General features: G+C 43.2%; 2 protein-coding genes across 4 annotated transcripts; both read right to left on the bottom strand.

The window, feature by feature from the left end:
• Positions 1-96021: 96021 nt before the first annotated feature.
• Positions 96022-125739, bottom strand: igsf9a (immunoglobulin superfamily, member 9a). 2 transcript variants are annotated; one of them, XM_029709247.1, is made up of 22 exons: positions 125295-125739; positions 121107-121201; positions 120760-120954; positions 116583-116729; positions 115845-115993; positions 115546-115663; positions 114511-114652; positions 114199-114344; positions 113938-114080; positions 111961-112101; positions 110836-110952; positions 108770-108920; positions 104824-104935; positions 103793-103980; positions 103420-103634; positions 103017-103101; positions 102482-102652; positions 102079-102115; positions 99024-101714; positions 98768-98853; positions 97950-98115; positions 96022-97727 (listed from the first exon to the last, which is right to left on the bottom strand). In XM_029709247.1, exons 2-21 carry the CDS (start codon positions 121165-121167, stop codon positions 97970-97972), a joined length of 5241 nt encoding a protein of 1746 aa, XP_029565107.1. In that variant the 5' UTR covers positions 121168-121201; positions 125295-125739; the 3' UTR covers positions 96022-97727; positions 97950-97969. The 2 variants fall into 2 exon arrangements, with proteins under 2 accessions (XP_029565107.1, XP_029565108.1); XM_029709248.1 differs by having other exon boundaries at positions 99024-101711.
• A 1325-nt stretch (positions 125740-127064) lies between these two features.
• Positions 127065-136279, bottom strand: tmem230a (transmembrane protein 230a). 2 transcript variants are annotated; one of them, XM_029709245.1, is made up of 4 exons: positions 136079-136279; positions 132011-132125; positions 131722-131844; positions 127065-127554 (listed from the first exon to the last, which is right to left on the bottom strand). In XM_029709245.1, the coding sequence occupies exons 2-4, from the start codon at positions 132110-132112 to the stop codon at positions 127414-127416; spliced, it is 366 nt and encodes a 121-aa protein (XP_029565105.1). In that variant the 5' UTR covers positions 132113-132125; positions 136079-136279; the 3' UTR covers positions 127065-127413. The 2 variants fall into 2 exon arrangements, with proteins under 2 accessions (XP_029565105.1, XP_029565106.1); XM_029709246.1 differs by having other exon boundaries at positions 132011-132172; positions 136079-136274.
• Positions 136280-144179: the final 7900 nt, after the last annotated feature.

Below are 144179 nucleotides of genomic sequence, written 5' to 3'. Positions count from 1 at the left end.
AACTAAAGAACTTGAAATCACCTGAAAGAAGGTGCAGAAGAAGTGTACTGTGTGTGGGGGCAGAAATTTGTGAACTAAAGACAGGCCGTAGTAGTCACAGTCACATTTTATTTGGATAGTCCATCTGTAGATGTTCTACAGATAATCAATTGCTAGTTTGTTGATTAGTATGACCATCTGTTGATAACCAACTGCATGCTAAGGTTACGGTTAGGGTGAGGTTTAGAATTAGGGTAAGGGTTAAGGTTAGTGTTAGGGTTAGGATAAGGGTTAAAGTTAGGGTTATGGGTTAAGGTTAGTAGCATCTACAGATGGACTATCCAAATAAAGTGTTACCGTAGTCACTGCTAGACTGGTAGATATCTTCAGCACAGTAAACATGTGTGTTTGTTAGTTCTATCTTTGACTAACATTAGCTGGCGTAAGCTAACAAACGCTAGCAAAAAGGGAGTAGCTCAATCTGGTAGCAATTTATTCCACTCTTGTCTGTAAATGTCTCCGTTACAAAAAATAGAATTGCCTATATAGCTAACTCACTCTCTATTTGTGTGTTGGTTGCAATGATGAATGTGTAGTAATCGTCTATGGTTGGTAAGTTGCTGGCTAGTAATCTTGCTACCAATTTAGTGACACTAGCTAGCTAGCTAATGGCAAGCTGCAATATTGAAATGTTCATGTTAGGTGTGGTAATTGTTACCTTCTATCAGTCTCATCTGAACGTCGTAAAATTCTTGGTTCATTGGATCAGTCTAAACCTTTGCACATACACTGATGCCATCTAGTGGCCAAAATCTCAATTGCACCTGGGCTGGAATAATACATTATGCCCCATCTCTTGCATTTCAAAGATGATGGTACAAACAAATACAAAATAACGTTTTTTTCTTTGTATTATCTTTTACCAGATCGATTGTGTTATATTCTACTACATTCCCTTCACATTTCCATAAACTTCAAAGTCTTTCCTTTCAAATGGTACCAAGAATATGCATATCCTTGCTTCAGAGCCTGAGCTACAGGCAGTTAGATTTGGGTATGTCATTTTAGGTGAAAATTGAAAAAAAACGGGGTAATCCTTAAGAGGTTTAACAATGGTTAATAATTGACTGCTATTGATATAAAAGATCTTCAGATCTTTAAGAGAGTGGATTCGGGAGATAACCGCTCTATATAAATTAATGCTTCCGTGGTGCCCCAGGTAATTAATGGTTCAATTATTGCATGGTTTAATTCAATCACGTAATCAATTAAACGTTAGTTAATTGATTTGACAAAATAGCATGTCATATAATTTAATCATACTAGAGGCATGACAGCATAAACATGAAAGGAACCAAAATTATTTTACAATCATTTCATTCTGTTTTTTTTGTTTCTGTTCCAATCTTCCGACCAGAAAAATAAAGTACTGAACCGGTTCGAACCCCAAAAATTAACGGTTTATATTATTAATCAATTCAAATCAAATGTATTTATATAGCCCTTCTTACACCAGCTGATATCTCAAAGTGCTGTACAGAAACCCAGCCTAAAACCCCAAACAGCAAGCAATGCAGGTGTAGAAGCATGGTGGCTAGGAAAAACTCCCTAGAAAGGCCAAAACCCTAGGAAGAAACCTAGAGAGGAACCAGGCTATGGGGGTGGCCAGTCTTCTTCTGGCTGTGCCGGGTGGAGATTATAACAGAACATGGCCAAGATGTTCAAATGTTCATAAATGACTAGCATGGTCAAATAATAATCACAGTAGTTGTCGAGGGTGCAACAGGTCAGCACCTCAGGAATAAATGTCAGTTGGCTTTTCATAGCCGATCATTGAGAGTATCTCTACCGCTCCTGCTGTCTCTAGAGAGTTGAAAACAGCAGGTCTGGGACAGGTAGCACGTCCGGTGAACAGGTCAGGGTTCCATAGCCGCAGGCAGAACAGTTGAAACTGGAGCAGCAGCACGGCCAGGCGGACTGGGGACAGCAAGGAGTCATCATGCCAGGTAGTCCTGAGGCATGGTCCTAGGGCTCAGGTCCTCAGAGAGAGAGAAAGAAAGAAAGAAAGAATTAGAGAGAGCATACTTAAATTCACACAGGACACCGGATAAGCCAGGAGAAATACTCCAGATATAACAGACTGACCCTAGCCCCCCGACACATAAACTACTGCAGCATAAATACTGGGGGCTGAGATAGGAGGGGTCAGGAGACACTGTGGCCCCATCCGATGATAACCCCTGACAGGGCCAAACAGGCAGGATATAACTCCACCCACTTTGCCAAAGCACAGCCCCCACACCACTAGAGGGATACCTTCAACCACCAACTTACCATCCTGAGACAAGGCCGAGGATAGCCCACAAAGATCTCCACCATGGCACAACCCAAGGGGGGGCACCAACCCAGACAGGAAGACCACGTCAGTCACTCAACCCACTCAAGTGACGCACCCCTCCTAGGGACGGCATGGAAGAGCACCAGTAAGCCAGTGACTCAGCCCCTGTAATTGGGTTAGAGGCAGAGAATCCCAGTGGAGAGAGCGGAACCGCAGAGACAGCAAAGGAGGTTCGTTGCTCCAGTGCATTTCCGTTCACCTTCACACTCCTGGGCCAGACTATCCTCAATCATAGGACCTACTGAAGAGATGAGTCTTCAATAAAGACTTAAAGGTTGAGACCGAGTCTGCGTCTCTCACATGGGTAGGCAGACCCATAAAAATGGAGCTCTATAGGAGAAAGCCCTGCCTCCAGCTGTTTGCTTAGAAATTCTAGGGAATTTCTAAGTACGTACGTGTAGGTATGTACGGCAGGACCAAATCGGAAAGATAGGTAGGAGCAAGCCCATGTAATGCTTTGTAGGTTAGCAGTAAAACCTTGAAATCAGCCCTTGCCTTAACAGGAAGCCAGTGTAGGGAGGCTAGCACTGGAGTAATATGATACATTTTTGGGGTTCTAGTCTGGATTCTAGCAGCCGTATTTAGCACTAACTGAAGTTTATTTAGAGCTTTGTCCGGGTAGCCGGAAAGTAGAGCATTGCAGTGGTCTAACCTAGAAGTGACAAAAGAATGGATTCATTTTTCTGCATCATTTTTGGACAGAACATTTCTGATTTTTGATTTTCAATGTTACACAGATGGAAAAAAGCTGTCCTTGAAACAGTCTTGATATGTTTGTCAAAAGAGAGATCAGGGTCCAGAGTAATGCCGAGGTCCTTCACAGTTTTTTTTGAGACGACTGTACAACCATCAAGATTAATTGTCAGATACAACAGAAGATCTCTTTGTTTCTTGGGACCTAGAACAAGCATCTCTGTTTTGTCCGAGTTTAAAAGTAGAACGTTTGCAGCCATCCACTTCCTTATGTCTGAAACACAGGCTTCCAGCGAGGGCAATTTTGGGGCTTCACCATGTTTCATCGAAATGTACAGCTGTGTGTCATCCGCATAGCAGTGAAAGTTAACATTATGTTTTCGAATGACATCCCCAAGAGGTAAAGTATATAGTGAAAACAAAAGTGGTACTAAAACGGAACCTTGAGGAACACCAACATTTACAGTTGATTTGTCAGAGGACAACCCATCCACAGAGACAAACTGATATCTTTCCGACAGATAAGATCTAAACCAGGCCAGAACTTGTCCGTGTAGACCAATTTGGGTTTCCAATCTCTCCAAAAGAATGTGGTGATTGATGGTATCAAAAGCAGCACTAGGGTCTAGGAGCACGAGGACAGATGCAGAGCCTCAGTCTGATGCCATTAAAAGGTAATTTACCACCTTCACAAGTGCAGTCTCAGTGCTATGATGGGGTCAAACATAGACTGAAGCATCTCGTATACATTGTTTGTCTTCAGGAAGGCAGTGAGTTGCTGCGCAAAAGCTTTTTCAAAATTTTTTGAGAGGAATGGGAGATTCGATATAGGCCGATAGTTTTTTATATTTCATGGGTCAAGGTTCGGCTTTTTCAAGAGAGGCTTTATTACTTCCACTTTTAGTGAGTTTGGTACACATCTGGTGGGTAGAGAGCTGTTTATTATGTTCAACATAGAAGGGCCAAGCACAGGAAGCAGCTCTTTCAGTTGTTTAGTTGGAATAGGGTCCAGTATGCAGCTTGAAGGTTTAGAGGCCATGATTATTTTCATCATTGTATCAAAAGATATAGTACTAAAAAACTTGAGTGTCTCCCTTGATCCTGGCAGAGTTGTGAGGACAACTGAGCTTTGGAGGAATATGCAGATTTAAAGAGGAGTCCGTAATTTGTCCGTAAGAGGAGTCCGTAAGAAGTTCATGAATTTATTACTGCTGAAGTGAAAGCCATCCTCTCTTGGGGAATGCTGCTTTTTAGTTAGCTTTGCGACAGTATCAAAAATAAATGTTGGATTGTTCTTATTTTCCTCAATTAAGTTGGAAAAATAGGATGATCGAGCAGCAGTGAGGGCTCTTCGATACTGCACGGTACTGTCTTTCCAAGCTAGTCAGAAGACTTCCAGTTTGGTGTGGCGCCATATCCGTTCCAATTTTCTGGAAGCTTGCTTCAGAGCTCGGGTATTTTCTGTATACCAGGGAGCTAGTTTCTTATGACAAATGCTTTTAGTTTTTAGGGGTGCGACTGCATCTAGGGTATTGCGCAAGGTTAAATTGAGTTCCTCAGTTAGGTGGTTAACTGATTTTTGTCCTCTGACGTCCTTGGGTAGGCAGAGGGAGTCTGGAAGGGCATCAAGGAATCTTTGGGTTGTCTGAGAATTTATAGCACAACTTTTGATGACCCTTGGTTGGGGTCTGAGCAGATTATTTGTTGCGATTGCAAACATAATAAAATGGTGGTCCGATAGTCCAGGATTATGAGGAAAAACATTAAGATCCACAACATTTATTCCATGGGACAAAACTAGGTCCAGAGTATGACTGTGGCAGTAAGTAGGTTGGACAAAACCCACTGAGTCGATGATGGCTCCGAAAGCCTTTTGGATTGCGTCTGTGGACTTTTCCATGTGAATATTAAAGTCACCAGATATGTGAATATTATCTGCTATGACAACAAGGTCCGATAGGAATTCAAGGAACTCAGGAGGCCTGTAAACAGTAGCTATAAAAAGTGATTGAGTAGGCTGCATAGGTTTCATGACTAGAAGCTCAAAAGACGAAAACGTCTGGGTTTTTTTTGTAAATTGAAATTTGCTATCGTAAATATTAGCAACACCTCCACCTTTGCGGGATGCGCGGGGGATATGGTCACTAGTGTAACCAGGAGGTGAGGCCTCATTTAACAAGGTAAATTCATCAGGCTTAAGCCATGTTTCAGTCAGGCCAATCACATCAAGATTATGATCAGTGATTAGTTCATTGACTATAACTGCCTTGGAAGTGAGGGATCTAACATTAAGTAGCCCAATATTGAGATATGAGGTATCACAATCTCTTTCAATAATGGCAGGAATGTAGTAGGTCTTTATTCCAGTGAGATTGCTAAGGCGAACACCGCCATGTTTAGTTTTGCCCAACCTAGGTCGAGGCACAGACACGGTCTCAATGGGGATAGCTGAGCTGACTACACTGACTGTGCTAGTGGCAGACTCCACTAAGCTGGCAGGCTGGCTAACAGCCTGCTGCCTGGCCTGCACCCTATCTCATTGTGGAGCTAGGGGAGTTAGAGCCCTGTCTATGTTCGTAGATGAGAGCACCCCTCCAGCTAGGATGGAGTCTGTCACTCCTCAACAGGCCAGGCTTGGTCCTGTTTGTGGATGAGTCCCAGAAAGAGGGCCAATTATCTACAAATTCTATCTTTTGGGAGGGGCAGAAAACTGTTGTCAACCAGCGATTGAGTTGTGAGACTGCTGTACAGCTCATCACTCCCCCTAACTGGGAGGGGACCAGAGACAATTACTTGATGCCGACACATCTTTCTAGCTGATTTACATGCTGAAGCTATGTTGCGCTTGGTGACCTCTGACTGTTTCATCCTAACATCGTTGGTGCCGAAGTGGATAACTATATCCCTATTCTCTCTACACTCGCCAGTTTTAGCTTTAGCCAGCACCATCTTCAGATTAGCCTTAACGTCGGTAGCCCTGCCCCCTGGTTAACAGTGTATGATCGCTGGATGATTCGTTTTAAGTCTAATACTGCGGGTAATGGAGTCGCCAATGACTAGGGTAGTCTATGATTTTGAGGGGGAGGAGCAGGTAACCTACACATATCAGACCTCAGGATAAGACCCAGATGCAGATAGTTCGAAAAAACAAATGTTTATTTACGAAACAGGGGGCAGGCAAACGACAGGTCAAGGGCAGGCAGAGGTCAGAAATCCAGGGCAGAGTCAGTAAGGTACAGAACAGCAAGCAGGCTCAGGGTCATGGCAGGCAGGGGTCAGTAATCCAGGGCAGTGTCAAGAGGTACAGAACGGCAGGCAGGCTCAGGGTCAGGGCAGGCAGAATAGTCAAAAACTGGGAGAACTAGAAAACGGGAACTAACAAGAAACAGGAGTACGGGAAAAACGGTGGTAGGCTTGACAAGACAAGACGAACTGGCAACAGACAAACAGAGAACACAGGTATAAATGCAAGCACAAAGACAAGCACAAAGACAGGTGATTTTTAGTTGGCAGGCAGACACTGGAATACGTTTCTGAGTGACAGAGTAAGGGCTTTACATAGGAGCTTTGTTGTGTTTTTTTGTGGGACTGGAAAAAAATGTGCACAGGCACAGAGATTACAGTTCAAACAATATTTAGTCTAATAGAAAGAAATATGGCATAACCCTTAACTTTTGCATAGTGACAAGACCGTGAATATGTATCTAGGTGGGCAGACAGTACTTGCTACAGCCATGTCTATCAGGCATGCCTAGGCAAATATTTTTCTAGAAAAAACAATTTATCAGTTTAAGAGATTTACAACAGTAAATTGTTGTATTATTGTTTCTCCTTAGCTAGCTAGCTTGCTAGATAGCCAATAATTGTTATTTACATCTGTATGGAATCCTATCTTGTGCCATTCCTATAATTTTGTGAGATTGAAATGCATGCACTGTCATAATCATAACCAATGTCAACACTTGTCAATTATGTTACATAACTAGCTAGCAAAATTATTTACAGTTGCTGATGTTACACATTTGCTAACAAGTTACAAACGCGAGGCTTAGTGCATAGCAAGTAAGCAGGCGCCAAGCTGAATAACTAGCCAAGTCCAGTCATGTGCTAATGTTTACTGTTAAACCCAGCTTTAGGTGGCTGGTTGTAACTTTAGTCGCTTGCTACAATAGATCTACAATAGATCTCAGATTGTAACACCTCTTCTCTTTTTAGTCATAGATATGGCTACCTGTAGCTGTTTAGCTAACTTAGCTAGGTAGTTAGACTAGCTACTAGCTAGCTACTGAAGTTAGCAAAATGAAAAATAATTTGATTTCTCCCCAATGTAACACTGCTTGGCTGCACCTGAGCTTCTGTCTAAATCCAACTCTCTGTTTCGAATCATCTTCGCTATATTCTGGTTGAAAGCGTATGGTTGAATGTCACAATGTAGCTAATAGAACATAAAACAATTCACCATTGTCAAATTCGTGTTGATGAGAGGAATCACTTGAAGCCATTGCGGTCTGGTCAGTTCTTTACGTTTTTCCCAGAGAATTTGGGGTTGTGTCCACCTCCCTTCAAAAAAAAGCCTGCCTTGGGGGAGGGACGGGGCCAGAGCAGAAAGCCCTGCCCCACACGAGTGTGTCACCTTTTGTATTTAGCAATAAATCCGACGATAGGAACATTGCTGAAAGACATCCAATGGCTCTATCAAACAAGGACAACCATATCTACACCCACAAGGACATATAGTGTGATCAGTATAACATAGAGGCTTCGCCAAATGCCACAAAGCAGGAATATTTTCAGATCTCACATCCACCCTCAATACACCGGAAGTCGTCATAGGGTGTATCGTTCGGCTCCCTCGGACATGATCAAAACAAACCCAGGATCCCCCAGGGTGAAATTCGCCTAGGAGGAATTATTTTTTCAACTAATAGCAGGAACAGGACCATCTAGTGGTCAACCTGGTAATATCAGGTTGTATGATAGTATATAAACCTAACAACTTAGCCCCCTAGAGTTGATGTCTGCGCCCCCAATGGAAATCTAATTAGCATAATACAAAAAACAGGTGGATTGAGACACATTGAATGCGTCTCAATCCACCTCTTCCGCTAATGTCCCACTTCGCATCTGCGGTGAAAGGTGACAGAGGTAGAGCGATGTTTGTCAGACCATGAGACATCCCAAAAATCGATTCTCACAAAAGCGTCTGTAGCGTCCGAACTATTATGACCCATCTATAGAAAGACGAGACTCTCATAAACACCGTTCTGCTCTACGACCACCACAAGCCTCTTGGGACGCGTCTAAATTTGGTATAGCCGATCTGCCAACTTCTGTCTGTAGCGTCCAAACAGTTTGGGCTACACACTAATCTGTGGAAAGGTGACACTTTCACGAACAAGTACATGTTTTGCTCTAGGACGCCCACAGGCCTCACAACAATCGGCTGAAGGTCCCTCGGTACCAGTTGAAAACATTTATGGAAGTATATATGGAGACTGTTTAGTGCCGATAATAAGGGATTAAATACAAAAAAAGTATTAATGTTTTCTGATTTTTATATCTCTAAGATATAGGATAGACACTTCAGAACTAACTTCCTTTAGATCTTTTTCAGGGGACTATCTATTGTTCCAAGTAGTGAATCTGTTATTCAATGTGTTTGTATGGGCTAATAGCAGTAAGGCCAAATACAATTTTTCATAAAATATGTTTTCTATATATTTTTTTTGATACTTCAAAATTCCAAATCAAAGAGCAAAATTATCCTTGGTGTGACCCTCTTAAAACAATTCCATATAGCTTAGTAGAACCCCTTAGTAGACTGTAATGGGTTAAATAACCAATTTCTCTGAACAGAAGACATTACGTAGTATGGAGACACAATACTCTTAGTCACAGCTTCATACTACTTGTCAGACATAGAGAATTGATACTCTACACTGGCTGTTGGGGTGTTCTTGGTGTCGGGTGGTGGTGGGGGGGGGGTGGGGGGGTCCATGGGTGGCACTTTGACCCTATCTTACTCATTGGTAGGATGAAGTTTGGTCCAAATCCAATGTTGGGTACTATATTTATTTAATATAATGTGAATCCTATAAATTAAAAGGGCCAATTTGGGTGCAATCAATGAGCTTAATTTTTCAGAGATCAAATTATATTTCAACTAAATAATGTTGCAGGGAATGTTTGTCTTTTATTTTTCTAACCGCAGAAAGGTTTTTAGAACAATCTAAGATGGTTGGTGTCATGGCTTTCACACCAACCCAGTGGCATTACTTCTTGCATAAAAAGGTGTCCTCTCAGTTCTCAAGGTATTATGTGTCCGATATCTGCAGCCTCAGACTAAATGAAACAAGGTTAAACTTGATTTGTACATCTGTCATTTAATTCCCTTTTAAAACAGAATCACAACCAAAAACCCATTTTGCCCAAACATCTCATAGTAGGAACGCTGAACTAGGTCCCCTCTCTCTTTCAATATGATTTAGACGGAAACACTACTCTGAGATGATTTGTAAATATGGGCCATCGTAAAAAAAAAAATCACACAACAGTGTTGCATTGTGTGGCACTATACATAGGGCTCTCCCAATTTGTGTTATCTGGTTGAAGATGTCACTTGCTAAGAAATGTGTTAAAAATAGAAATGATTCAACAGAAATCATAGTCTTGGCAGCTCTGTGGATGAAGATGGTAGGGATATATCTCATAAAATGACAGGAAGACGAGTGGTAAACTGGGCAACAAAGCATCATTGATAATGTGGTACAGTAGACCTCTGCTCTATAGAGTGCCAAAGTACAATAGACAATAGACCTACAGTACCAGTCAAAAGTGTTTTTTTATTTGGACTATTTCTTACATTCTAGAATGATAGTGAAGACATCAAAACTATGAAATAACACATATGGAAACATGTAGCAACCAAAAATGTGTTAAACAAATCAACATATATTCTTCAAAGTAACCACCCTTTGCCGTGATGACAGCTTTGCCCTATTTGGTAAAAGACCAAGTCCATATTATGGCAAGAACAGCTCAAATAAGCAAAGAGAAACGACAGTCCATCATTACTTTAAGACATGAAGGTCAGTCAATCGAGAACATTTCAAGAACTTTGAAAGTTTCTTCAAGTGCAGTCGCAAAAACCATCAAGCGCCATGATGAAACTGGCTCTCATGAGGACCACCACAGGAAAGGAAGACCCAGACTTACCTCTGCTGCAGAGGATAAGTTCATTAGAGTTACCAGCCTCAGAAATTGCAGCCCAAATAAATGCTTCACAGAATTCAAGTATGTAGTAACTTGACAAGGAATGCCCACACGCATTTCGATATTACTTTCCTTTACTTTCAACCCAATAACTAAAAGGTGTACAGCCAGGTACAAACGGTACAAATATAACAGAACTATATAGCCCACTCAACCGGTGGTAGAATCACATTGCACAGAACTCACTCTTAGTGATGACATCATCAAAGGGGAAAGGTCACGGTCAATGCCAATAATAACCATGTAATTATTTATATAGTGTCCACACTATAACAAAGTAACAGACACATCTCAACATCAACTTTTTCAGAGGAGACTGCATAAATTAGGCCTTCATGGTCAAATTGCTGCAAAGAAACCACTACTAAAGGACACCAGTAAGAAGAAAAGACTTGATTGGGCCAAAAAACACGAGCAATGTACATTAAACCAGTGGAAATCTGTCTTTTGGTCTGATGGTTCGAAATTTGAGATTTTTGGTTCTAACCGCAGTGTCTTTGTGAGACGCAGAGTAGGTGAAAGGATGATCTCTGCATGTGTGGTTCCCACCGTGAAGCATGGAGGAGGAGGTGTGGGGTTGCTTTACTGGTGACACTGTCAGTGATTTATTTAGAATTCAAGGTACACTTAACCAGCATTGCTTGCACAGCATTCAGCAGCGATACGCCTTCCCATCTGGTTTGCGCTTAGTGGGACTATCATTTATTTTTCAACAGGACAATGACCCAAAACACACCTCCAGGCTGTGTAAGGGCTATTTGACCAAGAAGGAGAGTGATGGACTTCTGTATCAGATGACCTGTCCTCCAGGTTTTGATGTCTTCACTATTATTCTACAATGAGTAGGTGTGTCCAAACTTTTGACTGGTAGTTTTCTAAAGTCTCTTTTATGATGTTTGTGACAGATGTTGTTCTGATTATTTATTTTCATCTTGGAGCAATTTGTTCTAGACGTAAAAGCACTATCTTAAGTCGAAATGAGCTTTGAGCACTGTACGGAAACCAGGCCAACAGAGCTAACATAGGTTAGGTCAAGAGCCTCTCAAGTAGTTGTCCCAAGAAACCAGTTGTGTAAAGTACTTATTAAGTAAAAAATATTTTAAAGTACTACTTAAGTAGTTTTTATTTGTATCTGAACTTTGCATTACTATTTTTACTTCACTACATTCCTAAAGAAAATAATGTACTCTTAACTCCATTCATTTTCCCTGACACCCAAAAGTACTTGTTACATTTGGACAGGAAAACTGTCCAATTCCCACACTTATCAAGAGAACATCTCTGGTCATCCCTACTGCCTCTGATCTGACAGACTCACTAATCACAAATGCTTTGTTTGTAAATGATGTCTGAGTGTTGTAGTGTGCCCCCGGCTATCCGTAAATAAAATAAAAAACTAGAAAATTGTGCCGTCTGGTTTGCTTAATATAAGGAATTTGAAATGATGTATTGTTTTACTTTTGAAACTTAAGGACAGTGGCAAGAAAAATTATGTGAACCCTTTGGAATTACCTGGATTTCTGCATAAATTGATCATCAAATTTGATCTGATCTTCATCTAAGTCACAATAGACAAACATAGTGTGCTTAAACTAATAACACAAAAATGATTGTATTTCCCTTGTCTATATTGAATACATAATTTAAACATTCACAGTGTAGGTTGGAAAAAGTATGTGAACTCCGAGGCTAATGACTTCTCCAAGTCAGGAGTCAGCTAACCTGGAGTCCGATCAATGAGACGAGATTGGAGATGTTAGTTAGAGTTGCCTTACCCTATGAAAAACACTCACAAAATTTGAGTTTGCTATTCACAAGAAGCATTGCCTGATGTGAACCATGCCTCAGACAAAAGAGATCTCAGAAGACCTAAGATTAAGCATTGTTGACTTGCATAAAGCTGGAAAGGGTTACAAAAGTATCTCTAAAAGCCTTGATGTTCATCAGTCCATGGTAAGACAGATTGTCTATAAATGGAGAAAGTTCAGCACTGTTGCTACTCTCCCTAGGAGTGGCTGTCCTGCAAAGATGACTGTAAGAGCACCGCGCATAATGCTCAATGAGGTTAAGAAGAATCCTAGAGTGTCAGCTAAAGACTTTTAGAAAGCTCTGGAACATGCTAACATCTCTGTTGATGAGTCTATGATACGTAAAACACTAAACAAGAATGGTGTTCATGGGAGGACACCACGGAAGAAGCCACTGCTGTCCAAAAAAAACATTGCTTAACGTCTGAAGTTTGCAAAAGTGCAGCTGAATGTTCCACAGTGCTACTGGCAAAATATTCTGTGGACAGATGAAACTACAGTTGAATTGTTTGGAAGGAACACACAACACTATGTGTGGAGAAAAAAAGGCACAACACACCAACATCAAAACCTTATCCCAACTGTAAAGTATGGTGGAGGGAGCATCATGGTTTGGGGCTGCTTTGCTGCCTCAGGGCCTGGAAAGCTTGCTATCATCGATGGAAAAATGAATTGCCAAGTTTATCAGAACATTTTGCAGGAGAATGTTAGGCTATCTGTCCACCAATTGAAGCTCAACAGAAGTTGGGTGATGCAACAGGACAAAGACCCAAATTACAGAAGGAAATCAACAACTGAATGGCTTCAACAGAAGAAAATACACCTTCTGGAGTGGCCCAGGTCAGAGTCCTGACCTCAACCCGACTGTGTCACGCCCTGATCTGTTTCACCTGTCCTTGTGATTGTCTCCAACCCCTCCAGGTGTCGTTTATTTCCCCCGGTGTATTTATCCCTGTGTTTCCTGTCTCTCTGTGCCAGTTCATCGTGTCAAGTCAATTAGCGTGTTTTTTTCCGTGCTCCTGCTTTTTCTTATCTCTCTGTTGATAGTCCTCCCGGTTTTGACCCTTGCCTGCTCTGACTCTGAACCCGCCTGCTTGACCATACTGCCTGCCCTGACCTCGAGCCTGCCTGCCACTCTGTACCTCCTGGACTCTGACTTTGCCTGCCCCTTGGATACTAATAAATATCAGAGACTCGAACCATCTGCCTCCCGTGTCTGCATCTAGGTCTCGCCCTGTGCCCTTATAGATTGAGATGCCGTGGCATGACCTCAAGAGAGCAGTTCACACCAGACATCCCAAGAATATTGCTCAACTGAAACCGTATTGTAAAGAGGAATGGTCCAAAATTCCTCCTGATCGTTGTGCAGGTCTAATTCGCAACTATAGAACATGTTTGGTTGAGGTTATTGCTGCCAAAGGACGGTTATTAAGTCCAAGAGTTCACAAACCTTTCCCACCCTGCACTGTGAATGTTTCACGGTGTGGTCAATAAAGACATGACAACATATAAATGTTTGTGTGTAATTAGTTTAAGCAGACTGTGTTTGTCTATTGCTGTGACCTAGATGAAGATCAGATCAAATTTTATGACCAATTTATGCAGAAATCCAGGTATTGCCAAAGGGTTCACATACTTTTCTTGCCACTGTATATTTTAGCAATTCCATTTACTTTTGATACTTAAGTATACATAAAACCAAATACTTTTAGACTTTTACTCAAGTAGTATTTTACTGCGTGACTTTTACTTTAGTCATTTTTTTATTAAGGTATCTTTATGACAATTTAGTACTTTTTCTACCATTGATTAGAACTGGAGAGTGGCACTCATGATCCTTTTGAAGCTTTGGTAGAACATACATAGATCATGATGGCTGCTGTGGTGTATTATGTATAATGTCCGATGTGCAGCCAAGGACATTCTGTTTCTATACATGTGTCATGGGAATAGAAGCTATTACCTTTGGTGTTACCACAATTAATATATTAACAGCACAGGTTTTAACCCTTTGCCATTCTCACATGGACTTGGATAAAATGTAACTGCATCAGATATTCAACATGCATTTCTGTCTGAGAGCATGAGCTGGTTTTAGCTGCGGATGATATCGGTAGTGGATATATTGCCTCTGATGATTGGCCTCCCGAGAAGGTTTATAATTACTTTAAAGCCTATAGGCTATTAAGTAATTAATTTTAGATTTAGTATACCCCAGGGGCTTATAAAAATATTTAAACCAAGCGAATCAACTGAATCTCATTCCTCCTCTCTACAGATGTACAAACCAGTTTGCCCGTTACACATACTTTCAGACAGTGACTGTTGTATAGTGTATATCATGCACTTTACACTCTGCTCTAAAATAATACTTGTTGTCAGTGGAACATGAGCATTAACCTTCTCTGTGTAAGCAAACATTACAACTTCAAGATCAACGTATCGTACCATATACTGTATCACCTATCGAACCCTGTTGTAGGTCTATTGACACGTTGCTATCAGTGGAGGCTGCTGAGGGGAGGACGGCTGGTACGATGGCTGGAACAGAGTCAATGGAATGGCATCAAACACATGGAAACCATGTGTTTAATGTATTTGATAGCATTCCACTAATTGCGCTCCAGCCGTTGCCACGAGCCCGTCCTCCCAATTGAGGTGTCACCAACATCCTGTGGTTGCTATGATATCCATTGAACACATTGTGGAGCATTCAAGAATACCGGTATACTGGAGTCTCCATTTCTATAGAGGTACCATCCAGAGAAAACAAATTCATATTCATTTCTATTTACTTTGCCTTTTGCAAGACAATTATTTTTTCCAGGCAGCAGAGCTCTTCTCTCAGTCCTTGTACAGTACAGTAAGTGCTTTTGTTCTAAAGAAAGAAATGCCATCTGCCGCAGGCTTCTTGTCAACCTGAGAGAAAATAATCACCTTCACTTGATGGATTTTGGAGATAGAGACCCTCTAAGCAGTTGGAACACAATGACAGTGAAGGGAGGAAAAAAGGAGAGCATATACTGTAGATCGCTAAAAAGCAGAGGGAAAAAGTTTAACCCATCACATTAGGCAACTTTTTCCCTTATTCTGATAAACTTATATTTGTTTATTTGTTTCACTAGGCAAGTCAGTTAAGAACAAATTCTTATTTACAATGACGGCCTACACCGGCCAAACCCGGACAACGCTGGGCCAATTGTGTGCCGCCCCAATTGTGTGCCGCCCTATGGGACTCCCAATCATGGCTGGTAGTGATACAGCCTGGATTCAAACCAGGGTGTCTGTAGTGACACCTCTAGCACTGAGATGCAGTGCCTTAGACCGCTGCACCACTCAGGAGTAATGAGACAATTAAACTATAGATGTCTGACTTTAGAAAATTAAACACTTTTCTTTGAGATTAAGGTTTTTGTGACTCGTTAGTAGAGCATTTCAATATGTTATTACTTGACAATTCTTGACAAACTTATTGCTGTGACATATAAATTGCAATTCATCATCATTTTGCAAATACAGGTTGTATCCAGTTTACATCATTCAATATGCAACGTGTAAAAAGTGCAGTCTCATTACAGACAGAACACATATGACATTTGTAATCAGAAGAACTTATTGAGCCAACATACAGCTAAAACTATTTTCTGAGTTGACATTAGGTTAATTAGGAACACCAACCCGTCCACGAAAATGGTTCGCTCCTACAGACAGTGAGTCACGTGGCCGTGGCTTGCTATTTAAAGCAGGTGGACAGGCATCGAGGCATTCACTTAATGTTCGATTGAAGGTTAGAATGAGCAAAATTACTGACCTAAGCGACTTTCAGCGTGGTATGATCGTCAGTGGCTGACGCATCGGTTCCAGTATCTCAGAAATGGCCGGCCTCCTAGGGCTTTTCACGCATGACAGTGTCTAGGGTTTAAAAATAATGGTGCGGGGGTGCGGTTTCAACATGGCTTCGTAAAGACGTGTTCCCGAGGCGTCTCCACTAAGGGCTGATACTTGTATGTTTAAACCTTTTATATATCAAAATGTTTTGCTGGCACACGTTATGTCCCTTGATACCAATTGAGCAACATTTAAATGCCACACCTTGTAGAATCAATGCCCAGAAGAATTCAGGTTGTGCTGGAAGAAAAGGGGGGCCCGACCTGGTACGAGATGGGTGTACCTAATTTTCCTCTCCAAATGCTTGGAAATAAGTTATTAACAATTTCACATATGATGATCCATTAAGTGCGAATTTCATTTAAAATATGATCATGTTCAGTGTACACAGATTTTGTTGTGACCCTTTTATTAAGCAGACTAAGGCCTAGATTTAATCAGATCAAGCGTTAAGCGGCGATAGCGACCCCCGCATAGCTAATGTTTTGACGTTGTCAGAGGTGTAACTGCGTTGGAGCTGTCAAATCGGTTGCAGCGTTAGATTTTCAGAACGAGAAAGTGGAGGCTATATCGAAATAATTACTCTGAAATTGAAAATCATTAAATGAAATAATGATTTCTATCAGCCTAATCGAGGTGTAAATTACATCTCACATTCCAGTGTTCGAACTTGTAAACAAGTCTGCCTGAGATTTCTGTTAATGCCAATGGCAATGTCTGCTTTAGGTATAATGCCAGGAGCCACTTGTAGATTTGACAGCTCTAACGCAGTTCCACCTCCGACATGTCGGCTAAAGCAGATCTGATTGAATAGAGCCCTAAACCTCTGGCAAACGTGTTGACAAGAATCGATCCAGGATCTGTTACCATGGTTCCACTGTGCAAGACCCTGCAATTACAGGGACTGATCCATGTAATAATGTACATAATCATTTGTGTGACTTTCCTCAGCTAGCTGTCACACTGTGATAGTATACAGAAAAATAGCCATAACTAATTTGTTGATGCAAACAGATAAGCACAATTTGCAAACAAAGCCTTTATTTGTGTTCATACAATTTTGTTTGGATCCAACATACAGGTATTTGTTGAGGACAACCTTCCCCCAGGAGAGCTGCAGGGTATCCAGGCTTTTTGGTTCAGCCATGCTCTAACATAACACTGGACACCACAACACCCTGATCTGTTTCACCTGTCTTTGTGCTTGTCTCCACGCCCCTCCAGGTGTCTCCAATCTTCCACATTATCCCCAGTGTATTTATACCTGTGTTCTCTCTTTGTCTGTTGCCAGTTCGTTATGTTTCATGAAACCTACCAGCGGTTTTTGCCTTGCTCCTCTCTGGTCTAGATGGATCGTACCTGAAATGTGATAGTATGAACTAGCCATGACTGACACAGCAGACTCAGACCAGCTCCGCAACGCCATCTCCACCCAAGGAGCCACCATTGGAAGACACGAGGACTTGCATTGTGGTGATATGGAAGGGTTCCAGACCTTGGCCGAACACCATGACCAAGCTTTGAACACATTGCTGGAGCAATTCCGCGGGTTGTCTGTTGGGAAGCCTACCACGACGGAAACGGCCCAGTCCCTCAGATACCCCGCTCGTTTGTAGCGCCGTCACTCCGGTTTCCCGCGAACCCCATTTACCTCCCCCGGAATGCTTTGATGGAGAGTCGGGCACCTGTTGGGCGTTTATCTCTCAGTGTTCCCTCATCATCGAACTGCAGCCCTCCTCCTTCCCCTCGAACCACTCTAACATAGCGTACCTCATCACGCTGATGTCCGGGAGGGCTCTCGCCTGGGCTACAGCAGTATGGGAACAACAGTCGGCAGTATGCTTCAGTCTGAAGGAGTTTGTGGCGGAGATGAAGAGAGTTTTCGATTCTCCATTGTCCGGGAGAGAGGCTGCCCGAAGTTACTCCAGCTTCGGTAAGACTCCCGCAGTGTGGCAGACTATGCGGAAGATTTCTGCACGTGGGTACCTGAGAGTGCCTGGAACCCGGAAGAGCTGTTCGGTATGTTCCTGCACGGGGTATCAGAGGAAGTAAAGGTCGAGCTTGCAGCCTGGGAATTACCGATGGATCTCGACTTGCTCATCGCCTTGACCATTCGGATCGATGGGTGACTACGGGAACGTAGAAAGGAGAGGAGATTCGGTTTCACACGCCTGTCCAAGGATTCCACCTCGCCTTCGAGGCATCCCGGAAGTCCCCGACGGCTCTGTTGCCAAAAGAACCCGAGGCTACCCGAGTTCCAGAGACTGCCGATTCACCTCTTCCTGAGCCTATGCAACTAGGCAGAGCTAGGATCTCTACAGCTGAACGGCTATACAGGCTTCACACTAAGAGTTGCCTGTATTGCGGGACTACTGGTCATTTCATCTCCACCTGTCCACTAAAAGACCAGGCTCACTGGTAGGAGCGAGTAGTCTGCTGGGCCATACGGAGAACTTTTCCTCTCCCCTTACTTGCACCCCTTTTCATGCTATTTTGCTGTGGGGGAACCAGTCAAAATCGACTCTGGGGCCGATGAGAGCTTTATGGACGCTACCCTGGCTTCCGAACTGGACATCCTCACTTAGCCCCTCTCCATTCCCATGGACGTTAGAGCACTGGACGGGCACTCTATAGGCCAGGTCACCCACAATACCACCCCCATCAACCTATGTGTGTTAGGGAACCACAGCGAGACGATCCAATTCCTGCTCATTAAGTCTCCTCAGGTTCCCGTGGTATTGGGGATTCTCCTGGCTCCAGTGACATAATCCCCTCACTGATTGGTCTGCTGGTGCAATCATCGGCTGGAGCCCCTTCTGCCATGCCCATTGCCTGAAGTCAGCACAGCCTGCCCAGGGACGTCTTCTTGGGGGCTCAGAAGTTGCCCCGGACCTCTCCGCCACTCCTGCGGAGTACCAGGACCTCCGGGACGTGTTCAGTAAGGCCCGGGCCACTTCGCTTCTGCCGCCCCCACCATATGACTGCGGGATTTACCTTCTCCCAGGCACCATTCCACCCCGGGGACGACTGTACTCTCTGTCAGGTCCAGGGACCAAGGCTATGGAGACCTACATTGAGGACTCCCTAGCTGCAGGGTTCATCCGTCCTTCTGCCTCCCCCACTGGACCCGGGTTCTTTGTGGAGAAGTAGGACAAAACCCTGTGCCCGTGCATCAACTACTGGGTTCTCAACGACATCACAGTGAAGAAACGCCTTCCGCTACCCCTCAACTCCTCGGCCTTCGAGCCACTCCAGGGGACCACCGTGTTCTCCAAGCTGGACCTACGGAATGCCTACCACCTGGTGCGGATACAGGAAGGGGACGAGTGGAATACTGCCTTCAACATGGCCAGCGGTCACTATGAGTACCTGATCATGCCATTCGGCCTTACCAACGCCCCTGCTGTGTTCCAGGCTCTGGTTAATGATGTTCTCCGCGACATGTTGAACCGGTTCGTCTTTGTCTACCTCGACGACATCCTCGTCTTCTCCCGCTCTGCCCAAGAACACATGCTCCACGTGTGGCTCAGTTGGTAGAGCATGGTGTTTGCAACGCCAGGGTTGTGGGTTCGATTCCCACGGGGGACCAGTATGGAAAAAAAATTATGAAATGTATGCATTCACTACTGTAAGTCGCTCTGGATAAGAGCGTCTGCTAAATGACTAAAATGTAAAATGTACACATCACAGACAAACTGAAATGGTCCACCCACACAGACAGTGTGGTGAAGAAGGCGTAGCAGCGCCTCTTCAACCTCAGGAGGCTGAAGAAATTTGGCTTGTCACCAAAAACACCTAAACTTTTACAGATGCACAATCGAGAGCATCCTGTCGGGCTGTATCACCGCCTGGTACGGCAACTGCTCCGCCCATAACCGTAAGGCTCTCCAGAGGGTAGTGAGGTCTGCACAACGCATCACCGGGGGCAAACTACCTCCCTCCAGGACACCTACACCACCCGATGTCACAGGAAGGCCAAAAAGATCATCAAGGACAACAACCACCTCAGCCACTGCCTGTTCACCCCACTATCCTCCAGAAGGTGAGGTCAGCACAGGTGCATCAAAGCTGGGACCGAGAGATTGAAAAACAGCTTCTATCTCAAGGCCATCAGACTGTTAAACAGCCATCACTAACATTGAGTGGCTGCTGCCAACAACTGACTCAATTCTAGCCACTTTAATAATGGAAAAATTGATGTGATAAATGTATCACTAGCCACTTTAAACAATGCCCCTTTATATAATGTTTTCATACCCTACATTACTCATCTCATATGTATATACTGTACTCTATAACATCTACTGCATCTTGCCATCTTGATGTAATGTATCACTAGGCACTTTAAACAATGCTGCTTTATATGTTTTCATACCCTACAGTACTCATCTCATATGTATATACTGTACTCTATAACATCTACTGCATCTTGCCTATGCCGTTCGGCCATCACTCATTCATATATTTTTATGTACATATTCTTATTCATTCCTTTACACAGTTGTTGTGAAATTGTTAGGTTAGATTACTTGTTAGATATTACTGCATGGTCGGAACTAGAAGCACAAGCATTTCGCTACACTCGCATTAACAACTGCTAACCATGTGTATGTGACAAATAAAATTTGATTTGATTTGTTAGTCTTCTGTTGCCCCACACCCTCCGTATACATCCAACTTTTCATGTTTCCAGAATTAAACTCATGTCTCACAGCCCTTTGTCTCCTGTTTCCAGGCCCACCCCTCTACTCTGTATCCTCGACGGCCAACCGTCATACATGGTGAGGCGTCTCGTGAAGGTTCGAAAAAAATATATAGGGACATCCTGGACCCAGGCCTCATCGTGGATTTCCAACGGCGGCACCCCGGTCAACCAGGTATGCGCCCAGGTAGGACGCCAGGTGGCGCCCCTAGGGGGTGGTACTGTCACACCCTGATCTGTTTCACCTGTTTTTGTACTTGTCGCCACCCCCCTCCAGCTGTCTCCAATTATCCCCAGTGTATTTATACCTATGTTCTCTGTTTGTCTGTTGTCAGTTCGTTTTGTTTTGTGAAACCTACCTGCGGTTTTCCCCTTGCTCCTGTCTGTTCTAGTTCCTGTTTTTGTTTTGACCATTCTGCCTGCCCTGCCCCTGAGCCTGCATGCCATTCTGTACCTTGTCTCACCACACTGGATTATTGACCCCTGCCTGCTCTAACCCTGAGAGTGCCTGCCATTATGGTCCTTTTGCACCATATCTGGATTATTGACGTATGCCTGCCCATGACCTGTCGTTTTGACTGGCCCTGCACTATTAATAAACTTTTATTACTTCAACACTGTCTGCATCTGGGTCTTACCTGAAACAGAACAACCATTCTCCAGTTGGAGTGGATTTCCTTTTGATTAAAGTTTTTGCCTCAGCAGTGTTGTTACTGATTGAGACCCATGCATGTCAACAACTCCATACCCAATGAATGTTGGGATTTCAAAAATTCGATCAAGACATCTAAGGGTGTTTTCCCTTTCAGACTATTTTTGTGAACTCAGTGCGGTTCACTTAATTTTTTGTGCAGTGTGAACACTCCAAAATGAACTCAAAAGAGCCACTCAAATCGAACAGAGGCCATCTCGAGAGGTGATCTGAGTTTGGTTTGCTTGACATTAGTCATACAATGTTTATTGGATTGTGGGTTTTTTAAAAGACAATGTATTTGGTGAGAATCACAACATAGGGTGCAAAATTACGGTTCTTGCTATCCAGGATTCCTTGGGATGTCCCAACTCTGATGTTACCCCATTGAAGTTGACATTTAAAAGGTTTCAGGTAAGGGTTAAGTTTAGGGTTAAGGTTACGTTGGGGTTAAGATTTAGGGTAGTGATGTCCTAAGGATCTTGGATTAAACTAACCACAAAATCAATGCTACCTCTTAAAGAAGCACTAGCCTACATTGAGTGTGCAATTTTCAATTACAGCATAATTGAACCTGCATTATTCCGCTATTTATTCTAATACTGATCATATTTACATGTTAATATTCTGATTATAATTATGTCTCATCTTTCAACTAAATGCAATCTATTAATTTCCAAAATATAAGTAGGTAACTAGCTTTCCAATAACACTATCTGATAAAATGGCTTGCACTTTGTAAAAACCCAGAGTGCATTGAGTGAATGTTTTGAAAAATATCTTGGTTCCATTATAAACATAGTGATGTGAATGCAAAGAGGACTCGGACCACAAACTGGGTGAAGAGAACTGGCAAAAGAGTTGAGTCCTCATTCAAAGTCAAGGACAGTGTGAATACTAAGATAATTTAGTTATTTAGCAATTTTTTTACCCCAGAGTTCACTTTAAAGAGGACTGAGATCAGTTATTTTAAAGAGGACTATATGTGAAAACACCCTAAAAGCCCTTAGGCAATTAAACTGGCTTCAATTAATATTTTAAGACTCTTACATTTCAGATCAGAGATCACATGTTAATGGTCTCATGATTTAAAGATGAATTCCTGACATAATAGAACATGTAAGGGATTATTAAGCATTTCTAGAACTAAAACATTTAGAATTCCAGATATGGGTCATATCCCAAGATCCCCTGGAAGCAACATTTATAGGCATGTCAAATCTGCCATACATGTGCCACTGTAAAATGAGTCATAGATAAATGTACATACATAGAAAAACTATGACTTTCCTATTGCATTTACTGCAATCTCAGAGGGAATATTGGGGAGGTGTGACTGACCGGCTTGATTCGGTCATATGTAGCAAAATTTTAAAATTGTGTTTTTTACATTGGATAAAAGTACAGACTCAGAGCTAGAAAATTGTATATCATACACCACAGTTGAGGAACAATGGGAAAGTAATTCTGCTTTGAAAGTTGATAAACTTGCAACCTCACTTTTGAGAATATGGTCCTTGAATGTTTTGGTAAACCAACTGGAGAGCTCCTCTTTGTCTACACCCATTCAGCATTGTTCACACTCTCTTAACTTGTTATGGATAGGGGGCAGTATTTTCACGGCCGGATAAAAAACGTACCCGATTTAATCTGATTATACTCCTGCCCAGAAACTAGAATATGCATATAATTAGCTTTGGATAGAAAACCCTCCAAAGTTTCTAAAACTGTTTGAATGGTGTCTGTGAATATAACAGAACTCATTTGGCAGGCCAAAACCTGAGAAGATTCCAAACAGGAAGCGCCCTCTCTGACTATTTCTTGGCCTTCATGATCATCTCTATCCAAAACAGGGGATCTCTGGCATAACGTGACGTTTTATAACGCTCCCATAGCCTCTCAGAAGGCGGCAGAACGGTGAATGATGACTTTGCAGGCCATGGCTGAAAAACAGTAGCGCATTTGGATAGTGGTCGATCTGAGAACAATGAGACTGGGGGCGCATGCACGAGCCGACACCATGTTTTTATTTTTTCGTCTTTGAATGAAAACAGGGTTTCTTGGTGGGAATATTATCGCTTTTTTACGAGAAAAATCGCATAAAAATTGATTTTAAACAGCGTTTGACATGCTTCGAGGTACGGTAATGGAATATTTTAAAAGTTTTTGTCACGAAACGCGCCGGGCGCGTCACCCTTCTTTACCCTTCGGATAGTGTCTTGAACGCACGAACAAAACGCCGCTGTTTGGATTTAACTCTGGATTATTTAGAACCAAACCAACATTTGTTATTGAAGTAGAAGTCCTGGGAGTGCATTCTGACGAAGAACAGCAAAGGTAATCCAATTTTTCTTATAGTAAATCTGAGTTTGGTTAGTACCAAACTTGGTGGGTGTCAAAATAGCTAACCATGATGGCCGGGCTATCTACTCAGAATATTGCAAAATGTGCTTTCACCGAAAAGCTATTTTAAAATCGGACACCGCGATTGCATAAAGGAGTTCTGTATCTATAATTCTTAAAATAATTGTTATGTTTTTTGTGAACGTTTATCGTGAGTAATTTAGTAAATTCACCGGAAGTGTTCCGGTGTAAAATAGTCATATGTTTGAAAAATTGAATTTTGGGGATTTTTGAGGAATTTGTAATTCACGCCATGCCTATCATTGGATATTGGAGCAGGTGTTCCGCTAGCGGAACGTCTAGATGTAAGAGGATAAGCCTTGGCCCCACCCATCTCCTTAAGGAATCAGATGTGAGACAATGTAGTAAACAACCAAAGTTTTCAAGACGAAAGGCTGCTTTTTACTTTGTCTATCAACAGTTGACGCAGTGACATCATGAACATTCTATTGTCGCCCGACATCAAACTTGTTGTTGTTGATATGAAGAAGTATGAACACAGAAACTACATGCTGCATGACATCAGCAGCCTGGTGGTCCAAAATAGCATAACTAGTGTATTTTAACACCAATAAACCCACCCGTTTAAAAGTGAATTTAGTATACAGTATACAATGGTCAAAAGTTTGGAAACATCTACACATTCAAGGGTTTTTCTTTATTTTTACTATTTTCTACATTGCAGAATAATAGTGAAGACATCAAAACTATGAAATAACACATATGGAATCATGTAGTAACAGGACATTGACCCAACACACCTCCAGGCTGTCTAAGGGCTACTTGACCAAGAAGGAGAGTGATGGAGTGCTGCATCAGATGACCTGGCCTCCACAATCACCTGACCTCAACCCAATTGAGATGGTTTGGGATGAGTTGGACTGCAGAGTGAAGGAAAAGCAGCCAACAAGTGCTCAGCACATGTGGAAACTCCTTCAAGACTGATGGAAAAGCATTCCAGGTGAAGCTGGTTGAGAGAATGCCAAGCGTGTGCAAAGCTGTCATCAAGGCAAAGGGTGTCTACTTTGAAGAATCTCAAATATAAAATATATTTTGATTTGTTTAACAATTTTTTGGTTGCTACATGATTCCATGTGTGTTATTTCATAGTTTTGATGTCTTCACTATTATTCTGCAAAGTAGAAAATAGTAAAAATAAAGGAAAACCCTGGAATGAGTAGGTGTGTCCAAACTTTTGACTGATACTGTATGTCACTAAAATCAACTTTTTAAACAATGTTTTGGTTAGTTTCTATCTTGTTAGCTAGCAGCTAATGTTAAGTTAGTTGGCTAGCCAGTTCAAATAATGACCATATCATATAGCTGACAACGTCTTCACTTTAGCTCATTTGTCTTCATTATTACATTATATACTAGTTAATGGGGAGCCAATTATAGAAAATAGCTAACGGTTGTGAGTGTGACGAAATAAAAGCAGGGCATTCTACCTGAGAATTTTTAGAACTTGGACACTGTCTCGTTGGCCTAACGTTATATCCTAACTTGACTTTGGTGGAGGTCATGTTCTTCAGATTACCATCTCTGGTAAACACATACTATATCAAATAAAATAAAAATGCATTTGTTACATGCACAGGATACAGAAGGTGTAGTGAAATGGTTACTTGCATAGTGGAGTCTTTTGTTTAGACATGTAGCTATCTAGCTAGCTAGCTAAACAATGAACCATAATCCCAACTCATAACATTACTACCCTGCATGAATCTGTAGGTAACTAACCAACCAGGTTCAATGTTAGCTAGCTAGCTAACATTAAGCTATAACTAGCAATGCAAATGGCTCTGGGATACGAATAATATTACTACACAGATCGTACACGTAATGTTAGCTAGCGAGCTAGCCAGCTAACATTTGCTAGCTACTATAGTTAACAGTACGCTTTAACTTTCTGACAAAATTAGGAACGTATAATATCTGAAAATGTAGGTATCTAGACCATCTTACCCATATACATGGATGGACGCTTCTCCCTCTCTGTCACAGATACCATGGTTGTCCTTAGTTTGAAGATGTTATCCGGAGACGTGTTTTATACAGCAGTCTTCTGTGTGTTATCTTTTCGACTCCCTCTGCATATTTGCAATCAAACGGCAGAAGTTTTTCCATCTCCTTAACTATCATTCTCGAATTCCACCAGGCATTCCACTGTTTTCAAAACTCAGTCCTCCAGAAAGTGGAGAACAACACTTTTGCAGTTCTACTACGTGATATCTTTCAAAAAAAAGACGCGTTAGAAAGGATTACCTATAAAACACTGACCAGCTCATCTTATAGATCGAAGCGTGCTACATTGCAGACCAATCTGAACTCATCTCTCGGCATGTCCAGCCCATCCATTATCTCAGCCAATCTTATCTAGCGGGAAGGTTCTGGGCTTTTTCCGTGACTAAACGATTTAATTTAACAATTTATTCATATTTACAGATGGCATACAAGTTTGTTATTAAGACACATGAAAGTTCACATTTCTGTCAAAAAATGCATTTTGACTTAAAAAAAAGTTTACGTTCAAATGCCTCTCCTGTAAAATAGTGATGCGCAACGCCTAGTTTCCTGAAATGAGTCACATATGGTGTTGACATTCTGTCAAAACTGGAGACACCTTGGGAGACACTTAGAGGAAATACCAATCAATAATGGTTTGTTTGAGGGAAAATGAAGAGAAGAAATACAATGCGGCTTACACTTCCTGGTTTCCTTTCCATGGAAACAAGAAAGGAATTGGTTGGAAAACCCCAGGATCCCGTTCCGTATTGCACTGTTCAGCCCTAGCAGGTTTGAGAATCATAGGCTGCATTTAAACAGGCAGCCCAATTCTGATATCTTTTTCAGTAATTGGTCTTTCGACCAATCACGCCAGATCTCTTCACATCAGATCTTCTTCAAAAGACCAATTAGTCTGACTGTGTAACCGCAGCCATAGTATCTTATATAATATCAAGTCCCAGACTTTTAGCTTGATTTTGATGTGCACAAAAGAGCATGATGAGATGCACATCTGGCCTCTCCTGTTGTTTCTCATCATATAGCATGCTTATACCTACAGATGCCATTTCATGACAAAAACAAATATTATACAGTATCTCTTCAGTTCTAAGACTGAAAATGTAAGTCTGGATAGCAGACACGTGTATGAGTCACCACATGTGTATGAGTCACCACAGAAATTATACCAGAACTCTACATTTATATTTATCTGTGCTAAGAATAGATTATGTAATTATATCAAAGTTACTTACATTTATGTAATTTGGCTTCGTTTTTTGGGGCCTGACTAATCTTTTTCTCTTCCCCTCAGTTTTGGACAAGTAGTAAGTGGTTACTTCCTGACACTTGAATACGCTTTCCAAAATTATGTCTCATCTGACCAGCGGAGAGTGTGACTCAACAGTGCATTCTCTCTCTGACAGGCCCATTGGTTTACATAAGGGCCTGGCTTTCCTCTGCTCTAAGATGGGTTGACTCATTATGATGGGCCAGGGCCCCATGCTTTTACTGAGGGTGTGGGTTGACAAGATGCATGTCATAATAACTATATATATACAGGCCTAGAGAAAGAGAGGGGAGATCCTTAACATTTCCTGCAATTCAAAGGAAGATCATGTTAAAGTTTTCTCAAAAAAAGTTTGGTCCTAAATCAAGCCTATTTATGCATTATTTCCACACCGCCCAGCAATTCTATGTTCAGCGTGTGGCCCATCTGTAGAGCCATTTAAACACACTACTGTAAATCGCTCTGGATGACTAAATTGTAAAATGATAATGAGCTTCACAGAGAAAAGTATAGGTATATTGAGGTATGTATTGCTTGAACAATTTCCATATCTCTACAGAAAACTATTGCTTTCATGGTTGCATTGTGGGTAAAGCTCACAGTAGTGTCCTTGGTTTCTCTATGCTTTAAGAATGCTCTTTAGCTATTAACCTGCAGACTACTGGTATGGTGGTTCTTTTACATACAACATTCATTGATACTGTATCGGTCAACACTAAATGCTACACACAATGATTTTCATGGTTCAATGATTTCCACTTACCAATGACATATGATACAAAATGACATGAGGGTCAGCACACTTCTCACAACCAACTGTCTGCTTTGTTATTTTTTACATTAACATTTAAGTCATTTATAAGACGCTCTTATCCAGAGCGACTTACAGTTAGTGCATCCATCTTAAGTAGCTGCGAAAGACAACTGCATATCCCAGTCATAGTGAGCACATTTTCTTGTCAATGAAGTAGCTATCAGCAGTGTAGTCAGTGTTAGTAAGAAAAGACAAGTGCAAGTGTTAGTTCAAGAAAGGCAAGGGTGTTCGTTTTCAAGAAAGGTACGGGGGGTCAGGGCGGGGGGCGTTGTGGGGGGGCGTCATTAATCAAGATACTCTTTGAAGAGGTATGTTTTCAAAAGATGGGCAGGGACTCTGCTGTCCTAACATCAGGGTGAAGCTCATTCCACCAATGGGGTGCCAGGACAGAGAAGAGCTTTGACTAGGATGAGCAGGAGCTGACACCTCGTAGGAGTGGAAGGATCAAGAGATGCCGTTATCTTATATATGTGAAATAGCATACAGACTAAATAAATATATGAATAGTGAATTCTGCTCCTCAGAACTAAAGCTCCCCAGATGCAGGTACTTAATAATCTTCAAGTGCTCTACTATAGTATACGGCACATTAAGAATGTTTTTGTAACATGCACTGCTACTCTGTAGGAGGGCTCTCATACTCTGGTAGAAACCATGTTGTTTTTTCTCAATCAGGCACAATCAGGGTAGGCACCTGCACTAGCAATCAATCCTCTATTACATGTTATGCGGTTAACTACATGAGGAACACTGGCATCGTGTTATTTTGCCGTACGTTAGCTTTCAGTCAAACGTCGCAAAACTGAAAACCGAAACTTACCTTGACGGTAAAACCACTTTTATTTTATTTTAAATGTTTTACCTTAATAGATGTTAACCTGTTGGGGTGTAGGGGGCAGTATTTTCACGGCCAGTTTAATTTACCCGAATTAAACTGGTTACTACTCTGGCCCAGAAACTAGAATATGCATATTATTAGTAGATTTGGATAGAAAACACTCTGAAGTTTCTAAAACTGTTTGAATGGTGTCTGTGAGTATAACAGAACTCATACGGCAGGCAAAAACCTGAGAAAAATCCAACCAGGAAGTGGAAAGTCTGAGAATTGTAGTTCTTCTATTTTCAGTATTCTTTTGTCACTGGGCAGATAATAGGAGCTCACCTGCGGGACACAGCCAGTGAAATATCAGGGCGGCAAATTCAAAAACAACAAAATGTCATAATTCAACTTTCTCAAACATACAACTATTTTACACCATTTTAAAGATACACTTCTCCTTGATGTAACCACATTGTCCGATTTCAAAAAGGCTTTACAGCGAAAGCAAAACATTAGATTATGTTAGGAGAGTACATAGACAAAAATAATCACACAGCCATTTTCCAAGCAAGGACATGTGTCAATAAAACCCAAAACACAGCTAAATGAAGCACTAACCTTTGACGATCTTCATCAGATGACACTCCTAGGACATTATGTTACACAACACATGTATGTTTTGTTCGATAAAGTTCATATAGGCCGTGAAAATACTGCCCCCTAGCCCAGATTGGTTAATAAGGTAAGGGTTTAAGGTTTGGGATAGGCTTAAAACAACTTTCTATCACAGGATTCAAACTTGCAACCCTTGGAATCAGAGGCAGATGCTTATGCTTATGCCCATCCGCCATCCCTGTCCACAATGCCAAAGCCAAACTGAAACCTACTTGACGGTAACAGAGCTCACTGTTGCCCCTAGTGGACGGTTTCCATGTCATCTCCCGACATCCTCAGACATGGATAGACATGGAATACTGACTTGTATCACAGGTGACCTGGCTGTTTATGCTACTTATAATCAGAATCTAAGACGTGGTTGACTGCTATATGGGTAGAAAGAACACAACCCTAAAAGCACCAACATACAGTATTTCGACCCCTAAAAGCACCAACATCAGGGATTTTTTACCTCAAATTGAAAATGACACTTTCTGCCAAACAGTAACACTTATTTTTAACACACTTATTTTATTATCCTTTTCTAACATACATAAATGGTTTAAATCCCCCAAAATAAGATATACAAAATTTCACACATTTATAGTCAAATTTGATGTTTAAAAATATATATTTTTTTATGTTTTTCATGTTTAATATTTTTTAATCAATTTCACCCATAGCAACATAAAATGTTTCTGTTGTTTATTTAAAGTGTTTCTGTGATACTCAGAGGCTGATACATTGGCGATTGAGCTAATCTAAAGTACCGGTAAGACCTAAGATAAGCACTGATGGGCGTTAAAGGCGATATGGGCACTGGTGCCATCAGACTTTTATCTTTAACTTTGGAAAGGCTATGGGCTATCAACTCAGTTCCAATTGTATCTGAAAGATGAGACTCTCAACTTGATTTGGAGACATTGACTGGAATCTAAATAATTATTTAAATGTTTTGGTTATTTTTTTTGTGGCTGCCTCAACCCCCAGGGGCCAAATCTGGGTGGATCCATATCTATATCTTTTCAGGGTACATACATTTACTTGTGCCAAATTTAGTGCTTTTATCACAAAGTTTACTATTGAGTCCACAATGTCAGCTCTAGTATACAAAAGAGAGTTTATTTTTCATTCCTCCATATTGACACAGAAATCATTGTAAATTGTGTTTTCATGTTGGTAACTAGTTGCTTGACAATGTCCTACAATTTCAGAAGGATAAAAAAAATATCTTGGGGTCAAAATTGAACCTTGTTGGTGCTTTTAGGGTTAATTGGAGAACACAGGGGCCCCTCCCTTCATTCATCTCAATGTCTCTGTTTTCCAGGTACAGTGCAAAACCTACTGTCACACCCTGATCTGTTTCACCTGCCTTTGTGCTTGTCTCCACCTCCCTCCAGGTGTCGCCCATCTTTCCCATTATCCCCTGTGTATTTATACCTGTGTTCTCTGTTTGTCTGTTGCCAGTTGGTCTAGTTTTGTCAAGTCAACCAGTGTGTTTTTCCGTGCCCCTGCTTCTTCCAAATCTCTGTTTTTCTAGTCCTCTCGGTCCTGACCTTTGCCTGCCCTGTCACTGAGCTCGCCTGCCTGACCATTCAGCCTGCCCTGACCTCGAGCATGCCTGCCACTCTGTACCTCCTGAATTCTGACCTGGTTAATGATCTTTTGCCTGTCCACAACCTGTCTCTTGCCTGCCCCTTGTTTATAATAAATATCAGAGAGTCTAACCATCTGCTTCCCGTGTCTGCATCTGGGTCTCACCCTGTATCGGTATACCTACAACAGTAACCATTAGTGCAATAGAACATTTTAACAGCTTTTTCAGATCAGTCCATTTTCACCTCTTAGCTGACAGATTGATTGGGATGTGCTGTATTTCATCTGTGCAGCCTCCCCATCTGCCCCCCATCATCCTTGAAAAGTGACTTTGGTTCCTACGTCTCAAGCTCAACTCACAGGTCTCAGCCTCCCCTGTCACGACAGGAATCAGGAGAGGGGCGTTCTGAGGAGAGACAGGTGGATACAAACACACCACCTCGGACGACACCAGTGACAGATTGAAAGTGGGTGATAGTTGCCATGGTAACCCTACCTTGTTTGCACCAACGAGTAGCTTGAATTTACCCCACCTGCTGTCTGAGAAGACAGCTCTGGACAGAGTGACGGACTCAGAGAATCCCTCCTATGTTTGTGTCCAACCGGTGTCATTATGAGCACTCCATTCAGGCTGTTGGAGATTTTTTTTACAACATTTTCAGAACAAAGGGGTGTTTTGGAGGTGGACAATAATTGGAAAATTGTTGTTGAAGATGAAAACTGAGTGAGGGTAATAAATGAAGGGTAAATATGTCAAAACCTACAGGTTCTTATGATTCTGAATGCAACATCAGCACACGAGTCAAGACGATGGACAAAATCTCAAGATGTCTTTCATTTGTGAGTTGTCGTTTTTAGATTTAATGAGCACCATACCACAAACTGAGATGACCCCAATTAACCATGATATCTGTCTAAGTGAAACATCATTGATGATAGAACAAACATAGTGAACCCTTTCCAATTATTTTGCACACCAACAAGCATAGACATGCCCATTACAACCAACGTGTTATTAATATTTAACAGTATGAGACAATGTAGATACAGTATAGGCCTATGGCTTCTCTCATACAGTAGCTGATTACAAGATTAAAATCAAAGTTACATTCTCAGTAGTTATTCATGTGCCAATGAGGATGTTGACTTTCCCTGTGGTGCTGTGCGTCTTCTCGTCTCAGCTTTGGATAGCACACTGCGACACTTATGTCGGTTTGGTGCCAGTGTGAGCTTTAAACTGGTAGACTGGTGGTTTCACTGGGAGCTCTGTTATGGGGCACCAGGGACCTTACTGGGGCCTTTCTGAACTGCGATCAGAGTTGCCTGGTTCTCACAGGTGCTCAAAAAGTAATGCAGTCTGAGTGCATTGTCTTGTTGTGCATGCAGCCAGCTTGTGCTTATAATGGCTTATTTGAATCCAACCAATCCCTTCCCCCTTCCTGTTTTTTTAGCCTAAGTCTAACAATAACGCTCAGGTGATGCCAATGTAGACAGCGTTGGTCCCTCAGTCTCTGTCTGGCTGCTGTGGTACATAAGCTGTGATGCATTGGGGAAGGCAGGCATTTGTCTAGTTGGATTCATAGGATGCATAACTCCCAGACAAGCTCACATTTAATTTCCAATACGTCAAATAGGAAAATAAATCACCATAAACCTGATTGTGTAACAATATGTCCAAATTGTCCCTGCGGGTTTGGGTGGAAGTCTGTTTTATTTTCTCACCGACTAATTACTACTTCATCAACATGCTTATTGAACTTGATTTAAAAGGCAGCTAGCAGAGAGAGATGCTTTTCATTATTCAGTGAGCCCTGAGATTCAGTGAGCACTGAGACTTGGACGATCAGGATCGTTTTCTTTCATTGCCTATGAGATTGATACGGTGCCTTCATAAAGTATTCACACCCCTTGACCTTTTCCACATTTTGTTGTGTTACAGCTTGAATTTAAAATGGATTAAATTGAAAATTTGTGTCACAGATCTACACACAATATCCCATAATGTCAAAGTGGAATTATGTTTAAACAATGTTTTATAAATGAATAAAAAATTAAAAGCTGAAATGTCTTGAGTGAACAAGTATTCAACCCCTTTGTTATGGAAAGCGTAAATAAGTTCAGGAGTAATAATTTGCTTAACAAGTCACAACATAATAAGTTGCATGAATTCACTCTGTGTGCAATAATATTGTTTAATAAAATTATTTTTGAATGACTACCTCATCTCTGTACCGCACAATTACAATTATCTGTAAGGTCCCTCAGTCGAGCAGTCAATTACAAACACAGATTCAACCACAAAGACCAGGGAGGTTTTCCATTGACTCGCTAAGAAGGGCACTTATTGGTAGATTGGTAAAAATAAAAAATAAAGCAGACATTGAAAATCCCTTTGAGCATGGGGAAGTTATTAGTTACACTTTGGATGGTGTACATCCAGTCACTACAAAGATACAGGGAGCCTTCCTAACTCAGTTGCCGGAGAGGAAGGAAACCGCTCAGGGATTTCAACGTTAGGTCAATGGTGACATTAAAACAGTCACAGAGTTGAATGGCTGTGATAGGAGAAAACAAATATCATTGTAGTTACTCCACAATACTAACCTAAATGACAGAGTGAAAAGAAGGAAGCTTGTACATAATACAAATATTCCAAAACATGCATCCTGTCACATCCTGGCCAGTATAAGGGTTAATTGTCATTGTAGTTTGGTCAGGATGTGGCAGAGGGTATTCGTTTTATATGGTTCGGGGTGATGTGTTTGTTGAAGGGGCATTTGATTTAAGTATTCCGGGGTGTTTGGGCACTGTTTGATATTCATGTATTCTATGTTTAGTCTAGTGAGTCTGTTTCTATGTTTGGTTAATTGGGGTTGGGACTCTCAGTTGAAGGCAGGTGTTGCCTATTTGCCTTTGATTGAGAGTCCCATATATTAGGGTGTGTTTGTCATTTGTGGGAGATTGTTCTGTGTTTAGCCTTGTGCCTTGCCAGACTGTTTTGTTGATCGTTCGTTCTTTTGTTATTTTGGTGTTCATTTTGAATTTATTAAACGTCAAGATGAGCATACACATACCGGCTGAATTTTGGTCCTCCTTTTCCAACGACAACCGTGACAGAATCTCCCACCACCAAAGGACCAAGCAGCAGAGGAAGGAGCAAAGGGATTTCGAGTTGGACTGGCGGGAGAAATGGACCTGGGAGGAAGTTCTGGACGGGGCTGGACCTTGGCACCAGGCTGGGGAGTACCATCACCCGAAGAGGAAATTGAGGCAGCCAAGGCAGAGAGGCAGAGGTACGAGGCCTTGGACGCGCTGAGGGAGAAGCACGAGAGGCACCCCCAATAAAAATTTTTTGGCTAGGCCAAGGAAGAGCCGGAAGCCAGCTACCCGTGGTTATATGGAGGAGCGTATGAGGTGGAGGGCGCCATAGTGCGCTCTTCAGCGAAACAACTCACCCATACGCACGCACAGTCTGGTGCGCGTTATTCCAGCCCCTCGCAGGTGCCGTGCTAGAGTGGGCATCCAGCCTGGTAGGAGGATGCCTGCGCAGCGCATCTGGTCGCCGGTACGCCTCCTCGGACCAGGCTACCCTACTCCCGCTCTAAGCACGGCAACCATCAGGCCCCTGCACAGCCCAGTTCGCCCTGTACTAGCACCCCGCTCGTACAGGGCTACTAGTTCCATCCAGTCAGGACGGGTTGTGCAGGAGGTAAGATCAAGACCGCCTGTGCGCCTCCATAGCCCTGGGTTTCCAGTTCCTGTCTCTCGTGCGGACCCGGAAGTGCGTCAGCCCAGTCCGACTCGTCCTGTTCCCGCTCCCCGCACTAGCCTGGAGGTGCGTGTTCCCAGTCTGGTACGTCCAGTACCAGCACCACACACCAGGCTTCAAGTGCGTCATCCCAGTCCGACGTCGCCAGAGCTGCCCGTCAGTCAAGCGTCGCCAGAGCCGCCCGTCAGTGAAGAGTCGCCAGAGCCGCCCGTCAGTCAGGAGTCGCCAGAGCCGCCCATCAGTCAGGAGTCGCCAGAGCCCCCCACTAGTCAGGAGCTGCCAGAGCGGCCAGACTGCCCGGAGCTGCCAGAGTGGCCAGACTGCCCGGAGCTGCCAGAGTGGCCAGACTGCCCAGAGCTGCCAGACTGCCCCAGCGGTCAGGATCAGCCAGAGTGGCACATCTGCCCAGAGTCTGCAGATGACCAAAACCCAAGGGAGTCTAGCAGCAACCTTGAACTGAGTAAGCCTGACAATTCAGATCTTAAAGAGATTAACTGTTTAATGGCTGAGTCTGCATACAGGGTGGAGAGGTGGAGGTCTGCCCATGATCCGGAGCAGGGGGAGTCTGCCTACGGTCCGAGGCTGATCGGGTCGGTCGGCACTCTGGAGGACAATAGGCCGGAGCCTGAACCACCACCTGCATAGGTGGGTTGGGGAGGGGGGGTGTAGCACAAGTGCCGTCGGTGACGGCAGCCACCCTCCCTTCCCTCCCTTTAGTTTAGGGGGATTTTTTTGTTGTTTGGGGTTTTGTTATTCTTGAGGTGCTTCCGGGGTTAGCACCTTTAGGGGGGGGGGTACTGTCACGTCCTGGCCAGTATAAGGGTTAATTGTCATTGTAGTTTGGTCAGGACGTGGCAGAGGGTATTCGTTTTATGTGGTTCGGGGTGGTGTGTTTGTTAAAGGGGCATTTGATTTAAGTATTCCGGGGTGTTTGGGCACTGTTTGATATTCATGTATTCTATATTTAGTCTAGTGAGTCTGTTTCTATGTTTGGTTAATTGGGGTAGGGACTCTCAGTTGAAGGCAGGTGTTGTCTATTTGCCTTTGATTGAGAGTCCCATATATTAGGGTGTGTTTGTGTTTGTCATTTGTGGGAGATTGTTCTGTGTTTAGCCTTGTGCCTTGCCAGACTGTTTTGTTGATCGTTCGTTCTTTTGTTATTTTGGTGTTCATTTTGAATTTATTAAACGTCAAGATGAGCATACACATACCGGCTGCATTTTGGTCCTCCTTTTCCAACGACAACCGTGACACATCCTGTTTGCAATAAGGCAGTAAAGTAAAACTGCAACAAAAAAAATGACAAATAAATGATTTTTATGTTAATTGTCTTTGTTATGTTTGTTTGTTATATTATGTTCGGGGCAAATCCAACACATTACTGAGTACCACTTTATATATTTTCAAGCATGGCTGTGACTGCATCATGTTATGGTTATGCGTGTCATCGACAAAGGCTAGGGAGTTTTTCAGGATAAAAATAAACGGAATAGAGCTAAGCACAGGCGAAATCATAAAGGAAAACCTGGTTCAGTCTGCTTTCCAACAGACACTGGGAGACAAATTCACCTTTCAGCAGGACAATAACCTAAAACACAAGGCAAAATATAAACTGGAGTTGCTTACCAAGGCGACATTGAATGATCTCGAGTGGCCTATTTACAGTTTTGACTTAAATAGGCTAGAAAATCTGTGGCAAGACTTGAAAATGGCTGTCTAGCAATGATCAACAACCAACTTGACGGAGCTTGATTTTTTTTTAAAGAATAATGTGCAAATATTGTACAATCCAGGTGTGCAAAGCTCTTAGAGACTTACCCAGAAAGACGCACAGCTGTAATAGCTGCCAAATGTGATTCAGGGGTGGGAATACTTATTTAAATGAGATATTTAATTTTCAATATATTTCATAAAATATTTTTTAAAACATGCTTTCACTTTGTCATTAGTGGGTTTTGTGTGTAGATCAGAGAGATAAAAAATATATTTAATCAATTGTGAATTCAACTGTAACACATCAAAATGTGGAATAAGTCATGGGGTATGAATACTTTCTGAAAGCACTATAGGTGTAATTAAGGAAGGGATTATGTCTTATTAATTGACAAGTGAAAGTGTGGCAGGCTGGCTACAAAGAAAACTAGTTAATGAATTACATGACAAATGACTTTATAGCGATACTTTGACTTTCTTTGACCTTGGCAAGTGTGTGTTTGTGCTTTCTGTCATCTTTCATTTTGAAAGACTACTTAATAAATGGTCATATAATGGTTGTCTTAACTATGCCCTTTCATATTGAAATGATGGACAAATGATGGACAACTAATTATATGCTGGGTGAAAAAGGCCTTGGAATTGATCATCTAAAACTGCATCAGTCAGTTCACCATTTAGTTCCTTTTGGGCAAAACATAATCCAAAACACAACCAAAACAAGTAGAAAATGCATCCAACAAGTATGTTGAGTGACAAGCTTGATGTAGTCATTGAGTGTAACGAATATAGGAGCAAATACTAAACGTTTCAATACTTTAATACAACATAAGGGAATTTGTCCAAATACGTATGACTTCATCAAATAGGGGAATTAGAGACATAAAGTGCTTTCATTTCTAATCGGTAAAACATATACAGTACCAGTCAAAAGTTTGGACACCTATTCATTCAAGGGTTTTTCTTTATTTTTACTATTTTCCACATTATAGAATAATAGTGAAGACATCAAAACTATAAAATAACACATATGGAATTATGTAGTAACCAAAAAAGTGTCCAATAAATCAAAATATATGTTATATTTGAGATTCTTCAAAGTAGCCACCATTTGCCTTGATGCCAGCTTTGCACACTCTTGGCATTCTCTCAACCAGCTTCATGAGGTAGTCACCTGGAATGCATTTCAATTAACAGGTGTGTCTTGTTAAAAGTTAATTTGCGGAATTTATTTCTTAATGCGTTTGAGTCAAACAGTTGTGCTGTGACAAGGTAGGGGTGGTGTAAAGAAGATAGTCCTATTTCGTAAAAGCCCAAGTCCATATTATGGCAAGAACAGCTCAAATAACCAAAGAAAAACAACAGTCCATCATTACTTTAAGACATGAAGGTCAGTCAATGCAGAAAGTTTCTTCGTTGAAAGTTTCTTCAAGGGCAGTCTCAGAAACCAAACCACCAAGTGCCATGATGAAACTGGCTCTCATGAGGACACCCACAGGAAAGGAAGACCCAGAGTTACCTCTGCTGCAGAGGATAAGTTCATTAGAGTTACCAGCCTCAGAAATTGCAGCCCCAATAAATTCTTCACAGAGTTCAAGTAACAGACACATCTCAACATCAACTGTTCAGAGACTGCATGTATCAGGCCTTCATGTTCAAATTGCTGCAAAGAAATAACTACTTAAGGACACCAATAACATGAAGAGACTTGCTTGGGCCAAGAAACACGAGCAATGGACATTAGACTGGTGGAAATCTGTCCTTTGGTCTGATAAACCTAAATTTAAGATTTTTGATTCCAACCACCATATCTTTGTGAGACGCAGAGTAGGTGAACGGATGAGGTGTAATGGTGTGGGGATGCTTTGCTGGTGACATTGTCTAAGATTTATTTAGAATTCAAGGCACACTTAACCAGCATGTCCACCACAGCATTCTGCAGTGATACACCATCCCATCTGGTTTGCTCTTAGTTGGACTATCATTTCTTTTTCAACAGGACAATGACCCAACACACCTCCAGGCTGTCTAAGGGCTATTTGACCAAGAAAGAGAGTGATGGAGTGATATATCAGATGACCTGGCCTCCACAATCATCCGACCTCAACCCAATTGAGATGGTTTGGGATTAGTTGGACCGCAGAGTGAAGGAAAAGCAGCCAACAAGTGCTCAGCACATGTGGCTCAGTTGGTAGAGCATGGTGTTTGCAATGCCAGCATGGTGTGTGCATGGTGTGTGCAACGCCAGGGTTGTGGGTTCGATTCCCACGGGGGGCCAGTACAAAAAAAATTGAAAGGAAATTAAATGTATGCATTCACTACTGTAAGTCGCTCTGAATAAGAGCGTCTGCTAAATTACTTAAATGTAAAATGTGGAAACTCCTTCAAGAAAAGCATTCCAGGTGAAGCTGGTTGAGAGAATGCCAAGAGTGTGCAAAGCTGTCATCAAGGCAAAGGGTGGCTACTTTGAAGAATCTCAAATATAAAATACATTTTGATTTGTTGAACACTTTTTTGGTTACTACATGATTCCATATGTGTTATTTTATAGTTTTGATGTCTATTATTCTACAATGTAGAAAATAGTAATAATAAAGAAAAACCCTGGAATGAGTAGGTGTGTCCAAACTTTTGACTGGTACTGTATGTATGAAAATACCCTAAAATAAAAGCTGACATTCTGTACTGTCGTCTTAGATGAAATATGAATTTGACATAGTATCTCAAATCTAAAATGCTGAAGTATAGAGCCAAATTAAAAATGTTAGCTTCTCTGTCCAAATACATATGAAGGAAAGTGTAAATGCAGGGCCACACAAAACAAGTATTACACAATGTAGTAACTTTCATTGTCACGACCAATCATTTCCTCAGGTATTCCCTAATAAGCACATGTCAAGTATGACAAACATAGAGATAAAATATTTGAATTTCAACTCCATTGTCATTCAATATTTATTTGCCATCTTTGTGTCCTTCAGAGTCTGGGCAGCAGCATCATAGCCCCACTTGTGAGGGTGTTTCACATAACTGTACACACACAGAGAAGACATATTTGGAAGGTCCATTTGCTTCAGGAAAAGCTTGATTTGCAGCTCTCAGAATACAAAGGAGCTCGGAGCAGCCTAAAGTCAATGCATGGCGCAGGGAAACACGGAGTTTCTTGGCCAGGCAACCTTGCTCCTCTCCCTGCCAACAGTGAGTGTAAGGCACGCTGAGGGATGCCACAGGAAGCCATTTTGAAGCACCATTAAGGCAGCTCACGCCTCCAGCTTATTGATCTAGGTTGGGAATTGGGACTATGTCAAAAAATTGAATTTAGTCAGGAGACGAAAGGTATTCAAACGAGTTTGAATTTGTATTCCAGTTGCTTGGTCTCTTTTCTGTTGTCTAGCATGCAACCCAAGTTTTAGGTCATGCTACATGTTGAGTTGCCATGTCAACAGCCCATTCTCCGTAACCTGGACTTGAACATCCATTTGGCTTCTCTTTATGGCCTTGAGGAATAGAATGCATTGAATTTAACTCCAGATTTATGCCAACTCCTTTCAATACAACAACATAAAATACTACTTATTTATTCTTTTTTAATAAGCATTCCTTAATGAGAAGCATAGATAATGATGCTCACTTCCTCTTTACAGGTCAATGTCATTTCTATGACATCAGCACGATTTACACATATCGAATCACCCCAACTCTCTCTGTCTAGAAGCAGTCTAGTCAGCAAAACTCACAACATGGAGCGAGATATGCTGAAGTGCAGGGCTTACATTTTGCTGTCATTAGCAAAACTGGCAGCCTGGCACAGTTATTATTAAAATGATGATATGCTGCATGATTCATCTCCAGTTAGGCTTTTACAAGGCAAAGTTGAGCCATTTTGAATACGGAATTACCTTGGGCAAAATGTGTTTAACTTAATGAATAGGTTTGTGTCAAAACTAGTATTTTGGCCATTTGTAAAAGCATGCTGTTCACGTCGCATTTAGCAATCTTCTCGTTGTACCCTGCCACACAGAGTAAGACTCTGGGGGACATTTCAAAGACATCAGTCGATCTCCACAGTCAAGGCATTTACACTGAGATGCATTAACTGAGTCACATTAACAAGCCCCTTTGGATAGCTGTGCACAATCATGTACCAGCTTAATTTCCCTCCCACTCTGGTGAAATATGCATGGCGGTATGCAAATGAGCCAAGGATTACATGTTTATGAATTTGAAAGCAATTCCTCAGTAAAACAATTACAGTATCACAGCACTCAACAGTACACGACTACCTTGTAGGAACAGGGGTCAAGAGAACAGGAGAACAGTTGTTTTAGCACAAGCCTCTGTGAGGGTACAGTACAGCCCATTATCAGTCTCAAAACATAATTCTGTGGTGTTTTTGAAGAAATAAAACTTCACAACATATGATGTTTATGTTAAAGCATTGCAGTAAATGGGAAAAGAAAAGGTTCAACCAATTGACGGTCATGTCAATACATTGCAGTAAATGGGAAAAGATGAGTGTCACAGCGTTGACACTAATGTAAATACATGAGTATTTTAGTGTAGGATCCCCAATTAGCTGCTACCGAGGTTGCAGCTACACTTCCTGGGGTCCAAACAGGAAACAACACAACAAATCAAATACATAATATACATACAGTAAATATACATACAGTAAATATCAGTGGTGTACAGTACTTAAGTAAAAATACTTTAAACTACTACTTAAGTCGTTTTATGGGGTATCTGTACTGTACTTTACTCTTTATATTTTTGACAACTTTTACTTTTACTCCACTACATTTCCCCTGACACGCAAAAGTATTCGTTACATTTTGAATGCTTAGCAGGACAGGAAAATGGTCTAATTCACACACTTAAAGAGAAAATCCCTGGTCATCCCTACTGCATCTGAACTGGCGGACTCACTAAACATGAATGCTTTATTTGTACATTATGTCTGAGTGTTGGAGTGTTGGAGTTTAAATAAAAATAAATTAAAAAATCATGCCGTTTGGTTCGCTTAATATAAGGAATTTGAAATGATTTACACTTGTACTTTTACTTTTGATACTTAAGTATATTTAAAACCAAATATATTTGTTTTACTTTTACTCAAGCTGAATTTTACTGGGTGACTACTTGAGTCATTTTATATTAAGGTATCTTTACTTTTACTCAAGTATGAAAATTGGGAACTTTTACCACCACTGGTAAATATATATACAGTACATAGCACTACATTTACATTACAATTTAGCCATTCAATAGACGCTCCCATGCAGAGCGACCCACAGCTAGAGCATTCATCTTAAGATAGCCAGGCGAGACGACCACATATCACAGTTTTATCCCAACCAAGTATCACTAACATATTAGAATGCAAAATGCTATTTAAAATGCATAAAACTGTCTGTGTGTCTCTTCGCAGTCCCCATCAGGCTGTAAGGTGTTCTTTTATCAGTTTTTTGTTTCTAGTTATATTGCTAGCTTGAGTTACCTGGGGTGGCAGAGAGTTCCATGTAGTCATGACTCTATTTAATACTGTGCGTTTCCCAGTGTCTGTTCAGTACCTGAGGACTGTGAAGATACCTCTGGTTGCATGTCTTGTATGGTACCGGAGTGTCCGAAATGTGTGCCAAATGCTTGAACAAACAGTTTGGTACCTTAAGCACTTCGCACAAAGACCAATAGTGATGCAGTCAATCTCTCCTCAGCTTTGTGCCAGGAGAGATTGACATGCATGCCATTGACATTGCAGTAAATGGGAAAAGAAAAGCATCAACCGATTTACCTTTATGTCAATACATTGCAGTCAATGGGAAAAGATTAGTGTCACAGGGTTGACTTAACCCTAACCCTCAACCCTAACGCTAACTCTCACTTTAACTCCACATCTTGGCTCAACCCTAACCCTAGCCATTACTCTAAACCTAACTTCTTCTCCACATCCCGGCTCAACCCTAACTCCAACCTTGACTCTAACCCTTATCCTAAGGCTATATTTAGGGTTTAGCCAAGATGTGGAGACGAAGCTAGGGTTAGGGTTATGGCTAGGGTTAGGATTGAGCCGGGATGTGGACATGAAGCTAGGGTTAGGGTTATGGCTAGGGTTAGGATTGAGCCGGGATGTGGACATGAAGCTAGGGTTAGGGTTATGGCTAGGGTTAGGATTGAGCCGGGATGTGGACATGAAGCTAGGGTTAGGGTTATGGCTAGGGTTAGGATTGAGCCGGGATGTGGACATGAAGCTAGGGTTAGGGTTATGGCTAGGGTTAGGATTGAGCCGGGATGTGGACATGAAGCTAGGGTTAGGGGGTTTTGGGTTAAGGTTATAATCTGTCTACTTGCTTGCCTGTCTCCCTGTCTGTCAGGTTAAGGTCAGGTAAAGGGGACAGAGATCTAAGTGCCAGAGACAAGTCATGAACCCCTGGGAGGATGCACATCGCTACACGGCTGGCGAGCCAAGGAGACAGGCCCACGCATATAAGCCCCTAGAGTAACAAGCCCTGCTGATATGGGACCACACCATTACTTTCTTGCCCTTTGTGCTGTTGTCTGTGCCCAATCATGTTTGTACCATGTTTTGTGCTGCTACCATGTTGTGTTGCTATCATGTTGTTGTCATGTTGTGTTGCTACCATGCTGTGTTGTCATGTGTTGCTGCCTTGCTACGTTGTTGTGTTAGGTCTCTCTTTATGTAGTGTTGTGTTGTCTCTCTTGTCGTGATGTGTGTTTTGTCCTATATTTAAAAAAATATATATACTGCTCAAAAAAAAGGGAACACTTAAACAACACAATGTAACTCCAAGTCAATCACACTTCTGTGAAATCAAACTGTCCACTTAGGAAGCAACACTGATTGTCAATAAATTTCACATGCTGTTGTGCAAATGGAATAGACAACAGGTGGAAATTATAGGCAATTAGCAAGACACCCCAAATAAAGGAGTGGTTCTGCAGGTGGTAACCACAGACCACTTCTCAGATCCTATGCTTCCTGGCTGATGTTTTGTCACTTTTGAATGCTGGCGGTGCTTTCACTCTAGTGGTAGCATGAGACGGAGTCTACAACCCACACAAGTGGCTCAGGTAGTGCAGCTCATCCAGGATGGCACATCAATGCGAGCTGTGGCAAGAAGGTTTGCTGTGTCTGTTAGCGTAGTGTCCAGAGCATGGAGGCGCTACCAGGAGACAGGCCAGTACATCAGGAGACGTGGAGGAGGGCAACAACCCAGCAGCAGGACCGCTACCTCCGCCTTTGTGCAAGGAGGAGCAGGAGAAGCACTGCCAGAGCCCTGCAAAATGACCTCCAGCAGGCCACAAATGTGCATGTGTCTGCTCAAACGGTCAGAAACAGACTCCATGAGGGTGGTATGAGGGCCCGACGTCCACAGGTGGGGGTTGTGCTTACAGCCCAACACCGTGCAGGACGTTTGGCATTTGCCAGAGAACACCAAGATTGGCAAATTCGCCACTGGCGCCCTGTGCTCTTCACAGATGAAAGCAGGTTCACACTGAGCACATGTGACAGACGTGACAGTCTGGAGACGCCGTGGAGAACGTTCTGCTGCCTGCAACATCCTCCAGCATGACCGGTTTGGCGGTGAGTCAGTCATGGTGTGGGGTGGCATTTCTTTGGGGGGGCCGCACAGCCCTCCATGTACTCGCCAGAGGTAGCCTGACTGCCATTAGGTACCGAGATGAGATCCTCAGACCCCTTGTGAGACCATATGCTGGTGCGGTTGGCCCTGGGTTCCTCCTAATGCAAGACAATGCTAGACCTCATGTGGCTGGAGTGTGTCAGCAGTTCCTGCAAGAGGAAGGCATTGATGCTATGGACTGGCCCGCCCGTTCCCCAGACCTGAATCCAATTGAGCACATCTGGGACATCATGTCTCGCTCCATCCACCAACGCCACGTTGCACCACAGACTGTCCAGGAGTTGGCGGATGCTTTAGTCCAGGTCTGGGAGGAGATCCCTCAGGAGACCATCCGCCACCTCATCAGGAGCATGCCCAGGCGTTGTAGGGAGGTCATACAGGCATATGGAGGCCACACACACTACTGAGCCTCATTTTGACTTGTTTTAAGGACATTACATCAAAGTTGGATCAGCCCGTAGTGTGGTTTTCCACTTTAATTTTGAGTGTGACTCCAAATCCAGACCTCCATGGGTTGATAAATTGGATTTCCATTGATTATTTGTGTGTGATTTTGTTGTCAGCACATTCAACTATGTAAAGAAAAAAGTATTTAATAAGATTATTTCATTCATTCAGATCTAGGATGTGTTATTTTAGTGTTCCCTTTATTTTTTTGAGCAGTGTATATATTTTTTTTAATCCCAGCCCCCGTCCCCGCAGGAGGCCTTTTGCCTTTTGGTAGGCCGTCATTGTAAATAAGATTTTCTTCTTAACTGACTTGCCTAGTTAAATCGAAAATACAAATATTAAATCTACCAGGGGGGCCACCAGGCCTAAATCCTGAATAGAGGAGGGGGGCAGTGGTTTGGGCAAGAACACCCTTGAGATTAAGGTTAGGGTCAGGGTTCGGGGAGAGATTAGATAAACTGGGTTAGGGTTAGAGCCTCAACCCAAGACATAACCCTAACCTTAATCCAAATAACAATGGCAGAAAGTTAGGCCTCACTTGAAGCCTGACCTAGAGTTAACGGGATTTTGAGTGACATCGGTAGAACGGTTGAGGCTAGAAACACAATTCACCTATGGGATCGTTCAGCAGATGCTAGATGAATGCAAGCCTACACCTAACCATGTAAAATTTATTATTGACAGTGAAAACTTGGTCCCACAGAGAACAAGGCCCTTCTTCCATAGAAAACCATTACCTACAGTCCTTATTTTTGTTATCAGAGGACCATCATGACCCGGCATATGAAATTTAAATTCAATTGGTCACAATGGTCTTTCAGAACTACTACTACTACTAATAATAATACATTTTATTTTAAGCACCTTTAAAGACACTCATAGCCCCTTTACATACACAAGATAATCAGCAAGATAAAAATAAATACAATCACACATTAAAATAAGTAAGTATACTGTATAAAGGTATACTAATTATAAGGATAAAAGACAAGACAACAGAGAAACTGGGTAAGCCTATATGAAGAGGTATGTTTTTAGTTTGGTGTGTCTTTAATATCTGTATAGATTGTGAGGTTCTGAGATTGAGAGGGAGGGAGGGAGTTCAAGAGTTGGGGGGCTGCACTGCTAAAAGCACGGTCTCCCCATGGAGCACAGCCTGGTGGAGGGATGATGATGAAGCCAGTGTCAAAGGAGCGCAGTGAACAAGTGGGAGTGTAGGGATGCAGGAGGTCTGTAAGGTATGTGGGCACCAGTCCATTGAGTGCTTTGTTGGTGGGCATGAGCAATTTTAAGATGATGCTGCATTGAAATGGTAGCCAGTGGAGTTTTATGAGGGTGGGGGTGGTTGGGTCCCAAAGTCTGGTCTGTGTGAGTGTAACAGTGTAGGTTCCGTCCCTCTCTTCGCACCAACCTGGGCTCGAACCAGGGACCCTTGCACACATCAACAACTGACCCATACGAAGCATCGTTACCCATCGCGCCACAAAAGCCGCGGCCCTTGCAACGCAAGGGGAACAACCACTTCAGGTCTCAGAGCGAGTGACGTCACCGATTGAAACGCTATTAGCGCGCATCACCGCTAACTAACTAGCCATTTCACATCGGTTACACTCACCCACCTTTTGACCTCCTCCTTTTTCCGCAGCAACCAATGATCCGGGTCAACAGCATCAATGTAACAGTGTAGGTTCCGTCCCTCTCTTCGCCCCAACCTGGGCTCGAACCAGGGACCCTTGCACACATCAACAACTGACACGCACGAAGCATCGTTACCCATCGCGCCACAAAAGCCAAGACCCTTACAACGCAAGGGGAACAACCAATTCAGGTCTCAGAGCGAGTGACATCACCGATTGAAACGCTATTAGCGCGCACCACCGCTAACTAACTAGCCATTTCACATCGGTTACATGAGGACTCGTGCAGCTGAATTTTGAATATGTTGAACTCTGTCCAGCGTTTTGGTGGGGAGTATGTGGAGAATGTTGTTGCAGTAGTCCAGGTGTGATAAAACAAAGGCGTAAATGAGGCTTTCAGCAGTAGAGTCAGTGAAAAAGGGTCTGAGTTGTGAGATTTGTTTGAGGTGGAAGAAGGCTGACTTGGTGATGTTCTGGATGTTGGGTTCAAATTACAGAGTGGGGTGAAATGTAACACCAAGGTTCCTGACTGTGGAGTTGGAGTTAATGATGCAGTCGTCGATTGTCATGTTAAGTTGACCCAGTTTCTTGATGAGGGAGTTGGGGCCCATGAGCATGATCTCTGTGTTGTCGTCATTTTGTTTAAAAAAGTGATTGCTCATCCGTTTTCACTTCATGGAGACAGTCAACAGCAGAGGGAAGTGGCTGAGTGAAGTTGGGTTTTGTGTGGGTGGAGATTTGTGTCATCTGCATAACAGTGAAATCGGAGTCCAAATTGATGGAGGATCTGACCAAGGGATAGCATGTAAATACTAAACAGTTATGGACTTAACACCCAGTGGCCCCAGCTGAGCAGAGCCCCACCATCAAAAGTAAATAAAGAAATACTGAATTAAATGTAAATCAAATTATCCATAACGAGGAAGGTAACACATCTGCAAGGGCACTACTACAACTTTAAAAGGTGAAGGAAATTACAGTCTGTATTTCCCAATGTTGACATTGCACTATGGATATTCTTAACTTTGCTGGTGATCAACACAAGTGGAGTGTGGTCTTTTTCAAACTTTCTTTGGTGAAAAATAAACTGAACAACAATGCATCAGGAAAGACTGAATCACTTAACGCTGATATCCCATGAAAGGGACATCCTTTGTGGATTGGATTTTACCAACGTAATCAAGGACTTCTCAGCTAGAAAAACAAGAAGAAAATACTTCTAAATGTAAGGATGTTTATTTAGTAGCCTAATATGTGCTCTGTTTGATGCCTTTAGCTATCCATCAGTGGAGACTCCTCAGAGGAGGAAGGGGAGGACCATCTTCCTCAGTGAATTTCATACAAATAAAAAAATATACTTTTAAAAAGTTGTCCTTTTTAGATCAAACTATACTAAATATAATCAGATGTCACCAAACTATTTATTAAAACTCACTATTTTGACATGAAGGTCTACAGTAGCCTCAACAGCACTCTGTAGGGTAGCACCATGGTGTAGCCGGAGGATAGCTGGCTTCCGTCCTCCTCTGGGTAAATTGACTTCAATACAAAACCTAGGGGGCTCATGGTTCTCACCCCCTTCCATAGACTTACAGAGTAATTATGACATCTTCTGGAGGACATCCTCCAACCTATCAGAGCTCTTGCAGCATGAACTGACATGTTATCTACCCAATCAAAGGATCAGAGAATGAATCTAGTACTGAAAGCATACGCTACAGCTAGCTAGCACTGCAGTGCATAAAATGTGGTGAGTAATTGACTCAAAGAAAGAAAAAGACAATAGTTGAACAGTCACTTAACTCCTGATTGGAGGAATTTCAAGTGTTACTTCCGGACTTCTCTCTGTGTTGCTGTGCTGTTTGTTGCTACTTGGCTACCTGCCAAACTTTTCAGTTTGTACTTTTAATAATTGTTTAATCAAAATCTGTATTTAACACATTTACCAACGTCTTATTTTCTTTTCTTCACTCAACTTGTTTCATTCAAAAGCTAAATAGTAACATTAACACTATGCCATCTAATTGCAGTCGCTGTACTCATAATATACAGGAGAACTATAGCCATGTTGCAAGCCCAGCTTCAGATGCAATCGTTAGGCAAGAGCAATTTATTATTTATTTTTGTATTTTACCACCTTTTTCTGCCAAATGTTTACCCCCTTTTTCTCCTAATCGCTGCAACTCACCAACGTGCTCGGGAGGCGAAGGTCGAGTCATGTGTCCTCTGAAACCTGACTAACCTAACCGTGCTTCTTAACACCTGTCCGCTTAACCCGGAAGCCAACCACTCCAATGTGTCAGAGGAAACACCGTTCACCTGACGACCGAGGTCAGCCTGCAGGTGCCCGCCCGCCCGCAACAAGGAGTCGCTAGAGCACGATGAGCCAAGTAAAGCCCCTCCAGTTGGATCGAACACGGGTCTGTTGTGACTTCTCTAACACTATGATGCTGCGCCACTCGGGAGGCCAGGCAAGGACAATTTAAGTGTAGGAAAGGATGAAACAGCGTTTGTGCCACCAGTAAGTACAGGTAGTAGTATAAATCCCCCCACACAGTCCCCGCAGCCGGACAATTTTCTCAAGGCTTCTGGAAATAAATGCTGTCGGGATGCTCAACCGGTGTCGCTCATTCAGCTGACAGAAACTTTCAACCGGTTCTCCCCATTAAGCAACGAGTCAGAGTCAGAGGCCAAGCCTTCTCACGTCTCTCCTCCACACGTTACGGGGTCTGAGCCGCTGAAGCCTCCCACCATTAGCTCTGACAAATTGAAAACCCTAGTCATTGGCGACTCCATTACCTGCAATATTAAACTTTTAAAAAATCATCCAGCGATGATACACTGTTTACGCTTCAAGATTGTTTTGATCAAGCGGACTGGAAAATGTTCCAGGCAGCCTCAGAGAAAAACATCGATTTATACGCTGACTCGGTGAGTGAGTTTATAAGGAAGTGCATTGGAGATGTTGTACCCACTGTGACTATTAAAACCTTCCCTAACCAGAAACCATTCGAGCAAAACAGAAAACGATAACCACCGCATTTAAACATGGAAATATGACTGGGAATATGGCCGAATATAAACAGTGCAGTTATTCCCTCCGCAAGGCAATCAAACAAGTGAAATGTTGGTATAGGGACAAAGTGGAGTTACAATTCAATGGCTCAGACACGTATGTGGCAGGGTCTACAAGCAATTACGGACAACAAAAAGAAAACCAGCCACGTCATGGACACTTCATCCAGGCAAACTTAACACCTTCTTTGCCAGCTTTGTGGATAATACAGTGCCACTGACGCAGCCTGCTACCAAGGACTGCGGGCCCCCCCTCTCCTTCTCTGTGGCAGATGTGAGTAAGACATTTAAACGTGTTAACCCTCGCAAGGCTGCTGGCCCAGATGGCATCCTTAGCTGCGTCCTCAGAGCATGCGCAGACCGGAGGCTGGTGTGTTTACGGACATATGCAATCGCTCCCTATCCCAGTCTGCTGTCCCCACATGCTTCAAGATGGCCATCATTGTTCCTGTACCAAGAAGGCAAAGATAACTGAACTAAATGACTATCGCCCCATACCACTCACTTCTGTCATCATGAAGTGCTTTGAGATACTAGTCAAGGATCATATCACATCCACCTTACCTGCCACGCTGGACCCACTTCAGTTTGCATACCGCCCCAACAGGTCCACAGACGATGCAGTCGTCATCACACTGCACACTGCCCTATCCCATCTGGACAAGAGGAATACCTATGTAAGAATGCTGTTCATTGACTACAGCTCAGCATTCAACAACATTGTACCCTCCAAGCTCATTAAGCTTGAGGGCCTGGGTCTCCACCCCGCCCTGTGCAATTGGGTCCTGGACTTTCTGACAGGCTGCCCCCAGGTGGTGAAGGTAGGAAACAACATCTCCACTTCGCTGATCCTCAACACTGGGGCCTCACAAGGGTGCATGCCCCCTCCTGTACTCCCTGTTCACCCATGACTGTGGGGCCATGTACGCCTCAATCATCAATTTTGCAGATGACACAACAATAGTGGGCTTGATTACCAACAACGACGAGACTGCCTACAGGGAGGAGGTGAGGGCTCTCGGAGTGTGGTGTCAGGAAAATAACCTCTCACTCAACGTCAGCAAAAAAAGGAGATGATCGTGGACTTCAGGAAACAGCAGAGGGAGGACCCCCCCATCCACATCGACGGGACAGTAGTGGAGAAGGTGGAAAGTTTTAAGTTCCTCGGCATACACATCACAGATAAACTGAAATGGTCCACCCACACAGACAGTGTGGTGAGGAAGGCTGAAGAAATTTGGCTTGTTACCTAAAATCCTCACAAACTTTTACAGATGCACAATTGAGAGCCTCCTGTCGGGGCTGTATCACCGCCTGGTACGGAAACTGCACCACCCTCATTCGCAAGGCTCTCTAGACGGTGGTGCAGTCTGCACAACACATCACCGGGGCAAACTACCTGCCCTCCAGGACACCTACAGCACCCGATGACACAGGAAGGCCAAAAAGATCATCAAGGACAACAGCCCCCCGAGCCACTGCCTGTTCACCCCACTACCATCCAGAAGGCGACATCAGTACAGGTGCATCAAAGTGGGGACCGAGAGACAAAAAACAGCTTCTATCTCAAGGCCATTAGACTGTTAAACAGTAATCACTAACTCAGAAAGGCTGCCTACATACAGACTCAAATCATTGGCCACTTTAATAAATGGATCACTAGTCACTTTAAATAATGCCACTTCAATAATGTTTACATATCTTACATTACTCATCTCATATGTATATACTGTATCTTATACCATCTATTGCATCTTGCCTATGCCGCTTGGCCATCGCTCATCCATATATTTATATGTACATATTCTTATTCCATCCCTTTAGAGTTGTGTATAGTAGGTAGTTGTTGTGAAATTGTTAGATTATTTGTTAGATATTGCTGCACTATCGGAACTAGAAGCACAAGCATTTTGCTACACTCGCATTAACATCTGATAACCATGTGTATGTGAGCAATACAATTTGATTTGATTTGATTTACTAGGGGGCAGGGCTAATGATGTAAAGGCTAATCTGAAGAGGGTGCTGGCTAAGGCTAAAACTGGCGAGCGTAGAGAGTATAAGGTTATTGTTATCCACGTCGGCACCAACGATGTTAGGATGAAACAGTCAGAGGTCACCAAGCGCAACATAGCTTCAGCGTGTAAATTAGCTAGAAAGATGTGTCGGCATCGAGTAATTGTCTCTGGCCCCTTCCCAGTTAGGGGGAGTGATGTGCTCTACAGCAGAGTCCCACAACTCAATTTCTGGTTGAAAACTGGTTTCTGCCCCTCCCAAAAGACAGAATTTGTAGATAACTGTCCCTCTTTCTGGGATTCACCCACAAACAGGACCAAGCCTGCCCTGCTGAGGAGTGACGGAATCCATACTAACTGGAGGGGTGCTCCCATCTCATCTGTCAACATAGACAGGGCTCTAACTCCTCCAGCTCCACAATGAGATAGGGTACAGGCCAAGCAGCAGGCAGTTAGCCAGCCTGCCAGCTTAGTGGAGTCTGCCACTAGCACAGTCAGTGTAGTCAGCTCAGCTATCTCCATTGAGACCGTGTTATTGCCTCAATCTAGGTTGAGTAAAACTAAACATGGCAGTGTTCGCCTTAGCAATCTCACTGGAATAAAGACCTCCTCCATTCCTGTCATTATTGAAAGAGATTGTGATACCTCACATCTCAAAAAAGGGCTACTTAATGTTAGATCAAATCAAATCAAACTTTATTTGTCACATGCGCCGAATACAACAAGTGTAGACTTTACCGTAAAATGCTTACTGACAAGCCCTTAACCCAACAGTGCAGTTCAAGAAGAGTTAAGAAAATATTTACCAAGTAGGCTAAAATAAAAAGTTATAATAAAAGTAACACAATAAGAATAACAATAACGAGCCTATATACAGGGGGCACCGGTACCGAGTCAGTGTGCGGGGGTACAGGTTAGTTGAGGTAATTTGTACATGAAGGTGGGGGTAAAGTGACCATGCATAGAGAATAAACAGCGAGTAGCAACAGTGTACAAAAGGGAGGAGGGTCAACGTAAATTGTCCGATGGCAATTTTAATAATTGTTCAGCAGTCTTATGGCTTGGGGGTAGAAGCTGTTGAGGAGCCTTTTGGTTCTAGACTTGGTGCTCCGGTACCGCTTGCCGTGCGGTAGCAGAGAAAACAGTCTATAACTTGGGTGACTGGAGTCTCTGACAATTTTATGGGCTTTCCTCTGACATCGACTATTGTATTGGTCCTGGATGGCAGGAAGCTTGTCCCCAGTGATGTACTGGGCCGTACGCATTACCCTCTGTAGCGCCTTACGGTCAGATGCCGAGCAGTTTCCATACCAGGTGGTCATGCAACCGGTCAGGATGCTCTCGATGGTAGAGCTGTAGAACTTTTTGAGGATCTGGGGACCCATGCCAAATCTTTTCAGTCTCCTGTGTCGACCCTCCCACTTTATCTGCCGAATTCTTTCTCTTTGCTCTTGTTTTCCTTAGGATGTCGGTGGGCGGAGCTGGGAGGGTCGTCAGCAAAATGGGACACACCTGGGCCCGGGTGTGTCCCGGGATAAATAGACCTTTTCCCCATTCATTGAGGAGACTCTCTCCATGCAGACACACTGTTTGATTTTGGCTGTGACATTTTTGTGGCCGGCCGGCCGGCCGGCTTGCTTGCTTGCTTTGGCATCTTTCAACACTCCTCATTATCACATCAATACACGCAACCACTCACTTACACTACTGATTACTGACTACACACTTCATTGTTTATTTATATATAGGTTACCTCAGTTAATAAATATATTTTTGTAATTCCTTATCTCCATGTTGTCTCCCTTTTGGTTACGGGCTTCAAGCCGGTTCGTGACACTCCTGAGGGGGAAAAGGTTTTGTCATGCCCTCTTCACGACTGTCATGGTATGTTTGGACCATGATAGTTCGTTGATGATGTGGACACCAAGGAACTTGAAACTCTCCCTCACTTCCAAGGCAGTCATAGTCCATTAACTAATCACTGATCATAATCTTGATGTGATTGACCTGACTGAAACATGGCTCAAGCCTGATGAATTTACTATGTTAAATGAGGCCTCACCTACTAGTTACACTAGTGATAATATCCCCCGCTCATCCCACAAAAGCGGAGGTGTTGCTAACATTTACGACAGCAAATTTCTTTCTCTTTTTTTGACTATATTTTCGTCTTTTGAGCTTCTGCTCATGAAATCTATGCAGCCTACTCAATCACTTTTTATAGCTACTGTTTACAGGCCTCCTGGGCCATATACAGTGTTCCTCACTGAGTTCCCTGAATTCCTATCGGACCTTGTTGTCATCGCAGATAATATTCAGACCCACTCCTGTTAAATGTTCACAGACCCACTCCAAAAGGCCGGACATACTCAGTGCCACAGTCATATCCTGGATTAAGTTTTGTCCTGTGGAATAAATATTGTGGCTCTAAATGTTTTTCCTTGTAATCCTGGACTATCGGACCACCATTTTATTGTGTTTGCAATCGCAAAAACAATCTGCTCAGACCCCAACCAGGGATCATCAAAAGCTGTGCTATAAATACTCGGACAACCCAAAAATTCCTAGATGCCCTTCCAGACTCCCTCCACCTACCCAAGGATGTCGGAGTCCAAAAATGATTTTAGAACCTAACTGAGGATCTAAATTTAACCTTGCGTAATACCCTAGATGCACCCCTAAAAACAAAAAACATTTGTCACAAGAAATTTTCTCCCTGGTATATCGAAAATACCCAAGCCTTGAAGCAAGCTTCCAGAAATTTGGAACGGAAATGGCGCTCCACCAAACTGGAAGTCTTCTGACTAGCTTGGAAAGACAGTACCATGCAATATCTAAGAGCCCTCACTGCTGCTCGATCATCCCATTTTTCCAACCTAATTGAGGAGAATAAGAATTTATTTTTGATACTGGCGCAAAGCTAACTAAAAAGCAGCATTCCCCAAGAGAGGATGGCTTTCACTTAAGCAGCGATATTTTCTTCGATGAAAAGATCGCAGTCATTAGAAAGTAAATTACGGACTCCTCTTTGAATCTGCGTATTTCTCCAAAAGTCAGTTTTCCTGAGTCTGCACAGAACTGCCAGGACCTAGGATCAATGGAGACACTCACATTTTTTAATCCAACATCTCTTGACACATTCATGGAAATAGTCTTGGCCTCTAAAACTTCATGCTGTATACTGGACTCTATTCCAACTAAACTACTGAAAAAGCTACTTCCTGTGCTTGGCCCTCCTATGTTGAACATAATAAATGGCTCCCTATCCACCGGATGTGTACCAAACAAAGTAAAAGTGGCAGTAGTAAAGCCTCTCTTGAAAAAGCCAAAACTTGACCCGGAAAATGTCAAAAACTATTGGCCTATAACGAATCTCCCATTCCTCTAAAATATTTTATAAAAAGCTGTTGCTCACTGCCTTCATGATGACAAATAGTGTATACGAAACGCTTCAGTCTGGTTTTAGACCCCATCATAGCACTGAGACTGCACTCGTGAAGGTGGTAAATGACCTTTTAATGGCGTCAGACCAAGGCTCTGCATCTGTCCTTGTGCTCCTAGACCTAAGAGCTGCTTTTGACATCATTCGATCACCACATTATTTTGGAGAGATTGGAAACCTTAATTGATATACATGAACAAGTTCTTGCCTGGTTAACATCTTATTTGTCGGATAGATATCAGTTCGTCTCTGTGGATGGTTTGTCCTCTGACAAATCAATTGTACATTTAGGTGTTCGTCAAGGTTCCATTTTAGGACCACTATTGTTTTGACTATATATTCTACCTCTTGGTGATGTTATTCGGAAACACAATATCAACTTTCACTGCTATGTGGATGACACACAGCTGTACATTTCGATGTGACATGGTGAAGCCCAAAAATTGCCTACCCTGGAAGCCTGTGTTTCAGACATTAGGAAGTGGATGGTGGCAAATGTTTTACTTTTAAACTCGGACAAAACAGAGATGCTAGTTCTAGGTCACAAGAACAAAGAGATGTGCTGTTGGACATGACAATTAATCTTGATGGTTGTACTGTCATCTCAAATAAAACTGTGAAAGACCTTGGCATTACTCTAGACCCTGATCTCTCTTTTGACGAACATATCAAGAATATTTCAAGGACAGCTTTTTTCCAACATTGCAAAAATCGGAACCTTTTTGTCTGGCCCAGGGGTGCAAAGGTGAATGGCAAGGCACTGAAGTGACGAACCACTCTTGCTGTCTCTGCCTGGCTGGCTCCACTCTCTCCACTGGCATTCTCTGCCTCTGACCCTATTTTGGGAGCTGAGTCACTGGCTTACTAGTGCTATTCCATGCCATGCCGTCACTTGAGTGGGTTGAGTCACAGATGTGATCTTCCTGTCCGGTTTTGCGTACCCTCAGGCTCGTGCGGTGGAGGAGATCTTCATGGGCTATACTCAGCCTTATTTCAGGGTATTAAGTTGGTGGTCTGTGGTCTGTTGATATCCCTCTAGTGGTGTGGGGGCTGTACTTTGGCAAAGTGGGTGGGGTTATATCCTGCCTGGTTGGCCCTGTCCGGGGTATCGTCGGACGGGGCCACAGTGTATCCCGGACCCCTCCGTCTCAGCCTCCAATATCTATGCTACAATAGTCTATGTGCTGGGGGGCTAGGGTCAGTCTGTTACATCAATTGTAGTTCTCCTGTCTTATCTGGTGTCCTGTGTGAATTAAAGTATGCTCTATCTAATTCTCTCTCTCTCTCCCTCCACTCCCGGAGGATCTGAGCCCTAGGACCATGCCTCAGGACTACCTGGACTGATGACTCCTGGCTGTCCCCAGTCCACCTGGTTGTGCTGCTACTCCAGTTTTAACTGTTCTGCCTGCGGCTATTGAACGCTGACATGTTCACCGGATGTACTACCTTGTCCCGGACCTGCTGTTTTTGACTCTCTCTCTCTCTCTACCGCACCTGCTGTCTCAACCTCTGAATGACCCTGCTGGTCATCTTTGAACGTTTGAACATCTTGAAGGACAATAAGCCTTATTGGCCATGCACAATTTCCACCCGGCACAGCCAGAAAAGCACTGGCCAATTCTCAGAGCCTGGTTCCTCTCTAGGTTTCTTCCTAGGTTCTGCCTTTATAGGGAGTTTTTCCTAGCCACCGTGCTTCTACATCTGCATTGTTTGCTGTTTGGCATTTTAAGCTGTGTTTCTGTATAGCACTTTGTGACATCTGCTGATGTAAAAAGGGATTAATAAATACATTTGATTGATTGATTTTGAACAAATTAATTTCATTCCAAAATGAAGAAGAACTAAGAGAGATATTTTGTCATTTTTTTCACTTTCAGTTTCACTAAATTCTGTTAGACATGACTTTGTATTGGCTGGTAGGCCTATAGAGGACTGTCCTCCGTGGCTGTGTTGTGTTGGGTCGAAAAGTGGGAGTGACTTGTGGTTGCTAATGCTGTTTTGATGCGTTTTCCGACTCTATGATGATTCCATTTTCCCAGTAGGTAGGCCTACTCATTACAGTTGATGTTAGTAGCATGTCTTACTGGATTGTCTCAAGGAGAGTGATATATACATTTGCACTGTTTGTATGTCATTCCGATTGTGCACATGATATCAGTTGGTTTGCATTTCGGTCATATCGTTGCATTGATGTATGGCATTAGTATGTGTGCAACATCCTTGTGTGCAACATACTTATTTCTATGGATGTGGAGTTCGTAGTGGTAGGGCAAATAAAACATTTTTGCCGATATTTGTCTTATTTGACAGGGGACTCATAAAGAGCTGTATCATTTCTGTATGGACCTTGCTTTGGGCAGGGAGGGCATTGTCATGCTGAAACAGGAAAGGGCCTTCCCCAAACTGTTGCCACAAAGCTGGAAGCACAGAATCCTCTAGAATGTAATAGCATGCTGTAGCATTAAGATTTCCCTTCACTGGAACTAAGGAGCCTGAACTAGGGCTGTTACCGTGACCATATTACCACCACACCGGTGGATCCCATCTGCTTTCCATAGGCTAGGCTTACTATATTTATTTCTCAACTTTCCTAATATTAAGCACATTGCTTCACTTTACAACAGGAGTATAGCCTACCTAGCTGGCATGAAAATAAACCATGGGAAAAGCGTCCTCCATTCGCTAAAGGGCATAGGTGACATGTATATTTCCCCCCTGCCCCTGTCTCTAGACAGGTGCATGATAAAACAAATTTCACACATATATTACTTAGTACTGTGTATGTAAAGACAAGATTAAATCAAGAATAGTTTGATGGGTGACAATATTAGCCTATCACTTGTGAATGAGGTATTATCACTTGTGAATGATTTTCAGCATGTGCAGTAAGGTAAGAAACAGAGCATGCCTTTTTTTGGGCAACTTTTTCAAATCATAGTCGCGAACCTCATGTAGCCTAGCCCATATGCCAATATGTTTTGATAAGGTTTGTATCACAACTAAAGTGGCCAAATAACGTATTTAAATTAAGCACATTAAGCTGTTTTACAACCGGTGTAGAGCCTAACTGGTATACGTAGGCAGTGCGTAAGTTTCAAGTTTGGGGAAGATAATTTTCACCATAAAAATGCACATATATAATAAAGCATTACAGGCATAATCGCATTTGCGGTCACGTTTGAGAATGGTGTTTTCCTGCTAATTGATTGCATTTTTGAACATTTGCACTTAGTCTACTGCGGTGTATGCATTGCTGCTCGTATAATGTGAAGAAATAGCCTAATAGTTTATCAACATTTTAATTAAACGTTCTGATCTGTTGCATCAGCATCATTGCTTTTAAAAAAATTTTTTTGATGCTAGTGGTTATATTAATTTGGGATCTATCACATCCCACAACTGTCCCAGACTATGTTTGGAATATTTCTTTCTCGCACAGAAGGACAACAGAATAGGTCAACTTTTGTACAATGGGGGATAGTAGATTGACATAGGCTAGTGCTATAGCTGTTCATTAGGCCTACTCATCTTGTTGTCTGATGAAAAGTAAATGTGGACAGTTCTTTCAACATCTTCAATATGCGTCTCGGAATTCAATAAGGATGCGTGCCGTTGCATCCCTGATGTGTCTGTCTTCACTTATAGCCTGTGAGAAAGACCCATGTGAGTGAGAGGTACTTCAGAGAACGCAGCCGAGAGAAGGGAATTATAATTATTATATTCAGCCCAAGGGTATAACGGCCACTGGCCGCAAAAGGATGGACTTTTTTAGGGAGCATTGCGGCCACACAAAGGAGGACCTGTTTCTATGTTAACCGTTCAACAAAGAATAGCTGTATGTGCGCACTCCCTCAAATAATTTGGAGAAAATATCCTTTTTATTTTATTCAGCTATGTTCAATTGTATTCTTCATAAAATGATATAAAATGCCACAGAATTCTAAGCAAATCTTGTCTGCTAAATGAAGATGGCGCCGAAGAACATGGCTGACGTTTTACATTCTCCCTACCAATTGTACAATTTTGTAATTTTCTTTTAGTAACTTATTTTTTTACTTATTGTGTACATAATGTTACTGCTACCATCTCTTATGAACGAAAATAACTTCTGGACATCAGAAAAGCGATTACTCATCACGGACTGGAAGAAACTTTTTCCTTTAACGAGTCTGACGAGAAGGATATCCTGCTTTCACTGGAACAGGCCCAGATCCACGCCTTTTGCGTGAAGAAAAGATGCTTGAAAAGGGGACGCAGATCGGGGATCCTTCTGAGAAGCCGGAGACCAGCGAGAAAACTCCCAATGCCTTCCATTGACCTTGCTAACGTGCAATCGTTAGAAAATAAAATTGATGGCATACTATTAATATTATCCTAACAACGGGACACTAAAAATGTAACACCTTATGTTTCACTGAGACGTGGCTGAACGAAGAAATGGACAATATGTAGCTGACAGGATTTTCCATGCACCGGCAGAACAGAGATGCTACCTCTGGTAAGACGAAGGGTGGGGGTGTGTGTATTTTTGTCAATAACAGCTGGTGCGCGATGTCTATTATTAAAGAAGTCGCGAGGTATTGCTCGCCTGAGGTAGAGTACCTTGTGATAAGCTGTCGACCACACTATCTACCAAGAGTTCTCATCTGTATTATTCGTAGCCGTCTATTTACCACCACAAAGTGAAGCTGACACTAAGACTGCTCTCAACAACTCTATAAGCCCATAAGCAAAGAAGAAGATGCTCACCAAGAAGCGGCGCTCCTAGTGGCCGGGGACTTTAATGCAGGAGAACATAAATCAGTTTTACCAAATTTTTACCAGCAAGTCACATGTGCAACCAGGAGGAAAACAATCCTAGACCACCTTTACTCCACACACAGAGATGCAGACAAAGCTCTCCCCCGCTCTCCATTTGGCAAATCTGACCACAATTCTATCTTCCTGATTCCTGCTTACACGCAAAAACGAAAGCAGGAAGAACCAGTGACTCGCTCAATACGGAAGTGGTCAGATGATGTGGATGTTACACTACAGGACAGTTTTGCTAGCACAGACTGGAATATGTTCCGGGATTCATCCAATGGCATTGAGGAATACACCACCTCAGTCATCGGCTTCATCAATAAGTGCATCGATGACGTCGTCCCCACATTGACTGTACGTACATATCCCAAACAGATGCCGTGGATTACAGGCAACATCCGCATCGAGCTAAAGGCTAGAGCTGCCGCTTTCAAGGAGCAGGAGACTAATCCGGACACTTATAAGAAATCCCACTATGCCTTCATACGAACCATGAAACAAGCAAAGCGTCAATACAGGATTAAGATTGAATCCTACTACACCGGCTCTGACGCTCGTCGGATGGGGCAGGGCTTGAAAACTATTATGGACTACAAAGGGAAACCCAGACGCGAGCTGCCCAGTGACGCGAGCGAAATGCTAAACACTGAAGCATGCACGAGAGCACCAGCTGTTCTGGATGACCGTGTGAAAACGCTCTCGGTAACCGATGTGAACAAAACCTTTAAACAGATCAACATTCACAAAGCCGCTGGGCCAGACGGATTACCAGGACGTGTACTCAAAGCATTCGCGGACCAACTGTAAAGTGTCTTCACTAACATTTTCAACCTCTCCCTGACCGTGTCTGCAATACCTACATGTTTCAAGCAGACCACCATAGTCCCTGTGCCCAAGGAAGCGAAGGTAACCTGCATAATGATTACTGCCCAGTGGCACTCACATCGTTAGCCATGAAGTGCTTTGAAAGGCTGGTCATGGCTCACATAAACAGCATCCTCCTGCACACCCTAGACCCACTCCAATTTGCATACCGCCCCAACAGATCCACAGATAACGCAATCTCAATCGCACTCCCCACTGCCCTTTCTCACCTGGACAAAAGGAACACCTATGTGAGAATGCTGTTCATCGACTTCCCCCTCAAGAGACTGAAAAGATTTGGCATGGGCCCCCAGATCCTCAAAAGGTTCTACAGCTGCACCATTGAGAGCATCCTGACCGGTTGCATCACCGCCTGGTATGGCAACTGCTCGGCATCTGACTGTAAGGCGCTACAGAGGGTAGTGCAAACGGCCCAGTACATCACTGGGGCCAAGCTTCCTGCCATCAAGGACGTATATAATAGGAGGTGTCTGTAAAGGGGTGCGTAACTGGTGGCAGTGAAGTCAGACGCAGGAGAGCAGAACTAGGTAATAGCCGGAGCAGTTTAATTTCAAAACCAACAGCATAAAGAAATAACCAACATGGGTACAAAACCCGACGTGCACCAGTAAACATGTGCACAAGCACCTACAGCATACAATTCCACACAAAGATATGGGGGGAACAGAGGGTTAAATACACAACACTTAATGGGGGAAATGAGAACCAGGTGTGTAGGAAAACAAGACAAAACAAATGGAAAATGAAAAGTGGATTGACGATGGCTAGAAGACCGGTGACACCGACCACCGAACGCCACCCGAACAAGGAGAGGAACCGACTTCGCTGGAAGTCATGACAGTGTCAGAGGAAAGCTCATAAAATAGTTATAGACTGTTCTCTTTGCTACCGCATGGCAAGCGGTACCGGAGCGCCAAGTCTAGGACCAAAAGGCTCCTCAACAGCTTCTACCCTCAAGCCATTAGACTGCTGAACAATTCATAAAAATCGCCACCGGACAATTTACATTGAGACACCCCCCCCCCCTTGTACACTGCTGCTATTCGCTGTATGTTGTTACCTATGAATAGTCACTTCGCCCCCACTTTCATGTACAGATTACCTCAACTAGCCTGTACATTGACTCGGTACCGGTGCCCCCTGTATATTGCCTTGTTATTGTTTTTCTTATTGTGTTACTTTTATTTATTACTTTTTATTTTAGTCTACTTGGTAAATATTTTATTCTTCTTGAACTGCACTGTTGGTTAAGGGCTTGTAAGTAAGCATTTCACGGTAAAGTCTACACTCCTCCTCTACAAAACTTTACAGTTGGCACCATGCTACGCGCTTCAACACTCGGCGGTCCCATTCTGTGAGCTTGTGTGGCATACCACTTAACAGCTGAGGTGTTATTGCTGCTAGATGGTTCCACTTCACAATAACATCACTTACAGTTGACCGGGGCTGCTCTACCAGGGCAGAAATTCGACTAACTGACTTGTTGGAAAGGTGGCGTCCTATGACGGTGCCACGTTGAAAGTCACTGAGCTCTTCAGTAAGGCCATTCTACTGACAATGTTTGTCTATGGAAATGGCATGGTTGTGTGCTCAATTTTATACACCTGTCAGCAACGGGTGTGGCTGAACTAGTCGAATACACTAATTTGAAGGGGTGTCCACATACTTTTCTATATATAGTGTATGTGTGTTGACTGTGGTAGGGCCTGTGATGTCTGCAAAAAGAACAAGTTGATTTCATTGGCATGGCACAGCCATAACTAAGCACAGATAAATACAGCAAAAAAAATGCTATTATTCTGTAATTTGTATAATTTGTTTTATGATCTTCCTGAACGAAATATTATTTAATTTATTTGTGAATGTGTATATTTACACTAGAAAGAACGAGAGCATCATAATGACTCAAGGCCGGACAAACTTCTCTCTTCGACGAGAGCGCAAGCACTTCACCAGTGTTTCCTCAGATCAAGTATGCAGACATTTGCGCAGTCTTGGACGAACTGGCACATTTTCTGGCTGGCGCTCGTATTGCCTTCATTGTTATTTTCCTTATAAATGTTAACTTTGGACCTGTGTGCATTCCTATCAAAGTAAGTGCCTTATTTACTGTATATCATGTTGTCGTTGTTTTACTGTAGCATACATGTATGTATGTATGTATGTATGTATGTATGTATGTATGTATGTATGTATGTATGTATATATGTACAGTACCAGTCAAAAGTTTGAACACACCTACTCATTAGCCACCCTTGATGACAGCTTTGCATACTCTTGGCATTCTCTCAACCAGCTTCACGAGGAAGTCTCCTGAAATGCATTTCAATTAACATGTGTGCCTTGTTAAAAGTGAATTTGTGGAATTTCTTTCCTTGTTAATGCTTTTGAGCCAATCATTTGTGTTGTGACAAGGTAAGAGTGATATACAGAAGATTATTTGTTAAAAGACCAAATCCATATTATAGCAAGAACAGCTCAAATAAGCAAAGAGAAATGACAGTCCCATCATTACTTTAAGACATGAAGGTCAGTCAATGCGGAAAATTTCAAGAACTTTTAAAGTTTCTTCAAGTGCAGTCGCAAGAACCATCAAGCACTATTATGAAACCTGGCTCTCATGAGGACTGCCACAGGAAAGGGAAACCCAGAATTACCTCTGCTGCAGGGATAAGTTCATTAGAGTCCCCAGTCCCCAAATCAAATTGTATTAGTCACATGCGCCGAATACAACAGTGAAATGCGCCGAATACTTACAGTGAAATGCTTACTTACGAGCCTCTAACCAACAATGCGGTTTAAAAATATATATATAACAATTACATTTGAAAATCGAAAAACAAATGGAAAAAATACCTAAAATACGAATAAAAAATAAAAAGTAACAAGTAATTAAGGAGCAGCAGTAAAATAACAATAGCGAGGCTATATACAGGGGGTACCGGTACAGATTCAATGTGCGGGGGGCACCGGTTAGTCAAAATAATTGAGGTAATATGTACATGTAGGTTGAGTTATTAAAGTGACTATGCATAGATGGTAACAGCAGAGAGTAGCAGTGATGTAAAAGGGGGGGGGGGGGCTAATGCAAATAGTCTGGGTAGCCAATGCCTCACATAGTTAAAAAAACAGACACATCTCAACAGCAACTTTTCTGAGGAGGTTGCGTGAATCAAGCCTTCATGGTCGAATTGCTACAAAGAAACCATGACTAAAGGACACCAATAAGAAGAAGAGACTTGCTTGGGCCAAGAAACACGAGCAATGGACATTAGACCGGTGGACATCTGCCGTGTCTTTGTGAGACGCAGAGTAGGTGAACGGATGATCTCGCATGTGCAGCAGGTGCTTTGCTGGTGACATTGTATGTGATTTATTTAGAATTCAAGGCACACTTAACCAGGACTGCTACCACAGCATTCTGCAGCGATACGCCATCCCATCTGGTTTGCGCTTAGTGGGACTATCATTTGTTTTTCAACAGGACAATGACACAACAAACCTCCAGGCTGGGTAAAGGCTATTTGACCAAGAGAGTAATGGAGTGCTGCATCAGATGACCTGGCCCCCACAACCACCCGACCTCAACCCAATTGAGATGGTTTGGGATGAGTTGGACCGCAGAGTGAAGGAAAGGCAGCCAACAAGTGCTCGGCATATGTGAGAACTCCTTCAAGACTGTTGGAAAAGCATTCCAGGTGAAGCTGGTTAAGATAATGCCAAGAGTGTGCAAAGCTGTCACCAAGGCAAAGGGTGGCTAATTTGAAAAATCCAAAATATATATTTTGATTTGTTGAACACTTTTTTTGGTTACTACATGATTCCATGTGTGTTATTTCATAGTTTTGATGTCTTCACTATTATTCTGCAATGTATAATATCCTAAAAATATAGAAAAACCCTTGAAAAAGTAGGAGTGTCCAAACTATGTATGTATGTATGTATGTATGTATGTATGTATGTATGTATGTATGTATGTATGTATGTATGTATGTATGTATGTATTTTGAAAGTATTCAGACCCCTTGACTTTTTCCACATTTTGTTACATAACAAACTTATTCTAAAATGGATTAAATGAGTAGAAAATCCTCATCAATCTGCAGACAATACCCCATAATGACAAATTGAAAACAGGCTATTAGAAATTTTTGCAAATGTATTAAAAAAAGAAATACCTTACATACATAAGTATTCAGACCCTTTGCTGTGACACTCGAAATAGAGCTCAGGTCCATCCTGTTTCCATTGACCATCCTTGAGATGTTTCTACTACTTCATTGGAGTCAACCTGTGCTGAATTCAATTGATTGGACATGATTTGGAAAGGCACATACAGTTGAAGTCGGAAGTTTACATACACTTAGGTTGGAGTCATTAAAACTCATTTTTGAACAACTCCACAAATTTCTTGTTAACAAACTATAGTTTTGGCAAGTCGATGAGGACATCTACTTTCTGCACGACACAAGTAATTTTTCCAACAATTGTATACACACAGATTAATTCACTTATAATTCACTGTATCACAATTCCAGTGGGTCAGAAGTTTACATACACTAAGTTGACTATGCCTTTAAACAGCTTGGAAAATTCCAGAAAAAGATGTCATGGCTTTAGAAGTTTCTAATTGGCTAAATGACATCATTTGAGTCAATTGGAGGTGTACCTGTGGATGCATTTCAAGGCCTACCTTTAAACTCAGCGCCTCTTCGCTTGACATCATGGGAAAATCGAAATAAATCAGCCAAGACCTCAGAAAAAAATTGTAGACCTCCACAAGTCTGGTTCATCCTTGGGAGGAATTTCCAAATGCCACGTTCATCTGTACAAACAATAGTACGCAAGTATAAACACCATGGGACCATGCAGCCGTCATACCGCTCAGGAAGGAGACGCGTTCCGTCTCCTAGAGATGAACCTACTTTGGTGCGAAAAGTGCAAACCAATCCTAGAACATCAGCAAAGGACCTTGTGAAGATGCTGGAGGAAACAGGTACAAAAGTATCTATATCCACCTTAAAACGAGTCCTATATCGACATAACCTGAAAGGCAGCTCAGCAAGGAAGAAGCCGCTGCTCCAAAACCGCCATAAAAAAGCCAGACTACGGTTTGCAAATGCAAGTGGGGACAAAGATCGGACTTTTTGGAGAAATGTCCTCTGGTCTGATGAAACAAAAATAGAACTGTTTGGCCATAAAGACCATTGTTATGTTTGGAGGAAAAAGGGGGAGGCTTGCAAGCCGAAGAACACCATCCCAACCGTGAAGCACGAGGGTGGCAGCATCATGTTGTGGGGGTGCTTTGCTGCAGGAGGGACTGGTGCACTTCACAAAATATATGGCATCATGAGGAAGGAAAATGTTGTGGATATATTGACAAAACATCTCAAGACATCAGTCAGGAAGTTAAAGCTTGGTCGCAAATGGGTCTTCCAAATGGACAATGACCCCAAGCATACTTCCAAGGTTGTGGCAAAATGGCTTAAGGACAACACAGTCAAGGCGTTGGAGTGGCCATCACAAAGCCCTGACCTCAGTCCTATAGAAAACTTGTGGGCAGAACTGAAAAAGCGTGGGAAGCTTGTGGAAGGCTACCCGAAACGTTTGACCCAAGTTAAACAATTTAAAGGCAATGCTACTAATTGAGTGCATGTAAACTTCTGACCCACTGGGAATGTGATGAAAGAAATAAAAGCTGAAATAATACATTTTCTCTGCTATTATTATGACATTTCACATTCTTAAAATAAAGTGGTGATCCTAACTGACCTAAGACAGCGAATTTTTACTAGGATTAAATGTCAGGAATTGTGAAAAACTGAGTTTAAATGTATTTGGCTAAGGTGTATGTAAACTTCCGACTTCAACTGTATCTGTCTATAGAAGGTCCCACAGTTGACAGTGCATGTCAAAGCAAAAACCAAGCCATGAGGTCGGAGGAATTGTCCGTAGAGCTCCGAGACAGGATTGTGTCGAGCCACAGATCTGGGGAAGTGTACCAAAAAATGTCTGCAGTATTGAAGGTCCCCAAGAACACATTGGCCTCCATCATTCTTAAATGGAAGAAGTTTGGAATCACCAAGACTCTAACTAGAGCTGGCCGCCCGGCCAAACTGAGCAATTGGGGGAGAAGGGCCTTGGTCAGGGAAGTGAGCTATAGAGTTCCTCTGTGAAGATGGGAGAACCATCCAGAAGAACAACCATCTCTGCAGCACTCCACCAATCAGGCCTTTACGGTAGAGTGGCCAGACGGAATTCACTCCTCAGTAAAAGCCACATGACAGCCCACTTGAAGTTTGCCAAAAGACACCTAAAGACTCTCAGACCATGAGAAACAAGATTCTCTGGTCTGATGAAACCAAGATTCAACTCTTTGGCCTGACGGTGAAGCATGGTGGTGGCAGCATCATGCTGTGGGGATGTTTTTCAATGGCTGGGAGACTAATCAGGATCAAGGCAAAGATGAACGTACAAAGTACAGAGAGATCCTTTATGAAAACCTGCTCCAGAGCGCTCAGGAGCTCAAACTGGGGCGAAGGTTCACCTTCCAACAGGACAACGACCCTAAGCACACAGCCAAGACAACGCAGGAGTGGCTTTGGGACAAGTCTCTGAATGTCCTTGTGTGGCCCAGCCGGAGCCCGGACTTGAACCCGATCTAACATCTCTGGAGAGACCTGAAAATAGCTGTGCACCGACTCTCCAAATACAGGTGTGCCAAGCTTGTAGCATCATACCCAAGAAGACTCGAGACTGTAATCGCTGCCAAAGGTGCTTCAACAAAGTACTGAGTAAAGGGTCTGAATACTCATGTAAATGTAATATTTTGGTTTTTAATTTTATATAAATGTGCAAACCTGTTTTTGCTTTTTCATTATGGGTTATTGTGTGTAGAATGATGAGGGGGAAAAGACAATTTAATCAATGTTAGAATAAGGCTGTAACGTAACAAAATGTGGAAAAAGTCAAGGGGTCTTTGTACTTTCCGAATGTACTGTATGTATCTATGGAGCATAATGTATTTACAGTTTTAGTCACATGTTTTCAAGTACTGGTGACAAATAATACATTCCGATTATTGCAGAAATTGTAATGGACACCTATGATGTGTGTAAAATCATTTTTTGAATGTTTTACTGATTATAATGAGCTAATGCTAAACATTTTGACAGCTATGTGTGGTGCCATGTATGTTTACATTATACAATGCATTCTGGGTGTCACGTAAACGTCTGTCAAACCAAAGATGATTTAATGAGGTGAAGGAATGGTTCACTCATCTTACAAGTAAAGTTCCAGGAAGTGAATGAAGGGACGTGAATGATTGTAGACGTGAATGATCGTCTCCTCTTAATATCTTTGGTTGACATGAAAAAACAAATATGGCAGCGTGCACAAACTACCCATCATCGGATTACTTTCACTTCTAGAAGGTGTTTTACTCAATTATTTAGACCAATGGTGAGCTCACCCGTGATGTGATGAATTATAAATAGTAATTGCTATTAGCTAATTCATATTGTGGTTTCTGTCAGCCGAGAGTTATCTAAACATAACGGCTTGTGTTACATCAATCTTTCCTCAGTTAGCGCTAGGACTAATTTAGCCTTCATTTTCCATTTTGAATGATTGTGTATGCTATCGCTACTTCTGTGAATGTATGAACATTGCATCCAAAAATAAACTGGTCCCATTTAGGACATAACTTTGTAAGGACTGTGTTCGTGCAAAATGTTTCTGTGAAAAAAACAGTGTGGCCAGCTCAAATGCTGACTGTTGCATTGATCGAAACTAGACATTCTAAATAAGCGTTCTAATCACACCAGTTTGAGCGTACGCTGCAGGGACCACTATAGAATGATCACATCCATGTGTTGGTATGTGTGAAAAGGTTACATTTTAAATTACTCTGACCTGTTCAGTGGACGTGCTACCTTGTCCCGGACTTGCTGTTTTCGACTCTCTCTCTCTACCGCACCTGCTGTCTCTAACTCTGAATGCTCGGCTATGAAAAGCCAACTGACATTTACTCCTGAGGTGCTGACCTGTTGCATCCTCTACAACTACTATGATTATTATTATTTGACCCTGCTGGTTATCTATGAACATTTGAACGTCTTGGCCATGTACTGTTATAATCTCCACCCGGCACAGCCAGAAGAGGACTGGCCACCCCTCAGAGCCTGGTTCCTCTCTAGGTTTCTTCCTAGGTTCCAGCTTTTCAATGGAGTATTTTCCTAGCCACAGTGCTTCTACATCTGCGTTGCTTGCTGTTTGGGGTTTTAGGCTGGGTTTCTGTATAGCACTTTGTGACATCGGCTGATGTAAAAAGGGCTTTATAAATTTTATTTTTATTTAACTAGGCAATTCAGTTAAGAACAAATTCTTATTTTCAATAACGGCCTAGAAACAGTGGGTTAACTGCCTTGTTCAGGGGCAGAACAACAGATTTGTACCTTGTCAGCTCAGGGATTTGAACTTGCAACCTTTCGGTTACTAGCCCAACTCTCCAACCACTAGGCTACCCTGCCGCCCCCAAAAAATGTGATTGATTGATTGATCGATCGATTAAAGTCATGTCCCCCTCGTCCTTAACTTTTCCTAAATAAGTTTATATAACACGCTGTCCTTAATTTTAATATCACAAATAGAACTGGAATTCTAACCAGTTTTAGGAGGGCATGTCATTTTTTGTATGGTTTTCCCCGGCCTGCTCCACTCCTTCTCCGATAGTTGAGTTTGGCATGACCAGTTGATAATCACCCCGATAATTTCCTCAAAACTGAACCTAAACTATACTGAAACTAATTGCACATATAACAACAACAGATTCAATAAATGAAGTATAGTATGATGGGGAGAATGGGTGAGTTCATGAGAGAGGGGAAGCGAACGACGCATAACTATGTAATCAGCCATTGTGAATGAAGAACAGGGGGGGGCATTCTATTGTAATTATAATCTCAAAACCGTGTACCCTATATCAGTCCACTGAATCCAAGCAGTCTTATTAGTCCACTCTAGGCCTACTTTTAGTAGAGAGTGTATGTAATTTACAATGACAAGACCAAGACGAATGGATGCACATGCAGCCTAAGTGTTGCTACAAGATCTGAATGAAAATGACTCAGATGGCAGGGAATAAATGGATCATGACATCTCTGATGATGATTATTCTAATTCATGCTGAATGGCTTTCCATATCTGGGAAAGAATCCATATCGGGCAGCAGGTAAACGAGTGGCGGATAATGTTTTGGGTCAGATGCCACGGCTGTACTAGTTTGAAGGAGGAACTTGCCGCTGGCATGTTGCTGTGTTCTACAACATGCTTGACTTGGCAGTTATCAACGCAAACGTTGTTTAAGCAGTGCATGAACAATTATTATTATTATTTTGATATTGTTTTTAAGGATCCCCATTCGCTGCGGCCAAGGCAGCAGCTACTCTTCCTGGGGTCCAGCAGCATTAAGGCAGTTAGACACAATTAAAAATATTACATGACATTACATTTCATAACACTTTTCGCAACACATTAAGTGTGTTCCCTCAGGCCACTACTCTACTATCACATATCTACAATACAAAATCCATGTGTACGTGTGTGTAGAGTGCATGTCTTCTCATGCGTATGTGTCTGTGCCTGCGTGTGTCTCTTCACAGTCCCCACTGTTCCATAAGGTGTATTTTTATCAGTTTTTTTATCTGATTCTACTGCTTGCATTTGCCATGGAACTATGTGGAATAGTTCCATGTAGCCATGGCTCAATGTAGCACTGTGCGCCTCCCATAGTCTGTTCTGGTGGCATGTCTTGTGGGGTATGCATGAGTGTCTGAGCTGTACGCTAGTAGTTCAAACAGACACCTCGGTGCATTCATGATGTCAACACTTCTAACAAAAACAAGTAGTTGATGAGGTCAATCTCTCCTCCACTTTGAGCCATGAGACATTTACATGCATATTATTAATGTTAGCGCTCCGTGTACATTTAAGGGCCAGCCGTGCTGCCCTGTTCTGGGCCAATTGTAATTTTCCGAGGTCCCTCTTTGTGGCACCTGATCACACGACTCAACAGTAGTCCAGGTGCGACAAAACTAGAGCCTGTAGGACCTGCCTTGTTGATAGTGTTGTTAAAAAGCAGAACAGTGCTTTATTATGGACGGCCTTCTCCCCATTTTAGCTACTGTTGTATCAACATGTTTTGACCATGACAGTTTACAATCCAGGGTTACTCGCAAGCAGTTTAGTCACCTCAACTTGCTCAATTTCCACATTATTTATTACAAGATTTAGTTGTGGATTAGGGTTTAGTGAATGATTTGTCCCAAATACGATGCTTTTTGTTTTTGAAATATTTAGGATTAACTTATTCCTTGCCACCCATTCTGAAACTAACTTCAGCTCTTTGTGTTGCAGTGATTTCACTCGCTGTAGTAGCTGATGTGTATTGTGTTGAGTCATCCTCATACATATTCACACTAAACAACACCATGAGCAGGAGAGACTTCATCATGAGTCAGGCGCACGGGCTATGTGAGAGACATTACTGTATGAGGGCCAAGGCAGCAGCAAAGATTCCACGCAAGCCATTGCACAAGGGGGAGAAACTGCAAGATGGTCAGATGCACTTGGAAGAGAACCCACGACACCTGTTTCAGCTGCAAGCAACTTGTTTGTGGGAAGTGTTGCAATCAAGTGACAGTGAAGAAGATTTGTGGTGACTGTTAGGACAACGGATAACAGCTAAATGAGATCCAACTGTTGTGTGAAGACGCACACCACACTGTAAGCTCGAGCGAGGCCACAAATAATGTGTCCAGTAACTGAAAATAATATACTATTTTTGACCGCTGTCATATCAACACTTATATTCATTATGTGCTGATTTTCACTATTCAACTGATGTTTAGGCTACTGATTGTTTGGGATATTTTCCTCATTGACTGTGTGTTTAGCGGGTTTGAGTATTTATATATTTATTTTGTCATTATAAAAATAAGTGTTTCAACACACATGCTTTCGGTTTCAAAGTTGTAACAAAGGCACTCCACTAATAAAATAGACTTTACACTTGAAATGATATGTTTTTAGTATTCACACCACTTGACTTTTTCCACATTTTGTTGGGTCAGCCTGAATTTAAAATTGAATAAATGAGATATTGTGTCACTGATCTACACACAATACCCCATGATGTCAAAGTGGAATTATAAAAACATTTTTTATCAAAAATGTATTAAAAACGAAAAGCTGAACTGTCTTGAGTCAATAAGTATTCAACCCTTTTGTTATGGAAAGCCTAAATAAGTTCAAGAATAAAAATGTGCTTAAGTCACATAATAAGTTGCATGGACTCTGTGTGCAATAATAGTGTTTAAAAATATTTTATGACTATCCCATCTCTGTGCCCCACACATACAATTATCTGTAAGGTCCCTTAGTCAAGCAATGAACTTCAAGCACCGATTCAATCACAAAGACCAGGGAGGTTTTCCAATGGTTCGCAAAGAAGGGCACCTACTGGTAGATGGGTAAAAAAAACAGACATTGAATATCAAATCAAATTTTATTTGTCATATGCGCCAAATACAACAGACCTTACAGTGAAATGCTTACTTACAAGCCCATAACCAACAATGCAGTTTTAAGAAAATACCAACAACAACAAAAAGTAAGAGATAAGAATAACAAATAATTCAAGAGCAGCAGTAAATAACAATAGTGGGCACCGGTGTCGAGGTAATATGTACATGTAGGTAGAGTTATTAAAGTGACTATGCATAGATAATAACAGAGTAGCAGCGGCGTAAAAGAGGGGGGGAGCAATGCAAATAGTCTGGGTAGGCATTTGATTAGATGTTCAGGATCCTTATGGCTTGGGGGTAGAAGCTGTTTAGAAGCCTCATGGACATAGACTTGGCCCTCCGGTACTACTTGCCATACGGAAGCAGAGAGAACAGTCTATGACTAGGGTGGCTGGGGTCTTTGACAATTTTTAGGGCCTTCCTCTGACACCGCCTGGTATAGAGGTCCTGGATGGCAGGAAGCTTGGCCCCGGTGATGTACTGGGCTGTACGCACTACCCTCTGTAGTGCCTGCGGTCGGAGGCCAAGCAGTTCCCATACCAGGCAGCGATGCAACCCGTCAGAATGCTCTCGATGGTGCAGGATCTGAGGACCCATGCCAAATCTTTTCAGTCTTCTGAGGGAGAATAGGTTTTGTCATGCCCTCTTCACGACTGTCTTGGTGTGTTTGGACCATGTTAGTTTGTTGGTGATGTGGACACCAAGGAACTTGAAGCTCTCAACCTCCTCCACAACAACCCTGTCAATGAGAATGGGGGCGTGCTCGGTCTTCCTTTTCCTGTAGTCCACAATCATGTCCTTTGTCTTGATCACATTGAGGGAGAGGTTGTTGTCCTTGCACCACACGGTCAGGTCTCTGACCTCCTCCTTATAGGTTGTCTCATCGTTGTCGGTGATCAGGCCTACCACTGTTGTGTCATCAGCAAACTTAATGATGGTATTGGAGTCGTGCCTGACCGTGCAGTCATGAGTGAACAGGGAGTACAGGAGGGGACTGAGCACGCACCCCTAAGGGGCCCCCATGTTGAGGATCAGCGTGGCAGATGAATTGTTACCCACCCTTACCACCTGGGGGCGGCCCGTCAAGAAGTCCAGGATCCAGTTGCAGAGGGAGGTGTTTAGTCCCTTAGCTTAGTGATGAGCATTGAGGGCACTATGGTGTTGAACGCTGAGCTGTAGTCAATGGATAGCATTCTCACATAGGTGTTATTTTTGTCCAGGTGTGAAAGGGCAGTGTGGAGTGAAATAGAGATTGCATCATCTGTGGATCTGTTGGTGCGGTATGCAAACTGGAGTGGGAATAGGGTTTCTGGGATAATGGTGTTGATGTGAGCCATGACCAGCCTTTCAAAGCATTTCCTGGCTACAGACGTGAGTGCTACGGGTCGGTAGTCATTTAGGCAGGTTACCTTCGTGTTCTTGGGCACAGGGACTATGTTTGTCTGCTTGAAACATGTTGGTATTACCGACTCAGACAGGGAGAGGTTGAAAATGTCAGTGAAGACACTTGCCAGTTGGTCAGCGGATGCTCGGAGTACACGTCCTGGTAATCCATCTGGCCCTGCGGCCTTGTGAATGTTGACCTGTTTAAAGGTCTTACTCACATGGGCTGTGGAGAGCGTGATCGCACAGTCATCCTGATCAACTGACGTTCTTTCATGCATGTTTCAGTGTTACTTCTCTCGAAGTGAGTATAGAAGTTACTTAGCTTGTCTGTTAGGCTCGTGGCACTGGGCAGCTCGACGTACTCGACGTACTCGAAACACTTATCGATAAAGCCAGTGACTGATGCGGTGTACTCTTCAATGCCATCGGAAGAATCATGGAACATATTCCAGTCTGTGCTAGCAAAACAGTCCTGTAGATTAGCATCTGCTTCATCTGACCACTTTTTTTTATAGACCGAGTCACCAGTGCTTCCTGCTTACATTTTTGCTTGTAAGCAGGAATTAGGAGGATAGAATTATGGTCAGATTTGCCAAATGGAGGGCGAGGGAGAGCTTTGTACGCATCTCTGTGTGTGGAGTAAAGGTGGCCTAGAATTTTTTTCCCTCTGGTTGCAGATTTAACATGCTGTTAGAAATTAAGTAAAACTGATTTTAGTTTCCCTGCATTAAAGTCCCCGGCCACTAGGAGCGCCGCCTCTGGATGAGCATTTTCCTGTTTGCTTATGGCAGTATACAGCTCATTGAGTGCGATTTTAGTGCCAGCGTCAATCTGTGGTGGTATGTAGACACGAAAAATACAGATGAGAACTCTCTAGTTAGATGGTGTGGTTTACAGCTTATCATGAGATACTCTACCTCAAAACCTTGAGACTCCCTTAGATATTGTGCACCAGCTGTTGTTTACATGTACGCATAGGTCCCCAAAGCGTGTCTTACCAGAGGCTGCTGTTCTATCCTGCCGATAGAGTGTATGTTCTGTGTGTTCAGCTGTATGTTCTTAATGTCGTCGTTCAGCCACGACTCTGTGAAACATAAGATATTACAGTTTTTAATGTCCCGTTGATAGATTATACGTGCTTTTAGTTCGTCCCATTTATTTTCCAGTGATTGAACGTTAGCTTGCAGGACCGAAGGCCAATGCAGATTAGTCACTCATCACCTGATCCTCACAAGGCACCCTGATCTTTTTCCGCAAAATCTCTGTTTCCTTCTCCAGCGAATGACGGGGATCAGGGCCAGGTCGGGTGTCTGTAGTATATCCCTCTCATCCGACTCATTGAAGAAAACTCTTCGTCCAATTTGAGGTGAGCATTCAAAGCTCTTTTCGGTCATAAGAGATTGTAGCATCAACATGTACAAAACAAGTTACGAACAACACAAATAAACAAACAAAATAGCATGGTTGGTTATGAGCCGATAAGAAGGCAGCTATCCCCTCCAGCGCCATATACCTTTGAGCATGGTGCAGTTATTAAATACACTTTGGATGGTTTATCAATACACCCAGTAACTACAAAGATACAGGCACCCTTCATAACTTAGTTACCGGAGAGGAAGGAAACCACTCAGGGATATCACCTTGATGCCAATGGTGATTTTAAACAGTTACAAAGTTTAATGGCTATGATAGGAGATAACTGAAGATGGATCAACAACATTGTAGTTACTCCACAATACTAACATAAATAACAGAGTGAAAAGAAAGATGCCTGTACAGAATAAAAATATTCCAAAACATGCATCCTGTTTGCAACAAGTCACTAAAGTAATACTGCACAATAAAATAGCAAATAAATTAACTTTTTGTCCTGAATACAAAGCATTATGTTTGTACAACTCTTCATATTTTCAATATATATTTTTTTCTTCCACTTTGACATGGGTATTTTGTGTAGATTGTTAAATCCATTTTAATCCCACTTTGTAACACAACAAAATGTGGAAAAAGTAAAGGAGTGTGAATACTTTCTGATGGCAGTCACTGTATTCTACAGCAACATAAACTAATGAAAATGTTATCATGCTCTTTCAAATATTTACATTTCATATTCTAATTTTACCTTATATCTACATAAACACAACCAAATTACATTGGCACAAAAGATTTATTACACTGGTGGTGGCTATTGGTACTCCTATTCTACTGTTAACATGGCTACTGGTACACCTATTCCACTGTAAACATGGCTACTGGTACACCTATTCCACTGTAAACATGGCTACTGGTACACCTATTCCACTGTAAACATGGCTACTGGTACACCTATTCCACTGTAAACATGGCTACTGGTACACCTATTCCACTGTAAACATGGCTACTGGTACACCTATTCCACTGTAAACATGGCTACTGGTACACCTATTCCACTGTAAACATGGCTACTAGTACACCTATTCCACTGTAAACATGGCTACTGGTACACCTATTCCACTGTAAACATGGCTACTGGTACACCTATTCCACTGTAAACATGGCTACTAGTACACCTATTCCACTGTAAACATGGCTACTGGTACACCTATTCCACTGTAAACATGGCTACTGGTACACCTATTCCACTGTAAACATGGCTACTGGTACACCTATTCCACTGTAAACATGGCTACTAGTACACCTATTCCACTGTAAACATGGCTACTGGTACACCTATTCTATTGTAAAAATGCATACGGTCATGGCGCTTTGAGGATGAAATGCTCAGGAATTTTTGTATTTTATGATATTTGTCTGAAAGTACTGCTAGACTGTAAAATACACCTATTTAGGAAAAGTAATGGAAAAGTGGGACAAGTGGGTTCAAGGTTTTTATTGAAATTAAGTTATTAAAATTAGTAAATTGAAAACGGACCGTCTTAGCGGTTTTATTGTTCACTAAGGCAGAGAGCATGGGATCAAGGGAGCAGGTTGTGGTGTTGGATTTAGAAAATAGTGAACTGATGATGGTTTCAGGGAGATGGCATTGTATGTTCTCAGGTGGCGAGTCAGGCAGTCCTAGGGGGGTGAGGGGGTCAGATGAAGGAAAAGACTTTTGCAGCTGTTGGTAGATAGCCTCCACTTTGTTTTGAAAGGAGGCCAGAAAACTGTCACAGATGTCACTGTCTGTCTATGTGAGTCTTTCATAGGACTGTGTCTGTCATGAAATTTTGTCAGCCAGTGATTGTCAAGCAAATAACAGCCGGTCTCACAGTAATTGACTGTTAATTAACATAAACACATTTAGCATCTCCTGTCTTCCACACATAGTCTACATGTCACTGATGCAGCTCTTTGGAACATCTACATTTTAATGAGTCTAATAAATCCATGTAATATAGCCTACACCATCACAATAAATCAATTATTTATTTTAGACAGGACTAAAGAAACATGACATGAAGAAAATGTAGTATTTTTCAGAAGAACAGAATAGCATATTCTGCTTTGTCATTGGCCCTGAACTGCCTATGCCATATGGCTGTGGGCTACACTAGTTCATTTAGCAGACAAGATTTGCTTAGAGTTCTGTGTCATTATTTTATAGTATTTTATAGTATGAAGAATTCAATTGAACATAAAATAGAAAGGATATAAAATAGAAAGGATAACAAAGAAACAGGTAATCATATATGCTTAAGAGTTATTTATGTAACTTTAGTTGTGATACAAATGTTGGGCTATATTTTTTTATTCTTAATACATTATAAGGCTGCATGATGCGACTCTAATAATGATTTGAAAAAAGTTGCATGAAAGGCATGAGCTTAGTTTTGTGGCTCAGTTGGTAGAGCATGGTGTTTGCAACGCCAGGGTTGTGGGTTCGATTCCCAAGGGGGACCAGTACGGGAAAAAAATTTATGAAATATATGCATTCACTACTGTAAGTCGCTCTGGATAAGAGCGTCTGCTAAATGACTAAAATGTCAAATGTAAAAATGTTTCTGGCGCAGGCTGTACACACTTCATCAGTCTCTCATTCACAATTTGACAAGCACTTGATAATGCCTTGAATTTCCTGGCTGATATACCCTTTGTGTGGCCATAATCCCCCTAAAACAATCCATGCCTTTTGCGGCCAGAGGCTGTTATACCCTTGGGCTGAACATAACAAATAATTCCCTTCTCCCCGCTGCATGCCAAAGCACCTCTCACTCACATGGCGCTCAGTCTCATAGGCTACAAGTGAAGACAGACACATCAGGGACACAACTGCGTGCATCCTTATCCAATTCCGAGGTGCATATTGACGATATTGGAAGAACTGTCCACATTTACTTTCGTCAGCCAACAAAATGAGTAGGCTTAACAAACAGAAAAAGCACTAGCCTATGTCAATCTACTATCCCACATATTAGAAAAGTTTACCTTTCTATTTGGTTCGAGAAATATATATTCCAAACATACTGTAGTCCGGGACTGTTGTGGGATGCGATAGATCCCAAACTCATACAACCACTAGCATCAAAACAACTTTTAAGAGCAATAAGGCTTTTAAAAGCAATAAGGCAACAGATGAAATGTTAAAATGTTGCTAAACTATTAGGCTATTTCTTCACATTATACGAGCAGCAATGCGCACACGGCAGTAGCAATAAGTTTGAATATTCCATTAGCAGGAAAACACCATTCTCAAAAGTGACCACAAATGAGATCATGCATGCAATGCTTTTATTATAAAGCTGTATTTTTATGGTGAAAACGATCTTCCCCAAACTTACGCGCTGCATATGTAAGTCAGTTAGGCTCTACACCCATTGTAAAGCGGATTAATGTGCTTCATTTTAAGAAGTTATTTATCCACTTTAGTTGTGATACAAACCTTAACAAAACATATAGGCCTATGGGCTAGGCTACATGAGGAGTGCGACTATGATTTGAAAAAGTAAAAAGAAATGGGCATCGTTGTAATAATTCACAAGTGATAACATATAATTCACAAGTGATAGGCTAATATTGTCACCCATCAGACTATTCATGATTTAATCTTGTCTTTACATATACTAAATAATATAAATAATATATGTGTGAAATTTGTTTTGACTTGAATGAACCATTATGATAATGTATCAAAACAGGGGCAGCGGAAAAAAATACATGTTATTTATGCACTTAAAAAGCGAAAGGAGGACGCTTTTCCCCGTGGTTTATTGTCATGCCAACCAGGTATACTACTGTTTTAAAGAGAAGCAATGTGCTTAATATTAGGATGGTTGAAAAATAAATATTGTAGGCCTAGCCTATAGAAAGCTGATAGGATCCTCCTCTTTATAATAGGGGCCATCAGTGTTTTCTCACGCAATTGCATAGCCTATAGAAATGTTGCGCAACATAAGTCCCATGTGGCTCAGTTGGTAGAGCATGGTGTTTGCAACGCCAGGGTTGTGGGTTCGATTCCCACGGGGGACCAGTACGGGGGAAAAAAAGAATGGATGAAATGGATGCACTCACTACTGTAAGTCGCTCTGGATAAGAGCGTCTGCTAAATGACAAAAAAAAAAGTTCATGGGCTCTCATTAAGTGTTTGATTCGATTTTCGAACATTTACATTGATGTCAGAGTGATTAGAGGGACAATAGAGTGCTGAGTAACAGGCAGTTAGCAAGTTTGGTAAGATACTAATGACCATCAGCAGCATCAGAGCACGGTTTTGGAGAAGCCTAATTAACGTGACTAAAAGGTCACATCGTGACCGCCAGTGTGGCGGTAATACGGTCACCATAACAGCCCTAGTCTTTCACCAATTTACCTATTGCAGCTTTACGACCAACGTTTTTGTCTTCAATGCAATGTATTGACTTCTGCGTCAAATCTATTGATGCAAACCTATACATCAATATCCTTAATGCATATCTTTTGCATTGAATGCAATGTATTCACTTCTATGCATCCAATATCCAGTCTGTGGAGGTGGGAAAGAGGAGAGAGAGTTGGGAGTGAGGAGGAAGGGAGGGAGGGAGGGAGGGAGGGAGGGAGGGAGGGAGGGAGGGAGGGAGGGAGGGAGGGAGGGAGAGATGAGAGGGAGGGATAGGAGGGAGATAGAGATAATAGAAGGGGAGAGAGATAAAGGGGATAGAGAATGAGAAGAGAGGAAAATAATTAATTGAATTGAGAGAGAGGTATTGAGACGGAGGGAGAGAGCGAGCGGGGAGGGAGAGAGAGCGAGCGAGAGGGGAGGGAGGGAGAGAGAGCGAGCGAGAGGGGAGGGAGGGAGGGAGAGAGAGGGGAGAGGGCGGAGGCGGTGAAAGAAGGGGGAGGGAGAGAGAGATAGAAGAGAGTGAGGGAGGAAGAGAGGGGGGGTGAGGGTGGAGGAGGTGAAAGACGGTTGATGCTAATCTTTTCCCATTTACTGCAATGTATTGACATAAACACCAATTGTCGACGCTCTTCTTTTCGTATTTTAATTTGGTTGACGCTTTTCCCATTTACTGCAATGTATTGACATAAACGTCAATTGGTTGATGCACTTCTTTTTCCATTTACTTTGATGCATTGACATAAACGTCAATAGATTGATGTCCCCCCCCCCCATTTACTTTTATGTATTGACAAACATCAATTAGTTGATGCATTATGTTGTGATGTTTTTTAGCAAAAACTTCAGAATGACATTTTCCTATGATATCATGGTGCACAGTAATTAAATTAAAATGCCTCTCACATTAACAACACAACAACTATTTAAACAAAGGAAGAAAGATTGAAGTGTACTGTAAAAAATAATTTCAAACATTTCAAAATAAGTGAGGTTTGAATTCCAAAGAATATGGGGAGAGTAGTGAAAAACAAAAACAATATGATACAAGATAACAAGACATTAGAGGCTACTCTGACTAGTTGGTGTATTTCGAAACAGCCCCCTCTATTCTACCAGTAATTAGGAGTCTTTGGTTTTGTAAGTATTCTCTTTGAAATGTATTACCTAGTCATATAACACACACAGTGGGTATTACAACACAGAAGGATATGCACAGCTTGAAAGAGATTATTGGTGTGATTTTGTGTGTCACTGGGCAGGGTTATGAACTTGATATAACAACGGAAACTACATTATTTACCGGAGTCATAAGAGGTTGACATAATAAGGGAAAACGGGAGCCCAGCATAAATAGTGCAGTCATATATCTCTTTGACTATGCCAATGGTAGATAACCTGCCAATACAAAACTCTCTCCTATCTACAAATTCTCATCCTTTCACAGTATGCTTATATGTGACTAAAAATGGATTGAACTTCTGAATTCAAGAGAGACGGTGACTAACTAGTAAGTAGGATTTGGTGAGACATTTTTCATTTGGTGGATTAAATACTGTCTGTCCGTCAGAAGAAAGATAGCGTGAGGAGCAGGCAGGGGGTTCTGTTTGCAGTGGTCACCAATACGTTGATCGCGATCGACTGGTCAATCTCCAAAGCATACCTAGTCGATCACCAAACATTTCTGTAAGAAACCCAACAATAAAGCGCTGTTGGCGGTAGGTGCACTTGATTCAGCAAACCCTAGCGCCAGGAATGCAAAGGTTTCCCATTTTGAACCATTACATGTGTCTGGAGTAGTGGTGTAACAGACCGTAGTTGATCCATACGGTTCGGCCCGCATGTGAACCGCGGATCAATTGCAAAGTTTAACCATCATAGTGTGAAATACAGTTCCCTAAATCTCGATGCAGAGTTGCAGTGAAAAGATAAAGACAAGACAAGTGTTTTATTCTGAAGCCTGACGATTGATTTGATTTTTTTTTTTTAAAGCAGTGTGTACTGTTCACATGAACAGGCATGTTGAATCACAACGAATCAATCCTGGATGCTCGCGTTGCAAAAGGCAAAGAGGGAAAAAAAACAGTGACAGCCATGGCTAGCGGAGGAGCTGAAGAACTGGAAAAGCCTCCCGCTTTATTTAAGTCTCTTGTTTGGGAGCATTTTGGCTTCCCTGTCAAACATGATGACGGAAGAAGGGTGGTAGACAACACTATTACGGTGTGTAGGCATTGTGCCACAAGAAATCCGTATGATCATGGAAATACATCGAGCATGGCCAAACATTTATAGCGGCATCACCCTGGTGTGTCAGTGACGGGAGCCAACTCAGCCAAGAGACAACTTCTCACCGCGACATTTAAGCCCTTTGCTGCAGAATCAGACTGGGCTGAAGCCATCACCAAATCTATTGGGATGTTTATCACTGCAGACATGAGGCCATACTCTGTTGTGGAAAACAAAGGGTTTAAAAATATGGGGAAAGTGCTTGAGCCACGCTAGGATATCACCTCGCGCCCCCCACTTCAGTATGAAGATCGTGCCAGATCTTTATGAACAGGAAAATATCCAAATTGTTGACAAATTATCCAAGGTATCATCTGTTGCCCTCACCAAGGCAACGGAAAGCTACGTGACTGTGACTGCTCACTACACCACAGAGGAGTGGACCTCCAGGGCAACGGAAAGCTACATGACTGTGACTGCTCACTACACCACAGAGGAGTGGACCTCTAGGGCAACGGAAAGCTATGTGACTGTGACTGTTCACTACACCACAGAGGAGTGGACCTCCAGGGTAACAGAAAGCTACGTGACTGTGACTGCTCACTACACCACAGAGGAGTGGACCTCTAGGGCAACGGAAAGCTATGTGACTGTGACTGCTCACTACACCATAGAGGAGTGGTCCTCCAGGGTAACAGAAAGCTACGTGACTGTGACTGCTCACTACACCACAGAGGAGTGGACCTCCAGGGTAACAGAAAGCTACGTGACTGTGACTGCTCACTACACCACAGAGGAGTGGACCTCCAGGGTAACGGAAAACTACGTGACTGTGACTGCTCACTACACCACAGAGGAGTGGACCTCCAGGGTAACAGAAAGCCACGTGACTGTGACTGTTCACTACACCACAGAGGAGTGGACCTCCAGGGTAACAGAAAGCTACATGACTGTGACTGCTCACTACACCACAGAGGAGTGGACCTCCAGGGTAACAGAAAGCTACGTGACTGTGACTGCTCACTACACCACAGAGGAGTGGACCTCCAGGGCAACGGAGAGCTACGTGACTGTGACTGCTCACTACACCACAGAGGAGTGGACCTCCAGGGTAACAGAAAGCTACGTGACTGTGACTGCTCACTACACCACAGAGGAGTGGACCTCCAGGGCAACGGAGAGCTACGTGACTGTGACTGCTCACTACACCACAGAGGAGTGGACCTCCAGGGTAACAGAAAGCCACGTGACTGTGACTGCTCACTACACCACAGAGGAGTGGACCTCCAGGGTAACAGAAAGCTACGTGACTGTGACTGTTCACTACACCACAGAGGAGTGGACCTCTAGGGCAACGGAAAGCTACGTGACTGACTGCTCACTACACCACAGAGGAGTGGACCTCCAGGGTAACAGAAAGCTACGTGACTGTGACTGCTCACTACACCACAGAGGAGTGGACCTCCAGGGCAACGGAAAGCTACGTGACTGTGACTGCTCACTACACCACAGAGAAGTGGACCTCCAGGACAACAGAAAGCTACGTGACTGTGACTGCTCACTACACCACAGAGGAGTGGACCTCCAGGGCAACGGAAAGCTACGTGACTGTGACTGCTCACTACACCACAGAGAAGTGGACCTCCAGGGCAACGGAAAGCTACGTGACTGTGACTGCTCACTACACCACAGAGGAGTGGACCTCCAGGGTAACAGAAAGCTACGTGACTGTGACTGCTCACTACACCACAGAGGAGTGGACCTCCAGGGCAACGGAAAGCTATGTGACTGTGACTGCTCACTACACCACAGAGGAGTGGACCTCCAGGGTAACAGAAAGCTACGTGACTGTGACTGCTCACTACACCACAGAGGAGTGGACCTCCAGGGTAACAGAAAGCTATGTGACTGTGACTGCTCACTACACCACAGAGGAGTGGACCTCTAGGGCAACGGAAAGCTACGTGACTGTGACTGCTCACTACACCACAGAGGAGTGGACCTCCAGGGCAACGGAAAGCTACGTGACTGTGACTGCTCACTACACCACAGAGGAGTGGGAGATGCAAAGTCTGGTGCTACAGACACTCCCCCTCTATGAGAGTCACACAGTTACAAATATGGTGCAGGTACTGCTAGGAGCAGTAGCAGAGTGGAAGCTTGAGAGCCCCAATAGCAATATCCCAATCACCACAGATAATGCCAAGAACCAAGTAAATGCAGTGATAGAAGCTGGACTGGGGCCACAGTCCAGCACATGTGATCTATTTAGCATCCAAAAGGGGAATCTCAGTGAACCAGATGGACCGCCTCCTTGGAAAGATCAGGAAGGTGGTTTCCCTTTCCCACCGAAGCACAACAGCCGCTCCTGTGCTTAAGACCAAGCAGGAAATGTTACAGCTACCGACCCACAAGCTCATACACCATGTCACAACAAGATGGAACTCCACTTATGACATGTAGGAGTGCTATCTTGAGCAGCAGGCAGCTGTATACTCTGCACTGACAGACAAGATCCTGGAAAAAAACTAAAGACATTGTCACCTTGTCTGATGATGACATGAAAGGGCAGAGGAGTTCCTCCAGGTGCTCAAACCCCTCAAAACGGTTACAACCCTACTGAGCACTGAAACTGCACCGTCTGTGTCCATGATCCTACCTCTGAAAACCAGGATTCTACACCTGGGTCCCAAGTGAGGAAGACGGCACCATCACTAGAGATGTCAAGGCTGCCATTAGAGAGGACCTGAACCCCAGATACCCCCCTAATGTACAGGACTACCTTCATAGATCTACTGCACTGGATCCAAGGATCAAGTCCCTGTCTCACCTAGACCCTGCCCTATGCCGGAGGACATACAGTGATCTCACCACTGAGATTGCGGCCACTGAAGAGGTAAAAAAAATTAAATAAGAGTGGATTACTTAATAAATATACTGCAGTCTAATCTTAATCTATGCTATTGCTATTAGAATCATATTTTTTTTTATTTTGAATAATAATGGCTTTTATTAAAATATTATTGCCACAATTATAGTTCTATGAAATAAGAAAATAAATAATTAGTTAGTTTAATCGTCATTTTTTCTGCAGGGTCAAGCCACAGAGCCGACAGGAGCAGATTCAGAGGCATCTCCTCCACTAAATAATTTGACCATGAAGGAGCTTTTCGGGGAGACCTTTGCGAGCAAGGACACAGACAAGATGTTTTCCAACACCATCAAAAGAGGAGGTGGCATCCTACAAGGCAGCAAGTGGCATTCCAGTGGATGGTGATCCACTGGCATGGTGGAAAAGTGTAAATACCCTCACATTGCCATGATGGCAAGACGCTACCTGGCTGCGTCAGTTCCTAGTGAGAGGGTGTTCTCCACGGCAGGGGACATAGTGACTGAGAGGGTGTTCTCCACGGCAGGGGACATAGTGACTGAGAGGGTGTTCTCCACGGCAGGGGACATAGTGACTGCGAAGAGGTCTACCCTCTCCCCAAACAATGTAGACATCCTCATCTTTTTGAAACAGAATTTGAAGTTATAAGCTCAGGTCTGCTTTGCTTTCTTTCTCTTTTTTTTTACTTTTGTTTGATGATGTGGACACAGGCTATTTTTTCATTCACTATTGTTCAAAGGAAGAAGGTATCATGCCTCATATTGCACTTTAATTTAACAATTGAGTACTGAATATTTTATTTTAAGATTTTATTTCAACATTTCCTTGCTTTAAGTGTTCTTTAAATAATAAATGGAAAGCAAAGTCTCCCATTTTTTGGGGGATGACCTGAAAAATGACCCGATCCGTGACTCAAAACCGCGATCTGATCCGTGAGTTTTGTGATCCGTTGCACCACTAGTCTGAAGGTATAACTCCACCTACCCGGGAGGTCCAGAGAGCAAATCAAGTGCACCTATAGGCCTACCACTGACTGGCCAATCAGATAGCTCAGATTCTTGTGTCTGCACAGTTTCTTCGAGCCATAGACTGTAAAAAGAAGCCTTGAACGTACAGCAAAGTTGATACTGTGAGATTTCAAAACTTTTAAACCCATGACCAGAGAGACTCAACAAATACAGCAAAGAGCTGCTGTTTTTATGAGTAAGTTGACATTTAAGTTGTTATTCAGCATTGTCAACAATTTGTTCAACACTTTTATAAGCCACTCATGCTACAACCAGCAGTGCAGCTGCAATGAATCCCATCGTGGTGTTCCGATAAGATTGCGTTGTTATTATTAGAGGTTTGCTGCTTTTTTCATATTGAGGAATATTTCACTTTCTCTGGTCATAGCAGTAACAACATGAATTGGCGCACGAGGCAGAAATAATGCAGCGCAACTTGAGTTTGGCTATCAGCTGGAAGACTGTATCCCTTTTCTCCGTGGAGGGATGGTGAGGTATGCTCACTCAGCTGTGCCTCACAAGTAATGCAACAAATTATATATTACCAGTGTGATCATATACCACATTTTTTAAAATGGTCTGGCAGGAAGCAAGAAGCTTAATTTACAGTCCATTAGGGACAGACCTCACATGGACAGACGTTTGCCTCTCTGAATCATCTCTTCTTCCTAGAATCAACTGACCTGAGGTGAAACACTCACATATAAAATACATCTAGTTTCCTTTTTGGCTAGGTGACATGAGGATGCAAATCATAAAGATAGAGATGCAACATTCTCTATATCGCAGACAGCTACATTATTGGAGCTTTAAAAGGGACATTCATGTTACTTCTAAACATCTGTTATTCATGTCACGTCTACTATTAGTAAATGCATTGCCAATTTACTCTACAGAACCTGTGTACACGCACACACAATCCCAGCTGGCAGAGGCACACGTAGGGAATGGGGCCGGGAGGCTAGTGTGACCATGGTTACTTACCGTCTTTGTATGCGAACTGTATGCACTCGACTCATCTGTACATAAAAGCTCACCTCTCTCCAGGGACAAGGACATAGGCAGCAGAATCAAATGACTCTGCATTTGATCTGATGGGGAGAAAGTTCCTGGCATACAGATTGAGTTTCAGCTCTGTGCAGGCCTCCCAATGGGATGTGAACAAACTGTTGGACTAGAGACATGCAAAAAAATAACAGGGAAAAACAGAACTGACACCCACGGACGATGACTGTCATATTTACCCTCCTGTCTGCTGGCAGGAGAAACGAGGAACTGTGCTCTCCCTGGGGCCCTGCACCACGATGGGATGAGGATGAGGAAGCCATCAGGACGGCTGGGTGGTTACATAACGGCAGTAACGCCAGTACCCCCACAGCATTTGACTGATCGCAGTAATGCTGTCAAAGAGTGGGCCATGCCATGTTGAAGGCGTGAACTAACACTATGGGGGAGTAAGCATGAGAAGTGGGTAAGTGTGTGTATGAGGTGATGAGAAGGTGTGGAGACAGTTCATCAGTCCGCACAAATCCAAAGGACTAGAGGGAATACATGCATACAATCTACGTTGACAGTTCTCCTTCCCTATTGGCAAAGGTTACAGTGATTACTGGAGCTAGTGTGGTTTGGTTTCAATAGCTTACTGTACATGCAGTGTTACATTTGTCATATGTTGATTCGCGTGGCTTACATCTCAATGTTATTTAAACAGAGTGACCTGTCTCCTGTTTCCTTTTGTTTGTTTTTTACAACCTGTTCAAATAATTGTTACAAAAACAGATGTAAAATCCAGAGAAGTCTAGTTGGTTAGTAGAGCAATAGAAAAATAAACCTGATATACAATGAACTTATTTCCTCCTTGTTTGGTTGGACGTAGGCTAATGTGCTTGGTCTGCACTCCTCTGATTAAGCTTATCCTCAGCTTATAAAGATGTCAGCAAAAGCTCATTTTAATAGCATAGAGCTGTTTAATTCATTACCAAATGTAAACTTAACTATAGAGTGAAAAGGAAAAGGAGCTGGAGGTACATTTTTGGGTTTATTTTACACAACTAATTATGCAATAAATTCAAAGCCCCCATGGGAAACACAATAGAATATAAAAGTGTTTAAACTACAGCACGTGATTTTCCCCTAACATGGTGAAACATACTTAAAAAATATTACCAAGGAACCACTCTTTTGTCAACAGAACGGGCTCAGACGTTCAGGCAACACACTGAGCAATACTGAGAAAGGAATAGAATAGACGAGTGCCAGACAAAGCAGCAGGAAAAGAAAGTAATCAGCTGATTGCTTTCCTCAATATTCTAGTTCTGAAACAACCTGATGTAATAGAAACCAAACACAAAGAAAGCAAAAGAATACCTAGAAAACCTCTAGCCTTATATTGATAGGAACCATGTAGGCGATGCACGATTGTAACCACATGGGGGGGTTTTAATGGTCTGGATGAATAACCCAAAAGTTGATATCCTATTAGATATACTGTTTATCCCCGAACTCACCATATACTGTGGCTTGACTAAACCCAGACAGTGACAACTAACACAAAGTAACAATGTTCCAGCAGCAGCAGCAGTGAGACAACAGGGTGGTAATAAACATCAATGATGTATCCCTGTCACTCTGCCAAGGTAGTGATGTTGAGACAAACACTCAGGTGCACCGTGCAACCTGGTTTAACAGGCAGCACAAACCCTTCTAGTACACACGTCGGTCGGTCTGTCTCTCTGTCTGTCTGTCTGTCTGTCAGGGCATCCATTCCCGTCTCTTATCTCTTCGCAGAAGGATGGCGTTTCAATGTCACCAGACGCCCCCCTCCTGAGTCCCAGCTGTCAAGCCCCCTAGTCATTACATCCCCCGGCCCCCTCCCTCCATTTTGTTCTGTCAGGGTGGATGAGGTTTGACTACAGGTGACAGCTTGGGGTGCTCCTGGGAATGTCAAGCAGCTGGAATACAGCAGGAGGCCACGTTAGGGAGGAAGGTGAAATCAACAAGCACACAAACTGACTAAACCATGCCGGGGCCTCCCGAGTGGCACAGTGGTCTACGGCACTGCATCACACTGCTAGCTGTGTCACTAGAGATCCTGGTTCGAGTCCAGGCTCTGTCGCAGCCGGCCACGACCAGGGGACCCATGGGGCGGCGCAAAATTGGCCCAGCGTCGCCCGGGTTAGGGGAGGGTTTGGCCGGCATGGTTGTTCCTGTCCCATCGCGCTCTAGCGACTCCTGTGGCGGGCCGGGCGCAATGCACGCTGACACGGTAGCCAGGTGTACGGATCTGAAAAGGAGGGTGTATGGATCGAGACATCCTAAATGTACACTCCCTTCCATATGTATTTGGACAGTGAAGCAACATTTTTTTCTTTGGCTCTATAATCGAGCATTTTGGATTAGAGATGAAAATACCCCCAAAGATGGTGATTTTCATACATATCTTTTGTACCTTTAAGAAATGAAAGCACTTTTTGTATCTAGTCCCCCCATGTAAAGTCACAAGTATTTGGACAAATTCACTTATAGAGTATTAAAGTAGTCAAAAGTTCAGTATTTGGTCCCGTATTCCTTGCAAGCAATGACTACATCAAGATTGTGACTCTAGAAAATGGTTGGATGCATTTGCAGTTTATTTTTTTTGTGTTCTGGCTCGTGATACACTTTCAATACCTTTGGATAAATAGAAGCATTAAGCTGTCAGTTAAGCCAAATCATGACGGCATTTTGATTCCCTTCCCAACCTCCCCCTTGTTAAGAAATGCCAGTATTTATTTATTAATTCATATGTATGCAGGCACCATTTCTGACTCTAGCTGTAAGGCAATATGTGAAACCAGGAAAGACAAAGCCATTGTAATATTCACACTCATGACACAACTGCAACAGATTTCCAGATCAGACTGCACTCTGCATTTCAGACCATGCCTGCCTCAATTATAACTGAGTGAGCTCTGACATGAAAGCTGCGAAAGGGGGAGGGATGCCTGTTCACTTTGTAAATTCTAACCATTATAATAGAATGCACAGGCAGGTGCCAGGGCATGGTGGGGAACACAATATTGGTAAAACAGTACGAGCTGGGGGTGACAATCTCTTTCTAATCAGGAGCACAATGGGGATAACAGGGATAACAGGGACAATGGTGACAGAGTAACTGAAAAATATGAGAGAGAAACCATGCCTATTGAGAATTTGTTTGTGTGTGTGGATGTGTGAGTTCACAGAGAAAGAGAGCGAGAGAGCGCGAAAGAGAGAAAGCAATAGAGTGGAACGGAAGGAAGCGGAAAACCCCACTGTGAACAGACCACATCATTCGCTTTTTCCTTCCTGTCTACGTCAATGAAAGTATATATATTTATTTGTCAAAGACCAGACTAAGGCTAACCTGGTATTGTGTGGACTGTAATCCGGTCAGTCGATAATACATAACCAAAACCTCAAATATATACAGGTAATTATTTTCTAACAAAAATATGATTTTTATGTTTCAAAGGGATGGTTGATTTTTAAATCTACACTACATGACCAAAAGTATGCAGACACCTACTGGTCTAACATCTCTTTCCAAAATGATGTGCATTATTATGCTATAACAGCCTCCACTCTTCTCGGAAAGCTTTCCACTAGATGTTGGAACATTGCTGCAGGGACTTGCTTCCATTCAGCCACAAGAGCATTAGTGATGTTGGGCACTGATGTTGGGCGATTAGGGCAGGCTCGCAGTTGGCGTTCCAATTGATCCCAAAGGTGTTCGATGGGGTTGAGTTCAGGCCAGCCAAGTCCTTCCACACCGATCTCGACAAACCATTTCTGAATGGACCTCGCTTTGTGCACGTGGGCATTGTCATGCTGAAACAGGAAAGGGCCTTCGTCAAACTGTTGCCTCAACGTTGGAAGCATAGAAGCATCTAGAAAGTCATTGTATGCTGTAGCGTTAAGTTTTCCCTTCACTGGAACTAAGGGGCCAAGGCCGAACCATGAAAAACAGCCCCAGACCATTATTCCTCCTCCACCAAACTTTACAGTTGGCACTATGCATTGGGGCAGGTAGCGTTCTCCTGGCATCCGCCAAACCCAGATTCATCAGTCGGGCTGCCAGATGGTGAAGCATGATTCATCATTCCAGATCATGCATTTCCACTGCTCCAGAGTCGGCAAGCTTTATACCACTCCAGCCGACGCTTGGCATTGCGCATGGTGATCTCAGGCTTATGTGCGGCTGCTCGGCCATGGAAACCCATTTCACGAAGCTCCCGACGAACAGTTCTTGTGCTGACATTGCTTCCAAAGGTTCGTTGCTTCCAACGATTTTTAAGCTACGCGCTTCAGCACTCGGCAGTCCCGTTCTGTGAGCTTGTGTGGCCTACTTTGCGGCTGAGACGTTGTTGCTCCTAGACGTTTCCACTTCAGAATAACAGCACTTAGGCAGAAATTTGACAAACTGACTTGTTGGAAAGGTGGCATCCTATGACGGTGCCACATTGAGTCACTGAGCTCTTCAACTACTGCCAATGTTTGTCTATGGAGATTGCATAGCTGTGTGCTCGATTTTATACACCTGTCCGCAACGGGTGTGGCTGAAATAGCCAAATACACTAATTTGAAGCGGTGTCCACATACTTTTGTGTATATAGTGTATTTTACATGGGCCTTGACTGATCGAGCCAGACAGTTTAGAAAAGGGATACTTCGGATTTTGGCAATGATACCTTTTATCTACTTCCCCAGATTCAAATGAACTCGTGGATACAAGTTTTATGTCTCAGTGTCCAGTATGAAGGAAGATTGAGGTAGTTTTGCGAGCCAATGCTAACTAGTATTAGCACAATGACTGGAAGTATATGGGTATCTATGGGTATCTGGTGAATACGCATAGACTTCCAGTCATTGGGCTAACGCTAGTTAGCAACGTCCTTCAAACTGCACGCAGAGACAAAAATGGTATCCAGGAGTTCATCTGACTCTGGGGAAGTAGATAAAGGGCCTCAATGCCAAAATCTTGAAGTATCCATTTAAAAACTGTCTGGATCGATGTAAAATATACTATATATACAAAACAACATTGTAGTTACTCCACAATACTAACCTAATTGACAGAGTGGAAAGAAGGAAGCCTGTACAGAAAAAAATATTCCAAAACATGCATCCTGTCTGGCACTAAAGTAAAACTGCAAAAAGTGTGGCAAAGCAATTCACTTTTTGTCCTGAGTACAAAGTGGTATGTTTGGGACAAATCCACTCCATATTTTCAAGCATAGCGTTGGCTGAATCATGTCATGGGTATGCTTTTAATTGTTAAGGACTGGTGAGTTTTTCAGGATAAAAATAAATGGAATGGAGCTAAGCAAAGGCAAAATCCTAGAGGAAAACCAGGTTCAGTCGGCTTTCCACCAGACCCTGGGAGATGAATTCACCTTTCAGCAGGACAATAACCCAAAACACAAGGCCAAATCTATCTACACTGCGGTTGCTTACCAAGAAGCCAGTGAATGTTCCTGAGTGGCTGAGTTACAGTTTTGACTTAAATCTATGTCAAGACCTGAAATGGTTGTCTAGCAATAATCAACAACCAATTTGACAGAGCTGGAAGACTTTTGAAGATAATAAATGGGCAAATGTTGCACAATCCAGGTGTGGAAAACTCTTAAGAGAATTACCCAAAAGGACTCACAGCTGTAATCACTGCCAAAGGTGATTCTACAAAGTATTGACTTATGGGTGTGAATAATTACAGTAGGTAAATTAGATATTTCTGTATTTAATTTTCCATAAATGTGCAAAAATGTCTAAACTTGTTTTCACTTGGGTGAGAGAAAAATGTTTAATCCATTTTCAATTCAGGCACTGTAAAATCCATACCATTTAACATGCATGACCATTAATATACATTGAGGTTTTCATTAATAATGGAGAGTTCGATGCATTCTGATGACAGCCACAGGAACCTGCTTGATTGCCTTACTAATAGCATATTGTAATTCCTGCAGCCATGCAAGAAATTATGAAAAAAGACAAGTCATATGGTAGACTCCCTACCGTATCTATGTGTCGTTAGCTATTGTGATGGTAAGATTGTGTAACCACGAATGCTACCAGGTCATTCAACTCACCTACTACATAACATCTGACCTATGGACAACAATCAACATTGCAAAAGGTACTGCACAGTCTTTCATATCTCAAGGGCAAGCTTCCTATCAATAACAACACTTTCCGTCTCTCTCCTATGGCTGTAGCCCATCACACTCAAACTGCAGCACAACTTCTGCATACGGTGGCAACAATGGCCGAGGATAATTGGCTGGCACAGGGAAGGTTTCTCTGAAGTTTATTGGCACTTGGCGGCCCCAGCAAGAGTCTCTTAGGAGTAGGAGCATTGGGACGAGCCCAACAAAACCCCTGCCTGTCTCAACTCTGCAGCAATTTGACGCAAGCTAGCAACAGAGGAGCTTTGGGGGAGATGCCTGGGAATGGGAGAAAATTGGAAATGCAGCAGAGTAATAATGTAGTGATAGGGTGGGGGGTTGGGGGCAGGAGAGAAATTGTTATTGGTTTGAAAATCTGGTTGACATGAGGGGAGAGAGGCAGTTGTGTCATGGTGAAAGAGGAAGGATAACGGCACAGCAGGGGGGATTCTTGAGAAGGAGAGGCTGGAGGAAGAGGGAGAGATAGTATATAGTTATAGATAATAGCCTCTCTGATACTTCCTATGGATGTTAAGGGTCATTAGGAAAGACCCTTAACATCCATAGAAAAAAACATCCTGGGGCACTTCACCCACTTCGACCCATTCTCTGTCCTTCCCCTGTCCAATCAGGAGGTACCACTCTCTGTCCTCCCCCTGTCCAATCAGGAGGTAACAGACTGGCATGGTGGTGGGTGGCAGATGGCAACAAGCTGACCTTTAATGGCAGAGACACTTCACTAGTGGCTGTGAGATGTGAGATGTGAGCAGATCAGTCGATGACAGAGAGGTGCTGCTTGACAAGCTTTCAGCCGTGAGGAAATGTTCCGCGCAGCCAGGCATGCTGCAGGGAAAGAGAGACAGTGACACAGAGGGACAGGGAGAGAGAGACAGTGACACAGAGGGACAGGGAGAGAGAGACAGAGGGAGAGGGAGAAGGAAGGACGTGAAAGGGCTGAGGGAGAAAAAGAGACTAAAATAGATTGGATGCATGAAGGGAAAGGGACAGAGAGAGAGCGAGAGAGAGGAAAGAGCAAGAGAAAGGAAAGACAAAGCGAGAGAGAGCGAGAAAGAGGGACCTGGAGGGATACTGAGTAAGTCACAGTGATAGAAGCAGGGATGCCTTTTTCTGAACCAATTACAGTCTGCCAACGAGGGATGTGCTCTTCCCAGACAGGGCCAGTGAAGGGAAATCATTCAGAGGGTTCCAGGATCCCGGGCTGCAGAGAACCATGGGGACAGGACCTGGGACTGCAGTATAGATGCAGTAGTTAAGTTCCTCGGCATCCACATCACAGAGGACTTGACAAGGACCAACAACACCACCACTCTTGTCAAGAGGGTGCAACAGCTTATCTACGTCCTGGGCGGGTGAAGAAATTCCTCTCCAAATACTACCGCTGCACCATCAAGAGCGTTCTGAGAGGTTGCATCACAACCTGGTACGGAAATTGCTCCGTCCACGTCCGCAAGGGCCTCCAGCGGGTGGTGAAGATGGCCCAGTACATCACTGGGATCGTGTTCACCACCCATCCAGGCCATCTACTCATAACGGTGCCTGAGGAAGTCCGGCAGCATCATCAAGGACCCCGCGCACCCCAGCCACGAGCTGTTCAACAGACTTACCGTCGGGCAGATGATATCGGAGCATGAGATCTGATATCAACAGTTGAGGTCTGATACCAGACAGTTTCTATCTACAAGCCATCAGACTGCTGAACACTTGAACTGATCACCTGCTCTGATTCTCCGCACCTTAACACACATGCACAACTGCTGCTACCAGACTCTTATTATGATTGTTAAATACTGCACAATTTAAAACACATGCCCCCAATCCCCACTTCCCCAATACACATGTAAATATTGGACTATAAATTGTGCCTGTATTATACATATGCTAAAATGTTTATTCTATTCTACTGATCTTTTATTAGTTCTTATTGTTGCTGCATTGTCGAGAAGGAACCTGCAAGCAAGCATTTGTTTGGACGGTGTATACCACGACTATCCCGTACACACGACTAACAAAACTTGAAACATGAACTTGAAAGGGACGGATGGCAAACAACTCCATGAGTGACATGGAACTCACAGAGGAAGTACACTTTGGGTTGAAGGTTTAAATAGCACTCTCTCTATAGGGCTGAAGAGTTTATGCAAAAGAGAGGGGGAGATTGCAGGCATGCGTACGTGTCTGCGTGTGTGCACGTGTACACGTGTGTGCTTTGTCCTTGCGGAGTGTGCATGTGTGCCTGCCCCTGGCTCCTGGAGGTTCACTCAGAGTCCTCTCTTTAACCATGCTCATCACCTTTCACTAATGCAGCATGGCGTCGTGCTGTGAGCCTGACTGAGGACGAGCTAATGAAGGAACAACGCACAACTCAATGTGCTTCTCTCTGGGCTCAAGGCCCCAGTCAATTGTAATAGGCTGTGTGAAGTGAGTGAGAGAGGGAAGAAATAGGCTATGAGAAACCTAATTTAGTATCATCTGACATCCATCACAGTATGTCTAGTCCTTTTTGAAGCTACGTGTCTTCTTCACAAGGAACAGCATATAACCCGGGCAAGTTGAAGTGGAAATGCGTGTGATTTAATTTTTCAACTGCGGCAGCTTTATAATCGACCGTATGTATTCATAACATCAATCCATCACCAAGGCAACAGCATACTTAACTGACCATGGTCAACACACAATTCTTGATCTAGATCTTAAATCATGTATTTTTAACTCTTTTACCTGAAATATTATGGGTATTTTTGAAGAGACTGGAATGAGTCGGTCTTGAATCTATGACAATTACATTCTCTGAAAAGTTTGCTTCATCATTTACATGGCCTTTTTTTCCTGTTCAATTTCATGTCTAAAGCGTGGCTCTTTAAAAGAATTCTATAAAACATCCGGCATCAAATGTCACACCTACTGATAAACTTCAAACATTGATACCTTTGTTTGTTCATTATTGTTCTATGAGTCGGTGCATAAACAAGGTGTTCAATATGCTGAGTAACAACACGCTCTAGTGGAAAAGGTACCGAAGGTCCTTCAGACAAATGGGCCGAATCTCAATTGCATACTCCTCGCTTCCTCTCTCCTCCTCAAAACTCCTTCTCAAAATCCCTCCCCTCTTCTCCTCCAATGGGTTTTGAGGAGACAAGGAGAGGACAAGAGGAGTATGCAAATGAGATTCTCCCATTGAAGTGTTATCTGCTGCATCATGACACTGTTAATGGCTTCATAATGATGTCCTCTTCCTGACTGTTAATGAGACCAAGGGAATGCTTCTGCGGGAGAAAAAGCACAACTGCATGAAAAAGTGAGAAGTGATATCAAGGAAATAGAAGAGGGATAGACGGGTTCGAAGATGTTGCTACTAATTCATTATTTCAGGTAAACACATCAACTTCAGGTTCGTTGTTCATGCCGATGTGTTCGAGTAGTAAATGCTCATTTGGATTATAAAAAGAGACAGCTAATGGCTTTGACTTACTGAATAAAACATGCATAGAACAAGTATTTATTTTCAGGTATATGGAAAATGTGTTTATATAAGGATCTCTTGTACGGCGCATCATCAGCAAACAAAGCACAGATCATACAAAGAAATACACTAGTCTTACTATACAAAACAATGAATAATTTTCTGTATAAAAAGGATATATTTAAGTACAACGTGCACAAAAACCTTGAAAATAGTTCACCTTTATCCTTATACAATCACAATGCATGTTTACAAAAGCACAGTAGCAGTAATGATTAGGCTAGTCATTCATCTAACTGCATTTGCATTCAGTCTGAGGATTCGGAACAAACTGTTAAGAAAATATTCCATGTATATTGGCAGTGTATTGCTATTGAGAGCCATACCACATATATAAAACCCAAAGTGGACAAACTGACATTTCTCTGGGAGTCATTTCTGTGTACAAATGTTTGATGGAATTAAAATGGAGGGTAAGTGGGGTGATCTGGTGTTGTAAGCTGATAACAGAGTGAGTACAGCTCAAAAGGCATTCACACCCACGGCGCCCCTCCTTTCTCTCCTCTATCACCAGACGTTGTGCTGGAAGGCATTCTAGGGCATAATTAACTCTTCAGACAAGCTGTAAATTCCCATCTCCCTCCCTGACTAGGATGACTCAGAGATTGACTTATTGAAAAAATACCATTTAGGTTTCCATCTCCAAATTAGACACAGCAAAAAAATCTCACCGGATAATGCGCACTGATAACACTCATTTTACACATGGTTGGTGAAAAAACGGCCTTCACTTATCCCAGCAACAGGTGATCATTACCAGCCAAACGCTCACCCTCCTCAGTCACACACAAAAAAAACTACTGCACTCTGGGTACAAAAAAAATCATTAGACAGATCAAACATTGCACAACATCAATGAGGTTAAAAATAGAGAGTAATGAGAGATTCGATTAGCTACATATTGAGAATATGGGTAGAAAAGAAAGCAATCCTTCTTCATAGAGCTACATCTGATTAACCCGAGTGAGTTAACCTCCTGGGTAATATTATTGATCGTCTACTCAGAGCTCATAGTTGTACTGCAGAAGCGGTCACACTAGACCAGGAACAAAACAATGTGAAAAAAGGCATGATGCAGCCTACTTCTTCGGCACATTCTCCATCAGTCCTCCTTAATTTTAAGGACCTGTCATACTGCCCTCTCAAACGCTCTCTCTCCATCTCACAGAAAAATCAATCATACGTCATAGTTCTGTCATAAGTTGAAAGTGTTGTAGCAGTGGAACAAAGTGCCAGCCCAGTGGTGGATTGCTTTTTCTCAAAGCAATAAAAAGAGCCTCCAACTGTTCTTCCATGAGTCCAAGAGTATGAATTATGTATTTTCGTACACAGTGCCATGATGACGGGCAAGGAAGACCAAAGATTGTACCTGCCTTTTCACTTACTTGGTAACAAGTTTCATAGTACAAGTATCCCATAGAAGTAGCAGAGAGAAATCAATGTAACCACTAAGTTGTATGAATCAGTGGTAAGAGTCCTCTTTGGTGGGTACAGCTCTGAACAACACCAGCCACTACTTTACTCAGCCCTGAGCATCCACCAGTCCAGTCAGTCAGGGTTATCCCATGGATGAGAGTTTTGACAACAGTACATCCATGCTGAATTGCCGATGAAGGCACACTATTTTCACCTCCTTGTTTGAAGTCTGTATAAATAAAACAAACATTCACTGAGATATTAGTAGAAAGCAACAGGAGAAGAAGACTGACTGACAGATGCACACAAAGAGATGAACACCAACACAATAAGAGCCACAGAGTAAAGCTAAATACATACGGTGGGAGAGACATGGGTAAACACAGCCAATCACACAGATCAATGCTCCTGTGCAGACACACAATAACAGAGATGAGCACTCTGAGCTGACCTTAGCGATGGATGGGGCTGTCAGAACATCACAGTCTCTGGTTCGGGTTCTGAGTGGCGGCTGGTCACATGGCGATGACCCTGGAAGTGGACTGACTCTTTGAGGCCCTCCCTGGAATGGTGCATGCTGGGAGTAGACTTCAGTAGACTAACTGAGGAGAACAGGCCTAAAGCAGGAGAAGATTGGATAGGGATTAGAAATGTCCTTACATAATCCAAAGCAGGGGTGTCAATCAATCAAATTGAACAATTTCTGAAGAACACTATGTTTTAAAAAATACCTAAGTGTCTTTACCGTGTTCAGCCTGCTAACAATCCCCAAAACGAAAGCTACACTTAGAAAAAAGGGTTCCAAAGGTCTTCTTCGGCTGTCCCCATAGGATAACCCTTTTTGGTTCCAGATAGAACTCTCTTGGTTTCCATGTAGAACCGTCTGTGGAAAGGGTTCTACATGGAACCCGAAAGGGATCTACATGGAACCAAAAAGGGTTATTCAAAGGGTTCTACTATGGGGACAGCAGAAGAACCCTTTTAGGATCTAGATTGCACCTTTTTTTCTCCTAAGAGTGTAGACAGTCCGGAACCATCAAAAAGTCCCAAAAGATTGGATAGAAATCATATTTTTTTGCAGATCTTGACAAGGCAATATACCCAATTTGCCATGAAGCCTCGGTGAAGACAGAATGTGGCCCCGAGGGCAAAATGATTTTGACATGCCTGTTCTTAAGCAACAGAGCTAGTGTTATTAAACTCAGTTCTGAACATATTTCGCTCAGACAGCGGCATGCCAGTCTTAAAAGAACATTATAGCTCTCATACCTCTGCCTTCAAGGTCTTGATCTCCCAGCTGAATGGACACATCAGCTGAATCCCACTCATAATTCTCATCCACTGAGGCCTTTCTCCTGAAGAAACACACGCACAAGCGGAAAGTTTGTAATGGCTAAAGTTCTCTCATCAGCTATTCATTATGTTGCATGTTGCTCAATGTCAAAGGGACAATGTAGAAAGAGAGCATTAGAGATACTAAATAAAGGGAGACTGAAGTACATACTAGCTCAAGGGACAGACTCACCTTTTCAATGCCTCCATGTCCTGTAGGTGTGACTCCACTGTGTTTTCCTGCATCTCCTCGGTGGCCTCAGGAGAGCTGGTGAGGGTTGGGGACAGGCAGATGGATAGGCGCCCGTTTGGAGGCTCCAGACTCCCCCTGCCACTGCTCTGGCTGGCATAGCTACTGTAGCTCCCCCCCGAGTCTGGCACTCCTCGATGATACCTCCCAATCTCCACCTCATGTCCCCCATACCTCTCCTCCTTTTCCTCCTCCACTACTACCTCCTCCTGCTTCTTCTCCTCCTCCTGGGGTGGCTGAGGGGTGTGGTGAGGTGCAGGCCAGCTGTAACCCCTGAGCAGGGAGGGAGCTGTGGTTCTGCCTCTACAGTCTGGGGGTCTGGGGTGCTCCCTGTGGTCCCTGGGGAGAGATGCATTCTTCCTGGCCTCCATGCGCTGCACCGACCTCAGGGCCTCCTGGTAGGTGATGGGCCACCTGTAGGCGTCTGGGAAGATGGAAGCCTTCTTCCTGGGGTCGTGGGGGGGATGACTGGGGCTAGAAGGCACTGAAGGAGCGGTTGGGGGGAGCTGCGTCTGTCTCTCCAGCACCGGTTTTCTTATGCTTTGGATGTGCATATCACCCCCATATGCTTCACAGAGCTGCTGTGGGGCCCTGCTGGGAGGTCGGGGGTCCTGGGGGGGAGGTGGCGGGGGAGGGGGAGGCGGAGAAGCAAGGGTGGCCTCTGTGTGGGTGGGGGTCTCAGGAGCTAAGGTGTTTTCGGGTTCAAAGAAGACAGAGTCTGGGCGGAAGGAGAAGGGAGAGGAGCAGTTCTCCTGGCTGAGAGAGTCGACCCAGGCGTCAGGCGTCAGGAAGTTACCCAGGGATTGTCTCCTGGAGTCTAGACTCTGGCTGCGCTGGTGGTTGCCGCCGTTCCTGTTCTGAAAGCCTCCTAGACTGATAGCCTTCCTGAGTTCCGGCTTAGGAGGCTGAATGGTAGCTGGGCTTCTGCTCCGAGATGACCTCCTGTGCCACTTCTCCCGCTCCTCCCTAGGCACTGGGCTCTTCCTGTGGGCCAACGGATGGGCTCTGTGGTCTTTCATGGTCTGTGGTCCTCTGTGGTCTTTCTCAGCCAATGGGGACTCATTGTTTACCTGATGGGCATGTCTCTGGTGCCTTATGGGATTTGTAGGAGGATCCACTGAGTCGTCATCCTCTGGTTCATCCACACTCATTTCTACACATTCTGAGAGATCAACCGCTGTGTGTCGAGATGACTCTTCACATGGCTGTGACCTTGCTAACTCCACTCTCCATGAACCAGGCACTTTGTTGACAGAGACATCTGGCCTAGACTTGTGTGAAATGCTGACATTCAATTGATTGCTCTTGCTGTTCCATTCATGTGACTCCAAGTCACCTCTCTTCAACTCTGTTGACATGTGAGTTTCATCACAAAGCCTTGTGTGTGTCTTGACCCTTGCAGTCTCCATCCCTTCCTGCCTGTCTGGTGGCTGGTGGCTCACCCTCCTCTTAGAGTGACACTCTGCTCTCTCTGACCTGAAGGGGTGTTGTGTGACAGGTGACAGAGAGGGACACTGGGTGAGTAGAGGGTCACAGTGGAGGGCCGCTGTCCTCTCAGAGGGGGTCTGATGTGCTGGGACAAGGCTGGTGGTTGATGTGAGAGGGCTGGCCTCCCAGTGAATATAGGATGGGGGTGAAGGGCCTTTGACCATGCTTGAGCACCCCCTGTTGACCTGGGGGTGACTGAGATGATGGGGGTGACTGAGATGATGGGGGTGACTGTGTGGTGAAGTGTTGTCCTGAGGTTTCCATATTGGATCGCACTCTTCAGACTCTCTCCACCTCTCCTCGTCGCTGCCTGGTCCCTCTCTCTTCCCGTCTAAAGTAGCGTTACTATCAAGTGTGTACTTCCGTAGCTCTCTCTCCAGCTCCTCTCTCTCCCGGGCCAGCTTCAGACACCTGCTCAGGTTGCCGGTCTCCTTCTCATGCTCCATCTGCAGGACCAGGGTGCTGGCGGTGGCTGGCTGGACGGCCCGCTTTAGGGATGGGTATCCTGGATTGCTCTCCTCCAGGCTTGGCTGGGGGGACATATCTGAGTTACTGTCTGAGTAGAGACTGCACTTGTCTGGATGTCCAGCATAACTGCCCTGCTCCTCATCCAGGTAGAAGCGTCCGTGGAGGGAGAGGTGTTTGGCCATGGCCCGGACCCTGGTCGTGGGGTTGGGGTCAGTTCCACCACAGGGGGGTAGGTCCACTGAGAGGACGAAAGGCGGCTCCCTCCCCACAATCTTCTCAGAGCGAAGGGACACTGACCTCTGGACCCCAGTGGATTGTGGGAAGTCTTTCCTCAGGGATCTCATGGTGTGGGAGGAGGGGACGGAGGCCTGGTCGTAGGGCTGCACAATGAAGCGACCGTCTGGACCTCTAGAGATAAACTCTAGAGGGGAATTGGGGGAAGAGCCTATCCTGGGGAGGTGGTGATGGTGGTGGGCAGCATAGAGAGGAGGAGGTGGGGGGCAGGAGAGCAGCTGCTGGCGCTGGTCCTTGTATTCACTGTGGCTGGGTCTGCCGAAGGAGGAGTGGTCCGACTGGGAGGAGGAGCAGGAGGAGTGGGAGCTGGGATAGTGGGGGTGGCAGTGGGGAGGGAGGAGCTTCTGCTTCAGCACACTGTCTGGACTGCTAGCAAGCGACCTGCTACGAGAGAGAGAGACGGGGTTTAAAGGAAGGAAGAGAGAGAGAGAGAGAGAGAGAGAGAGAGAGAGAGGGCCATTTTACTGAGCCATCACCATGTCTTGAGATGTTTTGTGAAGACATCTTGAGTCATCTTAAGACATGTCTTCGAAAAAATGTAAATGTGTCTATAGCGAATCATGAAGACTTCTTAAGCTGTCTTGAAGATATCAGTTTTGAAAAAAAAGACACTAAGACAAAGGCGATCCAGGGTATGGTAAAATTAAAATCTCCTAAAAGTCAGAAAAAAAATCAGCCTACAGTAAGTAAAACAAAATGGCAATGAGAGGGAGAACAATTAATGATATTATGGAGGAAGGGTACTTACGTTGAGGGGGGGATTTTATAGATGGCAGGAGGGAGATCTGAAGGGGGGATGATGATTCACAATGACACAGTCACCATGGAAAGGAAATAAATGAAAAAACAAAATCAAGCCCAATAATATGAGCCCAATCAAAGCAGACAAAAATGTCCAGAGGCACAGCAATGGGCCGTGCCTCAAAGTTAATTACACTCACATTAATCAGCCACATTAATGAGGAATGACCCTAATTAGCTAGCAATGTAAACTAAATTAACTTATTTTACAATGAAAGGGGAATGGGGTTGACAAGCATGGTGATGTGTCTATGCACTGAACTATGATTTAGGAAAGTGTATTGGAAGCCATCTACATGCTGTATAATGGTGTTCATAGTGCACGTGATCAGTAAGTGATAATGTTTCACCATCTTTCATCTTCCTGCGTCTCTGGTCTCTCTTGTGACTGAAGATACACACTGTCCCTAGGACCAGGATGAGGGCCAAACACAGGAAGCCCACGCCGCCCATCACTCCAGCCAATAGTGGCTCGGGAACAAACTCCAGGAAGCGGGAAGTGGCAGGGTACATATCCATCCCTGTGACATGACCACAACATCAGAATCCATAACACAGAACTCTACCACAACCAAATGTTAACAATGCATTCTTTACAGAAAATACACTAGTGCAGCTTGTCCAACACACAGCGTGATAAAAGCATGACACTATCTCTGATATATCCATCTTCAATAAGTCCCATGGTGAAATATGAATATCCTGTTAAAAAAGCGAGATATGGTCAAATTCTAAATAAGTTATTAGCTGCAATATTTCATAATTCAGACTCTTAAAAGACCAGTATTCTCCAGAGGGCTGTTCTAATTCTGTAATGGGCCTGTGGTGCCTGTGGTAATGTTACAGAGTCTGGTTCTGCCTGGCTCCCCAGCCTGAAACACTAACCCATGGTGGAGACGTTGACTGATGGACTGGGCTCGCTCAGCAACTCCCCTCGCCGGGACAGCAGCCGCAGCTCGTACACACAGTCCTACACACACAGAGAACGACGGAGGGATGGGGGGATGAAACCAGACTTTGTCAACATAGGATCGCGCCTGCAATGCTAATCAGGCTCATCTGAATTCAGATGTAGGGAAGAGAAGGAGAGAGGGACAGAGGAGGCAGACAGAGAGGGGAGAAAGGACATAGATTGAAAGAAGGAAGAAAGATGATCGCTGTCATATGATAAGCCTGAGAGAGGCTTCCTAATTTAAATACCACTGTGGTGTCTAACTGAGATAAGTCTTAAAGACTGATGTCTGCTGACTGGTCTCTGAGGGAGTGACGAACAGGGACTGGTGGCTACCTTGCGCAGACCTGGAACGATCATCACACTCCTATTGGCACCAATGTCCTCGTCCAGATTGAACCACTCCCCTTGCTCAGTGCGCGATTGGAGGACGAATCCAGTGATGGGCAGGAACTGAGGCAAGGGGGACCACTGCAGGACTATACCTGCCAAGCTCTGATTGGCTGATAGCGATGTGGGTGGCTCTAGTTTCGCTCTCCTTGGGAGTGGATCTGAAGGCATAAGAGAACACACTTCGAAAAAAATAGACCACTTAGGAACTATAATTTGGAGAATAATCTTCAAGCATGCAGCCTTAGAGTAGACAATGTCATTCAGGCTCTAAAAATACATTGTAAACAGAAGACACTTCAACACAACGAGTACTGACTCAGAGTTCGGATGGTGGCGATTTCGCTGAAAGGCCCAGTGCCAACTTTGTTGTGTGGCAGGACACTGAACTGGTACTCTGTGGCAGGGACCAGCCCCGTCACCTGCAGACTGGAGCCAGAGGAGGGCACGGGCACAGAGAGCCACTCCTGTTTCTCCCCACTGTCACCAACAGACATCTGCTTCAACCTGCAGAGAGAGAAGGAGAGTGAATGGAGAGAAAGGAGAGAGAGACAAAGATAGAAAGAAAACAAACCAGATTTTGATAAACTCCCATATCTACTGGGGGAAATACCACAGTGTGCCATCACAGCAGCAAGATTTGTGACCTGTTGTCACAAGAAAAGGGCAACCAGTGAAGAACAAACACCACTGTAAATACAACCCATATATGTTTATTTATTTTCCCTTTTGTACTTTAACTATTTGCACATCATTACAACACTGTATATACATAATGACATTTAAAATGTCTTTATTCTGTTGGAACTTTGTGAGTGGAATGTTTACTGTTCATTTTTATTGTTTATTTCACTTTTGTATATTATCTACTTCACTTGCTTTGGCAATGTTAACATACGTTTCCCATGCCAATAAAGCACCTTGAACTGAAAATTGAATTGATAGAGAGAGAGTGTGTGTGTGCGCATATTCTATGCACAATGTAATATATCTATATGATAACGTAGAGATTCTATACAATAGCATTATTTTCAAGAGATGGGGCAATGTTAGTAAAAAAAACAGCTTGAAAAAGCATGGTGAAGGACACTGGTTTGTCAAGCGGTTTGTCTTTCAAACTGCTCCATGTGGCATCAGTAATTACAGGTGGGTTTCTGTGTTCTGTCCCCGTCTGTGTCAATACATTTAGTCTGTTTCTCCGTTTGTGATTGTTTACCTCTGCTGCCGCTGATGATGCGCTGTCCTCCACTGACGTTCAATGCAATATATTAATATGTTGCTAATATGGTTACACAGCACAAGGCCATGGAGAGGGAGACAGAACATAGACTAGAAGAGTAGATGACTCACCAGACTGTGAATTTCTGGGTGTATCCCCCATCAAATCCTGGTTCCCAGGAGACATTGGCCTGCTTCGCCCCTGGAGTGACAGACACCAGGGTGGCAGCATGGGGACTGGTGCCTGACAGAGAGGAGGAGAAGAGAAAGAGGGAGCGAGAAGTAAGAAGGGGAAGAATAGTGATAAGATGAGCGTTGCGTCATTATTTTACATTGATTCGTAACATACTGATGCGGTTACATAACGTCATGAACAATGTTCGCAGTAGCCTAGACTACTGCGCAGCTCCCCGGGGACTGCCGTGCAGAATAAATATCAACCCACAGAGAAGCGCGAGATTGAACTTCACTCAACTTTCTAGAGCAATAGTCAATCTCCAAGGCATTCCTAGTCGATCGCCAAACATTTCTGTTTCATGCTGTTGGCGATAGGTGCACCCGATTCAGCTGCCCTGCGTGCCAGGTGGGTGAATTGTTGCCATTTTTAACCATTTCAAGTGTCTGAAGGTACAAACTCTGTTTACCCAGCGGGCCCGGAGAGTCCAGTTGGATGGCTCAGATTACCGTGTCCGCGGAAACGTAGCAAGCATAAAAGAAAACTACAGCAAAGCTGATACTGTGCGACTTAAAACGTTTAAAACCATGACTAGAGAGAAACTGTCAATGAATACAGCAAAGAGCTGCTGATTTTATGAGTGAGTTCATGTTTAAGTTCTTACTCAGCACTGTCAACACTTTGTATTCAACACTTTTATAAGCCATGAAATGTGTGTTCTTCATATTTCCACTCAGCACTACAACAAGCTGTGCAGCAGTAATGAATGAGTAGAAAAGTGTATCTATAGGCTTGCGTTGTTGATATTATTAGCGACTTGGGTCTTTTTTAATATCAATAATATTTCACTTTCTCTGTTCATAGGAGTAACAGCATGAATTTGTGCATGAGGCAGAAATAATGTGGTTTTGCCATCAGCTGGAAGACGGTGTCCCTTTTTGGTCAGTGTCAGTGGAGGAAAGGGAGAGCGGAGGGATGTTGAGAGGCAGACCATCACTCTGCTGCTCTCTCCCTCTGCTGAGACTGACCATCGGATGCAGGCACCATCAGCCCAGTAAAATATAAATAAAAAGCTAATTATTTAAATGTATGCTCACTCAGCTGTGCCTCACAAGTAATACAATAATGGATCTATTAATCAGTGTGTAAAAAAGTGGTCAGATGAAGCAGATGCTAAGCTACAGGACTGTTTTGCTAGCACAGACTGGAAAATGTTCCGGGATTCTTCCTATGGCATTGAGGAGTACACCACATCAGTCATTGGCTTCATCAATAAGTGCATTGATGACGTAGTCCCCACATCAACCATACGTAAATACCCCAACCAGAAGCCATGTATTACAGGCAACATCCGCACTGAGCTAAAGGCTGGAACTGCCGCATTCAAGGAGCGGGACTCTAACCCGGAAGCTTATAAGAAATCCCGCTATGCCCTCCGACGAACCATCAAACATGTAAAGTGTCAATACATGACTAAGATCAAATTGTACTTCACCGGCTCCGATGCTTGTCGGATGTGACAGGGCTTGCAAACCATTACAGACTACAAAGGGAAGCAAAGCCGAGAGCTGCCCAGTGACACGAGCCTACCAGACGAGCTAACCTACTTCTATGCTCGATTCGAGGCAAATAATACTGAAACATGCATGAGAGCACCAGCTGTTCAGGCCAACTGTGTGATCACGCTCTCCGCAGCCGATGTGAGTAAGACCTTTAAACAGGTCAACATTCACAAGGCCGCAGGGCCAGACGGATTACCAGGATGTGTACTGCAAGCATGCGCTGACCAACTGGCAAGTGTCTTCACTGACATTTTCAACCTCTCCCTGTTTGAGTCTGTAATACCAACATGTTTTAAGCAGACCACAATAGTCAGGACAACAACCTCTCCCTCAACGGGATCAAGACAAAGGAGTTGATTGTGGACTACAGGAAAAGGAGGACCGAGCCCGCCCCCATGCTCATCGATGGGGCTGTAGTGGAGCAGGTTGAGAGCTTCAAGTTCCTTGGTGTCCACATCACCAACAAACTAACATGGTCCAAGCACACCAAGACAGTTGTGAAGTGGGCACGACAAAACCTATTCCCCCTCAGATCCTCAAAAGGTTCTACATCTGCACCATCGAGAGCATCCTGACTGGTTGCAACACTGCCTGGTATGGCGACTGGTCGGCCTCCGACCGCAAGGCACTACAGAGGGTAGTGAGTACAGCCCAGTACATCACTGGGGCCAAGCTTCCTGCCATCCAGGACCTCTATACCAGGCGGTGTCAGAGGAAATTATCAAAGACTCCAGCCACCCTAGTCATTGACTGTTCTCTCTGCTACCGCACGGAAAGCGGTACCGGAGCGCCAAGTCATAAGACTCCTGAACATCTAATCAAATGGCTACCCAGACTATTTACATTGCCCCACCATCTTTTACGCTGCTGCTACTCTCTGTTATTATCTATGCATAGTCACTTTAATAACTCTACCTACATGTACATTTTACCTCAATTACCTCGACTAACCGGTGCCCCCGCACATTGACTCTGTACCGGTACCCCCGTATATAGTCTCGCTATTGTTATTTTACTGCTGCTCTTTAACTACTTGTTACTTCTTTTTCTTATTTGTATTTTTTAAACTGCATTGTTTGGGGCTTGTAAGTAAGCATTTCACTGTAAGGTCTACATCTGTTGTATTTGGCGCATGTGACTAATAAAATTTGATTTATGATCATATAGCCTAGCTCAAATTTTGTGTTTTTTGGGGGGGTTTTTTAATGGCCAGAACAACAATGTATTGGCAGGGTAATTCCAGCAAAGCCAATATGCAGTGATAATGTATTGGGTTTATAGCTTACTGCACTAACCTCATTTCTACAGTACTGTTTTTAATAAGTTAATGGTGCATAGGCTTACGTTTTTTAAGTCATGCAAAAACAACATCTGAGTGGTAGATCCCCGGCTTGCATTTTGACTCAGTGATCTTGACTCAGAAAAGGTTGGTGACCACTGTTCTAGAGATTTCCCTGTTAACGCTATCAACGATTCCCTTTACTGTGGCAATTGTGATCGAATCAATGCAATATTAGTCACTTTCAATGCAACATACCGAAACAAAACAAACTATGCAAGACTTAGCATGCAAAACTAACTATGCAAGAGATTTTGCATCGGAGTAGGATTCTATTGCACTAACATGCATGACTAAGCCCGTAGTAGACCAATATGCAAATAGACCATTGCCATATATGGATCTGTGCCATTTACTTTGAACTGGACTGTGTTAACAGCACGAGTGGTCGTGAGTAGATGCGCTTGTTTTGAGATCAAAGTGAGAGCTGCATGTAGCCACATTTTGTTCATATCCTTTACTAGTTAGTGAGTTATTAGCCCAGTTATAGATCATTTGTAGTCAGCAATAGGGGAGTAATTGCTTCCTGCAAGAGCACAAAACGTGCAAATTTCTAGACATCTATGAAAAGCCAGTCAGGTAAAGAGCTTTTATTGTCTTAAAGGGGCAGTGTTGTATTTTGAGACAGGCTTGAATAAGCTAAGTAGTCAATAGGCAGAACGTAGCATAATTTGTCTGCTTCTCTGTAATAATGGTATGGAAATAATAATGCATATTATTTTGTAAAGTGGTTTCTTTCATCAAACAATACAACAAGATTTTCGGATAAGTGAATAAACAGGGTAATGTCAAGCCCTGTATGTTTTTTTCCAAAAGTCTCATGGAATGTAGGTCTACATTGAACACCACACATTGGCTGCATGATAGAACAGCTATTTCCATGTTTGCACTCAGCAGACCTGAAATTTGCTCAGTGCTGAAAAACAGAGAGAACATTGGTAATGAACACTTTCCATAGTAGCTACATTAATAAAGATGAGTCAATCAGTCTGTTCCACTCACCCAGCACTGAGATGAGAGTGCTGGCTTTGACAGTGGCCACGCGGTTTGTAACGCTGCACACCCACTCCCCCTGGTGGTCTTTACTGAGAGGAAGCAGCAGCAGGGAGCCGTTAGCTGCTACAGAGTACTGAGAGCGTGTGGCAGGTCCAACCTACAGACAGGGAGGACAGAGAGATCAGACTACAGAGTACTGAGAGTGAAGGGCAGGTCCAACCTACAGACAGGGAGGACAGAGAGATCAGACTACAGAGTACTGAGAGCGTGTGGCAGGTCCAACCTACATACAGGGAGGACAGAGGGATCAGACTACAGAGTACTGAGAGCGTGTGGCAGGTCCAACCTACATACAGGGAGGACAGAGGGATCAGACTACAGAGTACTGAGAGTGAAGGGCAGGTCCAACCTACATACAGGGAGGACAGAGGGATCAGACTACAGAGTACTGAGAGTGAAGGGCAGGTCCAACCTACAGACAGGGAGGACAGAGGGATCAGACTACAGACTACTGAGAGTGAAGGGCAGGTCCAACCTACATACAGGGAGGACAGAGAGATCAGACTACAGAGTACTGAGAGTGAAGGGCAGGTCCAACCTACATACAGGGAGGACAGAGGGATCAGACTACAGACTACTGAGAGTGAAGGGCAGGTCCAACCTACATACAGGGAGGACAGAGAGATCAGACTACAGAGTACTGAGAGTGAAGGGCAGGTCCAACCTACAGACAGGGAGGACAGAGAGATCAGACTACAGAGTACTGAGAGTGAAGGGCAGGTCCAACCTACAGACAGGGAGGACAGAGAGATCAGACTACAGAGTACTGAGAGTGAAGGGCAGGTCCAACCTACAGACAGGGAGGACAGAGGGATCAGACTACAGAGTACTGAGAGCGTGTGGCAGGTCCAACCTACATACAGGGAGGACAGAGGGATCAGACTACAGAGTACTGAGAGCGTGTGGCAGGTCCAACCTACAGACAGGGAGGACAGAGGGATCAGACTACAGAGTACTGAGAGTGAAGGGCAGGTCCAACCTACAGACAGGGAGGACAGAGAGATCAGACTACAGAGTACTGAGAGCGTGTGGCAGGTCCAACCTACATACAGGGAGGACAGAGGGATCAGACTACAGAGTACTGAGAGCGTGTGGCAGGTCCAACCTACAGACAGGGAGGACAGAGGGATCAGACTACAGAGTACTGAGAGTGAAGGGCAGGTCCAACCTACAGACAGGGAGGACAGAGAGATCAGACTACAGAGTACTGAGAGTGAAGGGCAGGTCCAACCTACAGACAGGGAGGACAGAGGGATCAGACTACAGAGTACTGAGAGCGTGTGGCAGGTCCAACCTACAGACAGGGAGGACAGAGGGATCAGACTACAGAGTACTGAGAGTGAAGGGCAGGTCCAACCTACAGACAGGGCGGACAGAGAGATCAGACTACAGAGTACTGAGAGTGAAGGGCAGGTCCAACCTACAGACAGGGAGGACAGAGAGATCAGACTACAGAGTACTGAGAGCGTGTGGCAGGTCCAACCTACATACAGGGAGGACAGAGAGATCAGACTACAGAGTACTGAGAGCGTGTGGCAGGTCCAACCTACATACAGGGAGGACAGAGAGATCAGACTACAGAGTACTGAGAGCGTGTGGCAGGTCCAACCTACATACAGGGAGGACAGAGAGATCAGACTACAGAGTACTGAGAGCGTGTGGCAGGTCCAACCTACAGACAGGGAGGACAGAGAGATCAGACTACAGAGTACTGAGAGCGTGTGGCAGGTCCAACCTACAGACAGGGAGGACAGACAGATCAGACACACAAGCTGGGCTGATTGCTGATGGAGGGCAATCTGCAATCAGTGAAGTGTTTGTTTGTCTCTGTTTGTCGGGAGAGGGGTGCTTGCTTGCAGGTGTGTGTTAAATAATAGCTATTTCTGCCTCAGGGTTTGTCCACAGTTCATACTATCGTATTCACATGTTGACAGCCCTGTGTGCTGGCTTGTTGACTGAAGAAGTCAGTAGAGTACAGTCATTTGCTGTGGGGTCTGTTGGAGTGTTCTCACCTTGCTCCAGGTTATACTAGGGGCTGGATCTCCAGTGGTCTGGCAGGGAATAACAAGCATTCTCCCCACCTCCTGTCTATACTCCGTACGGGGACACACGCTGAGTGATGGGGGGTCCTGTGGGTCAAAACAAAACAACCAGCCGTGTCATTTAGTCAAGGAGTTTATTGCAATTAGAGAAAGTGAGTGAAACAGTTGATTACCTTCAGCTTTAGCCAAGATTATTCTATTTACAAAAGGATTAGATCCATAATGTCACGACACCTACGGAAGGTGGCGCCCCTCCTCGCCCGGGCGGCACTCAGCGGTCGTCATCGCCGGCCTACTAGCTGCCACTGATCTATGTTTCACGTTCTGTTAGTTAGGTCTAGGTTAGTTACGCACCTGTTTTGTATTAGTTGTTAGTGGGGAGGGGTATTTAGGCTAGCTAGTTAGGTTTGTGGGTTGTGCGGGATTGTTTGTTGTCAGGGTTGTATGTTGGTTATGAGGATCTGTGTTTTTTCCCTCTTGGGGTTACGTAGTATTGTATTTGGGCTGCGTCCCTGGTGATCGTTCGTAAGAGGGTGGTGCTTTTTATTTAGCACACCTTGCACTCCGTTCTTTTCATTTTTTCCGTGTGAAAATGTATTAAAAGTTTATTCCCGGAATCATCTGTCTCCTGCGCCTGACTCCACCTCTCCTGATTCCTCAAGCCACCCATTGTGACACATAATTAACTTTGATATAGAGGAGCTATTGTAATCAGACCACATTAAACTCAATTCATGTAACAGGCTGACAAGTAAGAGTGTAAGAAGGTCATCAAAATGCTCATTGGCTATCTCAGATAAGAGCTCTCTCTTCAGTATGAGAGAACTTTTAATTGGGCATCATTTTATTTTACACTGCTGTTTTCATAGTTTCCTTGTAAATTGCAGGTAAATACCTAAGTGGTAAAAATGGGACATTCTAGTCTAGTTAAATTGCACAAAATTAGTAACCAACTACCTGTTACCAAATTGGTAGCAATAACTTTTTAAAGAAACAAACCAATATTGCAGAAGTTATTAATGTGCAATTACCATTTTACCACGTAATTTCTGTACTGTACAATAAACTGCTAGAGAACATTGGGTGTACTCTGACCTGTAGGATGACTGTCGTGGGCCCTGATTGGCCCATGGTCCCGTAGCTGTTGTAGGGGGTACACGTGTATATGCCTGTTGCATCATCATTGGCAGTAGCCATGAACACCGAGCCTTCAGTCGTCAACGTCCATCCTGGGTACTGATTAGATAAAACAGAGCGAGGGGTCAGAGAACTTCAACAGTTTTTTAATTCAGCTTAATGTGAAAAATTATGTAAACAATGAACAGCAACTAATATCTTAGCTGAGGATAAAGTTAAGTGTGCCAAGCCCCAAAAATTATCTACAGCGCCTTCGGAAAGTATTCAGACCGCTTGACTTCTTCCACATATTGTTACGTTACAAGCCTTATTCTAAAATGTACCAAATAAAAAAAATCTTAACCAATCTACACACAGTTTCTAGAAATGTTTGCAAATTTATAAAAAAAACATATCTTATTTACATAAGTATTCAGACCCTTTGTTATGAGACTCAAAATTGAGCTCAGGTGCATCCTGATTCCATTGATCATCCTTGAGATCTTTCTACAATTTGATTGGAGTCCACCTGTGGTAAATTGAATTGATTGGACATGATTTGGAAAAGCACACACATGTCTATATAAGGTCCCCCAGTTGACAGTGCATGTCAGAGCAAAAACCAAGCTATGAGGTCGAAGGAATAGTCTGTAGAGCTCCGACACAGGATTGTGTCGAGGCACAGATCTGGGGAAGTGTACCAAAACATTTCTGTAGCATTGAAGGTCCCCAAGAACACAGTGGCCTCCATCATTCTTAAATGGAAGCATTTTGGAACCACCAAGACTCTTCCTGGAGCAGGCCAAACTGAGCAATCGGGGGAGAAGGGCCTTGGTCAGGGAGGTGACCAAGAACCTGATGGTCACTCTGATAGAACTCCAGAGTTCCTCTGTGGAGACGGGAGAACCTTCCAGAAGGACAACCATCTCTGCAGCACTCCACCAATCAGGCCTTTATGGTAGAGTGGCCAGACAGAAGCCACTCCTCAGTAAAAGGCACATGACAGCCTACTTGGAGTTTGCCAAAAGGTACCTAAAGACTCTCAGACCATGAGAAACAAGATTCTCTGGTCTGATGAAACCAAGATTCAACTCTTTGGCCTGAATGCCAAGTGTCACGTCTGGAGGAAACCTGGCACCATCCCTACTGTGAAGCATGGTGGTGGCAGCATCATGCTGTGGGGATGTTTTTCAGTGGCAGGGACTGGGTGACTAGTCAGGTTGAGGCAAAAATGAACAGAGCAAAGTACAGAGAGATCCTTGACGAAAACCTGCTCCAGAGCGCTCAGGACCTCGGACTGGGGCGAAGGTTCACCTTCCAACAAGACAATGACCCAAAAGACACAGCCAAGACAACGCAGGAATGGCTTCAGGACAAGTCTCTGAATGTCCTTGAGTGACCCAGCAAGAGCCCGGACTTGAACCCGATCGAACATCTCTGGAGAGACCTGAAAATAGCTGTGCAGCAACGCTCTCCATCCAACCTGACAGGATCTGCAGAGAAGAATGGGAGAAACATCCCAAATATAGGTGTGCCAAGCTTGTAGCATCATAGCCAAAAATACTTAAGGCTGTAATCGCTGCCAAAGGTGCCTCAACAAAGTACTTAGTAAAGGGTCTGAATACTTAAGTAAATGTGATATTTCCGGGGGTTTTTTCAAATAAATTTGCAACAAAAAGAAATACAACTTTTCGCTTATTGTGTGTAGATTGATGAGGGGAAAAAACTATTTAATACATTTTAGAATAAGGCTTAACGTAACAAAATGTGGGGAAAGAATATAGGGGTCTGAATACTTTCAGAATGCACTGTATACATCTCTGTTAAATGGAAACATATTCTCTGTTGAGTAGTAGGCCTACAGCACATATTGATTCCTTATGGAAATGGTCAAATCAGCAGCATCACACAGTTAATGGCTATCTCTATGAGGGGAGATATGAGGCTGATCTGCACCATGGCCAGATCCAGTGGCTGTCCATCCTTGGTCCAGTCGACGCGGAGCAGGGGTGGCTGAGCTCTCACAGGGCAGGAGACCAAACCTCTCAGGCCTGTGGGGAGATATGTCTGCGGTGGCATCAGCAGAGCCTGGGCAGGGTCTGAGAGGAAGAGAGGAAACAAACTAAAGGTTGGATGGGATTTATGGATAGGAAGGATTTGTGTCATTGTGTGGGGACTGAAGATTGGAGAGGAACGCATCAACACATAGACACTTACGTGTCACAGTGAGATTGGCAGATGCAGTAGGCGGAGTCAACAGTCCGTTGGTGGGCATGCAGGTATAGTTCCCAGAATCGTCTGGGGTAATGTGGGTGATGAGGAGGGTGCCGTCCACCATGATCTTCACACGGGACTTCAGAGCCCTAACACCAAAAAAAGATAAAACTTAAAACACATTCAGACACACAACCCGTAAAGGACATTCAAATGGAGCAAACACCTCATTAGAAACATTACAACATTTGCAAAATCCCATGTAAACACACAAATCCAATATAAAGAAACCGGGTCAAAATAGACCAAACTCACTCTATGTGGTAGACATTCTCTCCCTCTCTCTGCCACACATAGGTCATGTTGGGAGGATCAGCCACCGCCTGGCACTGCAGCTGGGCATCCTGGGTCATGTTGAGAGAGGTGTCCTTCGGGGGGATAACAATGACTGGAGGACCTGTTTGAGATGGAAATAAATCCCTGATCTATTCTATGATAAAAGTCAGCAGGACATCGCAGATTAGCAAGATATCTAAACTCCAATCAGTTATCTGGTGAGAGCAACACTGCACAGCATGACAGTGACATTCATGTTGTGAGATTATGGCTGATTGAGATAAATACTTAGAGGATTTGTTTGAAGTCCTGTTTTATAGGCTTACATAAGGATTTGAAAAAGTGACTACAGCCAGAAATCAAAGCCTTATTATAATCCAAACAGGTGTCACTGCCAAAAACACATCCCAAATCTAAAGGGCATATCGTGGTCATATTGACGTCATGCGGCATAACATAGTGTGACTTAAAAATAAATGGAAAATATTTTATTACATAAGTGAAATTTATGAGGAAAAATATCCACAGTATGGACACACCATATAAACCCTTAGGTTCACCTGTAACTGAACATCACACATCCACCACCAGATGGCGATAACAATTCAACACTCAGAGGATAATTAAAGAGCAGCAGTAAAATAACAATAGCGAGGCTTTATACAGGGGGTACCCGTACAGAGTCAATGTGCGGGGGCACCGGTTAGTTGAGGTAATTGAGATAATATATACGTGTAGGTAGAGTTATTAAAGTGACTTATGCATAGATAATAACAGAGAGTAGCAGCAGCATAAGAGGGGGGGGGCAATGCAAATAGTCTGGGTAGCCATTCGATTAGATGTTCAGTATTGCTTGGGGTTAGAAGCTGTTTAGAAGCCTACTTCTTCCTATTACCATTGGAAGAAAATAAGAACAGAGTATTTCACTGAATTTTTCTATTCTTCCAGTATGACCCAGGGGGAAACTGTAGACGGGGAACTCCTAAACAAACAAACAGACAAATAGCGACTGACCTTTGACTTTAAGTTTTGTCACATGAGTCACATTGCCCTCCGCATTGGAGGCGAGACATTCATACTGTCCTCCTGCCTCCCTGTCCACTGCTCTGAGAGACAGTGTCCCGCTCAGAACCTGAGACAGAGCGAGAGAGGGGGAGAGACAGAGCGAGAGAGAGAGAGCAATGAATTTCCCTGCAGGGACAATAAAGTTTGCATTGAGAGAGAGAGATAGATTGCAATGTTGGATTGTAGGGTTGATTTTTTGTTTTTTTTGTTATATGTTTGGTCACGAGGACCGAACCATGATTCCTCACCTCAACCTTGTCTCCTCCAATGAGAGTACCATCTTTAGCCCAGGTTATGGTGGGTGGTGGGTTACCGTGGGCAACGCAGGCCAGAGAGAGAGGATTCCCCACTAGAGCCTCCATGACAGGGGGAGGGGTCTTGCTGAAAATAGGAGGAGCTACAGAAGAACAACAAAGACAGTCAACACAACATCCTCTATCCCTTTTCCATAGAGAGAGTTAAACAGATTGTAAAGGTGAAGATCTCACAAAAAACAAAGCAGAATCAGCAGGTTTGACATAGTTTAAAGTCATATTGGCTGAAGGCGATTGACCTGGGGTAAGCAAACATCCCTTAGAGGCCAGTCATTTACTGTACAGCTCACCATGAGTAAAGCATGTGTTTGTTTAGGAGACAGAGAGAGATGTTCTGCCTGGCTGTGTGCTCCAGGCCCTCCTCCCAAGGCATCTTAACCTTATTAGACAATGAGCCTGAGACGTGACCCTGCCGTTGACCAGGCCATGTGCCTGGCTAATCTGTCCTAATGCCTCTGCGCCTCTCCTGCTCCTCTCTCACCCCACCAAAAGTCTTCCTAGCAGGAAAGTGTCCTATATGGGTGTGTTTGTCTGAGCAGTCTTGTTTTGTTGAGAGAGGTCACAGAGAGACAGAGGGAGTGTGTGTATATGATATGATAGGGTACGATGAGGATAGTAGGACTGCATGGCCTTAAAATAAAGCCCCTCCCCATCACAAGCCCCTCCTCTCACCAGTGACAGATAGCAGGGTCCAGGTGCCATTGCGGGTCTCATCTGTGGTTTTGTCCAGCAGGAGGATGCGACACTCATACAGGCCCTGGTCCTCTATGAGGAGCCCCTTCACCCTCAAGACAGTATTCCTCACCAGAGACACACGGCCTGGAGACACAGGGGAGGACACAGGGGTGAGAGGGCACGAGACAGGGTCAGAACCAATCAAACCATTGGAAATAATGAGGAATTTCAGGGAGGTTCAATACAAAGAATGTGTTTTACAACTGATAGGAATGTTCTATGATACTTCAATTGCCTACAGATATAGCCTTCACTGCGCACACACACACTGGGATCGTCATCGAGAGCTTTGAAATGTTATCTCCTGGTTGCCAGGTGACTGCACCCTGTGGCAATGGTGTTTGCTGACTCACCCCTCCCTCCTTCCCTGTGGCGTATCTCTCCCTCTCTCATCTCCCTCACTCAATTTCTCATTTCTTTTGCTATTCAATAAAGCCATATGTGAAACTAAATAACTGAAACAGTGCAGTTTAGCAGCGTGATAAGCCTGGTCTTCACAGACAGTGAAGCATTGAGGAGAATATCCAGACACATACAGCTGCTGCATAAACATACAAGAACACGAGCATGCCTCACACTGTAGCGCTAATGTGTTTGTGACATTGAGTCATTGAGGTGTGTTGAGCTAATCATTAACGCCAGTCCTTGTCTCCAGCGACAGGGAGGGACCGTTTCTATGCCCACAGTGAGGATCAGGAAGCTACTGCAGTTAAAGGGGTGGTGGCTGTGATAACAGATGAGGAACAGACTATGACATCACATGCTGTTTACTTTTCCAAATGGAATAGGGGCTAAATCCACATGGGTCACGGTCAGAGCAAAATACCCACTCACACACACACACACACACACACACACACACACACACACACACACACACACACACACACACACACACACACACACTAGGGATTGGATCACCTACCGCTGTTGTGATTTGAAAAGGTTCACATGAAAAAAATGCATCTCTAGATTTGAATAATATGTAAATTGAGAAAGCAAGAGAGAGAGAAAGCAAGAGGCGAGAGAGAGAGAGAGAGAGACACGCACGTATGCACTAACACAGGCACGGTATTGCATATGCAAACAAATCAACTCTGTAATGAGTTTAGTGGGGCTTAGAGTGGGGTTTCAGTGAAGGCATTGTTGATTTAAATACAATCACAAGACTGGCCCAGTGAGCCTCCTCTTTGGCAGCCATTCTCCCACATCATGGCATTCTCTGCAACCACTAAATGTCACTCCCCTCCACCACTCCTCTAGCCTCATATATACCAGACTTATTTTAACACTACAGCGAACCATTCATGTAAGCTCGCAGGATCAAGCTGCTCGCGAGGCTACCACTCCTCCCCCTCTTTCTCTCATTCTCCACTTGCCGGTCCCTCCTCTCTTTTGACACTCTGATGTTTTATTGACTGCCATGTCAGTCTCCGTGTGTTTAATCCAGGACAACGCTCTCTCCCACACCCATTAGTTCAGATACAAGTGTGGGACATCTGAGTCCGATGTGACTAATAATAATAATATGCTTCCATTGGATGTCCAGTTCAGCAACTCAAAAAATTGGACCACACCCCATTGCTCTGAATGCATCACTAGACAAAGCCCAGCCAGGTTTGATCCTTCAATGGCCTCAGCTCTCAGGTGACAGCCCAACGGAAAAGCATCTACACTAACAGCACAGATGCATGACAATGGCTCTGCTCAAATAATGCACTTATTTCAATACACTACAACCCAATATAATGTTATGTTTTAATTTGTAGATGAATGGCAACAATCAAACAGATTAGATCAGGATCACTAAGTTATGCTAAACGTGCACACAGGCTGCCTTCAATCTAATATCACAGCTTTGCATATGTAAAAATCTGAATATGTTTTGTTGCTGATGGGACTTTCCAAGTGCCTACGGATATGAAATTCAGAATCTATGGTCCCCATCCCTTCCTTGAGACATGTCGTCACCCTTTGGCAAAGGTTTCCCAGGCGCTGGTATTCTAGTTTCGGTCAGAGAAGAAAGCAGATAGAGTTACCTCCTGAAACCCTTCAGTTCCTAATGTCTGCATGTTGTTCTCCTGTTAAGAGACGCTGTGATCATTTGATATTTGAATCATCACAGTTTGGCTAACGGCTACCAACTCAGAGACTAGGAAACTGCTATGGAGCCGTAGGCATGCCTTAATGAAATATTAGTCATTCAATATAACAGTCAGTAGCCTAATAATCGTAATATGAGCCAATGCTGGTCCATAGATGGTGGAAAATATACAGGCCAGTACAGTGGGGATATTGTTTATGTATTTTTGATTTGCTTTGTAGACACTCTGGTAGTAATGTAGAGTACAGGATATCATTATGTTACACAGCATTTATACAGCTGTATTTCCCAAAGCATTGACTATTCTCTCTCCTGGGGTCTGAATCAGCATTTCTGTGTGTACAGAACTAACAACCTGCTCTCTTCTCGGGATCACTTCTCTCTCTCTACACGGCGCTCTCCCTCCCCTCTGCTCTATATACACAACAAACACTGAAAAGACCCATTCAGCTCTTCCTCCTCCGTAATAGAGGGGAGCCTGACCTATCCAGGGGACATTAGTCAGACTTTCTCCTCTCTAGGTTTCTTCCTAGGTTCCTGCCTTTCTAGGGAGTTTTTCCTAGCCACCGTGCTTCTACATCTGCATTGCTTGCTGTTTGGGGTTTTAGGCTGAGTTTCTGTATAGCTCTTTGTGACATCTGCTGATGTAAAAAGGGCTTCATAGATACATTTGAGGGATTTACTTTCTTGCTTTTTCTTTGGCAAGAACAGCACTGAAGATTGAGGCATCCGTTATCTCTCATCACCAAGTCATATTACTCTGAATGGCTCTACAGCAGTGTCAATGAGGCAATACAAATAAGAGCATAATGTCTTAATAGACAGACATTTTGAATTCAGGAAGCAGGTTAAACATGTGGTTAAATACAGGTCGATCTAACAGGTGAGTAACGTCTATGTAGTTACCGTGTGTGATATGACAAGCAGACCTTGAGCCTCTAACACAACCCTGAGTCAACCTGGCTGTCTAGCAAAAGACACCTGAGAAGAGTGTCAACACACCATCTACCTAATAGGTTGAACAGTATTGCCCTTCCTCCACTATTGGGAAGCTTATGTTGCTGTCCCTGTCCTTGTGAAGCTGCAATTCAGCGCAAAACTTCAAATTGGCCATAATTGGCGTTACTGAGGTTCTTCTTCAAGGACAGAGACAAAGAGCTAGTGTCTTTTATTGACCTGAGGTGAATCTTCACTCAGTCCACTCAATCCTCACATCACAAACTGCTGAGTGACTTTATTACCATACGTCTGTATGGTTATCGTATTTCCCTGTCTGGTTGCCATGGGTGTGTCATCTGGCGCTCTAACATTCTAATACGAATTGGCTGAACAGGTGTATAGTGTGATTTCTGAGCCCTAGCCAATACACACATTTGAATGCACTGCACCCGTGCACAAATTCCAATGATCAGAGACAGGTCAAATCTCACTCCCACCGGCCCGTTGGAAGACAGATCTTCCTCTAGTTAGGTTCGTCCTAAAACACACAGACATGCTCTCCCTCTGTCCACGTCAAGCCCTTTGTCTGAGACTTTAAAGGACAGAAGCCGTCACAAAAGGTATTTCTGCTCTATTGAAGATCCCTTTTCCCCATAGACTGCCTTTGTTCTCTGACCCTAGGGCGGAATGGGGACAATAGACCATGATGCAATCTGAGAGGACCAACGAACACAAAGCCCCCAGCTCACACAGACCATTGGGGTGTGGTGCAGTTAGGAGGACTGAAGCTGACAAAGGGATAAGTTACTGTTGTTTTTTGAGTGAAGATAGCTGTTAAGGAAGGATATAGGTAGGATGAAGTCTGGATGGACTTTTACTTTAGGAAAGGGGGTTTGACAGTGTTAATGGACAAGGCCTCTGGAAAAGACTGTTTTGGGTCTGGAAACCTCAGCCTTGGGCAACAGATGATACCAAAGTGCTGAGACGGACCTGACAGGGGGCTGAAATGAAACAGTCTCACAGTAAAATTAGATCCCAGTTGAGCTTGTGATGGGCTGAATACGGACTTACCCTCGTAGTTGGGATGCACCCGAGGAGCATACACTCCAAATTTGATCAGGACTGGGATGTCGAATCCCTGGCGTACCCATTCCACCACGTGCAGGGGCACAGACGCACCCGTGTAAGGAAGTGGCAGTCTACACGCCATCTCCACCACACCCCCTACCTTGGCACGCACCTCTGGCTTCTGACCGTGAGTGACCCCTATGAGGGTCAACAAAAAAAGACATTATAAGCATTATTATAATCCTACTGAGGGAAATGGCTGAATGTAGGGACAGGTATGGATGTGGCTGCGGAGAGAGCAAATGACAAAGAGTTCATTACAGAGGGAAAGCATGAAGTACTCCACTCACACAGAAGGCACAGTGCCGTCACCATGGTAACATCCAGAAAAGAGTCTCTCTTTGGTCCCATAGCTGCCAGTCAAACAGCCTCCAGCATACTTGATCTGTTGACAAAAATACACACTTGTCACACATTGCATCTTGCAAACAAAACAGACACCTGTCACCTCTCTCCAAACTAGTGGGCAAGAGAGAACTGACAGTTGTGTCTAGCTTATAGACATATGGAAGATGTGTTTAGATTTCTTCAACTACCTTTCTAAAGATTGGAATTCACCCCATATCATTTCACAAACGGATATCCAACAGACAACCCTGCCAAAACCCTCCCAGGCCTACATGGTTCTCATAACTTCAATGCCCATTAAATGTCACATAAATCTACAGTCAGTTTTGCAGAGCACCTGACCAGCTCCACTAAGAATCAGTGTGGTTTTCTCCTAGAGCTTAGTGAACTTGTTGGCTGTCAGCAGATATACAGCAGCCAGCAGTACTGTACTGCATGTGGTGCATCAGTCATTGGTGGCATAAAGCTGGCAGTAGGCTACTTCAAGCAGGTCAAAGACGATATTGTGCATGTTTTTATGATCCACCTTAAATCCATGATGAAGGTTTCCAGTTAGGAGGGGAAAAGTCAGAGCTTACCTCTACTATTATAACTTATACAGTAACCCTACAGCAAGAGTCGGCAACAGGTGGCCTGTGTGCCAAAACCGGACTGCAAACAATTTTTTGGGGGCCCACCAGTTTTTGGTCAAATCACCTGGAATTCTGCACAGAAATTGTTTAATTTAGGATATCTGTTCCCAAGTATCCCCTCTAATAAAGAGACATCTATGATCGTGTCTCAATGTAATCAAGGTATGAAGTTATTGTTATTTTCAAATACAATCTATTTTTAGGCTTAGTTGTGGTCAATTTGCAGTGTATAAATGTATTATAATTATGTTCTGCCCCGACGACCATCCACTCTGAAAGAAATTGGCCCCCGGCTGTATCTAGTTGTCTACCCCTGTCCTACAGTATGCCTCCATAGAGCTAGAGATACACGGATTGCTTTGCTGGAGTCCTTAACCACATAAGACGTGTGTGGCGTGCTTGTGTGAGGGAGCGATTTAACGGGCTAATACTCCACTCAACACTCCATCCCCAGCACGCTTTACCACACACCACTAATGCCAGCTTATTACGCTAAGTTAATTAGAGCCACTGCAGACCGCAAGAGCAAAGGCTATTCTTAGAGGGAGCAGCGGCACTCACCAAATCCCACGGACACGTGTCATCCTACGCATACACCCACCAATCAACAAGTCCACCAAAGAGAGCTGCAATCAAGCTGAAGAGGATTTCATAGCAATTCAAAATGCATTTTAACTTCAATGGAAAATATTGAATGCATTGAAATGTAAAAAGTATCAATAGTAAATAGTGCATAAGTACAGTTGAGTATGTATAGAAAGTAATTTTCTATGGGTCTTCACTGTCGGTATTAGAGAGAGAGAGCAAAAGGTCAACAGTGACCACTCCCTGAATGACCAACTGAATATGTGCAGCAAGACTCACCCTGGTAACACAATTGCAAATAGGTCATAGGCTACGTACAAATTGACACTCACCATAAAACTTTACAGGACTCTCTTGCACAAAGTCCAGATGACAAACGCAATTAAATAAGATTGTCTTGTAAATTGAGTATCATAAGGAAGTCTCTAGTACTACGGTAATAACCATTTTGAGTGTGTTCGTCTGTTGTCACTCTATTTCAATTGCATTACTAAGCAAGCTGCCTCTTATCTTTCCTCCCAAACAGAGAGAAGATGAAAGGTTTGACTGGTCAGTAAGAAGGGCTTGGTGTGTACACACAGTGCTGACTGTGTTTCTGTCGTTAAGCATCAAACCTGCTGTCCTAGTATTTGGCTCACAATGAACAAGGACTAATACCCAAGAGACCCTACTCCAAGAAACCCTACTCCCAGTGCTTTTTAAATGCTCGTCTCTCTCCAGAATGGAGGTCAGGTAGATATAATAATCTGTTCTGGAGGCCAGCCACACAGAAGAGACAACTAAGTATTCATAAAGAGACCGATGACATAATCCATCTGTGCTGTACGTCTGTCTCATTCTAAGATGTCCTAATCTGAATCCTAATCTAAATGCAAAGCCCTGAGTGTACAATCGGACTGTGACAACGGAGGTGATTTGGGTGGTGCAATAGCCATACATAGTGAATGTACAGTTTTACGACCATGATTTGTTAAAGCAAGCAAAGATTGCTTCTCTCTTCAAAGGAACAGCACTGCAATAAAGCAATAAAAGAGGGTGAGGAAAAACAGAGCCAGAGCAATAGTCAATACTGGGATAGTCGAGTCGAGAGAGAGAGAGAGTAGTTGTAGACTAGTGAAAGGTCCGAAAACATTGGGAAAAGGCTGTTGTTTTTTTAATTTGGTTAAGTGTTAGGCCTAATCAATAAAGGTGTTTACTCATTATTGAACCATAACTAAGAGAATGAGACAGAGAGAGAGAGAGACAGAGCCAGAGAAAGCTGTGAAGCTTCTTTAACCGTGGCAACCTAGGCCTGGTCTCTGGGCAATTCCCTCAGTACACTTCCTGCCTCCAATAAGCAGTGTCATCTTACAAACACACTGTCGACGTTAACACAACGCTCCTGCAGTGTTTGTAGAGCAAAAACAACAGCCCTAGTCAACAGGCAATGCCTATCTTTGATTTATCAGCATATAGGAAAGCAGGGAGGGCAGTGAAAGGGTTACTGGTAAAATACTATGTGCATTACTACATTTAATCAGGGAAATGGGCAGCGATTGATTTGTAGCCACTAGAGAATACTTAACCATTCACCTAACTCTATAACCCGGCCATAACCCTGCCTGGACACTGGCTAGAGAGGAAGCTCTGGATGCTGTTAAAATAGAGGCTTTGGCCAGATGTGCATTTAAGAGGGAAAGATTCCAACTCATCCATTGCCACTATGGTTGCGAGAGAGATTTTCTCACTCTTATTCTATTCATGTGAAATGGAAGAGACGGGTTAGGCCTATCACATGTGGGTTTTGGGGGTGAGGCATTGGCCGCAATATTAAGAGAGGTCACAAAGATCCCACACCTCTGAGTGATGCCGTGCATGAAAGTATTTTTAGAAGCTCTGTAAATGTGTATGTGTTTGTTGCACAGAGATGTAAAAATGTTCTACAAGCAAAATAAGAGATTCTAAAGGTGTCTTTGTGTGATCATCAGAGGTGACTGGATAAGCAGCTGTATTACACACTCCTGTTAATGCAGGTTGATCCTGCCAGCCGTGGTTTGAGGACTGGTTGTTCCTAGTCAAAACAAAGCACTCAGAACCCCACAGGTGAGATATTGTGCTCTATTCAGAACAAATTAGGCTTCTCATTCTCTAAGCCTCAAGGTATATGGGCATCTTCTGAGTAATAGCATAATAAAAGGGATGGTTTTCCCTGAACCTAGAAATCATCAGGGAAATGATTACATTCTCACATATCTGTTTGGAGGAGAGTTACCAGTAGATCTCTTGCCAGTGGGCTGGAATCCCATCATGACCGATGAGGTTGACACTTATAGCCTATTTTTACCCCTTTTCACTCAATAGTGATAACAATCTCAATTTAAAAGCATCAAATGGTATATGATTGGAGTATGTGTTTCAAATCTACAGTAAACTAACATAACCCCCACAACCCCTATTCACAGCAATGCTAGCACATATTTTACAATAAGTTGTTATACAATTACTTTTCTTGTGTGTCCTAAATTACTTAGGCAAGAGTAAAGTCACCTCACTCCACGTGACTTCAGTGATTCAGGACTTTAAACCTGAGCATAAATAATAAATATGAGGCTGGCATGGTAGTCAACTGCAAACACTGGCTCAGAGTACAATGAACCCAGTGGTCTCTTAAACACGTATCCCAGTTCCCTGTTTGTCATGTCTGCGACATCAGAGCAGGTACAATTGTCGAGGTTAGTCTAAAATAAAGATGCTCAAAAATAACTGGCTTGCAAAATAACTTGAGATAGATCAAGACCCACATTTGAGTCCTTGAACAGGTTAAAGCCTAGAAGGTTATATTAATAAATATTTAAAAAGCCATACAGAAGAGATTAAAAAAAATGTATCTTGAAGTTGTCCGGGAACAAATTGAGTTAGCAAAATACAATTTACCTGTTTTACACTAATGCAAATAAAGGCAGGTTGTATTTCCATTTAGTGCGTCAGTCTGAAGTATTCTTTCAGTAATTCCTCTAGTCCTCAGTGCAAAAGTTACAGGTGTTTCACCGTGTTATTCTCAGGTGGCAAATATGTTGTTTCAAGTTAATAACAGATTTGCTGATCCTTACTGAAACATCGAATAGTGCAATTTAAAGCAGGTCAATGACGGCGCATTCTGCGCTGAATTCTCAAACACAGTTGCTAGACGCGTTGTATATCCATCATATTTCCTCTGTAATATCCAACACGTATACGAAGATTTACGATACTTCCAAGGTTGGAAAGTCCCCTAAAAAGCAGAGAACAACTTTCCCTGCACATTTGATGCTCCGTAGAGAAGGTTTCTACTCTCACCTCTTAAATTGAGCCGCTTGGTCGACCAATCACCTCCCCCTCTCTCTCCCGTTCTCCCTCACACTCGCAGGCAAGCGCTCGCTCGCTCGCACGCACAATTTTAGAAAAAGGTTTGAACCAATTGTGCTTTTTACTTTCCAGTCTCTTTACCTTTTTAGCACGTTCGTGTGTAGTTTACATTTGTATTTTGTTGGCCTTCTTTGAACTGAATGTTTATTTATTTATTTTTTTAACTAGGCTAGTCAGTTAAGAACAAATTCTTATTTTCAATGACGGTCTAGCCCGACCAAACCCGGACGACGCTGTTCCAGTTGTGCGCCGCCCGATGGGTCTCCCAATCACCGCCGGTTGTGATACAACCTGTTGCTTTCCTGCATGGACTAAAACTAACTTATCAAATAAATAAACTATTAAAGATATGTGAAATTAGACTGAATGAAACATAGGCTACACTAGTAGAATAATTTAATATCCACACAAAATGTATGCTTTTATTTTATGAAAATTATATTTCCATTGGAAAAACAACTGCAGGCTATTCCAGTTTGCCTGACAGTAATGAAGCCTTGTGCAAATGCATTTTAGCACATTACCGATGATTGTAAATAATATTTCCCATTCTATTACAAAGATTTGGGCCAAAAATATTTCAATAGATGATAAGGGAATATTTCTTCCAGCTATTATTCCAGAACAGGGGCAGGTCATAAAAAACATGTTTCGATTGAGACCACAAGAGGGGGTACTTCGACAAATTATAGTCTCAGTAAAACCCTGATAATGCAAAGTTAATAGCAAAGACCTACACTGACTACAAAACACCTTCCTATTATTGAGTTGCACAGTTGCGTCAAGTTGGCTGGATGTCATTTGGGTGGCGGGCACGGGAAATTGTTGAGTGAAAAACCCAGAAGCGTTGCAGTTCTTGACACAAACCGGTTACCCTGGCACATAAATATTGTCTTACCCATTCACCCTCTGAATGGCACAAACACAATCTATGCCTCAATTGTCTCAAGTCATTCTTTAACCTGTCTCCTCCCGTTCATCTACGCTGATTGAAGTGGATTTAACACGTGACATCAATAAATGGATCATAGACTGACCAGGTGAAAGCTATGTCATGAAAAGTTCAGGTGTTTATAATGTTATGTACACTCAGTGTATACGCTTACGAGCTACTTGCAGCTTAAAATCTTGAAAACAAAAGGACATTCAAACAAGACTAAATGAGGTGCATTAGTGCAATCTAGCAAGACTCTATGCATCCTGCAGAGAAGTAACAAGTAGCATGTTGATCAAGAAATTAAGGTAAGTATAATTTTTCCTATTTTAATTGAAAAAATAAAGATGCAAAAAAATATCGTATTTGTATAAAGCCATGCATTTGGATCGTTTATTTTATTATTATCATAAATATGTGACGTAAACTTTTACAACCAATCACACATCTTTAGAGAGCATTACAAACAGTTAGTCATGACATAAATATATAACAGGCCTTGCATATCTTAAATACTCTTGCATAATCTATAATACTCTATCAGTAATAAATACTGTTAAGTTTAAAGCCAAAGCCACAGTCGCATTGCACATGTGATATGCAATAAAACAAAGAGAGTAAAGTTAAGCCACTTGGTGATGCTGTTTCTCAGTCTGGGAGATACTCGAGGTAAATGAAACAGTCTCATGCAGCTAAGAGGAGCAAAAGGGTGGCTCAGTCGTCAAAGTCTGGAATGTCATCATAGGAGTATCCACGGTAACCCTTGGAGGCGTAGTAGGCGATTCGTAAATGGTAGAATCCAGGAAGGAACACAAGGATCCCAATGATGAGGACTGGAACTGTACGGTCCGGGTGCTGAAAGATAATTGCCTATTTAGTCTATGTATCACAATCAGTGCCTGATTAACGAATTAGCCTGTGTTTCAGTATCTTTCACAGAGAGGCACGCACACACACAGATACAGGCACTCTATCCATCAAATTACAATTTGGCACATATGTATCATACAACACCACACTACAACCCTCTGACAAGGCAGGGCTGTAAGAGGAAGCACTACGTAGGCATACTGACCCCCACATGGCCAGTCAACACACACACAGCATTTATTCTCCAAGTGATGTCACACTAGAGTGTGCTAGAAATGGACACTGATGACCACATACAGTACTACATGTTTCATGGCATGCAATGATGTAAATCGGTTTTAATTTAGTTTAGTTTTTTTTAATGTTATGCGCACACACACTGTTGTGATGAAAACTCTTGAAATATCTGGAATTGAATGGTCACTGATCTACATGGGTGGGGAATGTACACTTCAAGCTCAATCAGCCAGGTGGTAGAGGAACCTAGGAGACCTGATACATTGATCCCCTTTAGGATGTTCCTGAAGAGGAAAGCAATGAATAACCTGCCATTGTCTTTTACAATTACATTATAGTATTGTACAGTGCATGACTTGGGATGGAAGTAGTGCAGGAGCTGTCTTTTTCCAAGTTGGTTCATTAGACTATGTCCACCAAAATTCACAAATGACATTATGCTATAGAGACCTGATTATTCACTGTTAATGGTTTAAACACATTTTTCATGACTTTTAACTAAACTTTCATGACTATAGCCTACATGAAAAAGTAAGTATTTTGAATGGAAGGCTGCTGTGTGAGCCCATGTAGAGCTACCACCTCCTGCCGTTTTGCCCTTGATCAAGGCACTTAGCACCCCACATAGATCTGCACTGTTAGTCACACATTGTCAGCATGTGGTCAACCCTCCATCTGGAGAGCTCCTGGGTGTGCAGGCTTGGCTTTTTCAACATTACAAACAAATACTTGTCTTCATAAAATGATTCCCTCATTCAACAAATCATGGATCAAATGGACAAGGTATGCTACTTCAAAGCAATGTATCCAACTATACATGTTTATGCACAGCAAGTTATTTGTTAATTAGGCTATTCTTAGAATATGTTTTACGTTGTCGTAATTACATGGTTACTGTGTAATAGAGGGGAATCCCAGCTTTTATTTAGGCTCTACAGTGCTGGTGAAAAGGCAACAATGAAATTAATGATTAGTTAGCTATAATTAAGTAGTGAGATAACTGCTACAAGTTATGTTTTGAATTGGTGATCTAGTTAGTCTGTCTGTCATTTTATACTTGCTGCTGAAATGTCGCGCTCTGTCTCCACGGGCAACAGCCCACTGGCAAACACGCAGCACCACAGACAGGCACTGAAGGGTCATTCTAATAAGGGCTCCTGAGTGGCGCAGCGGTCTAAGGCACTGCATTGCAGTACTAGAGGCGTCACTACAGACCCTGGTTCGATACCGGACTGTATCACAACCGGCCGTGATCGGCAATCCCATAGAGCAGTCCGCAATTGGCCCAGCGTCGTCTGGGTTAGGGGAGGGTTTGGATGGGGTAGGCTGTCATTGTAAATAAGACTTTGTTCTTAACTTACTTGCCTAGTTAAATAAAGGCTAAATTAAAAAAATGTAATGGCTGATATGTCGTTTTTTTATTGATTGATCATATTTAAGTGTGTTTTCATGAATTACATTAACAATTATGAAATTAATTTCCATTACTTTTCATGACCTTACAAACCCTCATTTGACAACTTGGAACAGCGCATCATGCCATTCAGGCTGGCACATTTTCAATCTGCGCAATCTCAAACAGCCTACTGTCACTCACAGATTCACAGACTAGCGGCAAATAAACTTGAACAAAGCGGAACCAGGAAATGAATGCCCACTCTTCATTGCAATTCAATGAAGATCCTGCCTTCATTCCAATTTGATCAACCTTTTTTTGCCTCAGTGTGTGTGAATCTGGGCCAGCGATAGATTACTTTGTTTTTATACACTGCGTGCACAATTATTAGGCAAATTGTATTCCTCGGGATTAATTTTATTGTTGAACAAACACAATGCTCTCAGTCAATCCAAAATGTTATTGAACCTCAAACCTGAATGTTTAACAAAGGAAAAGTGAGTTTTGTCTTTCTCAGGGAAATATATAAGTGTGCACAATTATTAGGCAACTATTAGTGTGCAGAATTATTAGGCACAAAATTACAAAAATAATTTCTCTCAACTCACTTGTTTATTCTCAATTTTTAGAGTAAGTGTAACAGATTAGTAACACAAAATGACAATTATATAACATTTTTGGCCTTTCAAAAATATTCAGTGCCCAATATAGCCACCCTTATTTTCAATAACTGCCATGAGCCTTCCATCCATGGAGTCTGTCAGTTTCTTGATCTGTTCACGATAAATTTTCACTGAAGCAGCAACCACAGCCTCCCAAATGCTGCTCAAAAAGGTGTAGTGTCTTCCATCACTGTGAATCTCACGTTTGAGAAGGGCCAACAAGTTCTCAATAGGATTTAAGTCAGGTGAGGAAGGGGGCCAGGTCATTATTCAGGCATCTTTGAGGCCCTTGCTGGCTAGCCAAGCAGTGGAGTACTTGGATGCATGTGATGGAGCATTGTCATTCATAAAGATCATGGCCTTCTAGAATGATGAGGACTCCTTCCTGTACCACTGTTTGATGAAAGAATCTTCCAGAAACTGGCAGTAGGTTTGGGAGTTGAGTTTCAGTCCATCTTCAACCCAAAAAAGTCCAACTACCTCATCCTCAATGATAGCAACCCATACCAGTACCCCTCCTTCACCTTGCTGGCACCTGACTCAAAGTGGTGCACTGTGTCCATTACTGATCCAGCCACGGGCCCATCCATTTGGTCCATCAAGAGTCACTTTCAATTCATCTGTCCATAAAACCTTTGAAAAATCTGTCTTCAGGTATTTCTTTGCCCAATCTTGACGCTTCAACTTGTGAATCTTATTCAGTGGTGGTCTTGTTTCAGTCTTCTTGACCTTGGCCATGTCTCTGAGCACTTGACACCTTGTACTTCTGAACACTCCAGGTAGGTTGCAGTTCTGGAATAGGGTAGCACTGGAGGATAATGGGTTCCTGGTAGTTTGACGTTTAATTCTTCTCAAGTCTTTTGCAGTTCATTTGCGCCTTTTCTTCCCCATGCGTTTTTTGCGCCCCAGTTGACTATTCGCAACAAAACGTTTGAATGTCCGGTGGTCACACCTCAATAGTTTAGCTATTTAAAGAGTGTCGCATCCGTCTGAAAGGCATTTTACATTTTGGGTTTTTCAGTGTCAGTTAAATTTCTTTTTTGGCCCATTTTACCTGAGGTAATGAGGCTGCCTAATAATTATTCACACCTTGATATAAGGTGTTATTCACTTTCGCCACACCCTCCCTCATTACACAAATACATATCACCTGAAAATGATTAAATCCAATAAGCATTCAAGTTTATATGGTTTGGAGTTCGAAAATGTGAATAGAAACAATGATAAGATCAGAATACTCACTAATAATTGTGCACGCAGTGTAGAGGAGCTGGACAATTTCAAAGTCATCACATAATACTGTAGGTGATGTTGCTGCTGATTGTATCTTTCAGGCCAGGATATCAGCCCACCAAAGGGCACCGTTGTTTTATGTAGTCAAGCTACTGCAATGACGTCATATACACTACATGGCCAAAAGTATGTGGACACCACTTCAAGTGAGTGGATTCGGCTAATTCAGCTATACCCTTTCCTGTTTCAGCATGACAATGCCCACATGGACAGCGAGGTCCATACAGAAACGGTTTGTCGAGATTGGTGTGGAAGAACTTGACTGGCCTGCACAGAGCCCCAACATAAACCCCATCGAACACCTTTGGGATGAATTGGAACACCGACTGCGAACCAGGCCCAATCGCCCAACATCAGTGCCCGACCTCACTAATGCCCGTGGCTGAATGAAGCAAGTCCCCGCAGCAATGTTCCAACATCTAGTGGAAAGCCTTACCAGAATAATGGAGGCTGTTATAGCAACAAAGGGTTGACCAACTCCATGATTTTGTAATGAGATGTTTGATGAGCAGGTGCCCACATACTTTTGGCTATGTAGTGTATGTATGTCTGTGAGCTACTCACCGAAACTTCTATAGATCCTGCAAGGAGAAGCGCACCGATTACAATCAGTAAGGAGCCAATCAGGAAGAGGAATGTAGCCAGGGCAATAGCCTTGTAGGGAACTTTGGGAGGGCTTTTCTTGAACTGTTTGGTATAAAAGGTAAAAAGATTGGATTCATAATAACCAAGACAACCACAAGTTACAATGATATGTGATATGACAGAGATTACCCAAAAAGGCTTAACTATAGGTGGTTGGGAGGTTTGAGAGATATGCATGTAATGCAACATCCGGTTGTCTGTGTCTCACCTGCAAGTCAATGTAGCCATCCTCATCGCCAGCTAGTCTTGAATACTTAACTTTGTTACTGGATACCCCACCACCAGCAACAGTGCTGCGTGCAGGCATCATTACAAGACAGGGGCTGTGTCAGGATGGAGAAGGCGACAACTTCAATGGCATTCAAATAACCTGCAAACTCATATAGACCATATAACTTAGTGTCCAGAAAGCGATAGCTAGCTAAGTACTGTACAGACAGAGTAACTAGCTAGTCGCTACAGGCACACAACTTGGAGGCTAGGCACACAACTTGGAGGCTAGGCACTGCAGGTATATTCATTATGCCAACCCTGTTGCAAAACATTTTGCATCAGAAACGGTTTATTACTCCAAACAGAAAACGTTTTGCAATGAAAACGAGTTTATTGGACAAATTCAGGTAGGTCCCTCCCCGTTTCAAATCAAATGTATTTGTCACATGCTTCGTAATAACTGGTGAGGACTAATAGTGAAATACTTAATTACGTGCTCTTCCCAACAATGCAGAGAGAAATAAAATAGAGAACTAATATAAAAGTAAAACACGTAATAATAAATACACGAGTAACAATAACTTGGCTATATATGGGTACCAGTACCGAATCAATGTGCAGGGGTATGAGGTAATTGAGGTATACTGTACATATAACTAGGAATAAAATAACAGTAGCAGCAGCGTGTGATGACGAGTAAAAAAAAAATAGCGTTCTGTTTGCTTCAGTTTGGTTCTTAAAATGGTAAACGGTTTCTGTTGCAAGACGTAATGAATACAACCCTGGGCCCGGATTTCCCGATAGCGATGGAATTTAGGCTCGCTTACGAGTGTTTTAACGATGCACCAACACCACGCAAAGAGAACGTTCGCTATAAGTGTTGTTGATGCATGTGTCGATACTGATAGAGTCGAAAAAAATGCAACGCTGCTCTCGGATCAGCTTTCCCCATTTAAATCTTACATTAACATTATAATTATTCCACAATGAAAGTTATCACCTATGGCTGCACATATTGAGGAGGCTATTCTAATTCTTACATTATAATAATGTACTAAATTAAGATTTGCCAAATTGTGTACGTTAGGCTACACATCATGAAATATATTGAGACAAATTACAGACAGTAAGTAGCCTACAAGTAGCTAAATATAAAAGCAATTGATTCAACATTAAATAAATTGCAATATGATTGAAATATGCCTATAGTCTAATGTATTTATATTTTAATGCAGTCATCTGTTTTCATTTGAATCATCTTTTTATACGTCTTCGTTTGTATCAATTGCAAAAGACATTGTGAACTTTGTTCTGAAGTTATCGGTGGTCACAGAAAGGCGGAGAAACCATGTGATTTTATGTTTAGTGGAGCTCTTCTGTGTATTAAGTGACGCGGGAGGGCAAAAATGGAAGGTTACGTATGTAACCACTGTTATGTGAGCTATATGGATCCCTCCAATATATTGATATTTACTCCCGTGTACACCGGTGTCACGGCTGGGGTCCACCCCTATATATAGACCCCAATAGCGTTCTGTTTGCGGTGCTACGGCGCCGTAGCACCGTAGAGGATTGGAGTGATCCATATAGCTCACATAACCATGGTTACATATGTAACCTTTGTTATGTTTCACTATATTGGATCACTCCAATATATATTGTTATACCCGTACCAGATTAGTAGACGCTAGAGGGACCTGGCCAGCCAGCGGCAAAGTACCAGAGTGGGACTGAGCCGCAGGGGCTGTCAATGGGTGGGGGGGGTCCCACCACAGTCCCCCGAAAGGGAGGCGATGCCCAGGACCGCTGAACCAACCGCAGAGGGAGGTGCCACATTTACCCGATAGTACCTAGTAAAGGTGCAAGAGGAAGCCCAGCTGGCCACAACACAGATCTCAGCGAGGGGCACTCGTCTCAGTAGAGCCCAGGACGCAGCCACACCTCGTGTTGAATGTGCCACCACAGATCCCAGCACTGGCATGCCAGCCAGGCAGTACGCTGTTGTAACCGTGTCCACGATCCAGTGAGAGCCTCTGCTTTGATAGCCCAGCCCCCAGGACTCTCTCACCATAGCAGACAAAGAGCAATCTGTTGTTCTCACTTGTCCAGGAGTGAGGAGATCTCCAGCTGCAGGGTTTTCAGCGGGTCGGCCACCGTGGTGACATAAGGCCCCTGAAGGACGGGGGCCGGCACCGAAACTGAAGTTGGTACCCCTCGAGCATTGTGGACAACACCTAGGGGGACTCCACACCCTCATCCCACTTTGCCCTTTGAGACCGAGAGAAGCGGCCCACGAAGACTGTGTTAGGGGTCCTGCCTCTCTTCTGGCGCCCTGAGCGCTAGGTCTCCCAGGCACGTCCCTATGGCAGTGTCGGTTAACACCATCACACCTGTCACAAAGGGAAGCCATAAGCTCAGCCAAACCAACAAGGCCATGAAGCAGGGGTCTGACGCCCTGGGAGAGCTTATGTCGTGACCCGCTTGGAGGAACAGGAACCCGGTGAGGGATAAATTACCCAGTACCTCTGCAAAAACCGGGGAAGACCCGTGTGGGAAAAACAGGCTGTTGCTTCACCGCACGCTGTGCCCATCCCCACTTTCGTTCCTTAGCACGAGGCGATTGGGCAGGAGAGGGACCCCACCGTTCAGGTGGGTGGCAACGGTCCGTCTGCCTTGGACCCAGGGCCTGAGGCGGCGGCATGAACCGTCTCAGGGTCTCCCAGTACCTACGAACCTTATCAGTCTGCTCTAGAATGTCATCAGTCCTGGGGTGATGGGGTGAGTGGCAAATGTGCTCTGGAGAGCAGCTGGCAGATGCGATTGGGCCAGCCAGAGATGGCGCTGGGAGGTAACCACCTGCACCGTGGCCCGTCCGTTGGCGCGAGCCACATCCCTCTGGAGCAGGGAAAGCAGGAAAGACACCTCCATCACTTCCTGGAGGAGCTCCTATGTGCCGTCTTGCAGCCAGAAAAATAGAGTCTGCAGGTAGGCCTGCAGCAGCATGGCCGCGTTGGTAAGGCAGCCAAGAGAGCTGAGGGCCATATGTGGCTTTCAAGTCCGCATCAAAGACTCTGGGGGGGTCCCGCCTTCAGTCATGGGTTCCGCACTGGTAGAGGCCCAGCTCTCCTGCAAGACCTCGCAGAACTCAGCAGAGATGGGGGCAGATGGAGAGTCATCGCCATCCACCAGTTGATATCCAGTGCAGTGGTTACCCAAGTGAGTAGGCTCCTCATAGCCTCGAGCCACTGGGGGCGATGAAGCCTGTCTGATGGCCTGTCAGCCCCGCTCACGGTCAACAGTGCCAGCACCGTCCCCCAGGAACAGCCTATTACTGGTCAACAGGGAACATCGCCATCGAAGCTATCAACCTCCTGACACAGGGCATGCACCCTCCGTTCAAGGTGGTCCCAGCGGTACGATTCATGCCCACGTCCAGGACTGGCAACAGATGGGCTCTGCTTGCGGTGGCTCCGGCCATGCTTCCTGGGAGGGGTACTGGGCCCAGTAAAGGGACTAACAGCTCACTGCCGCACCACTCCTGATGGATGGAGCTCGTCCCCAGCCTGAGCCCGGCCGACCCAGTCGCGCATGGCCTCCAATTCTGCCAGGCTCATACCCAGGCAGTAAATACATGAGGTATGTGGATCCCCAGAGGGATGGCACCATCACACCGGTCACAAAGGGAAGCCATAAGCTCAGCCAAGCCAACAAGCCCACGAAGCAGGGGTCCGACACCCTGGGAGAGCTATGTCGTGACCCGCTTGGAGGAATGATAAATTATTCAGTACCTCTGCAAACACAGGGGAAGACCCCTGTGGGAAAAACAGACAGTCACGTTAGCTAGCTACATTCAACGGGGGTGTATTCATCACGGAAACCGTTTATCAATTAATAACCAAACGGAAGCAAACAGAGCAAAACAGTTGTTTCTATTCGACAAATTCAGGTAGGCCCCTCCCCGTTTCGTTCGTTTCTTAAACGGAAGCATTTTATAACCGAATCGGCGCTATACACCCCTGATGAGCTGGCATAGCTTGCTAGCTAAATAAACATTACCTCTCACCTGTATTACTGCTGGACGCAAAATAATAAGTGACATCAACGTACAACTATTTTCCCCAATAAATGCTCATTTCGCGGTAGTGATAGACTTTTCAAATAGCTAGAGTGTTTTGTTCACTTGTTTTCTATCTACAGAACTTCATCAAGCCCTCTGTCTGCTTCCTTGTTTTCCCGTATTCGTGGCTGCGTGCGCAAGAATTGGTCACCAACATACAGCCTTCATTGGTTTCACAGACAATCTCGAGCGGCCATATTGGTAGGGGCACAGTAAATAGACACGCTACCCCTGGCTCCTCTTTATACCATTTGTGGTATAATAAGCAATATGGTAAACAAAACTGAATGACTTTTGTAATAACTTGGGTGACTAGTCCTACATGTTTTTTCCTAACTCTAATATGTGATTATATGAATAAAACAAAATAAGTATTCACTCACTATCAGCTATCATTGTAGCGTGTTAAAATGGTAGCTGTTATGAAAACTTCTACATGCATTGGTGATCTCCAAACCAATTAATTGGTTCGAAATGCTATACAGACACCTTAACTTTCCTGCCTGAGAAATGGAAATAAATCATTTTTGCACCTACAAAAACGTACAACACAGAAAATGACTTACAGGTGGATAATTAAATGTATGATAAGTAATCATGGCCCTTTATGTTAATTAAAATCAGACCTGGATATTTTGATTGACTAGGAGACAAACCAAATATAATAGCACAAATAGTTATATTTGGTTGTGTTACTATATGGTTTATGAACCATCTCTGATAATAGCAAACTAAACTAAAACAATTCAAATGTTATTTATCACATGCAGCAAATACAACTGGCTTAGACTATACAGTGAAATGCTTGCTTACAAACCTTTCCAAATGATGCAGAGTTTAAAAAAGAATAATACAAAAAGCCCAGGATCCAGTTGCAGAGGGAGGGGTTCAGTCCCAGGCTCCTAGCTTTGCCTGATGCTGTAGTAGAGTAGATGCTTCAATTCAATAACATTAGCAGTCAGCTCACATGTAGTGACGCAAGAAGCCATATGAGTGGCTACTAGTCTGCAAGTCCACTCTAATGAGATGCAGAATTCAATTAGAATCGACACAATTTCTTTGAAACACTAACCTGGCTATTGTAGTTAAGAAATAAAAAAACAATGCCATTCAGTTGATGGATTTATGTGTGTTTGTGTCTTGCCAGTTCATACAATTTACTCCCTTTATAATATTCTTGTTTTTCTGATGGAATCAGTTTTAGTCTGTGGTGAGTGTTAGAAGACGGGTACAATCGATTTCACAGCTAAGCTATTAGATGCCGTCATTTTGCTGCCCTGCATAGTGTGTGGGTGTACTGTAAGGCTTGTTCAGTACTAAGCTGGCTGCATGGAATGATGGTTGATTGAAGCTTTTTTTTTATGTTGATGTGTGTTGCAGACCATGGTTATTAGAGTCTTGTGTTTATATATTTGTTTTTTATTTGAAATTCAGTTTAGTTTCTGTTAGGTTTCAGATAAACTTTACTCGTTTTTATTTACTTCAATTTTATAACATTTCTATATTGTTTTTAAAATATTACTTAGCTTTAGTTTCAGTTTTATTGTTAAGGACAGAAAGTAGCCTATGCGTGGGAGGCTAGGAGCCATGTACAATGCATTCGGAAAGTTTTCAAACCCCTTGATTTTTTCCACATTTTGTTACGTTAGAGCCTTATTCTAAACAGTATGTATTAAATTGTTTTCATCATTAATCTACACACAATATCCCATAATGACAAAACGCAAAATTTTCTTTTGACTGTTCTGCAAATGAAAAAAAAAAAAATGGAAATTCCTTATTTACATAAGTTTTCAGATTCTTTGCTATTAGACTGGACATTGAGCTTAGGTGCATCCTGTTTCCATTGATCATCCTTGAGATGGTTCTACAAGTTGATTGAAGTCCACCTGTGGTAAATTAAATTGATTAGACATGATTTGGAAAGGCACACACGTCTATATAAGGTCCCAAAGCTGACAGTGCATTTCAGAGCAAAAACCAAGCCGTAGGAATTGTCCGTAGAGCTCTGAGACAGGATTGTGTTGAGGCACAGATCTGGGGAAGGGCACCAAAAAATGTCTGCAGCATTGGTCCCCAAGAACACAGGGGCCTCCATCATTCTTAAATGGAAGAAGTTTGGAACCACCAAAACTCTTCCTGGAGCTGGCTGCCCAGCCAAACTGAACAATCGGGGGAAAAGGGCCTTGGTCAGGGAGATGACAAAGAACCTGATGGTCACTCAGACCGAGCTCCAGAGCTCCTCTGTGGAGATGGGAGAACCTTCCAGGAGGACAACCATCTTTGCAGCACTCCACCAATCAGGCCTTTATGGTAGAGTGGCCAGACGAAAGCCACTCTTCAGTAAAAGGCACATGACAGCCCAGTTAGAGTTTGCCAAAAGGCACCTAAAGACTCTCAGACCATGAGAAACAAGATTCTCTGGTCTGATGAAACCAAGATTGAATTATTTGACCTGAATGCCAAGCATCACATCTGGAGGAAACCTGGATTGTGGTGGCAGCATCATGCTGTGGGGACGTTTTTCAGTGGCAGGGTCTGGGAGACTGGTCAGGATCGAGGGAAAGATGAACGGAGCAAAGTACAGTGAGAACCTTAATTAAAACCTGCACTCAGGACCTCAGACTGGGGCGAAGGTTCACCTTCCAACAGGACAACGACCCTAAGGCCACAGCCAAGACAACGCAGGAGTGGCTTCGGGACAAGTCTCTTAATGTCCTTGAGTGGCCCAGCCAGAACCCAGTCTTGAACCCAAGGCGATGCTCCCCATCCAATCTGACAGAGCTTGAGAGGATCTGCAAAGAAGAATGGGAGAAACTCCCCAAATGCAGGTGTGCCAAGCTTGTAGTGTCATATCCAAGAAGACTCAGGGTTGTAATCGCTGCCTGTAAAACTCGTTTTTGCTTTGTTATTACGGGGTATTATGTGTAGATTTGATGAGGAAAAAATACAATTTAATCAATTTTAGAATAAGGCTGTAACATAACAAAATGTGGAAAAAGTCAAGAGGTCTGAATACTATCGAAATCCACTGTATATGTTGTATAGTTTTTGGGGAATTCACTGCTTGCCACTGTGGGGCAGTAATGCATATGGTGATGGGTCAGGTAATAAGTTAGGTTAAGTTTAAAGGTACACCCAGCAAGATGACGTAGATGCACAAACAACCAGGAGAGTTGAAGTGCGAGGCTAAACTTCTCAGCTGTTTTGTTCCCGTACTACTACGTTGTGGCAGTGTGAAGCGCACCCTGTGCACATTCACAGATACTCTGTGTCACTGTGTGAGAGCAAAGTCTTGCATTGTGCTCCTCTCAAAAATGAAGTGATCGAAGGTCATGAAGTTTTGACTGCAGTCGACTGCAAGTTTTTGCAGTTGGCCTTTACCAAATTCATCCTGCAGCCATCGCCTGTATTGTAGGATGCTCTATATTCAACCAATCATTAGGGTGTTTTTGTTTGACCCATGTGAACGTGACCAAAGAAATGACTGAAACAGGAACCAATTTGTATACAGTGGATATATACATACAATGTGATATGAGGGTCTATCTCACTAAATTATTGTTCAATGTGCACACATAATATTAAATTATGATTTCAGTTGTTTGTTTGTTTTGGGGGAGAGATACATGCTTATTTCGACGTTATAAAGAAAACAATTAATAAACAATTACAACAGCTTTGCTGTTGGAAAACCACATTAGTGTGTGACTTTTGGCTGTCGCAGACGCACCTCGCCCGACTTCACTACTTCGATTTTTGTCCACAGTCAGTTGCTTTAGCCTTACCACTCAAACGCACCCAATATCTTCGGTGCTGTTCATGGCAACGTCATCTTGCTGAGTCTACCTTTAAATTATGATGTCAATCTTAATGTGACCTGCCAGATTCAGAAGCTTGAAAGGCCCATTCGAAATAAAAGCTTGAAAACCCCAAACTGAACATAATTCATTCGTTTTTATTTTAGTTAGTTTGGGAGTCAAAGATAACATTTTCAGTATAGTTTTGTTAATTATTTTATTTCAGTTTCCTAAATAATTTTTCCATGATTAGTTTTCATTTTAGTTTTAGTTTACTATAATTGTTGCAGAAAATATATAATGCTGCTCAGTGGTTAATTAAATGACTTGATGTGACATTAAGTGCTTCGGCAAGTATAACTGAGCATCTGTATTTGTGTGAGATTGTGAGTGGTTGAAAGAAAGTGAGTACATCAATTAGTGAGGAGGGAACATGATTGACAGCAACCATGATGTGGGCCAATGTCATGGGAGATACAATGTCTGTGACAAGACAAGATGCTGACAGTGGAATGAATGAGGTGAATGAAAATGAAATTACAAATTGCTTCCAAGATCCTCAGGATAGCAAAAACAGAAGTGATGTATTACTTTTTCCTCCTCTTATTACATTTTTATTTCCTGGCATCTCAAAATACCACAGCCCTCAGGTCTTGATGAGTCACCATATTGCATACTTTGAGATAGAAGATTGAGAGTGGTTTTATGAGATTTTCTTTTATTTGGTTTATGAACATCATCATGTCTCTGTTTCCTGTTAGTTCCATTCTGGGTACTTGTGCACCACAGGAGGTTGGTGGCACCTTAATTGGGGAGGATGGGCATATGGTAATGACTGGAACAGAATATGTGTAAAGGTATCAACAATTTCAAACACATGGTTTCCATGTGTTTGATGTCATTCCATTTAGTCCGTTCCAGCCATTATTATGAGCCGTTCTCCCCTCAGAAGCCTCCACTGCTGTGCACACTCAAACTTCTTCCTGCATTTGAACAGTAACCTGCGGAACAATTAGACACAGTAATCTCTTAGCACACAGCCTTCACCCGCTATGAATAATTTAACAATTATCCACCTGGAGCTGATAAGAGGAAATTGTATTTCCCACCACTGAGTGGCGGTAGGAGAAGAGGCTGTCTGCATTTCCCTGGCAATGAAGATTGAGTTTTACCCAAATGTAATCAGTTTATAATGTCTGAAGTTTTAAGTGCTATGTTAGGAAAGTTCAGTTGTGCGAGGCTGCCTCCAGTTTAGCAGTAGCAAAGGGTAATCAGTGCCTGTTGAGATGATTACCACCAGAGGCTTCTCCTGGGGCTTTGATTCGGACTTACCCACCTGTATTTATCTGTATAGATATGTGTTGCTGTATTTCAACCTTTCTTATACTGTTGTTTGTTTGAACACAACAGTGTTTGAATCAACAGACTTGCTAAAACTGAATGAGAAAAGGGGGTTAACTGGAATCAAATTCAACAAGTAACCAGGTAGATGCGCACATTGTCCTGGCCTTTTGACTTGAGAAAGGCTACTAATCTGTGTAGACATTGCCAAGGCCTTCTCCAATGAGTCACACAGTTTGTCTATGATATAAGGTTTCTAGGTGGATTGGCAAGCAATTGTTGTCCTTCAATATTTGTCTAATTGTTACTGTAGGCACTTACTTGGGCTCAGTTTGAGTTCATCCAAGACTAATTGTAATTACATTAACTTGTGGGAAAACGATTCTGCCGTGCTTTTAATATTCCCTGCACAGCATTCTGTCTCAGCACCCATAAGAGAAACAGCACAGTGGTGGGCCAATTACACTTGTATTATTCATTTTCATTACGCTCTCTCTCTCTCTCTCTCAAAACAAAATAAATAAATAGAAAATACAAATAATGATAAATCAGGAAATACAATTTTATCAGTAGGCATACAGTGGCAGAATAATTACAGACATGGGGTGAGACAGAACTAACAGGGTGGACGTGTTTGTATTTATGCTGATCAGCTAAATACATGGACATTAAGTAAATGCCTTGCCAATTAAAACATAAAATTAGCACTGTTATCCTTACAAAATCACTCTGGACTCTATTCAAGCCTGCATAAATGACATACCCATTCAGTAATGCCTTAGCATTGTATCCTTTTAACCACCAGCAGAAATTAATGTCAAAGGACCACCATATGAGAATAAAAATGTTAGTCTAATGCTTCATGTATAGTGGAGGCTTAACAAGGGACAGAGATTTGCCTTAACAATGCCTTCAGTGGAGACAATCGTAGGAGGTACACACCAAGTCTTGAACCTCAGCATGACCTCTCAGTCCAGGAGAGAGAGATTAAAAATGAGAGACTCCTGTATAATGATCAGAGATACACATTACTTTTCTCCTAAATCTATGGTGACTCACATGGGTTATGTAACCGAGTCTTGACCAGGTCTCAAACTTTACAATTTGATTCAAACTTAATCTGGAAATGACACAATTGGTAGAGGACAATGCCATTTTGCTCCTCCTGCATTGAGAAATGAAATTCAGAAATGACAAATGGACATTATGACCTTCCAATTCAAGTTCTATCTTTATTTTCACCAGTCAGTGCCATTTGTCAGATTATGTGTCATCTACATAACGCTATTCATGTGTTCACGGGAATATTCTCTCAGGCTGAATCACATCCGGCCGTGATTGGGAGTCCCATAGAGCTGCGTACAATTATCTGGGTTTGGCTGGGGTAGGCCGTCATTGTAAATAAGAATTTGTTTTTAACTGATTTGCCTAGTAAAATAAATGTAAAAAATAAAATAAACGTTAGTCAAAACATATCAATTTGCAGTGCATATCACTCGACAAAATTTATTGGAACTATAGCAAACAAAAGAGTTGGTTGCTAAAACTACATTTGTCACATTTTGTTGACAGTACAGCAGGTTGTCATAAAATTGAATTAAAACAAATATATAAATTGGGAGAAGATTAAATTAGCATGAACTTAATAACAAAAATTATTTTCTATTTTTTTTACCAATAATTGAATTACTTATGAAAAAAAAGTGGCAATACCAAAGTCCCTAGAAACCAATTCCACGAGCAGCAGCACTTAAGAAGAGCCCCTCATTTATGTTAACAGTTTTGTTATTTCAATGCATTGCTGTGTTCTGCCCGTCTAGAGGAATTGAAAGATACTTTTCTTTTGTGGAAATAGTTTGAAGAGATTGATCGACTTGGTTCTTTGTCACATATGCTGCCTCTAGGTCACCTGGCTACTCATTATGGCGCACACCTGTCACCATCGTTACGCGCACCTGCGTGTCGTCAGACTCACCTGGACTCCATCACTTCCCTGATTACCTTCCCTATATATGGCAATCCCTTGGTTCCTTCCCCAGGCGTCATTGTTTCAGTTTCATGTCTGTGTGCTGTTAGTGTTTCTTGTTTTGTATTATGTTCTGTTTATTTAATTAAAACACTCACTCCCTGAACTTGCTTCCTGACTCTCAGCGCCCACCGTTACATTCTTGCAAGACTTGTCTGCTAAATCATCAGGTAACACAAGGAAGGAATGGGATAGGGAAACTATAAACCCAACAAGGACAACAATAAGAATTAGGACATAGGTAAACCAACAGAGGGAGAAAGAGGAAGGATTTCTGGAGGATAGTTTAGGCCTTGCTAGTGAAACAAGTATTTAGATGAACAAACAAGCAGAAGAGCACGTGAATAGGAGGTAGAAACATTCTTAACATTGAGAGTATCTTAATTTATGGTAATGTATTGTTTCAGTAACACATTTAATACCTTTTATTTGTATTATTTCTAAAAGTGCATTGTTTAAAAAGTGCATTTATCTGTAGGTGCATTATTTTAGTAAGTGCTTTCATCAAGAGACACATGAACATCATTCTAGAGCGGAGTGCATTGTTTAGAGGTCACCATGGAGATGAAGATGGATAAATTCTCCAAGCATTGTTTCAGAGACCTTGCCATCACGTATCCTGAAAATGTTACAAGTGAGTCAGGAAAAAATCAATTCAAAAATCAATTGCAAAGAGGATCCCCAGAGACTCTGAGGGCTGACTTCATCCTAAAAGCAAACAAGGAAATAAAAGGAGACTATCTGTTCTACACGGATAATCCTATTGCTTAGCACACGGCTCTCCACAAGACCAACAATGAATTTAAAATGTCAGTAAACGTTTGTTTTCTGACATTTTAGGCAGCTGTACATTGATTTCACACCCAAATGTAACATTCAT

This window comes from Salmo trutta, chromosome 23, assembly GCF_901001165.1.
Source record: "Salmo trutta chromosome 23, fSalTru1.1, whole genome shotgun sequence".
Classification (NCBI taxonomy): Eukaryota; Metazoa; Chordata; class Actinopteri; order Salmoniformes; family Salmonidae; genus Salmo; species Salmo trutta.
Note: the sequence above shows the minus strand (reverse complement) of the source record. Positions and strands in the feature narration are given on the sequence as shown.

What these genes read in the sequence shown, in the direction of transcription:
- igsf9a (XM_029709247.1), bottom strand. Translation starts at nt 121,167, where the DNA reads ATGGGACCAAAGAGAGACTCTTTTCTGGATGTTACCATGGTGACGGCA. An exon ending in TTGGAGGAGACAAGGTTGAG is followed by an intron (nt 115,664 to 115,844) that starts GTGAGGAATCAT and finishes GCTCTGTCTCAG; the next exon opens with GTTCTGAGCGGGACACTGTC. An exon ending in GACAAAACTTAAAGTCAAAG is followed by an intron (nt 114,653 to 115,545) that starts GTCAGTCGCTAT and finishes CATCTCAAACAG; the next exon opens with GTCCTCCAGTCATTGTTATC.
- tmem230a (XM_029709245.1), bottom strand. Translation starts at nt 132,112, where the DNA reads ATGATGCCTGCACGCAGCACTGTTGCTGGTGGTGGGGTATCCAGTAAC. An exon ending in ATGGCTACATTGACTTGCAG is followed by an intron (nt 131,845 to 132,010) that starts GTGAGACACAGA and finishes TATACCAAACAG; the next exon opens with TTCAAGAAAAGCCCTCCCAA. An exon ending in CAGGATCTATAGAAGTTTCG is followed by an intron (nt 127,555 to 131,721) that starts GTGAGTAGCTCA and finishes ATTATCTTTCAG; the next exon opens with CACCCGGACCGTACAGTTCC.